General features: G+C 40.1%; 1 protein-coding gene across 2 annotated transcripts; it reads left to right on the top strand.

Moving 5' to 3' along the window:
* Positions 1–18312: 18312 nt before the first annotated feature.
* LOC124613065 (broad-complex core protein isoforms 1/2/3/4/5-like) lies at positions 18313–121056 on the top strand. Of its 2 annotated transcripts, none has more exons than XM_047141649.1 (6): positions 18313–18452; positions 38899–39103; positions 54130–54345; positions 79783–79959; positions 87904–87991; positions 120938–121056. In XM_047141649.1, exons 2-6 carry the CDS (start codon positions 38930–38932, stop codon positions 120949–120951), a joined length of 669 nt encoding a protein of 222 aa, XP_046997605.1. In that variant the 5' UTR covers positions 18313–18452; positions 38899–38929; the 3' UTR covers positions 120952–121056. The 2 variants fall into 2 exon arrangements, with proteins under 2 accessions (XP_046997605.1, XP_046997604.1); XM_047141648.1 differs by lacking the exon at positions 120938–121056 and adding an exon at positions 90895–91390.
* Positions 121057–144179: the final 23123 nt, after the last annotated feature.

Raw genomic sequence — 144179 nt, forward strand, 5'->3', positions numbered from 1 at the left:
TTCGGACGTGTTTCTTGATTTAGGTGCACAGCAAGCTGAGCATACAATTTTAGAAAGTGTTTAGAGTCTAAGATGTGCTATCTGTCCATGAATGAATAAAGTTAAATCGAGAGACGTGTGGTACTGCAAAATGTAAAGATGTGTGAATAGATAAAAAATTGTTAACCAATTAAGGTGGAAAGTATTTGGAGAGAACGTCAGTAAAAATTTTTTAGAAATGATTGTCTATTTTACATGTTTAGCAATAGGATCATAAATGAGTAACTGGCTAATAGGGTTTGCGGTGACTCACAGGTGTGTCGTCCAAGTATGAATTGTTTCCATTCAGAGAAACGGGAGTTCAATGGGTGGCCAGCTCCACATGTCTACACGAGAGTGCACCGTTATTTGTATTGCAAATTCGTATTTATGCTGTCTAAAGAGACAGAATAATTGTGTACGTCATGGCCAGTTCTGTGGAATTCCGTATGAGCGCACCGAAATATTATTTGAGTCTTAGAGGGGTATGAAATGGACGTGTAATAATGGGATATAGATACGTAAAATGTAATAAAGGAAAAGTATAAAGCTGTACGTTCAAAGCACAGGACACAGAGTGTAACATATATGAACATGGCAGTCGTGCTGATGAGCAGCGATTTTATAAAATGTACTAAAATCTTCATATTTCCAGGTACCACTAAAAAAGCAAAATGTAACTTTATTAAGATGGCCGGCCGAAGTGGCCGAGCGGTTCTAGGCGCTACAGCCTGCCTTGGGCACGGATGCGTGTGATGTCCTTGGGTTAGTTAGGTTTAAGTAGTTCTAAGTTCTAGGGGCCTGATGACCTCAGCAGTTAAGTCCCAAAGTGCTCAGAGCCATTTGAACCATTTTTTTAGTAAGATGAAAAGAAGAGACCACCAGAGAACGGTAAAAGCAGCAGATCCGAAAAAGGGGGACAGAGAAGAGAAGGTATTACTGAGTAAAACCATAAGAAAAAGTATGTGAAAGAGTGATTAAAATAAAAGGTCAGTAATTGTATTAAATTTGCTACATAGTATGATTGCCCACAGGAAGCACACCAAGAGCATGAAATGAAGAAGTGGCTCACCTAATCATTCATTTGTGTATGTTTGTGGGTGCAGACATCCACTTTTGTTCACAGATATTCACGATGACAGCCACAACGGAACTAAGATTGATGAGATCGGACGATCTAGTGATACCCACGACAGTGTAGTAGTTAGACTAGTATAAACATCCTACTGGCCAGTAGTTTAACAAGTAGTTAACAAGTAGTTTAACAAATAGTTAACAAATAGTTTAACAAGTGGTATTTGCAACTACTAACATTGGGATTTGGTGAGGATTAATTCTATTATTGTATGAACAACTAATAAACATGTATTTTATAGGTATACACGGGCTGACAGATATTTAATAATTCATTGACATAGGTAGGGGTGTATTACTTTATAAGTAACATTAACTTGGTACATGAAACTGTTATCAAGCTAATGATAGTAAATAGGTGAGTGTCTTGGCTAATTATACAAATAGAACAATAATAAATGTAAAGGTAAATGAACTCACTAGTGAATGCATCTTAAAATTTTATATTTCATAAATGTCAATAAATTGTGTTATGTATTGTATAGTATTTGTTGTAAATCAGAAACTAGTTGTGGGCATTAGTGAGCACAGGGTAAGCAAAAAACTTTTTGAGACACACTGGAAGCAACAATACGGTGTGCAGATGGAACGGCCTAGAAGCAAGGGGCGCCGTTAGTCATGTCGCGGCGGATATGGGCGGACACGGACGTGGGCTATTCATCGGATGCCAGAAGTCCTCGGCCGGGCACCAGACAATGGCACCAGGTAACGCGGTCAGCACAGAAGAGTGGTTTTTAAACGGCCACTAATGACTTGCTTCCACTGTTGTACAAGATAAACCAGTTGCACACACAATACAGTGAGTTAAGCCTACAGCAGAACTGCTTATAGCTGTATGGAACTGTGAACTATATTTGCTTTTCTTCTGTGGTCCTCCACCATCCAGAGGCTGATAACATCATAAGCTGTAACAGTCAGTCACTTGGCATTGACTTCTAAGGAATCTGAGTCACACACAAAAACTCAAGTTCCACGATAGTGTCACAAAATAGATAACCTACCTGTACACAATTACCGATATCCTTATCCAAAATACAATAGTTATATCAAGAGAAAGACGCGACATGAAGAACAGAAGAGTAAGAACACAAACATAGTAAAAGAAGGAACACGAAGAACTGAAGACTAGGCACAATTACACTTCTCTTAGCTGACGCAGAGCATTTCTAAGTAACCTATAACGATCCTAGCTGACTGTACCTCCCCCATACTGTGTGCAAATTCGACGAAAACTTGGCTGTTTCAAATCTTACACCCACTTACCTGGCTGTATAATTCGAGGATCCCTCCACAGCATCAATTCTGCGAGAGACTGGTAACCTGACGGGATCAACAAACGGCTGAGTGTCCAAAGACTGACTTGTAAAGGCAACATGTCCCATTTCAGATAATCTTCGCATCGTAAATATCACAAAAAAACTGTAGCTTCCACCCCCGTACACAAATCAAGACGTAAGTGTGTTGTGAAATCCGAATCAGTGTGTGACTCTTGTTAAAAAGGTGCATAATGTAGTGAACACTAAACGGTTACACCCACAAACTAACAGTTTCCAATATCTGTCATTATGTAAACATTTTTTACATATTTTTCAGGGTAACCTTAAGAAAATATTTGTGTATATATTCATGTGAAGTATTATTTGACATTCCTTTGTTAATGATGCTATGTCCTTCACTGTTTTATATATTTGTATATTTCCAGAATTTTATTTGTGTATGTATTTATGTAAAACTATTGTTTGTCATTTTCTTTGTTAATGATGCTATGGGTTTTTAGTGTTTTTATGTATTACATTTTACACACTGTGAACAAACACATTAGTTAAAATTTGTGGTCGATCCGAACTCTTATTACAAATATTAATTGTCACAGTAAATGGAAATGCAGTTTGTCAAAGGACACTTTAGAACATACGATTTTGGAAATGTTTAAAGGGTATTCACATTAAGGAAAAACTACTCTTGGTCAATCAATTTGTGAAATGATGTTTTCTTTTGTAGTGTAAAATAAATATGACCACGTGAAATTACATAGGATGTTTCACAAAATTTTATATAATTGTATAATAACCAATAGATAACCTCTTGAGTAATTGATGTAACTGCTTGTTTTGCATTTCAATGGCTAAATGAAGCACATGTAATTTATTACACGACCACTTTGAAAAGATTAGGATACTTTATTTTAATATTTTTTGCCTCAACCTATGTCTTAGGGATGGATAATGACAGAGAGCGTGGGCCTTAAGTCTAAAGAAAGATGTGAACTGCCAATTTTGAAGGAGAATAAAAATTTTGTAATATTAGTTAAATTTCTTTTGATATTGTGTATTCCAGTTGTCACATCTCGGAACAGTGTTCCAAACGTAAGGTGTAGACAGATTATAATTAACATGTAGTAAGTAAATTTATGGCATTAACTCATGAATGAATGCAGAATAACTGCAGAACATATCATGATTCAAGTGTTCCTTTGCCCTAGTATTCTTATTGGTTCGCTTTTACAGACAATTTAAGGTTATATAATTCTGTACTAGATGAGATAACACTATAAGAATTACCCCGTCCTAGTACAAAACAGTTCGTTAGGGGGGGGAGGGGGGGTATTGTAAGGTGGCTATAATTTCGCACCTTACAAGCACTCATCCACATACTTTGCCGTGAACTACGACCACAATTAGATATCATTTGATAGGTTGTACATCGTATATATGAATATTTAAAAGAGACTGGCATTGTCACATACGCCTTGTAAATAATTGTTAACGCTTATTGCATGAAAAGTGATGAAGTGTCTTTATTATCATACTAGTAGAGGTTGGAATGACAGTGGAAATGAAACGGCAGATGGAACTCAAGCCCTGGGTGGAAGGCCCACACAGGTGTGATGGTTCAGCTCCACACAGGAAGTTCCGTGACGTACAGTCTGGACACTTGAGCGCGAAGACACAATACAGGGGCAACCGGCTGCTATTGACCGCTATTGTAGTAGGACCAGAAGGATAACCGAATAATACTTCCGAACTCTCTGCAGTTCTTGAATGCAGGTGAGAGGAACAAAGAAGCGGCACCTCGGAAACCACACAGGCTGGGCTTTTTTCAGTGGATTCTTACTCAGAAGCGTACTGTTGTACAAATATAGGCTTTTCCTCGCAAATTTTTCCACGCTGCACGTCAAAAGACTAAAATATGGTTGATCGGCGTTCGGGAGAATCTGTAGACAGGGAGAATATTCCATGGTTTCGCGAATATGACTCGTTTGCGGAACTACGTTGGTGGGGAGCTGAGTCTTCCTGGAAGGCCAGCAGTGGAGAGACGAGGTCTTCCGTTGTGAGCTCCCGTGTGTGACGGTTGCTCGATATCAGCTTTGTTGATACGGATGGACTTGCTGTCTTTGCTCTCAGGAGAGTTTATAGTTAGAACAGCTAGGCACTGTACTGTTGCGAACCTATACGATTCTGGACTTCACCTCTGGGTTGGAAGTCGTCGTTGAGTATGCACTACGCAGTGTTCATTATTTCTGAACACTTCCTCTGCCTATACTTATGTTGAGACGTTATCTGAACGCCATCCTTGTGCTGGAAATTCGCATTTCTCATCTGTAGAACACAGAGAGGAAAAGACAGTATTAGAGTATATTGGTCAGAGGACCGCCTTCTGCCGTCCTAGTGTTTGAAAGAGTTTATTTGTGGCTGGAGTTCTCCCATCATCGCAGATGAGTACGAAAACCATCACTTCGACGCACCGGCCGCAGTACATACGGTGATATCGCAAATTGCTTCGGCTTATTAGGGCTATAAAAGCTAAACAGCTTTGATCACGGTAGTTTATTTCCACTGAGGTTCCACACCACCGTAGATCATCTTTTAAAGTAGTGTCTTCTAGTGTTTGGTACGTAGATGATGTAAGTCATTTCGTGTTATTGATATTAGACTGTGCAGTCGTAATAAGGGGCAGAGTTGGGCAATTGATTAGTAACCTTACTTAGGAAATGTAAAATTTGTAATATAAAGGTTTTTTTTAATCCACAATAAATATATAAGCAGGAACAACGTTTATCATTTAGTAGGATTAGTTGCCTTCATCATTCATTTATGTTTAGATTGTAATTTATAGAATTAAGAGATCCTAAAATCTGCTTCAAGTGAGACAGGGCCAAATCTTCATTTTAGCCTTTATTATTCTCTGTTGACACATTCATTTTACACCTGCCTGGAGTAGCATCTTGGGATATTAAGCTGAAAAAAGTGTACGTGTCATAATTAACGTCAGAGGTTCTCCACTTACTCCTCATGACAAATTTCTTTTTCGGAAACTGAATGGAACGTATAAGTTCCCCAGTAATTACAGTGGACCGAATAGTACAGTTTTTGCGGCTGAATGCCTGAAACTTAAAATTTCAGATGATATGGTAATGGCTTCTTTCGATATTCTGAATTTGTACACGAATATCCCAATCGAGAGAACCGTTTCCCTAATCAAAAATAACATTTTGCATAATGCCACTATGATCAGTGGGGAGGTAATTGAGTTTCTTCCGGTTCAGTCTGTCATATAATTACTTTGGTTCTGATAATAAGATCTACCAACAGTCAGATGGCCTTGCTATGGCAGTTGCCTCGCAGGCTTATTGGCTGACATTTTTATTAGTAATTTGGAGAGTAGAGTCTTTAAACTGAATCAGAATCTCCCTGCTGCAATGTTTTTTATAAAAGATATGTTGATGATGTTTTCATGACTGTGAAGGCACTAACGACTAGGTTGTGCCCATTTTTAATTTATTCAATGAGCGGCATCCGAAGATTATGTACACGTTGGAAGTTGAAGTGGATAGGAATTGCGTTTTCTGGATTTGCTTATTATGAAAAGTGATCAGAGCATTGGTGTCTCAATTTTTCGGAAGCCAACGCAGTCTGATGCCATAATATGCAATGATTCCAATCATCCCATCAGACACAAGACAGACTACTTTCATACTATGGCAGCACGACTGTTCAATTTACCTGTAGGTGAGGACGAAGTTAATAAAGAGTTAAATGTTTTGAAGCAGGTTGTGGTGTCTAATGGCTATAAGCAGTCGCTGGTTTCCTGTTTGCACAGGAAGCATGGACAGATGAAAACACCATGGACAAATATATTAAGTACCTAATGTTGCAATATAGGGAACCGGTCTCTGAAAGTTTGGCCTGCTCCTTTCCAAAAAGACTTAGGATAGGATTCCGTACGAGGGGGCAACTAACGTATAAATTGAAACTTAGGCTCAGCAAGCTGAGAGAGGGTCAGGCGGTAGAAAATGTAATTCATCCGTCGTATATAAGTTGCAATGAAGATCCTCTTAATCATTTTATATTGGACAAACGGGTAGAAGTTTTGTCACCCATTTTAAAGAACATGCAGGTCCTTCTAATAGGACAGTATTTAAGAAATGGAGGTCATCAGGTTGGTACTATATACAACACACTTAAGGTTTTGCATCACGCATCGAAAGGTAAGCAGTTGGATGTTTTGGAGGAACTCAAGATTTTTAAGAGCAAAATAAAGGAACTAGATAAAGTGTTGAAGGTACAAGTCGATTTTCGGTTTAGCCGGTTCTTTGCTCTGTTCCAAACTGATGTATAGTTTATAATCTCTCCTCCTACCACCAACCCCGTTGTTACTTCCACCAACCCCTGGAGCGTGAACTCCTGTACACTGGGGCTTCGGCCGCCGCCCATTTCCTCTACCCCATTTCCTTCCCCCCTTTCCGCCCCCCCCCTTCCACTCATTTCTAAAATTCTCTTAGTGACATTTAGGGCCAGCCGGAGTGGCCGAGAGATTCTAGATGCTACAGTCTGGAAACGCGCGATCTCTACGGTCGCAGGTTCGAATCCTGCCTCGGGCATGGATGTGCGTGATGTCCTTAGGTTAGTTAGGTTTAAGTAGTTCTAAGTTCTAGAGGACTGATGACCTCAGAAGTTAAGTCCCATAGTGCTCAGAGCCATTTGAACCATTTGGACATTTTGGTCCCTGGGTTCATCTTCATGTACTGAGTTCAGTTTCCAGCGTTTTTATCTACCTGTCTACCGCCTGTAACTTGTGCTTCCCCCGCCCCCTCGCCCCTTTCACCTGCCTTTCTCATCTCATAAAAAATACATTCCATATTTTACAGTACGTGGTTCGGTTATTGCATCGTCATTATGTTCCATTGCTGATATACCGAGGCGTACAACTCTTGATTTCAGTATGCACTATTGTCTGTGATGCCTATAGGCTGCGGCTCGTTGGATAATAAGATTTCTGTTCCTGTTGTGCCTTTCCGCTGCATATATGGAATGTTGTTTACAGCAGATTATGAAGCTCGGTTTACTTGTTGATTATGTGGTCTTCACCACTAAATAATTAATTGTTTGCATTCATTTTTGTTATCAAATATTATCTGTACGATTACTGCTGAGTAACATATGGTTTCTCTGATGAATATGGTAGTTCTTATGTATTTGATTCTATAAACAAATGACAAATAGTTGTTTCTGGTTGTAGCATTACATGGGTAATCGTCTGAGTAGCCCACGAAATCTTTAAGCAATAATCTTGTTGGGATGTCCATTAAAGTCAGATATACTTTGTGTCACGTGAGAGTAGAAGAGTCAAAACAGGTAGTAACACGTGACGTCATCTTTAAGTCGAGATTTTTTTGTAGTGCAATCTTTGTTGAGCGATAGACACTGTATAAGAATCAATAGGTAATGATGTTTTTTTGACATAGCAGAACACAATGCTGCGTTGTGCGTGATTTTTTCCTTTGAAATAGATAATAACATCTGAGTTGCTCATGTGCATGGGCAAGTTGTAATCGACTGCAGGTCCACTTTAATTTTAAAGAATTGATCTAAAACTGATAATCCATAATCCGGTGTTGGTCTGGAAAACATTCTAGAGAGCCACGGCCAGAACAAAAATGGCTCTGAGCATTATGGGACTTAACATGTGTGGTCATCAGTCCCCTAGAACTTAGAACTACTTCAACCTAACTAACCTAAGGAAATCACACACATCCATGCCCGAGGCAGGATTCGAACCTGCGACCGTAGCGGTCACACGGTTCCAGACTCAAGTGCCTAGAACCGCACGGCCACCCCGGCCGGCGCCACGGCCAGACTTTGTTATAAACAGATTGCGCGCGGACTTTGAAATAATGGCGCGAAGTTTGAGATACGCGGTAGGCTATCGCGCGTTACAGTCGCGTGAAGGATTAATCGATAGTCCCCGTAATTTCTTGACGTTAGCTTGGTAATAATCATCAAAGAATCATTGGAGGTTATAGTAATCGTTCTTGGCGCTTACAGTAGATGGAGTTCTATTGACTGTTTGAATACGACATATATTTAGTGTTAGAATACAACATATATTAATCATGGAATAGTCGATTGATTGATACGTTGGTTAGCAACCAATAAACAGATTGTAATGGAACTACTGGAACGATCTTTTCAATCATTGGTGACCACCACACGCACACCAGAAAACTAGCTACTCTCGTAACGGAACGGATGAGTTTCGCTCCTTGGGATCAATGAACTTGGAACTTTATAAACTATGTCGTGTTCCTTCAATTTAGTAGATCGATAAACATTATAGTCTACACTACAATTTTCACCTTTTGAAAAAGAGAGCACTTACCTTTTTAGAGAAATGTTTCAGCTTCAACCATCAATCTTCCCAAAACGGAGATAGTGGTGACACTCACACATAGCGCTACGTCATCGTGATCAACCACGTATGTGCCCCCTTCTCCCTCCCTTTTGTCGAAAACCCTAAGATATAGCCGCGGTACGACGAAGGAAGAAGGAAGAGGGTTTGGACAGCCGAGGAGAAAAGAAGAAAATGACGACAACCAAGCAAGAGAAAGAAAGAAAGAAAGAAAGAGAGGGGAGCTCACATGGTCCAATTCCAGTAATTTTCTTTTATTACAACTGGTGATGTACTTACATTCTTGCCATGCTGTCCACTAGACCTCCCCTTTCTTGACTCCTTCATCTTCATGGTCCTCCGCCCTCCCCCGCCCCCCCGGTTTCTCAGTCTTCCATCCTTCCCCCTCTCCCCTCCCCCCTTCCCACTGCAACCACACTTCCATCCCACATGCCCATGAGTATGGTTATGCTACATCTTCCTCAGGATGGCAAGTAAATTTTTGATGCTTTATAAAAGACAACTTTGTGGCTTAATGTCTGTCTTTAGGTGGGACATCTTAGAAAAAGTTGTTTTATCTTCGCATAATTTGTAAAGTTTGATGTGGTAAAGTTTTTTATGCTTGTAAATTGTGGGAAATGTAGATTTTTAATCTCATGTTGTTTTGATTTCTTTTAATACTAATGTTGCTGTTCACATTTAATGATTTTTTATGTACCAACATGGCATACAACTTTGTAATACGCGCTGTAGGTAGTGCTGCTGGGTTTCACTGTTCAGTGACTTTAAATATTTGTTTTAGAAAAGATTTCAGGAAGTATTAATTTTTTGTTAACTTGTACGGTTATTATATCAGTTGTTGTATTCTTGATGGTTAGAGTACATTTTCATAAATAGAAAAAGATTTCCTATATCCTGATAGAACGCCCCCTCCCAATGGACAGCAGAAGGAGTAAACTGTTAGTTTTCTCTATGCACTGTAACTGTTCATTTCACGATTTTGACATGGTTGTCACTTCTTTGGAAATGCCATTTTCGACTACGTTTGTAAGTCTTGAAACTACATGTTCTGTATTTTTGACATATGCTTAAAATTTGGTGATACCTGTATTACACATGAGTGTAAATTTGGTTTTCTGCCCTGTAGGATGATTTAAAAATGGTTCTCTGTCCGAAACTAGTCCTCGAGTGAATAAAAAAGTAAAATATGCATCTTTGGACTGGTTTTTCTTTCTACTGATTAACAGAAGTTGCTGATCCACAGCTACTCCTGAATGCTGGAAGTTTGCAACCAACATATTTCTCAGCGCTCCAGACTAGAGAGAATCCGTGGTTCTTCTCCCCGCCCCCCCCCCCCTCATTCTACCATTATGGTGCCACCTCCAGCAGCACCAGAGATGGGTATGCCACCAATACCAGTACCCGCACCACCCCAGGTAGCCGATAACAGCACTAGCAGCAGGAAGGCCAGTGTTGCTCCCAAGGAGATTAGGATAAAGGAAGAAAGTGTCACTGATGCGCAGAATAGGCATTGGCTGAAGCCAGTGGTCATGGAAGTGCACCATCTTGCGAAGATCAAAACATGAGTTACTCCATTAAAACCCTATGTGAAAGATGAATTCTCTAACTACTACAACACAACTGACAATTACCCCTGCGTATGTACTTAGATACAACATATCTTCATGGATAACACTGATAGACAGTTGATAACTTAATTTGTTGATAACAAATTTCATTTGTTGAGGGTGGACTACATCGTGGTAAAAGAGCCTATCACTGTATCTTATATCTGACTGTTAGCTATATTATTTCACAGTACAATAGCCTTCCAATGATTTAACCGAGTGAGGTGGCAGAATGGTTAGCACACTGGACTCACATTCAGGAGGACGATGGTTCAATCCCGCGTCCAGCCAACCTGATTTTGATTTTCCTGGACTTCCCTAAATCGCTCCAGGCAAATGCTAGGATGGTTCCTTTGAAAGGGCACGGCCAACTTCCTTCTCTAATCCGAAAGGACTGATGACCTCGTAGTTTGGTCTCTTCCCACAAAACAAGCCAACCAAATCATTCCACTCATTTGACTAAGAAAATGGACTATTTTCAGCATTGAAATTGCACACTTTAGTTAGAATAATACAACAACATAGCATTAAAACTGTTTGAATTTAGGGGCACTTAAGCAATCCCATTAAAATGGAAAATTTCCTTAATGTCAGGTAGAGCCTCTGTCTCTCTCACTCGTTTTCTTCAATCCTAAGAACGTTTGTGTCATTGTACACTTTACCAATTTCGCTTGACAATTTTGCACAATCAGGAAAACATATATATCAGTTATGATTTACAACTTACTATTACAAACACTACAGCACAAACATTCAGTTATGATGGGAATTTCAACAACAAAAGGGAATTTCAACAGCAAAAAAATTATACTCGTAGACTTAAATAATAGTTTTATTTACAACAGTACTCCAGTGCTTCGTGAAATTAAATCTTTATTTTACTTTTTCAAACAAAACAAACTTGGAACTTGTTAATCAACATACTTTACAGTAAATCTTGCAAAGATAATAAGGTTCGAAGCACAGATTTTCAGCATTCTCACTAAGCCATAATAGACCATAATGGCTTGTATCAGTACTACCACATGATTGTCAAGTGGCAGCTCACATCTCATGTGGCCACTCAAAGTGGCAGCTCACATCTCATGTGGCCACTCAAATTCAGAAATAAAGTCTTATTTACACCCACTACTGCACTAAGAATTAAATAAATGGAATTGTGTGAGCATACATATTGCATCACTTGTGAAACCAGGTACTTCACTGCACTTTGATGCCTCTTATTTATAGCCCTGACATAATCACATCTACATCTACGTGATTACTCTGCAATTCACAATAAAGTGCCTGGCAGAGGGTTCAATGAACCACCTTCAAGCTGTCTCTCTACCGTTCCACTCTCGAACGGCGCGCGGGAAAAACGAGCACTTAAATTTTTCTGTGCGAGCCCTGATTTCTCTTATTTTATCGTGACGATCATTTCTCCCTATGTAAGTGGGTATCAACGGAATGTTTTCGCAATTGGAGGAGAAAACTGGTGACTGAAATTTCATGAGAAGATCCTGTCGCAACGAAAAACGCCTTCGTTTTAACGATTGCCACTCCAATTCATGTATCATGTCTGTGGCACTATCTCCCCTATTTCGCGATAATACAAAACGAGCTGCCCTTCTTTGTCCTTTTTCGATGTCATCCGTCAGTCCCACCAGATGCGGATCCCACAACACACAGCAGTACTCCAGAATAGGGCAGACAAGCGTGGTGTAAGCAGTCTCTTTAGTAGACCTGTTGCACCTTCTAAGTGTTCTGCCAATGACTCACAGTCTTTGGTTTGCTCTACCTACAACATTATCTACGTGATCGTTCCAATTTAGGTTATTTGCAATGCTCTTGTAGAATAAAAGTTAAGTGGTGATGTGTAAGATCACAAAGCTGAGCCATATTTCAGAGGTAATACAGAACATGTTGTCTTGGTGAACTAAAATGACAACTCCTCATATACATCTGACACATTCTTAAGCACTGAAATAATCTCTTCGGTTAGGTAGTCCTTCTTCTGTAGGGCTTTTATCACATCAAACAGATTACTATTCCACAGTCTAAGGTGACAGTTTCTCTGCTGAAGAACCACAATTTTCTTCCTCTACTGACTGCTTACTTCACACACAGTGCTCCACTTTCCCTTGATGTGAAGAGCATTATCAACCAGGCAGTGTGACTGAATTGAAGGGAACGTATTTTGGCAATACTAGAAAACAAACATATGCATAAAATATTAGCATTACATTTCAAGTTTTTGGTACACATAAATTGTTACTACTTTCCAGAGCACCAGTTCCCGAAATGAAAAAAAAGGTCTCCCAACATAATGATTAGCACAGAGTGTGATATACGTACAAAAGAGAAATTCGTATGATGAAAATTTTAATATGAATGACTTGTTACCTAATCACAGTATCCAGTCCCTGAATTATCTCAAACGTAAACACTGGATTAAAATATACTACCTATGGACAGCTGCCAACAGGAGAGGAAAACAAGTCTAACATCAAATTAGTTATGATACACTGAAACATTACAATCATTAGCGCAACTTACATTCTACATGTACGGGAAAATGCTAAGCACTGCGCCAGCTGTGATGTGAACACTTCATGTCAAACGCCGATTAATGTTAAATTTGCACAAACACTCAGAACACACTGTGCTATTTTCGTTTGTTGCCTATCTTTTCGATGCAATGGCTTGGTCCACAAGCTTTTCCTTGCTGTGTTCTTTATGAACCTACATGTTATAAATAAAAGTTTGAAGCCAGTGAGTGTGAACAACGAAGCAAACTGGCCACATGTAAGCTAAAAGTATAAATTTAGCTAGCCAGAAAGTAACAGCTAACTTTCTGCTTCCGTTTGTGCACCTGTAGGCGACACAAGTAACTAATTTTTGGTAAATTTACGTTATTATGTCGACAAATGAGACAGAAATATACTTACGCTACTCACAATGTTTTGATCTCCACAATACGGCGGAGTGCATAAGTCTCTGGCTCCCCATTGACAGCGTTAGGATATCTCTGTAAATTTGAACTTCTTTGGTCGCTCCACAGCCCACGCTGTCAATATCTCAGGAGACACAGTTCACAGGGAGCGAGTTTGCTAGGATGATGCGCGAACACAAAGAAATCGGGACACTGTTCGCTGATTTTAGACTGGTCAATATTGTCAAGAAAATTAGGGAGACCGTGACAGCAGTCTGAGCAGAGTCTAATAAATTCATCAAGGGGATGATAATTACAGAAGTTTCCATGTCACAGCTTGATGCCCCTTACAAACGAAAACCCCTGCACTTTAAATTGAAATGTCAATGATATTTCTGATAAGAAAATACAATTTCACTCAGTATAGATCAGCAAGCTATAGATGTCTGTTGCATTAAGAAGATGCTTCTATCACTGACCAATCCATTCGAGGTGTGCAACTACTCTGTTCAAAGGTCAGACAGGCTCAATCGTCTCCGTTGTGGCGGTGGGGTGGGTGTCGTTGTAAGCCAGAGAATTAGCCATCAAACAAATGATATACCAAATTTGATTATGGTCAAGGGAAAAACAGGTAACCATGTACTCGCCATAGTTTCACCATGAAACTCCCTCTGCAGCTATATCAGAGCACAAGCCCTTCAGGCACTGACAGGCAATTTCGAGCTTGTAACAGTGCAGAGGGACTTGAACACCAAACATAGCTACTGGGATTGCAACTCCATAAACGTCAGTAGGAGGAAGTTGAGGAGTTTTGTCAGCAGTGATCACTTCTGAGGAGCCTGCTCACATCCCCTACAAACCCCAGTTAGATATCCTAGATACCTTCCTGTCCAAGGGCCTGCTGTGAATTGCAGCCACAGCTCATTATTAGTTGGACTCAAACCACAGCCACGTTGTCTTGGAATGTGCCAGTGTCGAAGATCCAGACAGAAGAATGTCAAATACAACATATATCACTAACTGGGAGCAATGTAACACTCTGGTAGGGCATCACCTAGAGAACATACATCAAATATGGGACGAACAATAGTTGAGTATTTTACAACTATTATCCAGACCTGTGTTCGACAGACATCTGGAACCTGGTTGTCACTAAGTGGTATGTGAGGGGGGATTGTCAGCATTAATAAGATCCTTCCGATCGTTGTTTACTTAGGTGGCTCGAAAGCCAGGTGAAGGATAAACTACGAGAGCACAGAGGCATCTGCTGGAGAGAAAGACTCAGAGTTGCAGAACAAAACCCTGAACAATATATGGAAGATCATGAAATCACAGAATGCTAAACCCAGGGTATAAAGGACACTCTGAGGAAAAAATGGACTAGTTTATGTTGAAGAGGATATAACGCAAAATCTTCGATGATATCATTACATTCACAGTTCCAAACTCAGTTCATTACAGATAACGAGAATGAAAGGTAGGGGAGGAAAACAGTAGGACATGTGGCTCAGCTGCGAGAGATTAGGCACAGAGTTCACACTCGTTTCCAATCGCCTCATGTGTGCCTACATCAGACGTCTAGGGAACAACAAATCCCCCAGTCGTGACAAAGTCCATGAATTCTACCTAAAACACCTATCTCCTCCCATTATCACCTACATCACCACAATCCACAACCAGCGCTTCTCCCTAACCTACTGTCCAACCTTCTGGAAAACTGCTCAGATTATAACTTACCTAAACTTAATAATAACATTGAATAATGAAAATTAAAACCAACAGTTGTATTGTAATTCAAATATCGTTTATCCAAAACGTGCTACAAGTTTCGATGCAAATCGACTTCATCTTCAGGCCCCAAGTGTAATCTGCCATCAATGCATGAACCACAATGACAAGGACTAATGGAGCCTTCAAATCGAAACAGTACAACTTATTAATCAAGTTACACCAGCATGTACAACTAACGAAGTTGAGTGCAGCAGGGCCAAAATCAACTGGATTCAGTAACTTCCAGTAACAAGCCCACCAATGGTCTGACCATTATAACTGGAAGTTACGGAATCCTGTTGATTTGTGCACCATTGCACCCGACTTTGTTGGTTGCGAATGCTGCTGTAACGTATTTAATAATATACACTGTTTCCATTTGACAACTCTGTTGGTCTTTCTCATTGTGGTTCGTATGTTGATGGCAGATTTCTCCTGGGGCCCGAATAAGACACTTTTCTGCGTAGAAACTGTAGTATGTTTTGAATGAACGATGTCTGAATTACAATACAGCTGCTGGATTCAATTCTCACTATTCAAGTACTTCATGTCTTGCTGTTGCCCCACTGTCCTCGATGGGTTACCAGAGACTTAATAAGAACCACTCTCTTCCCCCAAGCTACAAACCCATTTGACTCCTGTGCTTTCTAGCGAAAGTACTGGAATATCTTTTCCACAGAACCCTCACCGAACTTCTCAGACTATAATGTAATCATCCCTGAACAGATTGGCTTCTGTCCAGAACATAGCACCATCGATCAATCTCTGCATCTGATGGAACCAATATGATGGGCGAGGGATATGGAAATAAGTACAGAAGCAGTCTTTCTCGACATCAAGAAAGCATTTGACGAAGTCTGACATGATAGTTTAATTTACAAATTGTCCCAGTTAGACATTCCAGGACACATGATCAGTTTGACATATTCATTTCTTGCCAGGACGCAGTACTCTGCTAGATGTGGCAAACACGTCAGTACGATCAGGAATGCTGTCACCAGGGTCCTGCAGAATCAGTTCTGGGTCCCATTCTATACACACTCTATACCAACGAAGTTTGTAAATTTCCAGTTTGTGAAATTGCTCTCTGTGTGTTGTACAAAAGCAGCAGCAGCAATGTAAACTTCATAGCCTGAAACCTGAAGCAACATCTTGACGTTATTACCCACTAGTGCACTATTTGTAAAAAGATAAACTCTTAAAAGAGTATCTTAGTCATATTCTCGAATAAGATAGCTCCCACTGATAGACAAATCTTTGTTGCTTGCAGACTGTTGGAATGGAGCGACTCAGTGATGTACGAGTATCTGAACTTACAGATCGACAGGCGCCTGACGTCCGTAGGACAGATTAATAGGGCGGGAAGCAAGGGTTGTGCTGCTTTCTACCATCTGTATCCGCTGCTAAAAGGTGAGGGGTTATCAACCGATACAAAAGCTAAGGTTGTAAAGGAGTGTCATGCCACACACAGTCCTGCAGGGATCAGAGGTATGGTCGGTGGTGGCGAGTATATATCTAAGCAGACTGCAGTCTTTCCAAGGCAAAGTACGTCCTATAATGACAGATGCCGACCGATACAAGCCAAATGCACACGTTCAGTACCCATTAGGAGAACCATTCATCTTCACACACGTAAAGAAAAAGTCTGAAAACCTCTATGGGAAGGCTTCCACGTCGTCCCACCATCTCATTCATCAGTTAGCTACACATTACCCCGACACTTCAGATAAGAGACCTATATCCAAACTCAAAAGACAATTTAGGCAACAACAACTTAGGCCATAACAGATTACAGACAACAATTATACATGCACATAATCATCCAGGTTTATGAATACCCTATTTTCATTAATCATTAAAGCAATGCTGGATTGCAGACGGGCATAACACTGTGGTGCTTCTATGAGACAAAAGACAGACACTGAGATGTTGTGTTGTCAGTAGAGCAACAGTAACAGCAGAATGGGGATCAGGAGAGCTCAGTGACGTCGAACATGGACTAGTCATTGGATGTCACCTGAGTAACAGATCCATTGGGGACATTTCAACCATTCTACAGCTGCACAAGGCATGTAATTGTGAGGTGGAAAAGCGAAGGAACAACCACAGATAAACTTAGACCAGACAGACCTCATGTACAGATGGACAGACACAGTCGTGCGTTGCGGGGGTGGTTGTAAGAAATCACCTGAAATCAGCAGGATGAATCATCCATGAGTTCCAAAGCGCTACCAGTAGTCCAGCTAGCACAATGGCTGTTTGTGGAGAATTAAGAAGAATGGAACACAATGATCGAGCAGTTCCTCATAAGCCACATATTTCTATTGTCAGTGCTAAGTGACACTTGCTGTGGTATAAGGAGCAACGCCCCTGCACTGTGAATGACTGGAAATAAGTGATTTGGAGCGATGAATTACGCTATAACCTCTGGAAGTGTTTGGGTTTGTTGAATGCATGGAGAACGTTACCTGCCATTATGTGTAGTGCCGACAGTGTGTTACAGTATGAAGATGTCTTTCGTGCTTAGCACGTGATCCCCTTATTGCTCTTAAGAAACGCTAAATGGGGAAAGATGTGAAAAAATTTTGCAGTACGGAATTGTGTACTGCCTACAGTTGAGAAGCAGTTCGGAGACGATGATTGTATCAGGACGACAATGCACCCAGTCGTAAAGCAGCATCTGTAAGGCAAAAGCTTGTCGATAATCACATACCTGAGTTAGAATCTTCTCTGAGCAAGAATCTTCTCTGGCTTCGACTCTTGAGGAAGAATAGACATCCAGACATCTTATTGCAAGTTTCCCGAGCAGAGTTCAAGCCGTCATAAACGCTAAGGGTGGACGTACCTTATATTAATGTCCACTAACAAGTGTCTCAGTGCTTTTGATGGATTATTATACCAGAGAAAGAGCGAGAGCGCGGGAGGAGCGCGGAGGAAGAGGGGGGGGGGGGGGGGGGGGAGCCACGTGAAACAGCTGTTCCTTTTTACGTGGTACTGCTAAGTTGACGTCTGTACCTTTACTGCAGTTATTCATCTATTATAAAGACTTGCTTAAAGTGATCATGTATAAAAAGATCTTGAACTAAATTTTTACGAACGAAATTTCCCGCTCTAAAGGCTGACATCTTGTTTAAGATTTAGCAGTTGGCTGCCTTGCTTGTTATGTTCTGCAAAGATCTTTCCTAATTTTGCATTAATTTCTTCGGCATTCATTGTTTTAAGTGTCAAATTTAAATTATCAGACGCAGCGTCCCGGAAAAAAACATTGTATATTGCGTCGTCTCTTAGTGCCAGCGATCGGAATTAATTCTGCACAAGAGGTTTGTACGCCACTAACAATTTGGATGCTGTTATATTCAGTTAAACGTAAAAAAATCTGATATACGGCGACGCATCAGAATTCTCCTGTGGACCCATTTGATTGTGTTTGTGTATGTCGCTGTTTACTACCCATTCTTTTGTCTCAAAACAGCTTCATATTACTGCTGTTGATATCTAGGTAGACACACCCTTAACAGCAAATGTTGATTTCGCTAAGCCCTGTAGCTATCGATATTTTGAGGTACTAGCAGTTTGTAGCTTTCTTGTCCTATTTAACAGTTAGTGTGAAGACATTATGTATAATGATTGTCATTAATCGTAGGAAGAACGGATTAAATGATTTTTACTTGTTAAAAAAATATGCACAGTGCGCTGTAGAAGTTGACTGCACCGGCAAACAGTGTAATTCTGCATATTCGCTGTCGAATTTTATCGCACATATTATTCGCTTTTAGCAGAAAGACGACTTTCGTTGATCAAAAATAGAAATGCAAGCCACGGATTGTGTTCGAAAAAACTGGGTCAGGTTAATTTAATATATGAAAGAAGAGGCTGGTATATCTGTAATTTTGCACACAGTGTTAGTTCCAGCTGAGATTTCAAACTAGTAATAACTTATTAAGTAGCCTACTAAGCTTTTATTCTCTTTCATCTTGTTCCGGCGCGTGTATTCACAGTTTGAAACCAACAAGAAGAATTAAAGTTTTCACCCATCGTCTCTCTGACTAATGCACACATCAAAAGCTATTTTTTGGAGTATTGTTGCTTATCTATATGACAGGCAAATATGGATATGTTGGAGCATCTTAACTGGTTCAAGAATTTTATTTTGACATGACTAATATTAGGGCCTAGTACTTTTCAGTACTAGCCTATACCAGTTAATTATGTATGATTTTATAATGCATATTTTGAATCAGTTTTTCCTACACTTTGGGAAGAGGGGACAAATTCATTTTTTATATTGGAGTATTTTTCGGTAGCCCTATTGTAAAATACTAGATATTTACAAATAAAGAAACAACAAGTGCATTTGAGTCAATATGATAGACAATCTGCATGTGTTAAGATTGTTTCCATTACACAGTAATTATTTTAGGATCACAATTGATTACTTTTTAGATGTTCCATTCAAAGCTACTGCCTAAGTAACAACTGATTATTGAAATAGAACAAGGATATATGGATACATCACTGTTGATGCAATTGAAAAAGAGTTGAGTAAATCAATGTGTATACAGTTTTACCTACAGTATCTCAGGTCTTTTACTGTGTCTGTATTTTTTTTGTTAATTTTTGGGTGTAGGTGTAGATAATAGAAGGTGAAAGCACTTCCAGAGAGAGAGAGAGAGAGAGAGTGTCTGCAAATAAAGTGCAGTGAAATGAAGCATGATGTTAACCAATAATTGCTACACAGTGGTGATGCAGATAGTGATGTTTGATTGTCAGGATTAACAATGATGACATGCACTGAATTTTTACATTCCTTCCCAAAAGAGAATTGGAGAGCTGAGGTGCCAAGAAAATGTGTGCACTCTGTATATACACTACTGAATAGATACAGTATCCATTAACACATTGACTGCTGCACACTTAGTGATGGGATGTTTAACCACCAGGTTAGGTACATGGCGTTAGCTCTGCTGTGACCGCCGCCGGCCCATGATGCCAGGCATGTGATTTTGCAGTGGTTGCAGGTGGCCACACAGCAGCCAATGTGTTAATACTATTACTCTTACCTAAAATTTATCCTTGGTCTTCTGAGTAGAAAATTCTTTGCACATCTAAAAGTTGGCTTCTAATTCATTGATAACTGTCTGCTGTAATATTATGGAACACATTCGTAGTTTATATATTCTCCTTTTTGATCAGTACAAACAGCTCACTAATGAAGTACATGAATTTTGAAAGTGCTAGTTACTAGGTTATAGTGTATCCTCTTCACACAATATCTTATGAAAGGTGTCATATTGAATTCTGAAAACCGTTTTTTTATTGCTGCGCATTTTCATAATAGAGACAATATATTGTTAGATCTCCAGTTGCACTTGGTCTTGGTGCAAGGTAAGTAATTTGCCAATTTAGAAATGAACAAAATTCTCACAAAGACAGGGAAACAATGTCAAATATCTCCAGATTAGTGCGATATGTTTTTCTGTATGTTGTTTATAATAATTTAACACATGTTGTGAGCCTTTACACAGACAACTAATCAGATTTTGGAAGATGTAGCTTAGTGCAGACATTGGCAATAGGTTCTGAAGTAAGTCACATATGGCATTACAGAAATGTATGATTCCACCCATCTGCTTTGACTCATGGCATCAACAATAAGGTGGAAACGGCTCCTTTCAACATATACAAAATGACAACAATGGTGTCATACATACACAGGTCAACAAACCCTAACAAAAAATAAAAATGACACAAAAATGTCTCACTCCAAAAATAAAATGAAATTAACAGGACAACTGCAGAAAATTGGGGGTATAGGATGGGGACAAGCTAAATATACAACAGTAAAAAAACACCACACCATCCCAAAACAAATAATATAAAAGAAAAAATTTAAATTACAGTGTTCTGATACATTAAAAACACACAAGGATCAGACATTTCCCTTGAGCTATATAGCTGAAATGCAGCTGTCGATACCAGAAAACTAACACCTATAACCCCAAAAAGTGGAATTGGACATTTACATTGACCTACATAGCTCAACCACAGATATCGATACCAAAAAGACCAACACCTATAACCCCAAAAAGTGGAATAGGGCATTTCCCTAGACCAATATAGCTCAACCACAGATATCAAAACCAAAAAAACACCATCTACAACTCCAAAAAATGGAGTCAGATATTTCTGTTAACCTATATAGCTCAACTACAGCTATCTATACCAAAAAACCAGCACCTGCAACTCCAAAAAGTGGAACCAAAACCCCTACAACTCAAAAACCCACTACATCAGTTAAAATGCAACTGACATACCATAAATATACAATACACAGAACATCACATTTACTATAGAATAAAACTGAACCAAAAATTACTTACCAACAAAAGCCTCTGGCAATACTACCCAGGTTGTCCACACACACACACACACACACACACACACACACACACTCGTGCCAACAACACCACATATACATGTCCGTGGTTCAAGCTGCCAGAACTCTCATCAACCTCAAGTTGTTGCCACAAACTTGACACCTAATATATTCAGCAAGAAGACCGAACATCTGCAGAAACTGTATGTCAGGCATCATATTATAACCCATCTTGGAATGTAATGAAATGCTCGTGAACTTCAGTCATATCCATACCTAACAAAAAAGCCATAAAAAAATTAGGCTTATTTCTGCACAACCTACACCAAACTAATCAGACCTAACAAATACACCAAACACATGTGCAAAACAAACAAACAAAAAAACTTAATAACTCACTGAAAACATTCCACAGCCCATGTTACTGCACAAGTTATCCGAACTCAAAACCACGTTAGCATGATGACAACCAAAACTCAAATGAATCCAATACCACATGTTAAACTCAGCATGTCCACATCTACCACTAGAGGGCATGATCACATACAACACGATGACACCTACAAACACAACCACTCAAAAACTCCATGTCATAGTGATGTCACGCTCAACAACGCCATTATGTCATGGGTCAAAGCAGACAGATGGAATCGCACACTTCTGTTGACCCATAAGATATTAACAAAACTTTTTGTTTTACGATAGTTTGTTGCTTGTTAGGGAACCTGCAAAGGGTCTGATTCATAAGCAGCTACAGTCATTTTGTGTCTTCCAGGATCATAACTTATGAAAAAATTTTATATATTGTTTGTGAGAGACTTCTAGTACCACATGGAGTGGAAGGTGTACTGCTTCTGTAGAATGTTGTCACCAGTGATTAAGCCTTCATGCACCACAACACAGCAGTTCAAAAGCTGCAGTATATAGTGTTGGAGGAAATGGAAGTACTGTGCAGTTAAAACAAGAACTTATTTGTCAGCAGGGAAAACGTTCAAAATAGCTTTTTCTGACTTGAAAGGTTCTTTGTTTCTCGACTTTCTCAAAAGTCCCACTAGAAAGTATGTGCCACTCATTGCTTTTCGTTCAGTTCACGATCGGTGTTGCCCTCCAAGAAACATGTTTCACTAATGAGTGTTTTCCAGCCTTCAGAGGTTACCATCTCTCTGTACAAACTGTATTGGCCTGATAGAGCATCTGGACAGGTGTGTGCCTTGGCCTGCTTAGATGTCATCAGTGAGTCGATTTCCTTCTATACCACACTGGAGTAGATAGCAGTAAGAGTGTGCACCATCCCAAAGATGACCATTTGCAACATCTATTTACCCCAGGCTGGACACATACCTACCTTGACAAGACCATCTTAATTCAGCAACTCCCAGCCCCTCGCCCCACTTTTTCTCCCTGTGTGGGGGTATCCCTTCATCTGAAAGAGCCCTTTCAATCTTCTCAATGACAGTACCTGTACCAACTTTTGTACAGCCCACAGAATGTTTCAGATTACTGACCTTACAGTCTCTTCCCTCTGTCTCATATATTCACTATAGTGGTCATCATATGATGATCTCTGTAACAGTGATCACTTTCTGGCAATCCTCTCACTTCCTTTTCATAACAGCACTCCTCGTGACATGCCTGTCCCATATTCATCAGTGCAAAATCATTTGCATGCAAAAGCTAAACATTAACTGCTTCCTCACCCACACTACTTGAGATGCAGATCACACTTCTATACTATGTATTTACGAGATCCTGGTATCATCCAGCCATACTGTGGTTGCCAGATTTTTGATACAGCCATCAATAGAGTGCTAAATTTTATCAAACGGACCTTCCTCAACTGCATTATAATTTGCAGTAACTCGATGAGTAGTCTCCAGGCCATTGATTGATGTTATGCTTATTACCCTGTGATATCTGCTATTCATAATCTTGCCTCTGATCTTGACTACCTGGTGAGTTGTCTTTCCCTGTGTTGCAAGTCGTAGGGGTATCCCGGGGAATTAACAGGCAGGCTGTTTGACTAGAGTAGCAATTACTTGTCTAACATTCACTTTGGCAATCCCATACACACATTTGTGGCTCCAGTTATAAGGCGTCTATTCACTCATAGGTAGAACATCACCTGATGGGCAGTTGCTCCCTGTAGTAAACTCCTCCATGTCAAGGAGCTACATGATGTTCCTCCCTCTGTTCTTCCTCGAAATAATCCATTGCTTTATTACCTTCTGCTTCAGTCATACCAGACTAATGCACAGTTCTGTCTAAAGTAATGAGTCACCGTCATGTTGTGGTTGTGGGCGAACAGACAGTGTCTAACATCTTGATGGAATGTGTCTATTCCAGTTCTCCATTCCAATGCCAAGCATGGTCCTCCAGATTCCTTGCCTCTAATGTTGGCGGATGACATACAGTCAGTTGAAATTGTTCTTAGTTTCATATGAGAAAGTGGTTTTTAATCTTATTGCATTTATTTTAAACTGCTTTCTGGGTGGTGGCAGATTGAGGTGCCTCCCACCACATGCTGGACCTGTGGGCCCTCGACCATATATCCTCTACCAGCTGGCCAAGTCATTCCTTCTTTACTGTTTCTAATTAGTTTTAGATGCAGTATCCCCTTTTTTCCCTCACGCCCTGCTTAACTCTTTAGGATATGTAAGAATTCATTTAGTATATTGCATCAAAACATCAGAAACATCAGTTCAAAGGAACATGGCAATCACTGACACTGAACAGATTAATATTGATGAGTACACATTACCACACTGCAGCAGAAACATAAACAGAGAATGGAGGGTGGCAACATAAAGGGGGAAAAGCTAGTTCCCAGGCCCGTAGAGTTAACGAATATTGTGTTGAACAACTCTTTGAATGATGGGCCACAATAGTGGTTTGGGGACAACATGAGCTAGTGCTGCTGATGGTTTACAGAGCACCAGGTTTCCTCACTGGTGTACCTGCTTTCCTGGTAATTTAGTTAGGTTGCATTTTAGTGTTTAAGCACATGTAGTATTAAGTAGTCTAGTTTTGGAGTATTGTTAATCCAGCGTATAGATAAAAGTTCAAAGAGTTACTTTTCCTTGGTTTATATTTGCCTCAATTTGTTCCACATGCCTAAAAGTCCTTTTATATGTTGGAATCTACAGAATGCATGTAATTCCTTAGCCTGTGTTTTAACACACTACTCGATCTTTCCTTCCCCAGAAGAATGAAATATTTGCACACAGGCATTGATTCTTGGCCATTGGCTCTACAAATGTATAGGATTAGCTCATTTGGTACTTGACACAAAAAATTTTCTGCAGAAGTCATTCAACTAGACTTGGACATACTAGCATTATATGTTGTCCAGTTTTCAGTTAAGTTAAACTAATAAAGTTGAAATAACATTTCTAAATAAGCTAGCTTGAATTTATTCAGCCACTTGTTGCAAAATAATTACGATGTTAGTTTCTGATTATCAGTGCAGCAGTTGCATGTTCTTTGAGGTGTTGTATCTCGTTATATCCCTAGTTCTTTGGAACCTCATGGTATTCTGATCAAAAATTTTGTCCAAACAATCTTTTGATGACAAATTTAAAAATCATTACCTCACATATTGGGATTACTCCTAAAATTACTGAACTCAGTATGCTCAATAATGTAGTATGCAGAAGCACAGTTACTTCACACATATGTAATGTGTGTGTGTGTATATGTGTGTGTGTGTATATGTGTGTGTGTTTGGGGGGGGGGGGGATATTGCACTTCATAAAAGAATAAATATATAAATAAATGCTCATTGATAGTCTGTCGATTTAACTGCACTAAGGGGAAAAGTGTTGCATCTGATGCCCTCCATAAAAGAATATATATATAAATAAATGCGCATTGATAGTCTGTCGATTTAACTGCACTAAGGGGAAAAGTGTTGCATCTGAAAGGAAGTGATAGAGTATGTATGGAGAAGTTATTGGATGAATATGCAGGGTTATTTAACCCACCTGGACTACTGGCAGCTAAACCTCTGATGACACACCATTCCCATGGAAATGAACCTCCTGTATCAGGAAACCATAGCCTGTCCCCACTATTTACCACTGGTGATGGAGAAGTTCATTGACCAACAGTTCCGGGATGGAATTACGGAAGAAAGTACTAGTCCCTAGTCAGCACTGTTAGTAATTGTACCCAAGAAGTTCTTGGATGGAAAAAAAATTACTGATTCTGAAGTGATTACAGATTTCTAGATCAACAAACAGTCACTGATGCCTACCCCATGCCCAATATCACTGAGACATTAGATAATCTAGGGCAATGCCATTACTTCACAACATTAAATTTATGCAGTAGCTGTCACTAGTTAGAAGTAGCACCAGAAGATTACCCCAAAGCAGCATTTGTGATCCCATTTGGACACTTCCAGTATCGTCAGGTGTGGATTTGAAAAATGCGCTGGTGACTTTCCAGCAATTGTTAGACAGGGCTGTATGGGGCCTCTGATCAAAGCAGTGCCTAGTTTACCTAGGTGACGTAATAGTACACTCTGGGGGCACCCAAGAGTACTTGTTGCGACTGCGGGAGATATTTGAACAACTGTAAGCAGCGCAGCTGGCCCTCAGCTTAGAGAAATGTCACTTCATGTTGCAGGAGGAATGCTATTCGGGTCTTGTTATTGCCCACGAAGGGGTACATACTGACCCAAGACTTGTGCAGGCCATAACAAATTTTCCAAAGTACAATTACATCTTGCAATGGAAAATCCAGGCTGGAATAATGATAATTTATGAAAGGATAGTTTACTACACACCATATTGTGGAAATGTTGAGTCACAGGCAGGCACTACAAAAAGAATGCTAAACAAGTAAGTTTTTGGCCAAAAACCCTTCTTTCGAATTAAACCTGGCCTCGGCAGCCAGAGGCAATGGACTTGTGTGTGAGTGTTGCATTTGCTCGAGTGTGTGTGTGTTTGTGTGTACTAATTCAGAAGCAGGCTTTAGGTCAAAAGCTTATTTGTGTAGCAGTTATTTTATAGTGCCTGTCTATGACTCAACATTTCTGCTATCTGGTGAATGGCAATCTATTCTTTTATAAAATTACAGTTATATTCGGGATCACAAATCCCTATAGAAAATAAGTTTGAAACTTTGAAAAGGCAGCTAGACCCCTGATAAAAAAGGAGTATAATTTAATTGGACTCTGCGGTGTCGGGAAGCATTTCAACCATTAAAGGAGTTAGTGATCATGGGTCCTGTTTCCATTTTTCCACCTTCCAGTGGGCTCATGTATTTTTGTGAATACCTGCTTGGCCACCAGGGGGCCCCAGCCCTTGCAGCACTACTTCTCTTCCCGTGTGGCAAGACTGTCCTTCTACTATCTTTTTTCCTCTCTGCCTAACCTTTGGGTGGTCTTCTCGGTGCCAATTGTGATTGAATCTGGTCTGTGATATTAGCTTATGTTCCACTTTTTATGCCTTTCACTCGTTGCACTTTTTCTTTTCTTGTAAAGGTACTACCCCAAAGCCCAGTACAGAAGCCATTCCGTTGTGGGGGAGGGAGAGTTGTCAAATACCTGCACGGTGGTGGCCCCTGGACCACTGTTGGTACCTAAGCTGGAAACACGCCGTGCAAATCAAGCAGTATGTGCCCATCAGGGCTGGGGTACTGGAGCTCCAGGAAACAGTTTACTGGCCAGATGAGCACTGCTGCGGCAGGGGGGCACCGTTCAGACTGAGTGGTACCATGGTGGAAGATTCACACATGGATCGAGTTAGACTTTCTTCTGTTACTGGCCGCGAGATCCTAGTAGTCTCTTCGCGTGGGATGGATTATTAAAATGCAGAGAGATAGGATCCCACGATGTTTCCATCCCTGGCTACATCACGGGAAGGTGGACGAGCCCGACATCTGGGAGTGAAACACTTCACCCAATATTTGGTCTAATCTTGGATTGATGGAGATACCTTAACTGCAATGAAACTATTATTTTTTATTGAAAACATTGAAGACAAGTTTGGAAAGCTAGTCTGGGTAAAATGTGAAATGGTTCGTTACTGATTAAAACTTCCCCTGCTGCCCAATCTTCAGATCATCTAGGCGACATATTTGTAACCTTGACCTCTCACAAAACTTTCAAGATGGTCCAAGGAATTATCTTCCACAGAGATGTTATGCTCAAAGCAGGTGAGAATCTCTGAACTAACCTTGCTGCAAGGCATACATTTTATTGGATATGTACGAAAAGGGCCCAAGGATAATTGTACTCATACAGGTGCCTTTGTTAGCCTTTGGAGGGAATGCCCTCCTGGAGAAGGTTAAGGTAATGGTGTACAGGTGTGATTTGAAACAGTATGGCCCACCACCTATGAGATGCTTCAGATGTTAATGCTTTGGGCCTGTGTCATCCCACTGCAAGGTAGATGCAAAAAGCAGCAGCTGTGAACGATCATTCCAACAAGGTAGTCCTTGTTAATATCCATCTTCGTGGAACATCACCTCCCGGGTCTGCCAGTTTACCCGGTTTTCAATAAAGAACTGAAGATCCAGGAGTACAAATCTGTTGACCACCTGTCCTACACTGAGGCACAGAAGAAACATGATCCATTATGTTAACATCATCACTATTTCCCACACCCAACTGGAGAAGCGTTCCTGTTCTTCAGCTTCTATCAGTGACAGGGCTCCCTCTTGGGATCCCTCTCCCAGGCAACCCCCAGACTAGAGGCCTGACTCCAAACAGTGGCCGAAGAAGCCACGACCTGCGAGTCCCAAGGGTGTCTGCTCACCATATGTCCCTGTGCTCATTGCAGATAGCCCCTTTAATGAACCACACACAGCTAAAGCTACAGAGGAAATGAAGAATAAGAAAAATAGAGACAAGGCTCCTCTGGGAAGTCTCCCCCTCCCCTCCCCTCCCCTCCCCAGATTCACCAAATCCTGCCATGCGGTCGGATTCTGAGTCGATATTTGTAAATGTAGTTCCATCCCCACTGGTGACAGGCAGTTAATCTGGTGTGACCAGTCCAGGTCACTTCATGCTTAACCTGGCCACCAGTCACCTGGTCATTCAGTGGAATTGTAGTGGGTGCTATTGTCACCTGCCAGAACTACACCACCTTATTTCCTCCCCTTCTGTTATTTCTGTTCTGTCAGAACTGTGCTGGTAATGAGAGGGCATCTGCAGGGGTCTGTACATTGGTTCGTATAGAAGTCATTAATGAATTGATTCCCCTTTGCACCTCGTTGGAGGCAGTAGCACTGCAGGTGCAAACAATGTCTGTGATTACTATTTGCAACGTTTAGCTACCTCCAGGCAGGCCACTTAATTATGTTGAATGGACCACATTAATCCAACAATTTTCCCCTATTTTTCCCTTGTTGGGTGACTTCAATGCACATGACCCCTTTATGGGGGAGTACCCTTCGTCTGGTAGGGGCCTTGTGACTGACCAGCTTCTGACAGATGATGACCTGTGTCTCATCAGTGATGGTCCTCCAACCTATTTGTACAACCTACTGTACCTTTTCAGCTATTGATCTAACCGTGTCCTCCCTAATTTTGTGGCCTTGCTACATTGGTCACTACATGATGACCTTTGTGACCGTGACGACGTTCCGGTGATCTTGTTATTTCCTTGCCATCTCCAGATCGATTACCACATTGTGCACTTCACAGAGAGAGCCAACTGGTCTTTGTGTGCCTCTACTGTTACATTTACCACCTTTCTGTCCGATTGTATTGATGAGGTCCTGCAAGGTGACCCAAACACATTTCAGTAGCTATTCAGGCTAGCTAACTAGCACTGCAACAATTCAAACGACAACCTTTGCAGACCAACCTTATCACTTATAAGCAAATTTGTGCTAAGGCTCGCTATCTAATCAAACACAGTAAGAAGGAAGGCTGGGAGCGCTGTCTCCTCCCTGGGGACATATGCCTCTTCATCTTAAGTGTGGGCTAAGCAGCATTTCTTTATGGGCAGCCAACAGTTGAGCTATTCCCGGTCTAGTTCTACAGGGTGGTGTTTGTACCAATTCATCAGTTCTTGCAGAACACCTTGTGACCAAATTGCAGACAGCATCGGTGTGCTCTTCCTATCCCGTGATCTTTCTACCGCAGAAGTAACAAGTTGAATACATACACTCATGTTTCACGCCCCACCAGTCTGAATCCTATAATGAGGTGTTCACTGAGTGGGAACTACTCCAGTCTCTTGCCCCATCCTGCAAAACAGCCCCAGGCCATGATGCAGTTCACAATTAGGTGATCCAAAACCTGAATGTTAGCCAAAGGCAACATTTCCTTAAGCTCTTCAACTGCCTTTGATTCCAAGGTGCCAGGCAAGAACCCAGTATCTCTCGACAGTTGCTGACCAATTAGCCTGACTAACGTACTCTGTGAGCTGCTGAAAGTATTCCTGGGTTATTGAATCTCGAGGCCTTTTGTCCACCTATCAATGTGGTTTCCAGGAGGGACGATCCACAACTGACCGTCTCTTTAGGTTGGAACAGCAATTCAACAGGCTTTTTCTAAATGCCTACACCTTATCACGTTTTTTTTATTTAGTTGCATAAGGCATACAACACTAATTGGCATCATCATTCTGCTCACCAACTGCGACTGGGGCTTTCGAGGCCCCCTACTGATTTTTTTTCCATCAGTTTTTATCTCACCGGTTGTTTGAGTTTGGTTGGCACTTCACTCAGCTCCTCATGGGTCCAAAAGAATTGCATCCTACAGGGCTCTGTGTTAAGCGTCACTCTTTTCCTTGCCACCATTAATTTGTTAGTGATGTCTGTTGGACCAAGCATTGTATGTCGACAATTTTTGCATTTGGTACTGCTCCCACTTGACATCTTCTGTTGAAGGCAAGTGCCAAGGTGCCATACAGTGGGCCTCTGCATCTGCTTTTTCCCATGGTTTCCATTTCTCAGGTCTTCTGCCATTGAACTATGGTCCATCCTGACCTGGAATTCTACTTAGGTACCCAGGACTTGGAAGTTTCAGCACAGTCCCATTTCTTTGGCGTACTTTTTGATAAAAATCTGATCTCCCTGCCCCGTATTTATCACCTGAAGACTAGCTGCATGTGGAAGCTTAACACTCTTTGCTTCCTTGCCCACACATCTTGCACTGCAGATTGCACTGCTGTTATCCATATTTGCTGGGCCATGGCTTTGTCCCACATGGACTGTGGTTGCCAGGCTTATGGCTCGGTGGTTCCTTCAACTTTGAAACTGTTACACCCAGTCTACCATTGTAGCACGTGCTGGCTATACGTGTCTTTTGGACTAGTCCCATAGTCTCCTTGCTAAAGCAGAGACCTGCCCTCTTCAGGTTTGATGGTACCAGCTCTTGGTCTTACATGCAATCACCATTAGACAACATCCTCATCTTCTCATGTATCCGACTCCTTTTACGTACAAGGTGTGTTGCCCTCATGATCTCCACCCCAGTTGGAATGCACCTCACTTCCCTCTACCAAATTCTCCATCTCCCCTCCCTGGACTACACTCCCTGTTTTTTCTTGTGCGCTCGCCCTTGGATGGTGTCCAGTGCATGAATTAGGACAGATTTTTTCAGAGGACCTGAAGTCACTGTCACCACCATGCCCTTTTGGTGTTGGTTATGTCTAGGTCTTCAAGAGGTACAGGGTCCACCATCTTTTACACCAGGGGCTCTATAACTGTGAATCAGACGGGACATGCTTTTACATCTCCTGCCAGTACAAAAAGCCATTCACTGCCGGGAGCATGTAGTGTGTTTATGACACGGCTGACAGCCAATATAAGAGCACTCCATTTTATTAAATGGGCCTCACTTGACCCTTTTTTATGTATGTACTGACTCAGTATGCAGTCTCCTGGCTATTGACCAATGCTGTTCTTGCTACCCTTTGGTCTCTGCTATTTGTGGCTTTCTCGTTGGCCTCATTGCGCTGCCTGCTCAGTTGTCTTTCTCTGAGTCTCAAGTCATGTGGGTACTTGGGGAATGAACTGACCAACCGTTCAGCCAGAGGAGCATTTACTCACTTTCCAATCCAGGTGTGGATTCGTGGGTGCACGCAAGATCTCTGTACGCTTGGAAATGGAACAACCTCTGATCAGCTACTGCCCCATCTAATACACTCTGCACAATGAAGAGAGAACTGCAGCATAGTGTTCTTCCTTCTGCTTCTCCCAGAAGAAATCCACATTGGTCATACCAGCCTAAGACATAGTTTTTTTATTTGTGTGTGTGTGTGTGTGTGTGTGTGTGTGTGCCTTAAGAGCAGATGCAGGATGGTTGGGGATGGGGCATCTCCCGCTGTATGTGAGGGCCAGGGCATCCCTGACCCTACCTCCTTCACTAGGTTACTTTTCCATCCCTCTTTTAGTCTGTTTTAATCACTTTTATATTCGGTTTACCTCCTTTCTGCTGCACCCATTTGCTATTCTGGTTGTCATACTTTATTGAATAGTGTAATAATATTATACCAACAGCTGTTATTTCGATATTGTTTTATTAGGCAATCAGTTGTGATGTTCCAGTCAAGTCATCTTCAGGCCTGTCGCATGAATGGCACCAAGTGCCACTTGTGCATGTATAAGACAAGGCACAAATAATCATGTCTGGTGCCTTGTCTTATACATGCATGAGTGGTACTTGTTAGTGGTACTTGGTGTCATTCATGTGACAGGCCTGAAGATGACATGATGGGAACTTCAAAACTGGTTGCCTAATAAAACAGTATCAAAATAACAGCTGCTTGTACAGTATTATTATATTTCATCAGCCAGCCACTCTCCAATGCTTCTGAACCCAAGATGGTGTTAACACTTGTTGAATAGTGGGCACTCTGGACTATAATGGATAAGAGATGGGAAGCTGTGGTTGGGACGTTTCCCCTGAGCCCCAGGGACAACCACCTGCTGACTTCACTATTTCCTACATTTGGTTTTATTATTAACAGTATGAAAGATGACCATTACCTTTTAGCCTTCTCACTTTTACTATTATGAATCTCCTGGTTAGATCAGAAAACATTCCCAGTGTCACTCCAGGCCAATGCCGGGATGGTTCCTCTGAAAGGGCACGGCCGACTTCCTTCCCCATCCTTCCCTAATCCGATGAGACCGATGACCACGCTGTCTGGTCTCCTTCCCCAAACCAACCAACCAACCATTCCCAGTGGACGTCTCTGCTTCCAGATGCACTACTTGTGAGTCGAGGGACTGAGGACCTCATTGTTTGGTCCATTACCTCTCCCTGTGAACCAAACATCCATCATTTTTCGAGACTATCAAAAACAGTTGTGATCGAGCAACTATGCCCCTCAGCTGTGTTCCTTTTGGTTCCAGGCAACCCATTGAAGCAAAAAAGCTATTAAACTACAGAAAAAGAAATGCTGGTGCTAATTTTTGGCATCACATGTTTTCTTTATTATCTGTAGGGAGTCATTTTAAGATCATAATGGATCACACCATACTAAAAAGGCTTCTGGAATTAAGGGATCCAACCAGTAGCCTAACCTACTTGGCCTTAAGATATAGTGAATTTGATTTTGAGGTACTCCAGCCTCTTGGTAATGCTCATGGGTTAAGTCACAAAGCACACACTGTAAAATGCATTGGAATAGACACAGAACAGTGGTGCAAGGCTCAGGCTTCCGACCTTGATTGTCAGTGGTATCCAAAACAAGCACTTGTCAGCTCTGATGACAGACCCTTTGCCAGCCAGTTTAGGCCTGAAGTATTGAGGTGAGCCCTTGATTCCACTTTAGCTGGGCATAGCGGACGACAAGCCATGTAACATTGCATTGAGGAAAATTACTAGTGGCCGCAGAGGAAACAGTGTGTTGAATGCTGTGTAAAGAAATGTATTCCGTTCTCTCAAAGAGCCGAGTTGAGTTGGCAGAAGTTCCGATTACAAAGACTGCCTGAGGCAGAGAAACCATTTCAAATGGTAGGATTTGATGTCCTTGGACCATTTGCAGCAACACCAGTGGGAATTCCTTATGTATTAACCATAACTGATCATTTCTCACATTACTTTGCCATGGTTGCCACAGCAAACCAACAACACAGTAGCTAACACTGTAGTTAACCAGTGGCTATCAAAATTCCAACTTCATGTATGAATTACTTAAGTAGCTATGTCAACTATTGCACATAAAGAAGTTACAAACTAATGCCTTTCACCTACAAGCGAATGGTAGAACAGAGAGAGTTCATAGGGCATGGAGTAAAAAGCCAAGTTATTATGCAAATAGTAGATGTCATAATTAAGACACACTACTACAGCATGCCCTAAGTGCTTACAATTCAAAACTCCATGAAAACATGAGTCTTTTTCTGTACAAGGTTGTTTTTGGTCGGAAAATGCCCTCTCCTTTCAAATTATGCCAACCTACCTGGGAGAGGATTCATTCTCTGATCAGGACTTCAGTAAAAGACTAAAAGGTATCTGATGTCAGGTAGGAAAAATGAATAGGAAGGCTCTGGAGTGATAGGGAAACACCCACAATAAAAAAAGCAAAATTATGTAAGTGCCACTTTGAGCAGTTATGTTATTAAACCCTCACATCCCAAATGGAAAAATTAAAAGTGCATTGCACATTACCAAGAGCCCTGTCAGGTATTCAACATGACATCCCCAGTTAATGTTGAAATCCAACTTCTGACCTGAATCACAGTTATTCATATAAGTAGAATTCACCTGTTTCAAGGTGAACCAGAAGCATTGCTTCGATTGCTAGCAGCTTCTTCTGAAGGGGGAAGGAGGTTTGGTTGAGAAACAGAAGAAATAAAGGTAGAAATAAGCCAGTGACACAGAGTGTACTTAATGTTGTTCCGGCACATCCCTACACCTTAAGACCATGAGGTGGTCATATGAGCTGAATGTTTGTATGTACTTATTAGTTATTAGGTATTATGATTATGCTTATATTTGTGCTGTTCCTATGAGGAAAGTTCACGGGGAACATTTGCGTATAGGTAGTAGGTTAGAGATTTATTAGTAGAACATTTGTGTGTATAATTAAAATGAAAACATCAAACGTTTTGTTTTATATGTAGTTGGTATAGAAGTAAATAAGCAAACAGGAAATAAGTTGGTAGTAAGTGAGAACGAGTGAGTATACATGTGATGCAGTTTTGCATCCAGCAGTCATCCGCCATCATGCTGTGGTAGTCACGCCAACATTTTGATCCACAAGGAATGTTTGCATCAGCACATGCCGGGGATCACCTGCCATCATCTGCAGTCTGTCTATTTGGGTTGAAGATGTAACACGTGTTTTGTAGAGCTGTAAAGATGATGCATTTGGGGACTTTTTCTAACATGCAAGGAACAGTTTCTGGAAGGGCTATGCAGAATTAAAGCAAAGTTACTGGGTCCATTAGAACTATTAGGACCAGTGGAGGAGGAATCCTTACCATTCTACCACCATATGGCCAGCATAACCATTATGCAAGCAGGAACAAGGTTGAGGGTAAGAATGAAGACACCGTTAACCTGTAAAGAATGTTGATTTGGGTGCTTCCACCATCCATGCCTGCCCAGTAGCCTGGAAACCCTACAGAAATTTGTGTGTTTACTGGTACATGAACTACTTCTAATATCACCCGATAGAAAGTTCAATGCTCTACTCACGTCTGCAGAACTACTACAGTGTAGAAGTGGGCAAGTCACTGTTTGCTCCACAAAATGAATACACACTGTACCTGAGTCACACAAGCGTACCCTGTATTGCTCCAAGAAGTCTGCCACCAAAAGCCTCAGGGAGGTCACTAGAGTTGAAACTAAATTTTTCCAGAACATAGGGGCATGCTGGCTACACTCAGTACCTGAAGCAATATTAATCATTGCCTCCTGCCACTGAGGATGTTTCACACCATCACCATAGTGTTCACTTTGGGAATGATATGGTCATTTTGGCATGTTGATGAAGGTAAGAAAATGAACTTTCATGAATGAAAAATATGAAAGTTCATTTTCTTATCTGTCTATTTTTTGCTGTCCCCCTCCAACCTCTGTTACATACAGTGCACTTGGCTTTTCACTCTTATTAACTCGTACACAGTGTTTTAGCAGTAATCTCTTTCTTGCATACTATCCTGTCTTCCACCTTTAAGCTCTCAGATTTACAAATCTCGTTCGTTGCAGTCCCCAACAATCAGTTTTTCCTTCTCATCCTGTCCAGCAAGTCTCGCCTGATCTGTGGTTCTGGGTGACTTTTCTGAAATCTTCCCCTTTTCCTAGACCTTTCCAGTCTTTTTCCTTCACCCCTCTTCCTTCCCCTTCAACTCTTCTGCCTGGCTCCGAAAGCTTGCCTAATTATAACCTCCTTTTATGTGTGTGTTCTGCCGCCGCTTGGTGAGTGGATTTTTTATCTGTCCCATTACATTATATTGTCAAAAATTGATTATTTTTGTTGTTATAATTTTATTAAAGGATGCCCTACTAATTATCGAATTTTTGTAATACTGTGTGAATAAATGGCAAATACTTAAAAGTTTTTATTGACACACATGGAAGTTGGATGGTTATATCGTGACAGAACTGTTCTCATTTTGTATGAAGTTTATCTTTTTCTTGCAGATAAACCTTTCCAAGGCAACATCTGGCTTCAGACTGGCTGTTTGGCAGGCATTTTACTAAAAATCAGTATCTGCAACCTGTGTAAAATTTTGCAATACAATGCTTTATCCTGATTTCTTCAGATGAGTGTCGCTTCCCTCCTCCAACTACAGGGAAACTTCTGTTTCCTCTTCTACACTTTTTCTAATCCTTGCCGCTGGAAGGACCTTTGCTGTTCGATATTTATGTCTGACATATTAATAATAAGCGGATGTTAGGGATGGGCCACAGATATTTCTGACGGATTCTGGAACATCTGCAGTCTCAGCCCATGAATTAATGGAGACACGTTCTTGAGATCCATGAGTTTTCCTGCAGTTTTCACATGACAGCAAGTTCTAGTTACTTACAGTATGGCGAAGGAATGGACCACTGATCAGATAAAAAAATTTACAAAAAGAAGAATATAAAATGTGGGATGAAACATTTCTAGACACCGTTCCAACAGTGGACCTAAATTTAATAAAAACTTAGCTACAGAATTTGAGATCAAGTTTCGTAAAAGAGCTTACAAAGGTGTAGGCTGTAGAAAGAAACAGAAGAAGAAAAGAATGGAGTGTATAAAGTAATAAAAAGTTGCTTGTACTATGTTCATGATAGTATTATGCATTGCTGTGCTACAACTATTACTTTATATTATGAGTTGCTTTTCCTTACAAAGGATCAAGAATGCTCTGTTCCTAGTGATTTGGAAAGCAAAGAGCAAATCTGCTTGTGTTTGGTCAGTCATTTGTACCTTCCAGGTGCTGCCTGTTTCCCTATTGCACCGAGCCCTGTCGGGTCCATGCTCGGTCGGGTACCCAAACAAGCCACGGCCTCAATGGCACATTGTGACCTGTGCAGACAATGGAACAGAATGGACTGGTTGGTTGCAGGCAGGCTCGGGCGGGTAAATGTGATGCAAGGCACAGCTCTGTTCGCAACGACACAAAACATTGCTCTGACCACAACTGACACTTGCAACATGTAGAGGACCTTGCACGTGTTCCGTTCATGCTCAGATACAGCAGCGCAACCCACAGGCTTCCCTAGCACCTGTATTTACATTCAGGCATGCATTTCTTGTGATGTTTCCATATTTTTTGTCCAATACATGTACTTAGTACCAATTGGTGACATTCATTTAAAGGGAGGAGCACTTTTGTCCCATGTTTGGAACTGAATGCACTTTGTTTGCTAGTAATCAAGCAGGTCTTTATTCATTTATAGCCTGCCTGTTATTTTTGGGAAGAGGTCAAGTATACATTTCAAAAGTGTATACAGTGAGTTTTATCGCTGAAATGCTCGATTGTCGTCTTGCCATTACTGAAGAACTCATATTCAGATTTCATTTATAAGTTGAATAAAATGGTTGTGGATGGGGCAGAGGGGCACCAGGAAACAAGGAGGCAATGTGTTTTTGCATTTTTAGAGCTTCAGGGAGGTCCAAAAAATGAAATCACTCTTTGATATATATTTGTAAAAAGTTGCCTTGCAGTTAATATTTTTGACACTGAAAGCGTCTTCTAAAAAATGCCGAACTGCAGACCAAGTTATGGCTGTGACTGTATCTGGCTTAATGGCAGCACATGATACTCAGATTTTTTCACGTAGTTTGCTGATTGTAGATGGTTTCGTCAGTACACAAAATCTTTGATGGCACCCATTTGCAGATGCCCATAAATGTCAAATTAGAACAGTGAGGTGAGTATTCAATAGAACCTCTTCGACTTACATATCATCCTGGTAGAGTCTCATCCAGGTACAAACTGACAATTCAGTGGTGTGTACTTGAGACTTCATTTTGTTGAATATAAAGCGTTTTATGTCCATAAAAGGTTTCTATAGCTAGCAGAAACATTGTCTGAAGTAGGTATGCCTGACTAGTTACAGTACTCTCAAAGAAGAAAGGACCAATCAAACCTTTCAATTACAGACAACACACACAGTATTTCTAAATAGATTCACTGCCTTCTGCGCATGAACTTCAGGATTTTCATGAGCTCAATAGACAGAATTGTGGCAGCTCACCTTACCAGTACCATTGAGTTTAAATCGTGTGTCATCCGATCACACACAAATCCTTGCAAATTCCTCACATAGCAAACTGTGAGCTCAAACTACTCTCAGTATTTAATCCGACTCATCCTCATCCACTTTATGTAGCAGGCTTAGAATGTGCATTCTCCACTTTTCAGTCCGATGAAGGTGTCTTATACCTGACCGTTTTTTCTCACTTTCATGCACTCCCTGGTCCACTGAGAGGATGAAGTATGGCATCAGTGGACACTGGACTTGAAATTGTTTATGGTCAATCGGATCTTGCTTTCTGTACATCTTTAATAGTTCTGTCAGCTTCAGACTTATCACAAACACAAGTAATTGAGTGATCTGTTTTTGGCTATGTTTGAAACCCTTTCTGCCACTGCAGTTGTACCTCACTAATGTCCTCATTCTTCTGGCAAGATTTCAATACAGTCTTGTGTTCCATAAGTGATAACGCCACCTCAGCCATCTAGCTATGATAAATTTAATGGTCATACTACATTTACGCATGAGATTATTAACTGCAAGTCATTAGTTTTGAAATGGTTGAATTATAGGCATTTTCTTGAACCACCATCTTTAGTTGTGAACAAACGCAAATCTTACATTCTGTCCTCTCTCACTCGCCCATTGCATCCTGCAAAGTTTCAAATGAGAGCTGTCATCTCAGTACATTGTGCTCTTCATATCTGCTTTTTTGAGTACGTTCTGTGGTTTTGTCAGAACGTTATAACAGGTTGCTCACAGTTGCTCCATTCTTTACTTACAGCACTTGACAAACTGCGCAAAGGTGTCTGACAATGGCAGATAGCCAAGAGTTCTGCCTACGTTGGAGCAGTTATCATCAGAAACTGACTGAAGCTCTGCGCACACTTCTGGACCGAGAATTATTCGTTGATGTTACTCTTTCTTGTGAAGGCCAGTCAATCCGTGCCCATAGAGCTATTTTGTCTGCATGCTCGAACTATTTTCAGGTAAGTCATTCATTTTAATAGGTAATTTGCTACTTCTGCTTATTTCTAGTAATTACAATTTATAGTGATTTAAATTTCTTAATTTTAAAATATGAATCTATTAATATTCAAAGAAAGATATTTTTGGTTTAATCATGTTATTATTATTATTATTATTATTAATTTGGCGGATGCGGCATTCAAATTCCTACAAGTGGCTGCCTTGCAGCTTCCAGACTAGGATTAGTAGTATTAAGTATTTAGCCATCTTGACTGAGAAATTTTTAATGTTGGGCAAAATGTGTGTAATGTAATGAATGAGAGCATAACAAGAGTGTAATGTTAGTCTTTTGAGACAAATAATAAATAAGTTAGTCAGTTTTCACTTTAAATACATTTGTCAATGAAATTGTGTATTTACACATTTTTATTGCATTTAATACTCACTGTTTTTGTTTGTCTTTAAGCCTGGCACAGACACAGTCTACTCAAAGTAATGTGACCACCTCTCAAAGCACTCAATAATGACCTTTTGCAGGGTGGACGTGCAGAATAAGTCAATTAAGTTCTGGAAGGTATCAACAGGGATGTGTAGCCATGCTGACTCCAGTGCCATGACTAGTGTCACTAGGTTTCACGGTTAAGGATCCATGATGTGAACAACCTGATCTAGGTTGTCCCACAGATTCTTGATTGGGTTTACATCTGGGGAGTCAATGACCGGGGGAAGTACAGTAAACTCATCCTGGTGTTCTTCAAACCATGCACATACACTGCAAGCTGTGTAACATGTAGCATTGTTACACTGGTAGATGCCACCATGCTGAGGAAAAACAAACTGCCTGTAAAAATATAACAATGAAAACAATCAATTTTGACAAAATAATTTAATTGGATGGATAAAAAATTTACTCACAAAGCAGCAGCAGAACACACACATAAAAGAAAGTTATAATTCAGCAAGCTTTCAGAGCCAGTGACTCCTTCTTTAGGATATGGATTGAAGGGGAAGGAAGGAGGTGAAGCCAAACAACTGTAGAGGTCTAGGAAAATGGGATGAGAAAGAAAGACTGATTGCAGGAGACTGCATTGGATGAGATTTGAAAAAATGAGAGCTTAAAGGTGGAAGAAAGAATAATATGCAGGACAGAGATGAGTTAATAAGAGTGAAAAGCTAAGTGCATTGTACGTAACAGAGGTGGGAGGCGGCGGTGAAAAATAAACAGGTAAGACAATGAAAGATGTAAAAAACTAAAACAGAGTGAAGAAAACAGTAGTCACTGCGAGCAAATGCTGACACAGACAAAATTAATGTAAATTAAAGCCAGGTGGGTGGCGAGAACCAAGGACATGTTGTAGCGCTAGTTCCCACATGCGGAGTTCTGAGAAACTGGTGTCTGTTGGAAGACTTCAGATAGTGCGTGTGGTGAAACAGACACTGAGATCATGATTGTCATGATGTAGAGAATGCTCTGCAACAGGATATTGCGCGTTGCCAGTATACATCCTCTGCCTATGCCCATTCATCCTAATTGATAATCTGGTGGTAGTCATGCTGATACAAAAGACTGAACAGTGTTTACGTAACAGCTGGTATATGGCATACATCATTTCGCAGGTGGCTCTCCCTTGGATAATATATGTTTTGCTAGTTACTGGGCTGGAATAGGGGGTAGTAGGAGGTGTGTAGAGCAAGTCTTCCTGTGGGGAAGGTCTCAGGGGTAGGAGCCATAGAGTAAGGAGATGGGTGCAGAAGAGACTGGGAGGGGAATGAAATGCTGTTCTAGGTGTGGTGACCAAAACCTCAGACAGAATGATCCCAGCTCAGGGCATGATTTAGGAAGTCATGGCCTTGTCGAAGTAGCCGATTAATACATTCCAGACCACACCAGTGGCGCGATCCGAAGTTGTTTTTTGGAGGGATCAGCAGTACCAGGATTGGATGTGATGATCTGGGAAATCTTCTTTTGAACTAGTCTGGTGGGGTAATTACATCCAGTGAAGGCTGAGGTGAGAATGGTTGTGTATTGCTGTAGAGAGTCTGAATCTGAACAAATATTTTTTCCTCAAACGCCGATACTGTATGGGAGGGAATGTTTGACACGGAAAGGATGGCAACCATCAAAATGGAAGTACTGTTATTTGTTAGTAGGTTTAATGTGGACAGAATTGTGTAGCTGGCCTTTGGTAAGGACGAGATCAACATCAAGGAAAATGGCACAGGATTCGGAATAGGACCATGTGAAATTTAATTGGGAGAAGGTATTCAGAGATTCCACGAATTTTAACAGGTCAGCCTCACCATGAGTCCATATGGTTAATATATCATCAATGTATTTAAACCAAACCAGGGGCTGAAGACTTACAGATCCCAGAAAAGCCCCTTCCAAGTGACCCATGAAAAGCTTGCATAGGAATGATCCAACCTCTTTCCCATGACCATACTCATGATTTGTTTTTATGTCTGCCCCTCAAAGGTGAAGTAGATGTTTGTAAGTATAGAGTCGATTAAGGTGAGTGAAGTTTGCCATAAGTTTGGAATCAGGTGGACGCTGACTGAGGAAATGTTCAGCAGTAGATAGATCATGTTTGTGGGGGATGTTGGTATATAGGGAGGTGGCATCAGTGGTGACAAGGAAGGTGTGTGGTGGGAGAAGGGCAGGCACAGATTGGTATCTTTGATATAGGATGGAAGTTTTTGTATTGGGGTTGCAGGTGCTGATCAACTTAGGCAGATATACATTCGGTGGTTGCTTTGAAGCCAACAACTAAAGGATGGCCAGGATGATTGGGTTTGTGGATCTTAGGAAAAGATAAAAGGTTGGTGTGCATGTTTGGGTGGGGTGAGTTTTATTGATTGAGGTGTAAGTCCTTGTGAGGGGCCTGAGGTTTTAAGGAGGACTGCAGGTCAGTTTGAACTATAGGGATGGGATCTTGATGTATGTAGAGTAGTCAAACAGCTGGTGTAGACTTTCAATAAAATACTCCTCTCGGTCAATTACCACAGTGGTAGATCTTTTGTCTGCTGGGAGAATAATGATGGAGTCATCAGCTTTTAGAGAATGTAGAGCCTGGAATTCTGCAGATGACTGTTTAGGGTCTTGTTGTAGGGATCTGAGGAAGGGTTGTGAAGCAATGCTGAATGTGAGGATATCTTGGAAGGCCTGCAAGGGATGCTTTGAGGAAGTGGTGGTGGATCAAGTTGAGATCATGGACAGAATTGTTCAAGGCATTGTTCAGTGTCAGGTTTGCTGTTGAAAAGGTTCAAAAGTGATATTTCAAAAGTTCAAAAGTGATATTTCCAGTTGGTCCTTCACCAAAGCAGCCTGATCAGATGCAGGATAGGGCTGAAAGTGAGATCCTTAGATAATACAGATAATTTAGGAGGGGAGAGTGCTTTAGACGAGAGGTTGAGGACATGTTCTGTTGTGATTGGTTCTTGTGATTATGAGTTATTCTTGTTCTGGGAGGTAGTGGTAAAAGCTGTGAATGTTAATGAGGTTGGCCAAGCTTGGTTTGTAGGAGAGGAGTGGTGGTTGATGGTGTGGCTGGTTAGGGAGCTGCCGACGGACAGAAGGGAAACACCACTGTTGAGGTAGTTTAGGAGAAGGTGGGATAGCTTGTTAAGGTGAAGTCTGAAATGTTGTTGCAGTTTGAAGTTGGCTAGGTGGATGATACCATCCAAGGAAACATGAGGGGCAGATAACTGCAGGATTTTGTAGAAAGAGAGAAGTCTGATGGACTGAAAATTGGATGAGTACGCATGTAGGTCACAGATTAGCCGGGTAAGAGCAAGAGATTGCTGTACTTGAAACTGTAGAAAAGCCTGGCGTATAGTAGTATTACATCCAGAAACAGGGGCTTTCAGTGTTATGCCTTTGCGAGGAACTCCAAAGGACAAGCAGGCTTCAAGAACCAGGATGTGGGACCTTAGTTTTGACAGTACAGAAGCACGTTTTCAAAAAGAATGGATGTATTATGAGATGGGATTCATCATGGCAAGATAGGACAGTTTGGAGTATTAGAAATCATGGAAATCGCGAAAAAGATGGGCAGAGGCTGGATAAAAGATAGAAAAACTAAAGAAAAGCAAGGAAAAATCAGAAAATTCATATGAAAATCATGATAACAGACAATGGTTGATAACAGGTAATGAATGGGCGACTATATGATATGAAAGAAAGGATTGGGGGAAAAAAATAGATTGGGAAAATTGTGAAAAGAGTTTACCACACATGCCATCTGGATTCTTCCCCCAGACACCAGTTTCTGAGAACTCCGCAAGTGGGAACTAGTACTACAACATGTCCTTGGTTCTTGCCACCCACCTGGCCTTAATTTATGTTAATTTTGTCCGTCTCAGCATTTCTTCACAGAAAACTACTGTTTCCTTCACTCCGTTTTAGTTTTCTACATCTTCTGTGTCCTACATATTACCCTGTCTTCCACCCTTAAGCTCTCAGGTTTTCAAATCTCATCTGATGCAGTTCCCAACAATCAGTCTTTTCTTCTCATCCCATCTGGTAAGTCTCCCCTGACCCATTTTTCTGGATGGCTTTCCCGAAATCTACCTCTTTTCCTAGGCCTCTCCAGTTCTTTCCTTCACCCTTCTTCCTTCACCTTCAATGCATCTACCTGAAGAAGAAGCCACTGGCTCTGAAAGCCGCCCTAATTATAATATTCTTTTATGTGTGTGTTCTGGCATCACTTGGTGAGTAGATTTTTTATCTATCCAATTAAATTAAACTGCATGTAGAGGTGGACATGTCCCCAAGGATAGATGCATACTTGCATTGATCCACTGTGGCTTCCAGAATGATGAGACACTCAGGGAATGCTATGAAAACATAGCCCAGACCATACAGCTCCATCCTCTGCCCTGGACCCTTCCAATGATCTAACGGCCATTTCTCTGATACAGCATAAAATGAAGTTCATCTGAAAAGGCCACCTGTGGCCTCTCAGTGTATATCCAGTTGTCGTATTGGCAAGCAAATTCAGCCTTTGCTGCCAATGAGCAGCAGTCAGTATGGGTGCATGAACCAGTTGCTTGCTGCAGAGGCCCATTTGGAACAACATTCACTGAACGGTCATTAAGGAGACATTGTTGGTAAAACCTTGGTTCATCTGGATGGTAAGTTGCTCAACAATTGCATGTCTATTTGCCTATACACATCTCCATGGCCAAAGCATCATTCACCCCTGTCATCTATGGGCCCATAGTGCCCCACAGTTGCCTCACGTAGGTTTTGGGTGGCCCCATTTTGTCATACTTGATATATTTCAAACACTGTAGCACACGAAGACTTTATGAACTTAGTTGTTTCAGACATGCTTCCACCCTTGGCCTGAAAGCCAATGATCATGCGCTTTTAGACATCAGTCAAAATTGCTCTGTTTCAAGAAAGACTGCATGGTTTTCCTTATCCCCTCAGCATGCTTTGTATACCCTCCACTGCTAGTGTTGCCACATCTGCGAGTGGTTATTGCAGACTGCTGTCAAACATAGGCACTGGTGACATTAATGAAACTGGACCACATATGTATCCAGTTATAGGTTATTCCTTGTTCTTAAGCCTGCTCCTGTTCATATATATGCCTGCTGAAGATGCCAGGAATGCAATTAGGAAAAATTTGCAGTAACACTCCTTGTTGCCAACAGTGTTATTCCATCACACCAATAGCTGTACATAAGAAAATCTTCTTCTTTCATTGTCATTAGACTTTAGGATTGTTGAATTTGAAAATTATGTTTGAATTTATCCCAGCAGTATAGAGACAATTGTAGAAAAGTTCAAGTAGGCATTGTTCATTGTTTGGTGGTGGTGTGTGTCAGTGCTTTCGAAACTTTTAGATGCTGGAACACACAAACGCACGCGTGCGCGCGCACACACACACACACACACACACACACACACACACACACATATGTACTATTTTAATTCTCTGGTTCTTACTGAGTTAAAAAAAAAAAAAAAGAAATCCTTGGGAGGTGCCGGAATTCTGTTCCGGCTAAAATTAAGTCCAGGTGTGTGTGTTTCCAGTAGAAAAACCATAGCATTTTTTCTTTTAATGACAGGTGAGACCATTTTTTAATTGATCTTGCTAATCTTTGTACAATTTTATCAGGCTTGTTATAGTTTAGATAGAACCCTGACATCTGTTTGCCATAATAGACTTTAAAGTTCAGGCAGAGTATAACAAGTTTTATGATCACTAAGGAATAGGTCTTTAGCCTGGATTATCATAGCCCCCTTACAATGCAGGAAATGCACTGTTGATGCAAGGTTTGAAAAAGCCCCATTCATGTGGAGTATCAGCCTGTCAAATGCCATGCTTGAGGATTCAGGGCAGCAGTTTCTGCAGTCCAGTGGTGCAAAAGAGGACAGCCCAAGGTCAATGTGCGCGACATCTTGGTGGATGATCTTTGCTGAAGGTTCTCAGACATTCCCATGCTAATGGTCCCAAGACACCAGTAGTCTCATTCAAGACAATATACTGATTCCATGCAGAAAGGTATGATACCAGCCCAAGGTCAGTGTGTGCGACATCTTGGTGGATGATCTTTGCTGAAGATTCTCAGACATTCCCATGCTAGTGGTCCCAAGACACCAGTAGTCTCATTCAAGACAGTATACTGATTCCATGCAGAAAGATATGATACCAATAATTTCCCTTCACTGGCTACATGATACGAAGAAAGTAGACTCAAAAAGATTGTGAGAAATATTCCTCTAACCAGCTACTTTGTTCCCTACCTGATGGTGAGTCCTTCGTGATCACAAAACTGATTCTTTTGTCAAACATATTTGAGTATAAATTTGAAATAACATTAATTAGTAGAAGGTGAAATGGTACTGTCGTAACTAAAATGACATTGCCTATTAGATTGCCTAACTTGTACCTGTGCATGGTCCAGGGTGTAATTTTGTATTGCGACTTCACAAACAAACAACTGTGTGCAAACCTGGAGTTACAGGGATGTCCATTTTACGTCCCGTATCCAGTCGAGGCCAAAAAGATAAGAGTGTATACTGATGCTTTTATTTTGGCTTCCCAGGGGAGTGTATAACCTGAAAATGTAAAAGTAATAGTGAGTTGCTGTGATAAAAAGCTGTAATTCCCACCTTCCCTTCCACCCCCAACCTGCAGTTAAGTGTTTTAAATGGTAGTTTTTGGGCACAAATGACCCCAGCTGAGGACAGTGTGGGCAGCCACTGTATGAGAAGAGTGCAGAGGGCAACAGTCCCCTCAGTGTTGAGAGATGCTCCATTTTGAAGAAGGAAGGAAGGAAGGAAAGAATGAAAGGCAAAACAGTATGAAATCTTTGACCATCTTTTTTGCTTTGAATCAGAGAAGAAATTTGAATGCTTCATCCAGTTCTAATTGAGTGAAAATCTACGTGACGACTAAGTTCCTGTTTACAGTAAGGGTGAAGGAAGACTCCCACAATTCCAGGCCCTGATGGCAGTTCGAATAAATCTGTTTGTGAGGGGAATAGGATCACCTGATCACCTTGTTTCCACTACATCTGCAATGAGGACCTGAGTTCTTCACATGCAGCCATAAAATATTCATACTCATGCCCCAGAAAAGGGCTACCTTCCTCTAGACCCACTTGTTAGGCTGGCTCATTCGTGCAGCCTGCTGCCAGCCAGTGGATGAAGGAGACACAATCTGTGGCAACAGAATGGTCTGCTCATCCTCCCAACCAGAAGGAAAATAAAAGAAGAAAGGAGACAAGAAAAAGTCAAATGTGATACGTGTTGCTTTTCAGGAAACATACCCCTGCTTTGCCTGCTTCAAAAACAGAGTTGGTTCCAAAAGAGTATCAGCTGCTGTCTGTACACTGGTACGTAGACATTTGTAGTGAACAAGTACCACCCACTACAGCATTAGAGGGTGAGTAACACTGGGCGACTGTGGATTTTACCCTTTAATATCCCTTTACTGATAGGGAGCTAACAGTGACAGCTAATTAAACTGATCTTACAGATCAGGCTTTTATGGCCAGTACTTGCATCCTTGGTTATTTTTTATTTTATAGGCATTAGGTCATGGTCCATGGGATATTTATTTGCATAATGATTTGTCTTCCAATACTGGAAGAGGCTATAATGCATGGTTGCCATCTATAATGGATTGTCTGTAATTATTATGGATTTATCACCTTAATTATGGCTTTATGGCAGGTTACTAAAAAATTATGCAAACAGACATTTTACAATCTGATGTTTTAAAAATATGGAAAATGTGCTGTTTATAAAATCTACTCACCAGGTGGCGGCAGACCACACACATAAAAGAAGGTTGTAATTGGGCAAACTTTCAGAGCCAGTGGCTCCTTCTTCAGGCAGAAGGGATGAAGGAGAAGGAAGATGGTTGAAGGAAAAGGACTGTAGAGGTCTAGTGAAAGGCATAGATTTCAGGAAAGTCAGCCAGAACCACAGGAAGGGGAGACTTACCGCACGGGATGAGAAGGAAAGAGTGATTGTTGGCACAATAGACAGATTTACTTCGTACTCATGAAGGAAATCATTACAATCTATAAAACATTTAATTTAATTGGATACATAAAAAATTACTCACCAAGCAGCGGCAGAAAACACCCATAAAAGACGGTCGTAATTAGGCAAGGTTTCGAAGCCAGTGGCTCCTCCTTCTGGCAGGAAGGTTGAAGGGGAAGGAAGAGGGATGAAGGAAAAGGACTGAAGAGGTCTAGGAAAATGGGTATATTTCAGGAAAGTCATCCTGAACTGCCAGTCGGGGGAGACTTACCGCACAGGATGAGAAGGAAAGATTGATTGTTGGCAGTCCCCAAAAATCAGTTTTTCCTTCTTATCCCGTGCAGTAAGTGTCCCCTGACCCGCAGTTGTGGGTGACTTTCCCAAAATCTACCCCTATTCCTATACCTCTCCAGTCCTTTTCCTTCATCCATCTTCCTTCACCTTCAACCCTTCTGCCTGAAGAAGGAGCCACTGCCTCCAAAAGCTTGCGTAATTACAACCTTCTTTTATGGGTGTGTTCTGTCACCGTATGGTGAGTAGATTTTTTTACCTCTCCAATTAAATTTAATGTTTAATAGATTGTAATGATTTCCTTCATGAGTATGAAGTGAATCTGTCTATGGATTATTTTGCTACTGCAGCCTACTAAGAAAAATTCTGACAACTGCTTCCAAACCAAGTGACAGAAAGTGCCTGAAATGTAGAGTTTAAAGACTTAAATCACACTTCCAATTTTTAAAATTTTGTGTGGGAGCCCCCTTGGACATCCCTCTCCACCCCTACCATGTTTGCCATGTGATTACTGAAAGCCACTTCTCAAGGTCAGTAGTTATGATAATGACACAGGAAGGAGTTAAACTTTCAAACAAGCTTAATGAGCCGATGTGTTTACAAGTATCCAGTCAGTTTGTGACGTTACTAGACTGCAGCCTAAGATCGTAGAGTCGCACTGATGTGTGTTATGGAACTTGTAGTGTGAAAAGGTTGGTACTGTTTGCCTTATTTAGCACTAAGGCTCACAACTTGTCTATTTTGAATTCTTCTTCTTTCTGCTAAAATTGTTTTTGCTCTTTTGAATTTCTATGGCCTCTGTTTACATCCTAGCATAGTAATCGTTGGATCTTGATAAAACCGTAATATTGGAGGAAATAATTTGGTGGTTTCTGGGCTCTCGTGCATAAACTGCTACTGTCACTCTACCCATGTTGGCTGGAATATCAACGTAAGATGTTGATATTGAATCTGGGATTTGTTTTTCACTTAAACCAGTTGCAGATGGATTACACATGGAACCAGCAAAGATAATGCTTAAGAGTAAACTACCTAGCAGTAACTTAACAAAAGTCGAGATGAAAACTTTCCGAAATTTAAAATTTTGGGAAAGACATTCTATTCTTCCAGCAGAGAATGGCAGTGCTACAGTGGAAATGGAGAAAAAAAAACTACCACAATAAAATTTGGTTCATTAGAACCAGGAAGATTAGAGCTCAAGAAAGATCCCACAACTTCTGTCTAAGGATAACGAATAAGCTAATAAAAGCCTCTTTGATTTCTATCATTGACAAAAAGGAACTCATCAAACCAGCAGCGTTACCGCTGAGATTGTATGCTTCACCAGAAATTCAAACCTGTATGCTGTTTAAATCAAATGTTAGCACTATTGATCGTCCATCCTATAGGATTGCCAAACACTGCTCTTACCTACAGCCATTCGTATGAAAAACAAATACTTATATTAAAGGTTGTGGCCATTTTGTGAAAAATTAAAATTCTTAATGTGCCCAAGTGATATGGTAAGTTTTGATGTTTTATCACTATTCACCACAGCTCCTCCTAATGAGGTGATGTCACAGTTGAGAAGTATCTTCACAAAAGATCTGTTTAAACATTATCTCTCATCACATTACTTTCAGTGGGACAACAAATGCAGTATGCAAAAAAATGGTTCAAATGGCTCTGAGCACTATGGGACTTAACTTCTGAAGTCATCAGTCCCCTAGAACTTAGAACTGCTTAAAACTAACTAACCTAAGGACATCACACACATCCATGCCCGAGTCAGGATTCGAACCTGCGACCGTAGCAGTTGCACGGTTCCAGGCTAAAGGGCCTAGAACTGCTCGGCCACAGCGGCCGGCTCAGTGTGCACACTGATTGGCTTGGCTATGGTGATCGCACTCAGTGCAGTTGTTGCAAATTTTATATGGAAAAATTTGATGAAGCAACCTTTCAGACAATGAAGAAGAAACCCTTATGTTGGTGTCGATATATTAATGATATTTTTATTATATGACCTCATGGAGAAAAGTAAGTTGCAGATTTACAAAATTTCCTGGGTGATATTAATTCTAATGTCAAGTTGACTGTGGAAAAATAGAAAAAAATCAGATTTCATTTTTAGTTGTACAGTTACTTTCAAAACCCAACAGAGCTTTATGGCATGAAGTCCATGGAGTATGGAATGCCCATTTTCATGGGTAGATAATTTCACATAACTTCCAATCACCTTCCTAAGTAGAAAAGGGAACTGATTCGAACATTTGTGTACCATGCTAAAATGATCGGTGAATTAAAGTACTTGTAGGATGAGCTCCATCACTTATAAGAACTGCTTTCACAAAAAATGGCTTTCCATAACAAAGAGATAAAAATAGTGCACTAAACTCAAAAAAGTCTGGAGCTTCTAGTGAAAAAGAACCAACTGAACATAGAGTTTTTCTCTTGTTCATAAAAACATTCACAGTTCATTTCAGCAGAGTATTCAGAAGACATGGTATTCATTTTGTGTCCAAACCAACAAGAAAGGTAAACAAATATTTGAACACTGCAACAGACTTACGCTTGCCACTTGTCATGGCTGGAATACATAAAATCCCTTGCACATGCTGTCAAGTGTGTACAGAAATTGCAGGAAGCAGCACAAGAGCAATTGCCTGATAAGCACATTGATAAATCAACAGTAGCAGATCATGCACAGGAACCAGGGAACCACCAAATTCATTTCTCCGTTACCACAGTGCTACCAAGATCGAATTATTATGCCATGATGGACAGAGAGGCCATAACAGTTCAAAAGCACAAAAACAACTTTAACAGGAAAGAAGAAAGATTGAAATTAGACAAGTTAGTGGCCTTAGTGCCAAACAAAGCAAAAAGCACCAACTCTGCCACATTACAATCTCCATAACATGTTGGTGCAGTTCTGCAGTCTTGGGCAATCATCTGATCTCACGAACTGCCTGTTGGGAGGGGGGTTACATATAAACAAGTCAGCTTACCAAGCATATTTGAGACTGTAACTGCTGATGATGCCTCCAGCATTGGAATATGGGATGTTAGGCAGAGAAATGTGCCTTAGGCAACAGACTAATGCCCATGAAACAAAAAATAAATTGATCTGTCAGCTTTCTTGTTCTCTCCTACTGAGTAATTCCAGGCCCTCAAACCATTGTGGAGTGATGTTAGAACATCAGTCTGAGACACAGTAATGAAACAAGTTATAACACCGATCTTGAGCTATGTTTGTTGAACAGCAACATCACATTCTTGTGATCTTGAATTGCTTCTACTGTGCTGTGAGGGTGAGTTCCCAACTCAGGAAAGGGAAAGCGCTATTGTCTGTCTTGAAACCAGGTAAAAACCCATATAAGATTGACAGATGTACACCATCAGCCTCATAAATGTTCTTTGTAAGTTATTCGAAAAATAGTGAACTAGTAGCTGTGTTGGTATCTTGTCCATTTTTTTTTTTTTTTTTTTTTTTTTTTTTTTTTTTTTTTTTTTTTTCACTCCAAATTTTGGAGGACTTGTCCCCAACTGACCACTTAATTCACCTGGAGCCCTATAAGTTTGGCTTTTTCCAGTTGCCAACATCTCATTGATGTCTTCTTTGACTTAAGAGAAGCCAATGACACCACATGGCACTACCACAGCCTTACCATACTGTACAAGCTGTACAACAAGGGGGGGGGGTTAACCCCCCCCCCTCCCCCCCCCCTCTCTCTCTCTCTCTCTCTCTCTCTCTCTCTCTCTCTCTCTCGGTGTGTGTGTTGTGTGTGTGTCTCTAGCTGTTCGCTAGTTGTTTTGTGTTAGAGTTGTCATATTACAAGTACCCTCCGTACACTGTAAAATAGTCCCACATGCACCAAGGATCAGAATACCAGATCACAAATTGTTTTAAACCTAGTGCTGATCTTGGTCAAGTGACAGAGGATTTAGGATCATGTTTTAAAGACTTCATCAATGATGACACTGTGATTACAATGGGTGGGCCAGACAATAATACTGGCAGAGATCCAGAGAATAATCTAGTGTGTGACCTGGTAAAGACTGCATCAGTATCAAGACATATTAATGTTGTGTTTGTGTCTGTTCTGAGACACCATGACCAACCTCATTTGCACTCTGACAGGAGATTTAATTTGGTGTTAGAATGGCTGCTTAAGTCATGTGCAGGATCACATTTTAGTATGATTCCTGTTGATTGCATCAGTAGATGGCATTATGCTGCGTATTACCTTCACATCAGCAAGAAAGGAAAAAGTGAATAAGTTGAGCCAAAATCAGATAACTTAAGGATGGAGGCACTGTCAAGAAAATACCAGTTATTACAAGTGCAGGATAGGAAGGACAGAAGGAAACAAAATTTTAAGAGAAGTTAAGATTGAAGTGAATCTTCAGATGGAGAGAGAAAATAAATATAATCCTGGCATAATGCACCTGTGCAAAGAGCTGTTGGTTACAATTTTTCATCAGTCGGTAGAAATTTAGTTCTACCCTTCACCCTTTATTGTCAAAGAAATGTGAAAGGCCGGCTGTCATTGTATCAAAATATTAAATTAATGAATTTCTTGCCTGCATTGCTGTAGTCATCAAATCTAGTTGATGTAACCTGCCTCTCTGAAAATCATGTAACCTTTGGTACAGATGTGTTAAGTGTCGCAGAATTTAGGTTAACATGTCACTTTTGTAAAGCATAGATGGAGAAGAAGAAGGTGTCATATTCTTCGAGAATTGTCATAAATTTAAGAACATAAACATTCAGAAATTTTGCTTAGAGCAGCATATGGAAGCATATGCAACAGAAGACTTCATAATAAATCCTTCATCCTCAAAAACAATGTGTCCTACATGTAATGTGGAAGGCATGCTGGTGCCACATTACAATCCCATTCCATTGCTTCCTCTCCCTCCCAGCTGTCAGCTTCCTGTCCATTAAATTCATATTATTAGGTTGTCTATGCCCCCAGTCATTGCCAAAGATTCGATGACCATTAAAGTTAGGAATGCAGCTCTATTGTGTCATAGTGAAGACTGTGGAATATCTAGCATTCAAGATAATATTAATTCATACCTGTTGGAAATGTTCTCTATTCATTTCAATTTTTTCAAACAATGGGAAGTCCAGGATGGAATTTAGACTACCTCTTGTCATGCCCAGAAATAAGAAATGTCCTACCTACTATCCTTCCCAACCTTCCCACAGTAGTATTCTGCCACCCAATGAACCTACACACCCTTGCCTCATGGATCATGGCTCATACCCCTGTAACAGACCTAGATGCAAGACCTGTCCCATGCAACCTCCGCCACACAACCACATACTTCAGTCCAGCCACAAGCATAACCTATCCCATCAAAGGTAAGGCTACCTGTGAAAGCAGTCATGTGGTTTACAAGCTAAGTTGCAACCACTGTGCTGTGTTCTGTGTGGACATGACAACAATCAGCTGTATATCCACATGAATGGCCACTGACAAGCTGTGGTCAAGAACCAGCTGGACCACCAAGTTGCTTAGAACACTGCCCAACACAAAGTTCTTCACTTCAATGACCACACATCATAGCCTGAGCCATCTGTATCCTTCCTATTAACACTAGCTTTTCTGAATTGCGCAAGTGTGGTGCCCTCCCCCCTCCCCCCCCCCCCCCTCACACACTCACACACACACAGTATATTCTATGTTTCACTAACCTCCCCTGCCTCAAAACATAGCCACTGTCCTCCACCTACCTATCCCCTTCCCTGCTCCCAGCCCAGTACTACACATCCTTCTATTCCACCGACACACTCAAATTCATTTTACTACTCTCCTTTTCTGCCCCTCCCCCGCCCTCCATCTAACCTCCTGACTGCACCTACCTCCCCCTTCCTCTTTCCACCTCATCTCTATTATGCTCCCACAAGCAGCACTTTACCATCCCCCACCCTTATCCTGCTATCTCTTCTGCTCCCCACCTCAGTGTCTACCTCCCCCCTCCCCCCCCCCCTCGCTCCAGATTGCTTCTCCCATCATGCACTGTTGCTCACAGTCTAGCCTCAGCAGTCAGAGACACTCGTCGTGTGTGTGTGTGTGTGTGTGTGTGTGTGTGTGTGTGTGTGTATAGTGTCTTATTCAGAAGCAGTCCTGCTGGCCGAAAGCTTAGTTATAGCAGTCTTTTTGTTGTGCCTGTCTGTGATTCATCATCTCCACCATATGATGAATAGCAATCTATCCTTTTCATGATATTGTCATTTTTAATATTTCATTTTTTTTTCAGGACCTATTTGAAGAAAACAAGCATCCACACCCAATAATTATACTTACAAATGTGAGATATGATGATCTTGAAGCGTTAATTCATTTTATGTATCATGGTGAAGTTACCATAAACACAGAAGCAATGCAAGGATTTTTGAGGATAGCAGAAACCCTTAAAATTCAAGGTCTGACGTGTAGTACCCCTGCATCACCTGAACCTGCACTGTCCTCACAGGTAAGGAAGTAAATGTGAACAAGAAATGTAGCAGGTCAATATATAGTGGTGCCACAAAAATGAACAATTCTTACAGTTGATAAAAAATTGAGGAGAAGAAAGAGCTTTGTATATTGTTTATAATGTACCAGGTGTACCAGTATGAAATGAGCGTTTCTTTTGTGAAAATGAAACACTAATTTTGAATTGAAAAGTAAAGACATTTCTTTCAAAGTACTGACCATTGCTTTCTATTCATTTTGACCACCATTCTGGCAATTTGTAGGCACCACGCCAATAGAAATGTTCGTCTTTTGAAGCAAACCAATCAGACACCCAATTTTCGACTTCTTCGTAGGAATCGAAGTGTTCCTCAGCCAATGCGTGTCCCTTTGATGAAAACAAATGGTAGTCGGAAGGGCCAAGTCTGGTGAATATGGCGGGTGGGGTAGCAGCTCCCAGCCAAGTGTTTTGATTGTATCCGGAACAAGTTTTGCTTTGTGTACAGGTGCATTGTCATGTAAAAAAATTACTTTGCCATGTCTTCTGGCCCATTCTGGTCTTTTTTCGGTCAATGCATAGTTCAAATTGATCATTTGTTGTCTGTAGCGATTAGTATTCACAGTTTCACTAGGTTTTAGAAGCTCATGATACACCACATCTTTCTGATCCCACCAGACACAGAGCATTGTCTTCTTGCCGAATCCATTTGGTTTTGCAGTTGATGTTGATGGTTCTCCCGGATTAACCCATGATTTTTCCCATTTAGGATTCTTAAAATAAATCCATTTTTCATCGCCAGTAACAATTCTATGCAAAATTGATTTTCTTTCATGTCTTTGAAGCAAAATTTGACAAATGATTTTTCGCTTTTCCATCTGTCTTTCATTCAATTCATGTGGCACCCATTTTCCACACTTTTCGATCTTTCCCATAGCTTTCAAACAGTCAGAAATTGTTTGTTTTGCAACATTTAGCATTGTTGCCGTTTGCTTCTGACTCAAAGTATCATCTTCATCCAATATTGCTTGCAATTCAGCATCTTCGAACTTTTTTAGTGGTCTTCCACGTTCTTCATTTCTTACATCAAAATCATTATTTCTTAACTGTTGAAACCATCTTTTGCATGTTGCTTCCGATTGAGCATGATCACTATATGCCTCGACAAGCATTCAATGCGACTCTGCAGCACTTTTTTTCAAATGAAAACAAAAAATTAATGCTTTCCGCAAATCATCACTTTCTGGCACAAAATTCGACATTGTTAACACGATGAAAACGTATGATATTGTTTGTTCCATGACTTAATGTATACTAAATATCTTTGACAGATGTCATACCAACAAAACAAAACAAAATTAAGGCTTGTTCACAACAAATGTTCCCTATCGACACATTTGTATCTTAATGCTCAATTCATACCGGTACACCTGGTAAATGGATTGATTACAAAATCCACTCACCAAGCGACAGAAACACACACACAAACGGATTTAACTTTTACAAACTTTTTTCATTTGTATTCTGTTTGTCATATCAAACTAAAGTTTTGTTCCTGCTGTTAACCTGCTCTTGCAGATACATCATTGTCTAATTCTGTGGTGTGAAGCGGTTACAAGATATCAGTGTCAAATTTCTCAGTGTCATTAGTTATTCCTTGGGTAATTCTCCATTTAAAATCACGCCTTATCATGTGCTTTCATCACATAGCTTCACTACTATTATTAGAAAGGTTAGCAGGACTTCTTTCATGATAATTCTCCTTTGTTAAAGGAATGAAATGGCATGATGTGAGACAAAAAGTGGCAAGGTACCTCTTGCCAAAAATTTTGGGTTTTGAGCTATTGCAATTTCCATGTTCATGTAAAAGAAACAAAAAATTGTCTCTAAATTGGAGTGAATTATGACAGGTTGAATATTTGGTCTGGAAAATAGATGTTTTGACATGATAGTTTTAAAATTCCACTTTATTACCATTGTTTAATTTGACATATTTATGAAACAAATTCTACCTACATATTATGCTAAAATGTTCTTTCAAATGGTACAGAATTCTTTAAGTCAATATTACACATTAAAGGTTAACTGCTTCAGATCTGTAGCACATTACAGTATACAAAAACTTAAAACCAAATAAATTGGCCCCCAAATTAAGAAAAATTGATAAACCCTGCACACCTTTTTTTGGCAAAATATTGATATTCTATTTTATGGCACCTTTTAGACCAAATTTTAATTTTGGAGTCATTAATGGACCTAGAACCACCTAAAATTTGGAATTCACAAAACCCCCAAAAACAGAACCCCAGAGGTCTCATATTTTATAGTGGTGAAAGGATTTGTTTTCTACTTCAAAAAAACTTATCAGAAGGGATTCAAGATCTTAGAGTTTTACAGACAGCATTTTTCCCTCTGTTTTTTGTTTTCTCCTCCTCTTCAGTTCTGGAATATCTAGCTGGTCAGTTTGTTCCTCAGGATCCCCATTGTCACTGACTTTACGTTCTGGTTCAGGTTCTGACTCTAATTCAGGATACAGATTGTCTTTGTATTCATCACTGCAATAGGGGTCCAGCTGTTTTTAAAATGATAAAAGCATTTTCTTGTCATCTCTGTTCGAATTACTGCTCCAAAAAATGCAACAGATCCATTATCTTCAGGAAAATGAGGTGCACAACTTCATTTCCATCAGTGTCCATTTTGCAGTGTATGTTACCTTCGTAACTTATGTTGAACTCCAAGTGGTTTCATTTAGTTATATGAGATACTCTGTTAGCACTACTATTTGTCAAGAAATGTAGTCAGTCATTATGTGTTCCCAACTACATCACCATTTTCATATGCAGTAGCAACAGCAGAGTTAACATTTGTTATGTATAGACTTCTCAATTCCTGTTTGGAAGAGAGGTAAGTGACCCTAAATTTTGTGTCTAAAGTCCAAATGACCAGTCACTTGCAAATTTAATGTGCAGTACTGGCATGAATAACAAAACAGTTCTCTTGCTCTCCCTCCCTCTCTCTTGTATATATTATTATTTTTATTTGGTTTGCCAGATAATTGTGGAAAAGACTAGTAACGACACTAGATCACTTTCTGGGAGTAGGCAGTTAAATCGTTTGTTCACAGTCTCACACATGACCTAGAATATCCCAGTTCTGAATGGGACCAAGAAATAAATATGCCCATGCTGCAATGAGTTACTTTATATGATGTGAACTTGCTGGTCCACGTGAAAAGTGTTGTGAATAAGTTTTATCACCATCTTCAAAATTTTCTTTAGTATTTTTGATAATCCACTTATAAACCTCCCTTTATTTTGCAACAAATTGCAGACCGGGTCTCGTTTTTTTAATAGTTTCTGTATTAGCGTCTCCTTGCTCTAAAGCCATCACAGTTCCAGATGTGAAATGCATATGTAGCTGCGAGATTTAGGAGGAAGGGGACCTCTTGTCGGGCCGATGTTATTTCCATGTAACAACAAGAGAGAAATTTTCAGAGGACTAACTTCAGTTTCTTTTAATGATTTTATTGACTCATGTGGGATTCAGACAACTTTCAGATATATACCTATGTGTACAGAATGAAGTAAATTGCTTTACTGTACAAGAACACAAAAATAGATATTTTACACATTATCAAATGTTTCGCCTTGTACTGGAAAGTTTACTTTCCGACCAGAGGTCCCTTGTCACTCTTGTCTCACGTATTCACTCACTGAGATGCAAAGCATATAGGGTATGTACAATTGTAGTATCACAGCCATCATCTGGCGTGAGTTGTGTTACTGTGAGAGTGTCAACCCGAGTGTCAGTGTCAATTTTCGCACATGCACAAAATAGTTCTACGCATTCCAGTAGAGATGCTATGTTTTGCTCTCATTATGTGCAGAACTTTTATTCCTTGTTTTGTTACTTTTTGTATGTTGGTTATTCTATGCCTTCTTTTTGTTCTTTTTATGGGTTCCTATCTACAATGTATCTAGTAATGCAAGCAAACAATGAGCTCACTAAGTGCAACTGATCTGTTCTTGCGTTCCTAGTCTTGCGAGCCCAGTATTTAGCATTCATCAATGTGAGCTCTGTATTTAACATTCTACGTCAAATTTCCACTGTTGTATTGAAGATATTCTGGTATGTGTTATTCCTGTAGCAGGCATAGTAGAGGCTCATAAATAAGAGCCAAACTGACGATCGCCTGTGCGTACGTAACACAAGTAAACAACACAATGGATGAAAGTCCAGAGACTGTGGACCCAACCATGCCCAGACCAGCCGTGAGGCTACCACCATTCTGTCCGCACAACCCAGCCTTGTGGTTTGCCCAGGTAGAGGCAAATTTTTTCTATTCTGGTGTGACTGCAGGTGCTTCTAAATTCACATTGGTGGTGAGCCAATTGGAACAGCAATACGTGGCAGAAGTTAAAGACATCATTGTCGCACCACCTGAAGGGAATGCATACAACCTCTTGAAGTCAGAACTGATCTTCCATGTTTTTGCGTCTCAAATGGAGCACGTTTGACAGGTACTGATCCAAGAGTATTTTGGTGACTGAAGACTGTCCCAGTACCTGCAGTATTTTAGAAGCAGAATTGATGCAGGTACTGTACATCATCAGCTGTTGCATATGATCTGGAGCAGTTGCTTGCCTCCATGTATCAAAGTAATTATTGCAATGCAGTCAGAGATGTCAGTAGATGCTGTGGCAGAACTGGCAGAGAAAGTACTGGATGCCGTATCACCTGCACCCATTACAGTACAAACTGGGCTGTGCACGAGTGCTACCACCATAGTAGCACATGCCTAGCACAAGGCACTAGCAGTGAAAGTCGATTAGCTGACACGACGGATTAGTCAGCTGGTAGCATGTTGCGGTGTTGGTGGAGATCGCAGCCGGCAAAGGCATAGTAGGTGCTCTCGCGGCAGAGCTGCATCTCTCTCACCCGCACTGACATCTGATGCACAGAAGACATCTGCCGCTTCCATTGGCACTTCAGGGAATGTGCGCAATGCAGCACCAAGCTGTACACGTACCCAAATGCTGGTGGCAATTGGTCATAGGCTCTTCATATCATTTCCAGCCAACATCACAGCGCCAATTCTTCAGCAGTCAGTGCACAGGCTGTAAGCACCTGATGTGCACTGGCTCCCATTTATGTAACTATCTATGTACACTGCTACATTGGTGCCGAACACATACAACATTCTGCCTGGCGGCTGCGAGTTATTCACCTATCTTGTGTACAGCCTGCACAGAATAGAGCTGGATTTCAACCTCCGACATGCCTTCCCATGGAATTTCACTGTGGCAGAAATGGGTGAACCAATTATATGTGCGGATTTCTTGGCTTACTGTAACCTTTTGCCAGACATGTCCAATGCCTGCCTTGTAGACCAGGCCATCGGGCTGATGGCCACTGGCTTCCGGCACCAGACATCCATCCGATCAGCCCAGCTGATAACCGCTGCTGACAACAAATATGCCACACTACTGAAAGACATTCTGGCATTAACAAATCTACCAGGTATCCCGAAGGATGTCTGACACAACATTGTCTATCAAATCAAGACAACTGAGGGGCCACTTATCTGCCGACACTGAAGACTAGCGTCAGACTAATTGAAGATAGCATAGGCTGAGTTCAATTACATGATTAAAGAGGACATTATGCATCCATCTGATAGCCCTTGGTCTTCGCCTCTGCACCTCGTACCTAAGAAGTATGGTGCATGGTGGTTTTGTGGAGACAAGAGAGTTTGTAACACCTGCATGATTCCTGACAGATAACCGATATGTCTGCTTCACAACTACAACTGTGTGTTGAGTGGCTCTTGTGTACACAGTATACTAGTTGGCACCAAGGTCTCCACACAGATACTGGTGGCAAACTAAGGACATCCCAAAGATAGCCATTATCACACCATTTGGTTTATTTGAGAGCAAGTTCATGACTTTTGTCCTGAGAACGCGGTGCAGACATGGCAGAAGTTCATCAGTTCAGTGCTTCTCCGTCTGCTGTTTTGCTTTGCATACTTGGATGACCTCTTAGTGTTCTCCGCATCACCAGAACATCACTGCCAGCATCTTGTCCAGATTTTCCAACTACTGAGTGGACATGGAATCATATTGAATGTGGCAAAGCATCTCTGCGGACAGCTACAGGTAGACTTTCTAGGCCACTGCACAGGCCTTCATAATGCACTGAATATCATGGTTTGGCTGCCCTCTCTGTCATAACCGATGGAGACAGACAATTTAAGTTAAATTGTTCATAAAACTGGCAGTACTTTGTAGCACGAGCCATCATCGGACGACCAGCTACCACCCAGCCAACAACAGAGTGGTAGATCAATGGCACTGCATCCTAAAAGTGGCCCTTATGTGCCATGTGACTTTGTAGACTAGGCTCTGCCAGTTGTCCTCTTCGGGCTTCGCAACACCTACAGACCAAGCCTGGGTGATTCCTTGGCAAAGCTAGTATATGGGGAAACACTGAGACCACCCCGCAATTTCCTAGAAGCCACCCCGTGACAAGAGATTGACCCATCTGTGCTCGTTGGGTATCTCAGAGAGCACATAGAGCTGTTCGCACACCAGGACCTCAGGCTACGCTCACATTTGATATAGTGGACAGCATCAGACAGGCTTTCCAGCCGCCCTACAATGGTCAACATCAGATTGTCAGCAGGGGAGACCGCACCAGGGACATTCTCTTCAATGGAAAATGTAACACAGTCACCGTAGACAGAGTGAAAACAGCCTACATTTTCCATGAGCCACCGCAACCCGTGGACTGATAACCACCGCCTCCTCCTCCAGCTCGTCCAGTGCCCACCTATGCCTCAGAAGTGACCCTGACAACTGCACCACCTTCACCAGCAGCTTCTGTACCACACCGCATCATGAGATCTGACTGTCATGTGCACTTCCCTGCACACTTTCAAGATGGTTCTTCACTCCCACCGAGGGGGCTATTGTAGCAACCACAGCCATTATCTGGCGTTGTAGTGATTCGAGAATTTCTGTGTAAACTGTAGAACCACTCAGCCTTCTACCATCTTGAACACACAATATTCTGGATATGAGTGTGATATGGTAGAATCCTACCTACTATGCATCACATTTTAGTGTGTGCAGGTTTAAAATCAGTCAGGAGAAGAAAGTAGATGTGACGGTCGGACGGCACCGACAGGTACCTGTCGGGCAAGCCATAGATGTTTTAGGGAGTTTGTAAGGAAGAACCATGGAGTTTATAAGCAGCTCTGTGCTTGTTGTGTTATTGACTATTGTTATTAAAACAAGAACAATTGAAAAACTACTCTTGTAGACTCTTGACGCAACCTCATTAGAGGCAAGACTCATTTTATGATTCATGTTAAGAAAGGTCATGGTATCCAAGCCAACTTTCTTTTAACTGTAACTCAAATTGTTTCTAATGTCAGACTGTAGAGAGACTTGCAGGAAGTTACATATTCATGTGGAAAATGAGATTTTTATTGTGTATGGAGGTCAAATACATCGTTAGTTGACGAAAAGTGAAGTTTGTATGTCTACTTATTTCATAAGTAGAAAGAGTTTAAAAATTCCTGTACCTAGCGTTATTCGATGGAGAAGAAGTCAAGAGGGTTTCCAGCAGCTGGCTATTCAGTAGAGAAGAGTGGCTGCAAATTCCAAGTAAGTCACCTCGTAAAGAAGTGGAAGGTGATTTGGAGGAATAAGCCGATATAACCCAGATCCACACTCACACTTTAAGTCAACAGAACATTAGAGCTTGTGTTGTGTTAGTGCGTGGTTGTCAACCTAAGTGCAAGTGTCAGTTTTTATGCATACACCAAATAGAATGTGCCCACACCAGAGAAGGAAGAGTCGCGATAGGCACAATAAAAAAAAGATTCACACAATTAAAGCTTTCAGCCATTAAGGCCTTTGTCAGCAGTACACACACACACACACACACACACACACACACACACACACTCAACACACATAAACGCAACTTGCACACACATCAGCAGTCTCAGAGAGCTGAGACCACACTGCGAACAGCAGCACCAGTGCATGATGGGAGTGGCGACTGGTGGGGGTAAGGAGGAGGCTGGGGTGGGGAGGGGAAGGGATAGTATGGTGGGAGTGGCGGACAGTCAAGTGTTGCAGTTTAGACGGAGGGCAGGAGAGAAGGTGCGGAGGGGGGAGGGGGTAAGTAGCGGAAAGGAGAGAAATAAAAGAAATTAAAAGACTGGGTGTGGCGGTGAAATGACGGCTGTGTAGTGCTGGAATTGGAACAGGGAGGGGGCTGGATGGGTGAGGACAGTGACTAAAGAAGGTTGAGGCCAGGAGGATTATGGGAACGTAGGATGTATTGCAGGGAAAGTTCCCACATGTGCAATTCAGAAAAGCTGGTGTTTGTGGGAAGGATCCATATGGCACAGGCTGTGAAGCAGTGATGAAAATGAGGGATATCATGTTTGGCAGCATGTTCAGCAACAGGGTGGTCCACTTGTTTCTTGGCCACAGTTTGTTGGTAGGCATTCATGCGGACAGACAGCATGTTGGTTGTCATGCCTACATAGAATGAAGCACAGAGGTTGCAGCTTAGCCTGTAAATCATATGACTGGTTTCACAGGTAGCCCTGCCTTTGGTGGGATAGGTGATATTAGTGACCAGACTGGAGTAGTTGGTGGTAGGAGGATGTATGGGACAGGTCTTGCATCTAGGTCTATTACAGGGGTATGAGCCATGAGGTAAGGGATTGGGAGTTGTGTAAGGATGGACGAGTATATTGTGTAGGTTCGGTGGATGGCGGAATGCCATGGTAGGAGGGGTGGGAAGGATAGTGGGCAGGACATTTCTCAAAAAAATGGCTCTGAGCACTATGGGACTTAACTGCATTGGTCATCAGTCCCCTAGAACTTAGAACTACTTAAACCTAACTAAGCTAAGGACATCACACACATCCATGCCCGAGGCAGGATTCGAACCTGCGACCGTAGCGGTCGCGCGGTTCCAGACTGTAGCGCGTAGAACCGCTCGGCCGCTCCGGCCGGCGACATTTCTCATTTCAGGGCATGACGAGAGGTAATCGAAACCTTGGCGGAGAATGTAATTCAGTTGCTCCAGTCCCGGATAGTACTGAGTTACGAGGGGAACACTCCTCTATGGTCGGACTTTGGGAGGTGTGGGAGACTGGAAAGATAAGGCACGGGATATTTGTTTTTGTATAAGGATGGGAGGATAATTATGGTCAGTGAAGGCTTCAGTGAGACCCTCGATATATTTTGAGAGGGACTGCTCGCCACTGCAGATACAACGACCATGGGTGGCTATGCTGTACAGAAGGGACTTCTTGGTATGGAATGGGTGGCAGCTGTCAAAGTGGAGGTATTGCTGGTGGTTAGTAGGTTTGATATGGATGGAGATACTGATGTAGCCATCTCTGAGGTGAAGGTCAACATCTAGGGAGGTGGCTTGTTGGGTTGAGTAGGACCAGGTGAAACAAATGGGGGAGAAGTTGTTGAGGTTCTGGAGGAATGTGAATAAGGTGTCCCCCCCCCCCCCTTCAATCCAGATAGCATAGATGTCATCAATGAATCTGAACCAGGTGAGGGGTTTAGGATTCTGGGTTTTTAGGAAGGATTCCTCTAGATGGCCCATGAATAGGTTAGCATAGGATGGTGCCATGCGGGTGCCCATAGCCATACCGCAGATTTGTTTGTAGGTAATGCCTTCAAAGGAGAATTAATTGTGGGTGAGGACATAGTTGGTCATGGGTACTAGGAAGGAGGATGTTGGTTTGGAATCCATAGGGTGTCTGGAAAGGTAGTGTTCAACAGCAGTAGGGCCATGGACATTAGGAATGTTAGTGTACAGGGATGTGGCTTCAGTAGTGACGAGCAGGGCACTGTGTGGTAAAGGGACAGGAACTGTGGAGAGTCGGTCGAGGAAATGGTTGGTATCTTTTATATAGGAGGATAGGTTCCGGATAATAGGTTGAAGGTGTTGGTCTACGAGAGCAGAGATTGTCTCAGTGTGGGCACAGTAACCGGCCACAATGGGGTGTCCTGGGTGGTTGGGTTAATGGACTTTAGGAAGCATGTAGAAGGTGGGAGTGCGGGGAGTAGTAGGGGTAAGTAGAGAGATGGACTCTGGGGATAGGTTCTGGGATGGGCCTAAGGATTTGAGTAGTGACTGGAGATCCTGCTGGATTACTGGAATGGGATCACTGTGGCATGGTTTGTAGGTGGAAGTATCTGACAGCTGATGAAGTCCTTCTGCCATGTAATCCTTGCGGTTCAAAACAATGGTGGTGGAGCCTTTGTCAGCAGGTAGGATTACAAGGTCGGGATCAGTTTTTAGATGGTGGACTGCGGTTCTTTCTGCGGATGTAAGGTTAGTTTGCATGTTGAGGGATTTGGGGAATGATGCTGAGGCAAGGTTCGAGGTTAAACAATTCTGGAAAGTTAACAGGGGGTGGTTTGGAGGCAGTGGGGGTGGATCACAATTGGATGGAGGAGTGAACTGAGTTAGGCAAGGTTCAGTATTGGTCTTTGGTTCTCTCCTGCCCTCCATCTAAACTGCAACAATTGACTGTCCGCCACTCCCACCATACTATCCCTCTCCCTCCCCACCCCAGCCTTCTCCTTACCCCCACCCAGTCGCCACTCCCATCATGCACTGGTGCTGCTGTTCGCAGTGTGGTCTCAGCTCTCTGAGACTGCTGATGTGTGTGCAAGTTCCGTTTATATGTGTGTGTGTGTGTGTGTGTGTCTACTGCTGACAAAGGCCTTAATGGCCAAAAGCTTTAATGTCTTAAATATTTGCTTTACCCATGCAAGCAAGAAAAGTTGTAGGAAAGGTTTGAAGTTATGCTTAAAGTTTGCTAGAAATTGCTAAGTGCTCTCTTTATGAAACGCTGGATGAATGTAATCTGAGTAATGTGCGATGCTTTTCAAGCAAAAGCTAGTTTATTGCGCATATCAATGTTTATGATGTCTTATCTCTCGAACTGTGTATTGTACAACGATACAGTTGTGCAGGTACATTCAGTTGTCTAAGTGAATACTGTTTGCAAACTGTGTTGTGAATAGTGTTACTAGTAAAGAAGTAATAAATTAAAATGTCACACCTGATGCTGCTGTTTTACTGCAAGAACAGCAGAAAGGTAATAAGCAATAAACTTGTATTCTTACATCATTTTGTGGAGGGTGTCAGGCAGGAAGTTTCAAAATGGTTTGAAATTATGTGTAAAGTTTGTTGGAAGGCACTAAGTGCTCTCATTCACAGACACTGTATGAATAAAGTCTGGGCCTTTGCACACTATCAGTTACATTGTCTCCAGACACACACTCAGTTTCTCACTGTTTAATACTTGTGTTATTGGTTGGTTTGTGGGGGTTGAAGGGACCAGACTACAAAGGCCATCACTCCCTACTTGTGTTATTGTGTTAGACTTTCAACATAAGATTATACTTGTTAATGAGTAGATTAGGACAATATTTTAAATTCAGTCAACAATTATGCGAAATATTGAAAATTATATTTTTGTTGTGTTGGAAGCAGTTAGAAAAACAGCCTGCAAATGGCTTTGAGTACAGTGTTCCAGGTCCCAGGATAGTCATAGAGCAATATGGATTACAGTAGAGAAGTTGCCAAATTTTGTTACTTGTAACTCCTATTGCTCATCTTCCTCTTAGTATCACTTTTGTGTATAGCATCCTCACCAATGGGCAGTGAGCATTTGAAAAAGGAGAAAATGCTAAAATGAAAATGAGATTTCCCTTGAACTTTTCAGGTGTAATATCTCATTTAAGTTACATTGCCAGTGATGACTGCACTGTCAAACCACTGAATTATAAAACAGAATACAGGTTAGTAGTTGTAATTTACATACAGCTTTGTGTTGTTAAGTACGAATATTGAAGTGGTACCTAACCAAGTAAAATACTTACTTGGTGCAATAACGACACAGTCTAGAATTAACTGTTACCAGAGTAGCGCCATAGTCACTAGTACTAAACAGTTATTAAAGTCATACAGAAATGAAGACGAACAGCTGTACAATGGCTGGACAAGTCTAGACCGTTGTTAAGTAGTGCTGCAGCAGTTGTTGAAAAAGGTGCCTCTTTGTCTTTGTCTTGTCATGCCAACTACAATGTTCAATCTGTGATAAAAGTTTCTTAAAGCACTAAGCATACTGCCTATCTAAATTAATCATCAGATATAAGGTCCAAAGTTCATTAGGAAAAGGATGATGCAGTACTGGAGGAGATAATTTACTGAAGGTCAAAGAAGTGTACATACTGGAGAGGTTTGAGGCAACCATTTCTCATCCGTGATGATCTAGTGGAGCTGATGCAGCAGTGCATTATGAAGAACAGTCACTCCATGACTATTGATATCAGCAACCATTTTTCACAGGTATGATCATCATTGCACAAAATAGTTGCTAAAGAACCTGTTGATCAATAAGTGAGTGCTGTAAAACTTGACAGCCGAACAGAAAATGAATCACTTACAAGCCACATTGTCACTTCTGCAGCAGTAAAATGATGACAGTGATGAGTTCCTCGACAGTATCGTCACAGCCAAAGAGATGTAGGTTGCTCAGTTTACTCTGGAAACCAAGCAGCAGTCTATGCATTAGCATGACACTGGATCTCTGATAAAGATGAAGTTCAGATTGTCTCTATGTGGAAGGTGATGTTCTCTATGTTGTGGAACAGGAAGAGCATTCTGGTCATTCACTTCTACACAGAGGTGGAGCAGTGAATGCTGACCATTAGCAGTAAATGCTGACCATTAGCAGTGAACACTGACCAGTGCTGTGAAACACTGCAGAAATTTCAAAGGGCCATTCAAAACAAGAGGTGTAGAACACTCAGTGCAGGCATTGTGGTGATCCACGCCAATGCTTGCCCTCATACATCTTGGTGCACATCTACTATTCTGAAGAAGTTCAGCTGGGAGCTGTTCAATGATCATCCGCTGTACAGTCTCTTCCCCGCCCCCTCGCCCCCCCCCCCACCGCCCCCCCCCCCCCACCCCACTCCTCACCTCAGGAAATCCCAGTCTTCCAACCAGCATTTTTGTAATTACCAAGAACTGAAGAAGACTGTTGTTTGCTAATTCCATTCTCAGGCAGCAGGCTTCTGTGACATAAGAATACAAAAGTTGATCTCACAACATGATATGTGTATAATTCTTGTGCTGATTATGTCAAAAAAATGCTCAAACATTGCTGCGCCTGTTGCCAATAAAGTTTTTCATGGGAAAAATGGTGTGAAGGTTCTTAATTTCTGGATAACCCTCATAGTATTCTGCACAGGCAACAGAAACCACAAAGCTATGCTAAGTACAACAATGATTTCGTGGTAAGGTGAGAAAATCCATGTAGATGCACAACAAATCACACATATTGCTGCAATGTGTAGCTGCCCTGTGGTTACAATACTTAGTAGTATCCTATTGCAAATGATCTTAACTAGTAAGTTTAACAGTAACTGGGGAAAAAGAGAGAATTGTGCTTGTTACACTATGTTTTCAGTGTAGAAACTGCCTGCATTGCTGACGCACTAGCGGGGGCAATTTTCTGCAGTTTTCTTATCTCAGCATTGCAGTGTAGCAAGACAGAGACCAGCATATACTGCATGTTTTTCTCAGCAATTTGTTTGCACAAAATTTGTTACTACCAATCAGTGCTGGTCAAAAACATGAAGTGCCACTCAATATCACCTGTAATATCTTTCAAAGAATTTTAAACTGGAGACCTATTGAAGTACAGCTTCCCAGTGTTAATAGTTAGGTGTAAGACTTATAAGTAAGGTACTGCTCAAGTGATGGAGTTCCAGAAGTCATCAGCACTTGGTGCTTGTGTCCTTTAAAGATATGAATACAAGTAAGAAATTTGAGAAATGTGATGACAAGTATCTGTGGCTGTAGTTTAATTCTATCTTATGTAATTTGTTTAATGAAGGTAATTTTTATTTACTTAATTTACCCTATAATTTTACAACTGTGAACTTGTTTTTTAACTCTCTCTCTCTCTCTCTCTCTCTCTCTCTCTCTCTCTCTGTGTGTGTGTGTGTGTGTGTGTGTGTGTGTGTGTGTGTTTTAATAACAGTGGCTGACAACTTTCGGAGTGATTTAAAAGCTGGTATTTACATAATGTCATATCTTGACTGACCAACTTACTGTTTTGGCTAGTGTGGCTTCCATAGAAGTTACTGAAGATAAAGAAAACTGAAGAGAATAAGTAACAAAAAAAACATAATATGAGAACTAAGTAAATCTATAGCTATGTATTATGCACAACTGAATAAGAAGGCCTTTTTCCTTCCTACTTTTTTCTTTCTGTCTCGGTTTTGTTGATATATGACTGCTGCTTGCTTGCTTTCTTTTTCCTCATTTTTTCATTTCTGAGTGTTTCTCCTGTAACTATCACCTTCCAGAAGTGCAACTACTGTATGGGCCCCTAGAGAGCATCCGGAGAGGTCTGTACGTTTGTTCTCAAGAATTGCATCAGTAAATGAATTCCCCTCAGTACCATTTTGGAAGCTACAGCAGTGTGAGTTTACACGCCACCAGTCATCACCATTTGTAACAGTTGTTTGCTTACAGGCAAACTTACTTGCCTTGAGGTGAACACTTTAGTGCAACAACTCTCCCCAGTTTTCTCTTACTTTGGGATTTCAGCATCCCTCCAACATACTCCTATCCACTTCACTGCAGCTCATGGCTCCTTTTCGGCAGTAATCAACCTTACCATCTCCTCCTGCAATCTCATGGCTTTGCTGAAATGACTGATGAATGATCTTTGCGACAGTGACCACTTTCTGGTGATCCTATCACTTCTTTGCCACTGCAAAATGGACCAGTCACATATTGAGCTCTGCAAAGAGCCAACTGGTGGCTGTATATCTCTGTTGTCACCCTCACCGCTTCTCTTTCAGCTTGCATTGATGAAGTTACGGACGACATCTCAGACGCGATCACCCACACTGCTGGAACTCCTATTCCCCTTTTCTGCAGGATCCCCCTCTGCTGCCAGCAGATGCCATGGTGAACTAAAAGACATTGCAACAGCTACTCAGGATTATCAAAGTCCCTGCACTGACTAAGGTGGCTTGCTTCAGATCACCCGTCTCAATTTTAAGAGACTCGCTATCATAAAAATACAGCAGGAAGGGATGCTGGGAGTGCTACATCTCCTCCTGGGAATGTATGGTTCTTCATGCCAGATACGGACAAAGCTCATAGTTTACTGCGCCACCAGGATCAACAACTGTTTTGAGTCTCCCTTCAGGGTGGTATTTGTACGAACACATCGGGCTCCTTCCTGAACATCTTGCAATTTACTTGGTGACAGCATCAGCATTCTTTTCATACCAGACGACCTTCAGAATGCATAAATGACAATCCTTCATCCTCCCCAACCCCCTTCCTGCCACACGGAATTATATAGTGACCATTTCACTGACTCATAGTTGCTTCAGGCTCTTACGTCATCACACAGTACAGCACCTGTGCCTGGTTTGATTCGTAATCAGGTGGTTCAACATCTGAATGTGACCCAAAGACTCCATCTACTCAGTGATTTCAGCTGTATTTGGCTAGAAAGTATTTACTTTCACAGGCGTGACAGCAACAGTATCGTCATCCCTATCTTTAAGCCAGGCAAAAACTGACCACCCATTGACAGGTACTTGACAATTATGCTGGGTTCTCGAATCATAGGGTCTTTTGTCCCCATATTAGTGTGAGTTCCATCAGGGGTGATCCACAACTGACCCTCATATTAGGTTAGAAATAGTAATCCAGTAGACTTTTTTCTAAACTCCCACACCTCATTGCAGTCTTTTTATTAAACCTGGATAAAGCAAATGATGCCACTTGGCACCATCACATTTTACTTACCTCTGCGAAAGAAGATCCCTGACAGTTGCAGTTGGCTTGGCACAGCCTCTTTGTTCATCTACCTCAACCAGTCATATAACCTGATTTTTTTATATGACTATGTCATAACTGTGTAGATGACTTGTTTTGGGCTCAACCGTTTGAGCTTCACAGTGGAAGCTGGCAACAGCGCTGCCTCCTGTCAGTGTTTTGTGTTTTCAGGCTCTGTGATAGTGACCTCCATTAGATCTCTTATCAGCCCTGCACTGTAAGTCAATGACCTCAGCTTTTGGTACATCTCCCAGTCTGTAACTTTGTCGGCGTGCCAGCTCCAAGATACCATGCAAAGTACCTCTGCCTAGACCGTTTCCTGTGGCTTCCATTTCTGTCTGTCCCCCCTCCCCCATCCCCAGGGAACTCACAACTCTTCTTTGAGTACATGGTTAGCTAACACGGGGCCCCAGCCTCTGCAGCATTACTTCCTTTGTGTGATGCAAGCTTATACTTCCACTATCCCCTTCCCCTTTACCTCTCCATTGGATGGTTTTCTTGATACAGACCCTATGTGGACCTGGTTTGTGATTGGGACTCGACTTTCCATTTCCGGCATTTGCTACAACTTTTCATTAAATAAACACCTGGTCCTCATTGTTGGTTTGACCTGCCACCAATTTTCAAAATTCTCCAAAAGTGCATGTCGTGCAGGCAAGGTCGCCCAATACAGCGTGTGCTACACCTATTTGCCTTTCTATCTTTGGACCCTTCACTTTAATAAGGTAATACACCCAAAACTCAGTATGTTAGCCATCGCAGTGGCATTGTTGGTGCCTGAACTGAAAACTCCCCATTTATGTCATTTATGTCTGTGCCTATATTGACTGGAGCATGGGGACTCCAAGCAGTGGATTACTGGCCAGGTGGCTGTTGGTGAGACTGGGTGGCGTCTATGGGGAGACTCCCTATTGGGAGTGGGTGGCACCATGGCAGATGAGCCACGAATGAAGTGGATGAAGTTATCTCCCGCTGATGGCCACACGGCCCCAGCAGTCTCTGTGAAAGGACATCCTCTTTCAGTGCAGAGAGATATGACCCTAAAGTGTGCCCTTACCTGACTGTGCCATGGAAGGAACGTAGTCCTAAGCAGCCGGCAGAGAAATACTTACCCCAATACTTAGTTTGCGCAGGGACTGATGGAGATTCCTTCTTCATCACAAAGCCTTTGCTCTTTGTAGAAACTATAGAGAACAAGTTTGGGAAAGTTGCAGCTATCTCCAAAGTGAAGAGTGGTTCAATTTTGATCAAAACAACATCCTCTGCCCAGTCACGGGAACTGCTCACTGCTCACTTGTAACAAGCTGGGTTACATACTGGTGACTGTCACTCCCCAAAAAAGCCATCATTTTCCACAGAGATCTGCTCTTACAATCTGATGACAAGTTTTGTATACTTTGTCTGTCGTGTACATAGGGGGCCAAAGGACAATAGGTTTACTACCAGTGTCTTCATTCTGGCCTTTGGGAGTGATGCATTGCCTGGAAGGTCGATATGATGGTATACCGATGCAATGTGAAACCAATGTGATGTGAGACCATATGTTCTGCCTCCCGTGTGGTGCTTCAAGTGCTTGAAATTTGGGAACATGTCTTTGCACTGCATTCTTCCTGCTCACCCATGCACTGTTTTCTGGAGGAGAGAAGAAGACACAAGAAGACAAGATTCTGGACCAATTAACTTACCAAGTAGCCAAGAAGTAGTATGACCGGTTGCACCCAGCATGTACAACAGTGTCATATGCTAGAGCCATGACTACACCCCCTTTGGCGATGGTACTCCCACCTGTTACTCCTCCTCCAGTGGGTCCTCAGGTCAGCTCAAACAATTCCTGCCCCCTTGATGGCTGGGGGCTCCCCTCTTGCTGCTTCCCCCGCACTTACTTTGGGATCAGTGGCTTTCCACTCACCAGGGACATTGGTCTCCACCTCCCAGCCAGAGATGAATCACCTTCCTCTGGCTTCTCTTGCCAGAAAGGGGACCCTCGGATCACTTCCTTCCAAGGATTCCATCAGTCTTCATCCAGACACCAGCCAGTGGCTGAAGGAGCCACAGACTGCTAGTCACAGGACTTCAAGATCATCATCTTTAACTGAATCTGATTCAGAGAAGTCCTCTAAGCAGAGGAAAGACAAGAAAAGAAAATCCTCCAAGAAGGAGGACATTCCAGTGGCTCCCACGCCACCAGGTCGTGCCTGTTCCATTCCCCTGGCTGAGGTGCGGATTCTGGCAGCCCCTGAGGCCCTGGTTCACACCACACAATAGAACCCAGAACCTATGTATATGGATACTATAAACCCTTAACCAGTGGCAGCAGCTGATCTTAGAGCATAACCTACCTCCTTGGTCCCTTCGTGGCATCACAGTACATCAACAACATTATTCTTCAGTGGATTTGTAGCAGTTTTTTCCACCACCTGGCTGGGCTACAACATCTTTTAAGTGTTTTTCATTGCCCTTCAGGAGACCTCGTTTCCCAGGGACCCCAGCACTTTGTGGATACCGGGATATTATAAGAATCATACTGGACATGACAGGGTGTCAGGCGGAGTTTGCACGTATTTTCTGGACACACTATATAGCAAATGTGCCTCTTAAGACAGCTTTGTAGGCTGTGGCTGTTCGAGTAAGGGTGTTCCAGGATATTACCATCGGCAGTGTTAATCTCCCTCCCAGTGGTGCCATATCTCAGACCATATTGTTTGCATTGGTTTCACAGCTCCCCCCACCTTTTCTAATCTTGGGTGATTTCAACACCTATAACCCTTTGTGGTATGGAACCATGATCACTGGCTATGGTAAAGACCTTGAAAACTTACTGGCACAACTTGACCTTTGCCTCTTGAATACTGGTACCCCCAGACACTTCAGTGTGGCACACAGAACTTTCTCAGCCATTTCCCTTTCCATTTGCAGCCCTTGCCTTCTCCCATTCATCCACTGGAGAATCCATGATGGCCTGTGTGGTAGTCACTGCTTCCCTCCCTCATCATCACTCCCCTGAATGCCTGCCCAGATGGGCTCTCAATAGTGCTCACTGCGGTGCTTTTGCCTCTGCTGTCACCCTTGGCTCTCGCAACACATTGAGATTTCAATGAGTTGGTCCAGTATACAACCGCAGCCATTATTTTGGTAGCTGATTCAGTGATCCCCTGTTCCTTGTGCCCTCCCGAACAGAAGACAGTACCTTGATGGTCATCAGAAATCGCAGAGGCCATTAGAGATCGTAGGTGGACTCTCCAATGCCATAAGTAGCACCCGTCGATGGAGCACCTCATTTCCTTTAAGTGGCTCCGCGCCAGGGTCCGCCACCTCCTAAAACAATGGAAGCAGAAATGTTGGGAACAGTACATTTTCAGCCATTGGACTATGTTCCTCTCTTTCTCAGTTTTGGGGTAAGATCAGACATCTCTATGGATACCAGACATGTGCAGGTGTACCAGGTATTACTTTGAATGACACTGTATACACTGACTCAGACACCATTGCTGAACATTTTGCTCTGCATTATACTTGAGCCTCAGCATCTGAGAATTATCAACCTGCCTTTCATGTTCTAAAACAGTGGGTGGAGTGAGAACAATTATCTTTACCACCTGGAGCCATATAACACTCCATTCTGCGAGTGGAAATTCATCAGTATCTTATCCCACTGCCCTGATGCAGCCTCAGGGCCAGACACATCCACAACCAAATGACCAAGCATCTACCAGTGGAGTGTCAGCATCATATCCTTGCCATCTTTAACTGCATTGGGAGCAAGGGTGAGTTGCCACCACAGTGGTGAGAAAGCGTCATTGTTCCAGTGCTGAAACTGGGCAAGCACCCTGCAGAGAAACAATGGGTGGAGCGAAAGCAATTATCTGTTACTACACACCACCTGCAGCCATACAGTGCTCCATTCAGCAATTAGAAATTCATCAGTGTCCTAGCCGTTGCCCTGATGCAGCCCCAGGGCTGGACTGCATCCACAATCAAATGATCAAGCCACTACCAGTGGACTGCCAGCATCATGTCCTAGCCATTACTGATGATTTTATTTACCTGGAGTCTGCCATCCAAACAGCTTTTGGGCAACGGCACCGCCTTGTAGCCGTCTCCTTCGACTTGCAAAAGGCTTACAACAGCACGTGGCGACATCACATCCTTGCTACCTGACACAAGTGGGGTCTCCGGGCTCTGCTCCTGATTTTTATCCACAACTTCCTGTCATACTGTATATTGCAGGTTGAGTTCAAGGGTATGAAGTTCCACAGGACTCCGCTGAGTGTCCCTCTCTGAGTAGCCATCAGTGGTCTGGCAGTAGCTGTGGGGTCCTCGGTATCACCCTCCTTGTAGGCTGATGACTTTTGCCTCTACTGTTGACCCTCTAGTGTGCGTGTCGCTGAACACTGACTGCAAGGCGCCATGCAAAAGGTGAAGGCATGGGTCCTCACCAATGGCTTTCAGTTTTCAGCCACCACGACTTGCATCACGCACTTCCGTCAACATCGTACCATTCACCCACAACCAGAACTTTACCTCAACATCCAACTACTCAATGTGGTGGAGACTTATCCTTATCACTTTTTATGACTGGTCTTCGATTCTCTGTTGGTGTGGATTCCTCATCTTCACCAGCTTAAGTGACAGTGCTGGCTGCACCTTAATACACTTTGCTGCCTAAGTAACACCAGCTGGGGTGTAGATCATACTACCCTTCTGCAGCTTTACAAAAATTGCTGATACAGTCCTGTCATGATTATGGGAGTCTGGCATATGGTTCAGAATTACCCTTAGCATTGCAGATACTGGATCCGATACACCACTTTGGGGCTCGACTTGCAATGGGAGCCTTTCGAATTAGCCCTGTGAACAGCTTACTTGTTGACGCTGGGGTCTTCCCATTGTGGATCAGGTCCCAACAACAGCTTGTCAGTTATGCTATTCACATTCGCAACTCCCCTAAACACCCAAACTACCATCTTATCTTTCCAAACAAGGAAATCCATCTCCCACAACAGTGGCCCAGATTAGGGATTATGATCGCAATCTGCACCCAGTTTGTCCTCTCTGACCTCCAGTTGTTTCCACCTCTCCTCTAGATCCACACACATGCACCTCTGTGGTGCATCCCTGAGCCAACAACAGCTTGTCAGTTATGCTATTCACATTCGCAACTCCCCTAAACACCCAAACTATCATCTTATCTTTCCAAACAAGGAAATCCATCTCCCACAACAGTGGCCCAGATTAAGGATTATGATCGCAATCTGCACCCAGTTTGTCCTCTCTGACCTCCAGTTGTTTCCACCTCTCCTCTAGATCCACACACATGCACCTCTGTGGTGCATCCCTCAGCCACAGACCCCAGGGTTCAGAAGTAGTCTATACTGATGGTTCAATGGTTGCTTGTCATATGCACTTTGCGTACACTCACATGGGACATACTGAACTGCATTCCTTGTCAGATAGCTGAAATGTATACACTGCGGAGTTCGTAGCCACCTCTCATGCTCTTGAGCATATCCGTTCCTGCGCCGGTGGATCCTTCCTCATCTGCAATGACTCCTTAAGCAGTTTGCAAGGTCTTGACCAGTTATCCTCACCATCCCTTGGTCATTGCTATCCAGGATTTCCTCTTTCCCCTTGAACAGTGTGGATGCTCTGTGATCATCTGGACCTCAGGCCATGTCGGGGTGCTGGGGAATGAACTCGCTGATAGCCTGCCCAAACTGGCTACCAGTAAACCATCTCTTCACATTGGTATTCTGGATACAGACCTCCAGTCGGTATTGCAACATCAAGTTTCAAGAATTTGGACAATGGAATGGCTTACTGTCAAGCAAAGTACAGGTGATAAAAGAGGCTACTAGTCTGTGGAGGTCGTCCATGCAGGCCTCTGGCAATGACTGCACTGTCCTTTGCTAGTTCTGCATCGGCTGTACCTGGTTGACTCATGGTCATCTTCTCCATTGCGAGGACCCACCCCACAGTTGTTGTGGTTCCAGTTTGACATTTTGCTGGGCTGTCCCAACCTAGCTGCCCTGTGGCAGACTCTTTAATCTCCCTGACTCGCTACCCTTGGTGTTAAGAGATGATGCGTCAGCAACTGACTAAGTGTTGCATTTTATTCGTTAAGGGGGCTTTTGCCACACTCTTTAATGGGGGCCACTTAACCTTATCAGCCCATTGAGGGGTTGGCAGAATGTTGTGTTGCCTCCACTGCTCAGATCAGGCTGTGACTGTCTGAGCTTGGTGGTCCAGCCCATCCTCACCCAACCTGCTCTTCTTCCCCCCCCCCCCCCCCCCCCCCCCCCCCTCTCGCATGCAATGTTAAACTTGTTCATCTTTTGTCTCTGTGTGCTTTTCTTGCATTGCCCGTGTTGCTAGTCTTTCGTAGGCAATTTCTGAGTGGAGTACATCTGGTAATTGGTGAGAGCTGGGGATGTATGTCCACTCATTGCATTCTGCTTTCAGGGGTTTCTGGCTGCTCCCTAGATGGGGCACCTTGCCTGCCTTTCTTCCTCTGTCTTCCTTTCTTGTTTTTGTCCCTTATCTCTGTTTCATTGATCGTTGGTAGACCTTGGGGTTTTCTTCCCCTGAGTTTTGCGCACTAGGCTCTGTGATCTACAGTCATATACACCTGTTTGTTTGAGAAAAAGGGGCTGATGACCTAGTAGTTTGGTCCCTTTTATCATCCAGCCAACCAACCAACCAACCATTTCTGTCCTGCGAGAAACACGAGCCATGCATTCCTGTCATTGTACTGTATTCTATTCTGACCCAGAACTCCACTTGGGTACCCAGCACTTGGACATTGTCGCAGTCCCAGTTTTTGGAAGTTCTCTTTTATAAAAAGCTGACATAGATGCCCCGTCTTTGTGAACTAAAGACTAGCAGCATGTGAAAGCTTAATGTTTCTGCTTTCTTGCCCACACCTCTTGGGGTGCAGACCACACTGCTTTCCTCCATATTCATTAGGCCGTAGTCTTATGCTAAGGGACTGTGGTTGCCAGGTGCTTAGTGGCATCTTCAGCTCTGAAATTCTTGAACCCAGTCTGTCATCATGGAGTAAGACTGAACACTTGCTCCACTCTAGCCCTGAAGTGGGAGATTTTCTCTGCTCAGTTTCAATGACACCAACTCTTCCTCACTTATGTAGTCACTACCCACCAATTTGCTAATAATCAAACTTGTCAATTCTTTTTGCATACCTGGACCGTCGACTCCCTGCTGTTCACCTTCAGATAGAATTACTTGAAATGTGCCTGGACTCCCTTTGCCAGGCAGGATCTCCCCTGAATCTCATCAAAATGTGCTCCACATGTTTTCCAGTAAAAACCCCACCTTTCTTATAATCAAACCACGAAGTAGGACCAATCTATTTCATGGTTGTAACATTTCGAATCCACAGTGTTCTGTAGCCTTCATGAAGTTGATGAAACACACACACACACAAGCATACGCCAGTTGTGTGTGTGTGTGTGTGTGTGTGTGTGTGTCATTCATCAAGATCCTGAAGTTTGTTGCCTCTTAACCTTGGACATCTGTTTGTTGGGAGTATCAAGCAGCTACCATCATTTTCACTGGCAGCTGTAGAGCCACGGATATGATTGGATATCCTTCTACATCTCCGCCAGTCAGAATCAATATTTGTTTCTGGGAACATTTATTGTTTTAGAAAATTAAGAGTTTTGGTAATAAGATAGATGCCCCTCGACCGTGTTTTAATTTGTAAGCTGGCCACGGTGGCTGAGCGGTTCTAGGCGCTCCAGTCCGGAACCATGTGACTGCTATGGTCACAGGTTCGAACCCTGCCTCAGATATGGATGTGTGTGATGTCCTTAGGTTAGTTAGGTTTAAGTAGTTCTAAGGGACTGATGACCTCTGATGTTAAGTCCCATAGTGCTCAGAGCCATTTGAACCATTTTTAATTTGTAGTGACCTATGTAAGCAGTCTCCATGCTACTGATCAGTGTTACTGTTGCCACCCTGTGATATCTGCTGTGATATCTGCTGTTCATGGCCTTTCTCTCTGACGTTATTTATACAGCCTGCTCAGTTGTCTTTTCTGGGTCACAAGTCGTATGGGTATTCCAGGTGTTAGAACAGACAAATCTGGCTAGAGAAATGATTACTCACTCAAAATTTGCTATGAGGTCCCAAATGGATGCAAATAAGACCTTTCCTCATTCAGAGATGGAACAAAGTATGGTGGGCGATTACCCTCTCTGATAATCTGTGCATTATCAAGGGGATACTGCCACGTGGTCTTTTCCTACAGTTACTCCTGGAAGGAATCCACCATCCTGTGTCACTTCCACATCGATCATACCAGTTTAGCCCACAGTTTTATCTTATGCAACAAGCAGCTCTAATGTTTTGGTTGCAGAACTTTACAATGCAGCTCACGTCCTGGCATAATGCTGTCTCCTCCTGGCTCTCCATGTTGAACATGGTCTACAGGATTCTTTGTCTCTAGTATCAGCAGATGACTCATACATGGTTGAACTGATTCTCAGTGGAAGTATATTTTATTTTCATGTATAAGATTTTCAGCTACTTTTGGGGCATGACTTGGGTGGTTTGGCGTTTGGATTGGGATGTGTCTTGCCACATGCCTGGTCTGGGAGATCTTATCCCTACCTTCATTTCCAACTGTCCCAGTCATCCCCTTTTCTTTGTTTTAATTGCTTTTAGATGTGGATAGCCCCTTTTTCTGCCACAGTCTATTTTCCATTTTAGGGATAGCACCATTGACTAAAACAGATCCAAGGTGGGATGGGTGTGGAAGTACGGTCCCTGTCGGATGCAGAGCCCCACCCACCTGTTCACCTATTTTCTCTCAAAATGTTTTATTATTGTTGGTCCAGCTGATGCCCATTACATTTTTAGCTTTCTCACTTTCACTGTTGTGAATCTCCTAGCTAGAAGGCATCCTTTACCCCGTAACTGTCTCAACCCTTAATCAGGTTAGTGGGTGGGGTTTCTTCTGCTACAAATGAGCCCTGGAAAATCCCTCATCTGCTCTGACCCACTTACTAGCCTGATCCATATACTAACACTTCTTCATAAGCTATTTCTCAGTCTGGCATTAATATTGCTTCTAATACCTTGGTTTTATCACTCTTACCTACTTTCATGATCTGATAAAATTTCAGGCAGCTGTCACGAACTCCAGATGAACTACCTCTTGAAAGAGGGATTTGACTTTGATTTTTAGTCAATTAATCCCTATCCAAACATTGTTTCTCCTCTCTCTCTCTCTCTTCCCAAATGAAAATTATCTATTGTTCATTCTATTGTCCACTTATATCCTGAGCAGTCATCATGTATGTACCATTCGTAACAGCAGATGTTTCCATTATTTTCATTTGATAATTTTCATTCATATGTAGCTTTTGCCATTAAAAAACGTAATCGGATTCATTGCTGACAGTGGATTTTATACACATGTTTAAAATAAAATTGAGAGTCAGTGCCTAGAAGATTACTTTCTGAAAAGTTCTAATAAAATTTATTTTCTTCATTATTTACAAGGATACAGATGATGCACCAATATCACCAGAGGATACAAGTACCAATGACAATGCAGATTCTGAATCTAATACAGAAACACAAAAAGAAGGTGCTTCTGCTCCCAAGAAAATAAAAACAGAGCGTGCAAGTCCCCAGCCACAGCCAGAATCACAAAAACAGCAAGAAATAAGTAACATTGTAAGTATTAAATGTTAAGATTTTTTAGAACGCTAACATATTTAGAAATAACAGTTTTCAAAGACAGTGTTTTAGCCCTTTTAATGTGTACTGTCAAGTGTAAACTAACGTGCAATTTTACAGTTAATTGTAAAACTAGGTAAAATACAACATTCAATAAAATCTAAATTATTTGTGTAGGAAATAATTTTTATTTGTAGAAAATATATTTTGCTACAGCAGTACGTGCAGACTGCATTATTAACCACATATTTTCAGAAGGGAGTATTTCTGTAGATTTTAGAAGAAAGAAATTAAAACACTGATTTCAGTTTATGTTAACACTTTATTTGCATGCTCTTAAAAATCTTACTTACATTAGAAAACAAATTTCAGTAAATTCTCTAAGCAGTCTTTTCCATTTTTCTGTTGGCCTTGTACTTTAGTCATTCTCCAAATTAACTAAATTACTTAAAAATTAATGAGATAGTTGCACTCATGCAGGAGGTGAGCTAGTCAACTCACTTGACGAAGCTTGAACTTCACAAAATTCTTTGCTGATGGAAACAGAACAATGGTGCAATCCTGCAAACCAATTGTAAATTGCCTTTTTTATTTTATTTTTAAGGGTGTTGGTTTGTTACCACAGGTTGAGCGAAATGATTAAAGGCATTGGTGTTCACTTAGGCCTTTATGTGAACTGTTATAAGGCTCCAGTGAAAACTTTAAAGTGAAGTTTCCATTTTTTCACCCCACTGTTTTTTAAATGCTCACTGCAAACAAACTACTTGGTCAGATTCTAAGCATCCATTATTTTAACAATAACAAATGACAAATTGTAAAACACTGTTATTGTCATGTCTTAATAATGCCAGCTTGTGGTGCTTTGTAAACTTAAAAGAGGTGACCTTCACAATTGTTGTATCAGGACATTACTATCTGTATTACATTCAGCTTCCTCTCAGATTTCATCGTGGAAATGACATTTTTACAAGATACACTATGTGATCAAAAGTTCCGGACACCTGGCTGAAAATGACTTAAAAGTTCGTGGCACCCTCCATTGGTAATGCTGGAATTCAATACGGTGGTGGCCCAACCCTTAGCCTTGATGACAGCTTCCAATCTTGCAGGCATACGTTCAGTCAGGTGCTGGAAGGTTTTTTGGGGAATAGCAGCCTATTCCTCATGAAGTGCTGCACTGAGAAGAGGTATCAATGTCGGTTGTTGAGGCCTGGCATGAGGTCAGCATTTCAAAACATCGCGAAGATGTTCTCTAGGATTCCGGTCAGGACTCTGTGCAGGCCAGTCCACTACAGGGATGTTATTGTCATGTAACCACTCCGCTACAGGCTGTGCATTATGAACAGGTGCTCGATCGTGTTGAAAAATGCAGTCACTATCCCCAAATTACTCTTCAACATTGGGAAGCAAGAAGGTGCTTAAAACATCCATGTAGGCCTGTGCTGTGATAGTGCCATGCAGAACAACAAGGGATGCAAGCCCTCTCCATGAAAAACACAACCACACCATAACACCACTGCTTCTGAATTTTACTGTTGGCAGAACACATGCTGGCAGACGACGTTCACCGGGCATTCGCCATACCCACACCCTGCCATCGGATCGCCACATTGTGTACCATGATTCGTCACTCAACACAACGTTTTTCCACTGTTCAGTCGCCCCCTGCAGGCCCGGGGGCTAGAATAGGCCCGAGGTATTCCTGCCTGTCGTAAGAGGCGACTAGAAGGAGTCTCACACCTTTCGGCCTTTATGTGATGGGCCCCCTGTAAGGTTTGACCTCCATTTTTCAAATTTTTTCCGAAAAGCAAGCCAATTGGGAAAGGGCGCTTTACATGGTTCATCGTGTCCATCGTGCATTGAGATCTTTAGCCCACTTTCTCATCGTGGCATTGCAGTCCCACTCATCCTCCATCTCTTGAGCGAGGACACCTTCCTGGGTGCGTTTTCCTCCACCCACTATGCAGTGTCGTTTTCTGCACTGACGATGAACAGGGAATTCTTTGCACCTCATATCCAACACTGTAGCCAGACCGTTGTGGTGGGGCCGTCATGTACGCTGTTGGTTGTAGCTCCCTGACTACACATGGATCGCTCTGCTGATGCCTGTGCCTTTAACTCCCTGCATATGCCAAGGAGTAGATGCCTGTCGCCCAGGTCATCAGGACTCCCGGCAATGACCATCATGCCAGGTGGCCTTTGCTGCAGCTGGGTGGTGCCTGTCGGGAAGGCCCCTGGTGGGATTGGGTGGCGTCAGGGGGGATGACGCGCGATGGAAATTATTACGTCATCACTTGCTGGTGATCAACCGCCAGCAGTCTCTAAGCATTCCAAGTCTCAGTACAATGCAAGGAAGTATGATCCCAAATCGATCCCTTCCTCTGGCCACACCATGGGAGGAATGCCAGGCTAAGGATGGCAGCGAACTTTATTCGCCCGAGAGCTGATGGAGACTCCTTTGTATCGATGAAGCATCAGTTTTTTGTAGAGAATTTAGAGGCCAAGTTTGGGGAAGAGGAGGGCTTGTCCACAATGCAGTCAGGGTCAGTTTTGATAAAAACGGCGTCCTCTGCCCAGTCACGGGCATTACTCACTTGTGACAAGCTGGGGGTTGTTTCCGTTACCATCACACACCTCATAAAAGCTTAAATATGGTCCAGGGTATTATATTCCACATGGACTTTCTTTTGCAGTCTGATGATGAGCTACATGCTGACTTAGAGCAATTAGGAGTTCATTTCATCTGGCGCATCCATCGGGGTCCAAGGAATATCAGTTGCCACCAGTGCTCTCAGAGCCGGAAGACTGCACCTGCCCCCTTGATAGTGAAGGCACTTCTCTCCCAGTTGCTCTCGCACCACCTACCTCGTGAGCACTGTCCCCCCCAACCATCTGGGACACCAGTCCCCAATTCTCAGCCGGAGAAGCATAATTCTTCTTCGGCTGCTCTCCCTATGAAGGAGTCCCTTGGGTCACTCTCCTCCCAGCTTTCTGCTAGTGGGAAAGATGACACCCATCAGTGGCTGAAGTGCCCAAAAGAAGCTGTTTGTAGGGTTTCACGATCATCCTCAGACTCTGAAACTGAATCAGTGAAGCCCTCCCAGCCAGAGAAACCCAAGGATCAGCGAGAGAAATCCAGAAAGAGGACCTCCCAAGACCAAGGGAATTGTGGTGGCACCCACACCGCCACTGCCTACAAGCTCTGCGTCTGAGGATGAGGTGAAAATTCTGGCATCCACTGAGGACCTAGATCTCGCCAGACCCTCAGATGCAATGGATATAGCCTGTTCAGGAAATAAGTCAGTGGCAGCAGGTGACCCTGAGGTGTAGACTGCCTCGTTGTTTCATGCATTCCCAGTGTCACAATCACATCATCCTCCAGTGGAATTGGGGTGGTTTTTTCCACCGCCTGGCTGAGCTACGGCAACTGTTAAGCTTCACATCTGCTTTGCCTTCCAGGAAACATGGTTCCCGGCAATGCAGACCTCTGCCCTTCGTGGCTATAGGGGATATTACAAGAACCGTAGTGAATATAATAGAGTGTCAGGTGAAGTTTGCGTTTATGTCCTGAACTCAGTATGTAATGAACCTGTGCCCTTTCAAACTCCTCTTGAAGCTGTGGCTGCCAGGATGTGAATGATGCAGGAAATAACTGTCTGCAACTTATATCTCCCTCCAGATGATTGATCAACTCCCTCAACCTTTCCTACTTTTGGGAGATTTTAACGCCCATAACCCCTTGTGGGGTAGCACGGTGCTTACTGGCCGTGGCAGAGATGTCGAAAATTTACTGTCCCAACTCAACCTCTGCCTCTTAAATACTGGGGCCGCCACACATTTCAGTATAGCTCATGGTAGTCACTTGGCCATTGATTTATCAATTTGCAGCCCAGGACTTCTCCAATCTATCCACTGGAGAGCACATGATGGTCTGTGTGGTGGTGACCACTTCCCCATCTTCCTGTCACTGCCCCGACGTCATGTCCATGGACGCCTACCCAAGTGGCCTTGAAACAAGGCAGACTGGATAGCCTTCAACTATGCTGTCACTGTTGAATCTCCATCACTTGGTTCCATCTATGTTGTGATTGAGCAGGTCACTACAATGATACTTTCTGCGGTGGAAAACACAATCCCTCTTTCTCTAGGGTGCCCCCGGAAAAAGATAGTCCCTTGGCGGTCGCCGGAAGTCGCTGAGGCAATCAGAGAGCGTCGGCGAGCTCTACAGTGACATAAGCGGCACCCTTCCCTAGAGCACCTAATGGCCTTTAAGCGTCTCTGTGCTTGCATTCACCTGCTTATAAAACAGTGAAAACAGGAGTGTTGGGAGAGGTATATGTCGACCATTGAATGTCATATGTCACCTTCCCAAGTCTGGAGGAAGATTAGACGTCTTTTTGGGTACCAGACCCCAACAGGTGTCGCTGGCATTAACATCAGTGGCACACTCTCTAACGACGCAAACCCTCTATGCTCTTGCCTTGTGTCAGAGAACTACCCCCCAGCCTTTCGCACCCTCAAACAGCGGATGGAAAGGAAAGTCCTCTCGTTCACTACACGTCACAGTGAACCGTATAACGCCCCATTTACATTGCCCTGACTCAGCTCCTGGGCCGGATCGGATCCACAGTCAGATGATTAAACACCTGTCGTCTGACTACAAGCGATATCTCATCATCATTTTCAACCATATCTGGTGCGACGGCGTCTTTCCATCGCAGTGGCTGGAGAGCACCATCATTCTGGTGCTAAAACCTGGTAAAAATCCGCTTGATGTGGATAACTATTGGCCAATCAGCCTTACCAGCATTCTCTGTAAACTGCTGGAACATATGGTGTGTCGGCGGTTGGATTGGGTACTGGAGTTAGGTGGCCTACTGGCTCTATGTCAGGGCGGCTTCTACCAGGTTCACTCTACCACTGATAATCTTGTCCCCCCCGAGTCTGCCATCCGAACAGCCTTTTCCAGGCGCCAACATCTGGTTGCCGTCTTTTTTGACTTACATATAGCATACAACATGACCTGGTACACCATATCCTTGCCACATTGTATGAGTGTGGTCTCCTGGGCCCACTCCTGATTTTTATCCAAAACTTCCTGTCGCTCCATACTTTCCATGTCCAAGTTGGTGCCTCCCGTAGTTCCCCCCGTATCCAGGAGAATAGAGTCCCGCAGGGGTCTGTATTGAGTGTGTCTATTTTTAGTGGCCATTAATGGCCTAACAGCAGCTGTAGAGCTGTCAGTCTCCCCTTATTTGAATGCAGATGACTTCTGCATTTTTAATTGCTCCTCCAGTACTGGAGTTGCTGAGAGGTGCCTACAGGGAGCCATTCACAAGGCGCAGTCATGGGCCCTAGCCCACGGCTTCCAGTTTTCAGCTGCGAAGTCGTGTGTCATGCATTTCTGTCAGCGTTGTACCATTCATACAGAACCTGAACTTTATCTTAATGTCAATCCACTCACTGTAGTGGAGACATATCGATTCTTAGGACTGGTTTTTGATGCCCGATTGACTTGGCTACCTCACCTTCATTAGCTTAAGCGGGAGTGGTGGTAGCACATGAATGCTCTCTGCTGCCTGAGCAACACCAACTGGTGTGCAGATCGCTCTACACTGCTGCAGCTGTACAGAACCCTTGTTCAATCCCGCCTTGACTATGGGAGTCTGGTTTACAATTCGGCAGTGCCCTCAGAGTTGCGTTTACTCGACCCAGTGCACCACTGTGGTGTTTACCTAGCGACGGGAGTTTTTAGAACAAGTCCGGTCACCAGTGTCCTGGTGATGGCCGGAGTTCCTCCATTGCAGATCCGACATGCACAATTACTCACCAGTTATGTTGCACACATTCATAGTTCTCCTGAGCTTCCGGATTACCATCTCCTTTTCCCACCCGCAGCAGTTCATCTCCCACATCTGCGGCTCAGGTCAGGGCTCTCGATTGCGGTTCGCGTGCAGTCCCTTCTCTCCGAACTGGAGTCCTTCCCTTTAACACCTCTACTTGAGGTCCATTCACATACACCTCCATGGTGTACACCTCAGCTGAAGCTTCGTCTGGACCTTTTGCATGGCCCTAAGGACTCCGATAACGATGCCGCTCTCCGCTGTCACTTCCTCTTGATTCTTGATGTGTTCTGGGTCTATGAAGTTGTTTACACCGAAGGCTCGATGGCTGATGGTAATGTTGGCTTTGACTATGTCCACAAAGGCCATATTGACCTGCATTCCTTGCCCGCTGGCTGCAGTGTATTCACTGCAGAGCTTGTTGTAATATCTTGTGCACTACAGTACATCCATTCCTGTTCTGGTGAGTCGTTTCCCCTCTGTTCTGACTCCCTGAGCAACTTAAACCTATCGACCAGTGCTACTCTCACCATCCTTTGGTAGTGATCATGCAGGAGTCTGTCTCTGTCCTGGAACGGTTCAGTCGTTCAGTGGTGTTTGTGTGGACCCCAGGACACATTGGAATCCCAGGCAACGAACTTGCTGACAGGCTGGCCAAACAGGCTATGCGGAAACCGGTCCTGGAGATGAGCATCTCTGAAACTGATGTGTGTTCTGCCTTACGCTGCAAGGTTTTTTGGCTTTGGGAGACAGAGTGGCATAACAGTATGCACAACAAACTGCATGTCATTAAGGAGACTGCGAATGTGTGAAAGTCTTCCCTATGGGCTTCTCGCAGGGAATCAGTTGTCCTTTGTCGGCTCCGCATTGGCCGTACGTGGCTCACACATGGTTACCTCCTCTGTCGCGAGGACCCACCTCAGTGTCGCTGTGGCTCCCAAATGACAGTTGTCCACCGCTTGCTGGACTGCCCACTTTTGGCCACACTGCAGCGGACTTTTAACTTTCCCAGCACCCTACCTTCGGTGTTGGGTGACAATGCCTCAACAGCAGCTTTAGTTTTACGTATTATTTGTGAGGGTGGGTTCTATCATTTGATCTAAGTTTTAGCACATGTCCTTTGTTCCTCTGAGTCCTCCACCCTAAGGCTTTTATGGTGGAGATTTTAGTGTGTTGCAGAGTGGCTGGCTGCTCCTTTTTTATTCTCATGGTCAGCCAGCCATGGTCATCTGCTTTCTTGTTTTTAAGCTCTTCTCCCTATTTCTTGCATCTCTCTGTGGTTTTCTTGTCCTGTTTTGTCCATGGTAGTGTGTTGTCCTTCTGTCATTCTTCTGGTTCTTCCTTTCTCATATTATTGTGCCGTACGTCTTCTTTGTTTTCTTCTTTCCCTTGGATAATTGGATAATTGTTCTACTGAGAACAAGGAACCGATGACCTCACAGTTTGTTCCCTCCCCTCCCCCCCCTCCCCTTTTAAACCAACCAACCAACACCTGTTCAGTCATCCAATGTTTACACTCCTTACAACAAGCGAGGCGTCGTTTGGCATTTACCGGCATGATGTGTGGCTTATGAGCAGCTGCTTGACCATGAAATCCGAGTTTTCTTTGTGATAGTACTTGCAGTGGATCTTGAAGCAGTTTGAAATTTATGTGTGATGTTCTGGATAGATGTCTGCCTATTACACTTTACGACCATCTTCAACTGTCAGCAGTCTCTGTCAGTCAACAGACGAGGTCGGCCTGTACGCTTTTGTGTTGTACAGTGGACCTAGGAATGTTTAGGAGTGTGTAAATCTCGTGTACAGACGTAAGACACAAGTGACACCCAATCACCTGACCATGTTCAAAGTCCGTGAGTTCCGTGGAGCACTCTATTCTGCTCTCTCAAGATGTCTAATGACTATTGAGGTCGCTGATATGGAGTACCTGGCAGTAGGTGGCAGCGCAATGCACGTAATATGAAAAACGTATGTTTTTGGGCGGTGTCTGGATACTTTTGATCACATAGTGTATTACTTACAATGTTTTAACATGTGTTTGTTCCTGTGTATTATGTCTAACTTGACAATAATTTTTATCTTCATCTCACATTTTTAGATGAATTCTCTAAAAGGAATTGGCGAGCTCATAACATCTTTACCTCAGAGCAAGTTGAACTCTCCTGGTTGTTTCCTGTACAATCAAGGTATGATATAATCTGCACTAGTGCTTTCCACATCACTGTGAAATGTGTGGTAAATAATGGTTGATAGCCGAACATGTAATGGACATGTAATAAATGTCTTCTTACATACTGTGGTATATTTTTAATTAATCTGTACTTCGTGATTACTCTACAATCATTTCACAAGCGTTGCAAAATATTCCTCACTGAAATATGGTTGTTGAAATTTTGTATTGACTTTTTGTGAGTGTGTTTTCTAGTGAGTTTGGTTCATATGGTTCAGCATTATGTATGTGCAAATCTTACATATGCTCCAGTCAGATTGTTCTTAGTAGCAACATGTCTCCTTATTAAGTCAAGTAGTGTCCAGTCAACAACAATTTAAAGAAACTTTGATGGCAGTAATGGAAGGAATGGGCTGGCTGTGTTCTGGCTGGCAAAATTGTGTGTGCACACTAGATAAGACCATGTAACTTCCCGCTAAATTATAGGAGGATTAGTCTTCTTCAAAAACAAATGGGGGAAATACTCTCTTTTTACATAATTACCAAGAGATCAGGTCTTCAATGTGGATGAACCAGTTATTTAATGATATTTATGGAGAATTATCTTTAACCTTCCACTAACAGTATTTTATTTTTCTTCTAATTCCTCTTGTGTATCCTATTCATCTCTGATACTTAGGTTGTAAATGATTTCTTCCTCCACCTTCTATCTACACCTTTCTGTTTGATCCTTTCCCTCCTCTTATGTTGTCTTTTTAACATTAGAAGAAAGGAACCCTAAGGGAGGTACTCGCACGTTCCCATTGAGAACTGTCAGTGGCCTTTGTTTCCAAGGTACAACTTGCCAGTGCATTCTCTTCATTTCTATCAACCATGTGGCATGCATGGATAATGGAATTTGGAGGTCACTGTCCACAAAAGGCAGGTGTCCAATGTGAATTCTTGGCATGTGACATAAGTTTTTTAATTATCAAATAAATCAGCACTATGTATAGTATGCCAACAGTACATAAAATAACAACAGAATCTGAAATAGCCACAAAATTAAAACTGTTGCACAGCCAAAAACTACATGTGCCAGTGAAACCATTCTGAAAAAAATTAATACTGCAAAAATAGACAGAATAGTCAAAATATAAAGAGAAATAATCAGAACAGACATAAACAAAAACTGTCAAGAAAACTAATGCTGAAGACTAGCAATTAATAAGTCTGCAAGAAAACTGAACTGTTAATGAGCATAATCAGAAAGAATCTTGGCGTCAGAACGATTTTTATTGGTGGTGTTTGCAAGAAATTTTACTAAAAATACCTATGTTGGCAAAAGGCATGAACTTCTGTGGTGTTGTAAGTTAGGGCTTTCATGATGCTGTTCTTTCAGTTTTTCATAGAAAGTAATGACTTAATTCAGCTACAGCCGATTAAGTTTGACCACTAAATGACTAGTACGTTTTGCAGTGATCAAATGAAATGTAGCTCAGTTGCAGAAGGAAACAATTATTAATAGTTGTATATCTTGGCAACAGTGCAATAAACTAACAATTGATAGTGTGTCCATGGTTACACTACACATAGACTACACAAGTAAATAAAAATTAAATTTGCAGCAGAAGTGAGACACACTGCATTCACGTGTCTAAGTGAATCACTTTTTGCATGACCTGATAGTAATACATTAAGTTTTTATTGAATTTCATTGTTTAATTAGATACCAGGAAATGCATATAATAAAAGATTGGTGGGTAGCATAAGTGAATCTAAACTTGTCACTTCATTAGAACTGTGTCTGTCTGTAGTCGTAGAACTTTTATGTTAAACTTATTTCATTTTGCAGAGCATGTGTAACGGCTTTTTTTTTTTCATCAAGTGTTGGTTTTTAGTGAGGTCTTTGTTATTCACTCATTCTTTATTTAAGTTTAATACTTACCTCATAAAAGTAGTTGTCACTCCATTTCATTTATGTTGTCTACTTTTAACATGTCTACATGGTCTAATGGTTGACCGTTTTTACAATTCCAGTATTTTTTAAAACTCTTTTAACTGATGGCACTGTTGACCGTAGTATTACTAAAAACTGAAAATTGTGAAAAGGTGTTTCTGGAATAGTAAATATAATTATGTGGGATTGTGTCTGTGTAAGGTGGAGAGCTGTGTGGACTAGTCCCTAGGTAAAGGAAGAGTGGGAGAAATAGTTGGATCCATAAACTGATGTGAAGCTAAATATAAGAAATCATACTGTAACGTATTTCCAAAAACTGGAATGCTGACCATAATGAACATGTATATTCTAAAAGATATATTGCTTGTTAAGACTATACCCTAATGTCTGTTCTGATTTGCATCAGTACAATACTAGAAATAAAGAAAAAAATACAGCAGCAGCTGGAGAACAGCACTCCATGAAGAGAGTCCACAGTGTGCGGGACTAAAATCAGTCATTGCATGGCAGGTATAGTTGACTTCCGACAGTGAAGATTTAAGTTTCAGTTTAAACTATTGCTTCAACAAAACCCTTTCTAGGCATTAGTTGAGTATCATAGCGACAGGCAGAACAAGAGGTGTTTTCAAAACAATATATCAATAGTAGCAGACCTTTTATGTGTAATCTTATCAGTCCAGTAAATCTCTCTCTCTCCACCTACTTCCCACTTCTACCCACCTGACACAACCTCTCACCCCAACACACTAGCTGAACTGCAATCCCAGCATTGTGTGTACAGCCACCACAGTGTAGTGCAGAAATATTGTGTGTGTGGTGGGGGGGGGGGGGGGGGCACATGCTCAGCCTTTGCTGATTTGTTCATATGTAATTAATCATTCGATGGTGAATAAAGTATTATTATTATTTTCAAAATGCTTTAATTTCTAATGGAGTCAGTGCATTTTTTGTAACAGTCAGTGCAAATTTTAACTTTTCAGGCAACAGTCAGAGTTCACCATTACTTCAGACTCCAAGTGCTTCCTTTAGTCTCACTGGTCGTCCATTTCGTCACCGTGTTATGTGGAATCCTGATCAATTACGGAAACTTGAAGAGTGGTATAATGCAGAACGTTATCCCAGTGGTCAAACTATGATAGAATATGCAAACTTTCTAGCTTCTATGAACCCCAGTGAAGCAGTTCCTTGTCGACAGAATGTTGACTATTGGTTTCAAAACAGAAGACGAAGAGACACACACCCAGAAGTCGTTCAGCAAAGAGAGAAAAAGAAACTGTCCAAAAACATGTGGATGGTACGCGAACTGGGAGGTCAGAATGGTATGTCATAGAAGGGATGTTGCTCATAGGCCATTTGTGTCACTCACATATCGAGGAAATGGAGCACATTGACTGTATGTATTCCAGACATTGCAGCCTACAATTATGAGACTTCCATGAGAGTAACAGAGAAAGATATTCTTATGGTACCCATACTAGTTTTAGAAATGGTTATACTGCTTAAATAATTTTGTGCATGTTTTAGCAGTTACCAGATTAAAGTTACTAGCAATTAAGGTAAATGAAAACTGCCATAATCTTTTACATTTTATAAAAAAAATTTATAGTTTGGACAAGAGCCACATTATTGGTGGAACTGTGGGTATACTTATGTGTAACATAATTGCTTAAAATCAGTGATTTCACTATTAACTACTGTAAAGTGTGTGTTTGTGTGTGTGTGTGTGTGTGTGTGTGTGTGTGTGTGTGTGTATGAAGCACGCAGACAAAACAGAATGTGTGCTAGTTTCTGAGGCATTACTCAATGGTTAGTTATGCTAATGATAGGAGTAGCAACTACAGTCATCAGTGACATTAAAGGAAATTTAACTTTATTTTATTTATGCAAATACATGGTTAATGAACCCAGGTTGGTCCACAAATCAAGCCAGCTAAATAATGAGGAATGTCCTTTCTTGACTGTTCTCTAGTTCTCATTTAGTGCTTAACAGCACAAAACCATCCGGAGGAATCTCAGTTCAGTAAGCATGTAAGGAAATTTATTTCAATAGGTCTAGTCCATTTTCAGTTACTCATCTCTGTCATCATCTCATTGAAGAATTCAAAGCTATCAGTATCACTGCTATATTTATAAAATGCCTGTCCAGAACTGACTGCAGTCAGAATTTTAACAAACACACACACTCAGAACTTAGACATTCATTTACTTATTACTTGTGACATTACATCTTTTTACTTAAATCATCAGTGTCTAAAGGAATATCATTCCATATAATGATAGAGCAAATGCTCTTAAAAGATACTGTTTGTTACAATTAACATTGAGCTCTTTGTTTTGTTTTTGTTGTCCAAAATTTTTGTCTGTTATGTCATTTAAACTATTCACAACTTCACTTAATCTCAGAGGTCGCATTGTTTATAATCACTGGTACTTAAAAGTTTTAGAGTCAACTGGTAACATATTTTTGAAGATTCTGAAAAACTTTAGAAGTCTTTTATAATCATGAAGTAGTTGACTCTTCTAAATATACCATTGACCACACCATTCACTTAGATTTAAATGAATGGTATGTATGGAAAAAGAAGTGGGATTTGTGTTTCCAATTTTTGTCTATAAGCCATTCATACTTAGGAACACACTGATGTTACATCTCCATTTACTCCAAATCCATACTCTGTAAACTCCAATGAAGTGTTTCCCTTTGCATGACTCCTGTATGAAGCACTGAAAGAATATCTTCATGGCATAAGATTTTGGAGAGAATCTTTCACTATTAGTTTGATGATTGAAATGTGTGCCATATCTGTGTAATGCAGTCATAGGCTTATACCACATGTTGTGTATAATAAATTTATCACATTTCTGCATCATATACCAGTAATATCAAATGTGTACACACTGCTTTGGAAAAGTGGTTCAAATATTGGTTGTATACTCAAGCTGATTCAAAAAAATACAGCTTAATTTCCATATTTTGTCTTCTATTCTAATTAAATCCTTTTCTGTTCAAGAAACACTTAAAAGTGCATGAGAAATCTATACCTTGTGATTCTGTCAGTATTTATACTTTTGCCCCAACATCAGGGTATCAGGACAATTTTAGGTATTGGTGTTGATACCAAATATCATATGAAATCTGGTCTTGGAATGTCCCTCTTCGTATTCCTGTCCATGCATATCCTGAATATCTAATTGACAATCTAGCAAGAAATCATGTGTAGGATACTTTTCACCCTATTTTGTGAAAACAGATAAAACTAGAGAAAAAAAATTCCTTAACTGATTGACTGAAATTTTTAGTATTCACCAATCTAATTACAAATGTGATACTTTAGTGGGACTGACTTCTGCAATCAGGAGTCACTGAAAAATTGCTTATTCACCACTATCACCACCACCACCACCACCACTACTTCTAAACTACATTTTCTAGTACAGACCTACAGGATATAATAATTATATTATTATTTAGTGCCAATTTTGAAATGGATGTAATGTAATTTGAAGTGCATGCTCTAAATTGAGACATTTCCTTTAATGAATCCTGATTGTTTACTTTGTATAATTTATCACTGTATTCTTTATTGCTATACCTTGAAGGTTTATCACTTCCTCGTAAGAAACAGTACAGTTAAGGCAATTATTTCAATAAAAGCTTGCCATCCACTTCTTTCAGTGTTTATTCCGTGTCATTTGTCCAGCTCTTGTCAATGCTGGTTTTAAGTTGAACTACTTTGCAGAGCACATATGTTTCATATCATGGTTAGTTGTTATCCAATGGGTGTCACAGAATTCATGCAAGAAATATTTTGATGGGGAACACACCTTTATTATTAAAATAGTAATTTTTTATTGATTAGTAAAATATACATTACAGGGTTATGAATTGGGTAGCATATTAGGTCTCCAAGGCACTGCCGGCACATACATTTTCGATGAAATTTTCCATCGCCTTTCCGAATAAATGTGGTTGAATTTAGTTGATACAGCTCTCGATTTCCTCCTTCAAGTCATGGAACTCATGAGCTTGTTGACATAAAACTTAGACTTCAAAGCACTCCAGAGAAAAAAATCAAAATGTGTTAAATCACTTGATCTGGGCAGCCAATTCTGATCACCAAAATGGGGAAATTATATGATCAGGAAATGACTCGTGGAGTAAATGAATTGTTTCTCAGGCTGTATGGCATGTGGCTCTGGCTTGTTGAAATGACACATCATCCACATCCATATTGCAGTTTAGGCATAAGAAACTGAATTATCTTGCCATAGTAACAAGCTTCATGCTGTTGCACAACCAGCTGCATTTTCAGAGAAGTAGGTTCTGATGAGGCCTCAAGCCGAAAATCCACACCAAACAGTGACACATTGTGGATGCACTTGTTTCTCAACAGTTACTCATGGATTTTCTGAACCCCAATGTGACAGTTTTGTTGATTAAGAAAACCATTAAGATGAAAATGAGCCTCATCGCTGAAGATGATATTGTTCAGAAAATCAGCATCCACCAATTTTTGTAAAGTAATCAATTCAGTAAATTCTGTTTGCTGTGCGTGGTCAGTAGGCTTCAGTTCATGAGCCAGTTGAACTTTGTAACCATGTAGTGCGTAATACCTCCAGTATGTGTGTGTGTGGGGCGTAACTAGCCTGTGACACCATGAGTAAGTGACACCACGTGGCAGATCTATCAGTGTGATTTGGTCTACGTTACCTTTGATTGTTCTTCCAATATGGTCGGAGCCTTTGAGTTTTTGTTCTTGGTATCCAGACAGTCCATACCATGGCCATGCATGAACTTGTTGTTCTTGACTTCGTGTCCAGGCAGGATGATACTGTAAGTGTGTCTCACTACTCCCACTACGTGATGAACACGTCTTCAACAATAATCTTCTGAATTGTATCAACTAATTACATCAGTTACAAAGAAAGATCCAAATATTGGTAAATCACACATCGATCAATACATCTGATTGCATCAAACTCACTTAAAGGTCTGAGATTTACAGTCTTGATTCGTCTTGGGTGTTTACATTGTAGTGTGTCCTTTTTCCCTGGGGTGTTCATGACACCTTGGGGCTAATCAAGGCCTAAACATCCACGTCCAGCAAGTGCGACTGCACTCACCATCCTGTGCCTTTCCTCTGCTGTGTTATGTCATTGCATACACACCATCTGCACAGATCAGGGTATGCACAGTGGATTTTTTCCACTGCATAAAATGTTTATAATCTTTCACCAGCATGAGCATCCTCAGTGGAACAAAGGTCATTCTCACAGATAACCCATGTTACACTACACTAGATGCAAATCTTTCAGGATAATATGCTGTAGAGTTTCTCAAAATGTCCAAGTCTTAACCATGGCGCCTGATTGATGATCCTGGACTCACAGCCACACTCTCATGAACATCTGTTTGAAGGATTGCCAGAGTGTTTAAGGTCACTAATTGATCCAGACTCCCTAAGTTTTTTAATTAATATCTTCATGGTTGATGAAGTTTGATCACTATTCTGATCATACTTTGTATGAAAATTTTGAATCATAGCTGCCAGACCTTCATTATTTTTAAAATATTGCTCAACACTGAAAACACATTGCTCTTTTGGTAGAGCACAATGTTTAATAACCCTACCTATTATGGCCCCCAGCCATTGGCAAAGCGGCACAGAATTCAAATCTTGCGTGAATTTTTGACACACGTGTTGCCAGCCTGAACACCCGTAGTCAGCTGTCTGTTTATCTAGATTTTAAACAGACTGTGACAGTAACAGAAACATATATTGACATTTAAGAGTGGAGGATCAACCCTAAACCATTCTAATCCATCAAATTGGACTGTAAATTTCAGTGACACATGCCTTGTACATCAACTCTACTTTACCACATATTACTTAGTGCTGCTTTCCTTGAAATAGCATTTTCTTCCATTACTCACTGTATTATTTCCTTCATTCTGCGCTTTCTGCAATTCAAAAGTGACATTTACACAGCAGCTTAGAGTACCTCATTGACTCTGTAGTGCCAGTCATCACAAATAATTCTCATGTTTTAATTAATTGTGTTTGGTTTCACTCCTTCTCTCTTCTTCTTATAGTAATAAAATTCCGTATATTAGTGACTACTGCACTACTTCTTCTTCTCTCGTTTTTCATCGTATCATTATTTCACAAAATTATCTTTACAACCGCTATGTGAATCTCAATCAGGGTTGCACTTATCTCGTATGTAGTATATATTAGTCTCCTTTTTCTTCTTTTCTTTCCCCCCCCCCCCCCCAACCCCCCTCCCTCACCTCCAGATGTAGGCACCTGCTTTCTTCTAACCTAATGGTTAAATATACCCACTATCCCACTTAACTGTTGTACTACTATCTTTATGTTCGTGAATATACACATTTTAGTCCTTTTGAATGCCACAAATTAGAAATTCATATTTTCAAGAACTTTTTTGAATGCACTTCCATATTCTATTTGCAACAACAGAACAGGCTTCAGAAGTCTTGAGTGTACTGATCGTCTTGATCAGCCATCTCATGAAAAAATTTAATGGTATGAACCACTACCTTGTGTGACAGTTGGCCTAAACCATCAAGAGTTTGGATCTAGTCACAATGTATTACTTGTGAAGAATCTTTCTCTATATTCCTGGTTTCTAGATTAATGTAAAATTCATTTATATCTTTATCCTCAGTAACTCCCTTTTGCAAGAAATCTGTTGTTTCAAGTGATGATCCTAGTGTCAGCTTTTCTCGTCTTCTGTGTCTACCATCTTAATTATGTCATTTATCGGTATGTCATATATAGATATTTTACACACATCTTCACTTTCATTTATTTGAATCTTGTTCATGGAGAATTTGATGAACATCACTGGTTTCTTTCTCTGTTATCACCTCAATATTCTAAAAATTAGATTCATGTTATACTAAATCACTTGTTAAATCACTTTCCAATTTATTCTTGCTGCTAAATCTTTGAGCAGGAACAAAGCATTCACTTCATTGTCAAGTTGATCTGCTGTGTTGCAAAATGTTTATGCTTCTTTAATCTTTTTTATGAATTTGCTGTCACACACAGCAATTGTTCTTATCAATTCAGCCTCCGCAGATACAGTTGCAGTACTGACTACACAGCACTGAATCTACGTTTTGGAACAAGAACAACTAAACTACTAAAATTTGTTTTAATCTCATTAATGTATTGTTGTTGTTGTGGTCTTCAGTCCTGAGACTGGTTTGATGCAGCTCTCCATGCTACTCTATCCTGTGCAAGCTTTTTCATCTCCCAGTACCTACTGCAACCTACATCCTTCTGAATCTGCTTAGTGTATTCATCTCTTGGTCTCCCTCTACGATCTACAGGCTACAACCCTGTCTTACTCCCTTCCCAACCACTGCTTCCCTTTCATGTCCCTCGACTCTTATAACTGCCATCTGGTTTCTGTACAAATTGTAAATAGCCTTTCGCTCCCTGTATTTTACCCCTGCCACCTTTAGAATTTGAAAGAGAGTATTCCAGTCAACATTGTCAAAAGCTTTCTCTAAGTCTACAAATGCTAGAAACGTAGGTTTGCCTTTCCTTAATCTTTCTTCTAAGATAAGTCGTAAGGTCAGTATTGCCTCACGTGTTCCAGTGTTTCTACGGAATCCAAACTGATCTTCCCCGAGGTTGGCTTCTACCAGTTTTTCCATTCGTCTGTAAAGAATTAGTGTTAGTATTTTGCAGCTGTGACTTATTAAGCTGATAGTTCGGTAATTTTCACATCTGTCAACATTTGTATATGTATACATTTTATTTCAAAATGTATACATTAATGTATACATTTTGAAATAAATATGCCCCTGAATCAAAGCAGTCTTTGAACTAATGTTTCGCAAACAAACTTCACAGTGGTTATCTCCAATGCAAGATAACTGGCACTCTGGCCATTTGTCCATCTGTTCCCGCCATCCTTGTTACTGTGTCAGGTTTGTTAACACGGTGTGGCATAGTGGCATAAAATTCCACCAGGATTTAATTTGTTCCCAGCAATCCATGATGTTATGCTTGCCTCTCTGTCAGTATTGACTAAAAAAACCTAATCCCCTTTAAAGTTTGCTACTTTAACTAGTAATGTTGATACTTTATTTCTCATAGTCCTTTCTTCTTTGTTTTAAGAATGCACATGTACCATCATCATCACTATTCAAACTATTAGTAATTCTTTAAACATTAACCTATTTTTGTCACTTTGATGTAACAGTTTTCTTGTTATTTATTTAGACATTACCCTGTTATTTATTTAGACATTACATTTAATTAAGTAATTGTTGTTCTTCTTACCAGTTCTTCCAATCCATCATACTCTGACTCCATTTAGGAAGTGACAGAACACATCAGTCTGGTGGGCTTCCCAGTAGGTTTACATAAGTATGGAGCTTGGTTTAAATAACACTGTACAAAATTTCTAAAGCCACCTCAGCTGTCATTATAGCACATTACTCCTAACAGTTCCAGTAGAAATGTTCTCCGAGTGTTACTAGAACTTAGCTTTAAAAGCCCACATGAGCTTCTCTAATGTTGAAAATTTAACATTGCTGGTTAGGCTGCATGGTTTCTGTAGATGGCTGACAGTGGATCTAATGCTTCTGTTTGAGTCTTAAAAAGCTTGAACTTAAACAGTTCCAAAAATAACACAAGCTATAATTTATCAACGAAAATAATCAGTTTCTTAAAATATAATACAATTAGATTGATAAAAAAATCTACTCACCAAGTGGTAGCACAAGGAAACACAAATAAAAGTTCAGGAAATGTGCAAACTTTCGGAGCCACTGGCTCCTTCTGGCAGAAGAGTTGAAGAGAAAGGAAGAGGGATGTAGAAACAAGGCTGGTGAGGTTTAGGAAATGGGGAGAGTTATGGGAAAGTCACCCAGAGCCATGGGTCAAGGGAGACTTACAGGCAGATCAGTAGGATAAACTAATTGTTGGGGACTGCACCAGATGAGATTTGAAAACTTGAAAGCTTAAAGGTGGAAGACGGGGGTAATAAGCAATACAGAGATTACTGAAAAAACATCGGGCAAGCATTAACAAGAGCTGAGAGCTAAGTGCATTATACATATGGAAGCAGGAAAAGCAGACAGGTCAGTAAACAAAACATATAGAAAACTAAAAGAGAATGAAGAAAATCCCCTTTAGTTTTCTGTATGTATTATTTTCTGGCTTGTCTGTTTTTCCCATCCCCTACCTCTCCCACATATAATGCACTTAGCTTTCCACACTTGTTACATCTTGCCCAATGTTTTGTCAGTAATCTCTGTCTTGCTTATTACCCTGTCTTCCACCTTTAAGATCTCAAGTTTTCAGGTCTCAACTGGTGCAGCCCCAACAGTCTGTCTTTCCTTCTCATCCCGTCTGGTTAGCCTCCTTGACACAGGGTTCTAGATGACATTTACGCAACTCTAGCCGTTTCCTAAACCTCACCAGTCCTTTTCCTTCATCGCTCTTACTTCCCCTTCAACCTCTCTGCCAGAAGGAGCCAGTGGCTCCGAAAGCTTGCACATTTTCTTAGCTTTTACATGTGTTTTCTCCTGATGCCAGTTGGTGAGTAGATTTTTTTATCTGTCTGATTACGTTACTTAAAAGTTATAATTTCCTGTTTTAGTTTGAAATGTCTTAAATTAACAGCTCTGTTTTTTCATATTTTCCAGAGTTCTCCCACTCAATTCATATTGTTATCATTCTTGTCAATACCTATAAAAAGGTTATTTGGATAAAATATATTGAAACAGTTCATATCACAGCTACTGATCAAATATTTATTAGAAGTTGTATCTTGTGTTTAATATTTTTCAATGAAACATTCACTTCTTATCAGGAAAATAGAATTAACATAGCTGGGAACATGAACCTTTAACAAGTTACTGAAAGTGGTTGTCAAATGTAGATTTCAGACAATAAAATGATTAGAAATATAATTGAACAAAAAGATTGAAAATGGGCAATTGAATGGTTCTGTTGTTTCGTGAAACATTTGATTTACAGTCACTTGTTACAGTCATTTGGCTTTCTCATAACTTTATTTACTGGTTTGGACATGTGTGTAAATTATTAAAATTAATGAGAACAATATTACTTATCCCAACTTTGTGATATTACATAATGCCTCAAGTCAGTGGATACTAACAGCAGTGCTAAATTTTATTGGTTGCCTACTCAAATGTATACTGAATAATTCATATCAACAAAACATAGAGATGTGTCCTTCTACCCAATCCGTGACCATTACTGGTGGCAGTGACCAGTTCTAGTGTCTTTAGTTGGGTTGATATTTCCAGCTGTAGTTACATACACTGTGAAAGGCTCCTCACATAAGCCTTACGGATATTTTAAACAGAGAATATGACAATGATTTATGCACTAAATGCATCAAATCATTTCCAATAAATTTTGGCTCATGTTGTAAATAACATTTTAACATTATTTTTATTATCTGCTTCAAATCGCACTAACATAATTTGTGATTTTTTTTCTTCTGTATGTCGACATTCTCAGAGGCTGAGTAAAATACTTGGCACTAGAAATGTGATAAAATAACTTCAAACAATTTTTACTTTGGCGTTTCTGCCATTGCCACTTCTTACATTTTATTTTTTTACTGTTCATTAATGTTGCTGTCGTTTATTAATGTTCTTTATTCTACTCCTGTCTTACTGTAATTGTTTCTTCCGTCTAGGCTTTGGTGGAAATATTTTTGTTGGTTTACACAGTCAAGCTGTTGTTAAAGTGCTTAGATGCAGTTTTCCAAACTTTGCACTTCACCAGTCACCGATATGACTGTGATAGTGTTTTTTCTGCTATTTTACCAGAAATGAAAGAAATAAAACACACATGGCTGTCTTAAATATCTTTTTATTCAGTTGCAGAGATTGTCCCATTGAAAAAGATGTTAAATAGTACTAGTCCTGACAGAAATGACACATGCACAGCTTTTCTGCTCTTTGTGCAGGATTTCTAAGTTAGTACTCATAAACTGTTTTGTTTGATAAGGCACATCCAGCAAACAAAGTGTGTGTTTTAATGTGATTTGATGTTGGTGATGCAAGTTGACAGCCATTGATTTTATTGCTTTAGAAAATTGTGTCTCATACTGAAAAATGAATAATTAAATGAACAGAAGTTATTCAATCCCAGTTTCTGGACTTCAAAATCTTGATATATTTGGAAGAGTCCTGATTTTGGATTAATTAATATTTTGGACATGTCATCAAGTACTAAGAAAGGGTAATGCAGCAAAGAGTACATTTTGACCCTTCACTATTAAAAGTTGTAAATTCAGAATATCACGTGTAGTGTCCAGTTAAGAAAAGGTTATGTGCTAGTCAGTACACCTGTGGTTACATGTCGTTATTAATAATGTAAAAAACCTAGATTCAGGAAGTTAGCATTGTCAGAATTTCTGAAGCTGTTTACTGGAAAATTAATGTGCACAGAAAAAGATTATACAAACATGAGATGGCCACTTCTGAATTACCCTCAGAAAAGTTGTTAATGCTCAGAGAAGTAAACAGCAATCACCATAAGTTACAATTCAGGTTTTTTGTATAATGAACCACTAAAAGAGATACTTTTACTGTTTTATTTATTTGCCTGTTTCAGGAATAATAATTGTGACTTCTTGCTGTGATGTAGAAAGAGTCAGTTTTACAATTATCATACATTTTCTCACTGAAAAATTACAGCAACTTGCTGACTATTTGCATTACCTGAAGCTCCTGCCTCCATCCATCCATATCTCTCTCTCTCTCTCTCTCTCTCTCTCTCTCTCTCTCTCTCTCTCTCTCGCACACACACACACACCATATATTATCACTCATACAGAAATTATTGTGTGGAATAGGATTTGTCAAACATATGTGATTGCAGGTTGTGTTTAAAGTTGCCCCCTTTTTCTTAATGGCAGCTGTTAATGATACTGAATGTTATTGCTTTGACATTTAAGTTTTTAAAACTGTCCCATTTAATTTTATGTCTTTTGTAAAGAATATGGCAGTGCAACGCGTCCATTGATGTATCTTATACACAGTTGTCTAGTCCTTCGAGACATCAGTGGTAATTGGGACAAAGAACAATGGGTAAAAGTGTCAGTTACTCATTCAGAAAACATGCCGTTATTATAATGCCATACAGCAAAAAGATAATACAATGTCCATAAAGTGAGGAGCAATGAATGGATTTGAAGAAATAGTGTGCATAGCTCCTTTGAGATTGTGAAATTTTACACTGCATACTTAGTTTGCTATTTAGTGTTCATTCATGCACAAACAGGTTGATGTCTTTGGATAAGCGATATTCTACAGATATATTAGATAGGGATCCTCATTGTGCCAAAAATAGCGAGAATATTAAGGATATTATGTGATAATGAATGGCCGGAGAAACTGGGTTATTACCGGGCTAAGTGTCTGTAGATGATATACTGGTAAAATTTTCAAATATTTCGCATTTTTTCTATTGGAATGTTACACAAAAATAAATTCTTAGACACTAGGGTGTCAATTTTTTTCAAAGGGTCAGTATTTTGAACAAAATAATACTGTAATTTCCAACAGTTGTTAAAGCAGTTCCATCAGTAATAAATATTCACTATTGATGCAGTGGTAGCCAATGTTATAAGAATACAGTGCACATATTCAGGAATCCATATTAAAAGTGAAGAATTAATAAACCATAATTTTGGTATTTTGTTGCTAGGAAACATGTGCGTTGTAGAAATGAATTACTGCACTATCCAGATGTTATCAGAACAGAATAATCATTCATAGTTGATATACTGTATGAAATTCAAAGTTGAGTGTTTCTTCAAGTGTGGGAGCTTGAATATTTAAAAAGTTGATTCCACTGTGTGAAGTGTAGCAGAAGATTATACTCCTATCAGATGCACTCTTGCATTTTTCAGTGTGAGGAAAGTGATATGCCAGAGCTATTATTAAAATTTACAGACGCAAAAGTACACCGTGCTGCAGTATACAATCATGTCATGCAATCATTCTCTTGCAGTGCAGTTACAAAGACTGATTCATATCTAATACTCAAATTATCATTTTCTACCAAGTGAGAGTCTCTAGAGACAGAATGTTTGAAGATAGGGTTTCAACACCGAGGTATCTTTGTTAGTATAATATGCATTAAATGATAGTTTCTGTGCTCACAGCACCAAGATGTGGCTCTATGTTCGTAAACATTGCTCCTACAAAAGAAGTAACTAGAAGTATTGTTAATATGGGGTCTTGAGTATTCTGTGTACAGAGAAAAAGTGTACAGTAGTTTTGTAGATGAATGTGCGACACAAAAAACCTTGCAGTTGAGTTTTAAAACTGTGTAATTCCTTTATTCTCAGGAATCAATATAAAAACATTAACTATTCAAATTATTACAAAAAGTGGAATGACAACTCTTACACGTGTACTCCTTGATACTCCTGAGTTCATTTTTACTGTTGCTAAACATATTTTTCCAGTGAAAAGTATGTATGTATAATTTGTAAAAAAAAATGAATGAAGTATTGTAAAATAACTCTTCTATGTCTAATATCAGAACACATTTCCATCAATAAGGAATTATTTTTATGAACAGTAAACTATAAAGTAATAGTTACAGAATCTCGCCTTTTGGCACATGTTTTGTTGTATCTGTAGGACTTTTTGTTGTTTGAAGTTTATGTGAAAAAACAAATAGGTCCACACGACTTCATATGCGCTACTGTGAAATTCATTAATGTCTTGCAAGTGGGCAAATTCTTGTCATAAATTAACAGGAATGTTTTCCTTTCTTGTGAGGAATTAAATATAGTGTATTTTCAGCATTACTCAAAGTACAATGGGAAGTCACCATCCCATCTTTAGTGAAAAATCAGATGCTGGACAGCCAGTTGTGCTGAAATTGGGTAATAGCTCTTCTTCAGTGAAAGTGTTAAAAGGTGAATAATATTTGCCAGTGGACATATTTTGTTACCAAATTTCAGAGTGCAAGATTATACAGTTTATTGTTGTCAAGGAAGAAGACCCCCGTGCTTCCCATCTGCAATAACAATAATAATAAAAAAAGCAGTTATGTGAAAACTTTGTAATGTCCCTGAAATTCAGCATCATCACAGCCGAACTTCAGTGGAATCAGTATATTTTCCTGTTGATCTTTTATGATGTGCTAATTCCTAGTGTAATTACAGTCTGATTTATTTTCATATTATCAGAAAATTCCTTTTGATTGTGCATAAATTTCCAGATTACTGTGCGTAATGGCAATCCAACATTGCAGTTTTTCCTCCTCCTCCTCCTCCTCCTAGTTCATTCTTTATTTGTGGTTTTTCCCCAATGTCTTGATGAATTGAGACTCATTTGTTGAAACGTTTGCTTTTTACTTGACTTCTGTAGTTAATGAGTGTAAACTCACACCAGCAGTTACATACAGTGGAGTTCTTGTCATGTACCAATGTACCAACATTTTGGAAAAATTTAAAACTTTTTTTTCTTGTCAAATCCCTTTTAAGTTATTGATAAACATGACCACCTTACGTGAATGAACAGGAACAAAAGCCTCCATATATAATGCAGCAAAAGTGTGGGTTCACCCTGAAATTACAAATGTTTGCTGAAGCTGTAGATGAGCTCTGAACTTAATTTTCCTAGTCCGCTTTAGTTAAATTCTTCGTGGTGCATTGGAGTTACATTTATGTTCTCTCTAGTAGCCTGCTAAAAAGTTGTACATCACATTTCCTTATTCTTATGATTCTGTAGTATGCATACACCTAAATATTTTCCTTTTACATTACTTTTTATTTTACATACTATAATTCGACTTTGAATAAGTTGTTTTCTCATTCATAGTGTTTGATGTGCACTTACTTTTATACTATGTTTGTATTTGATACTAAGTTTGTGTGATAGTCTTAAGTAATAATGGAAGAGTGAGTGAAAGAGTGTTTCCCAGTGTCGCATATGTTAAAATACTGCTCAGTATTTGCATAGAGTGTTGTATGATGTGTACACCAAAAAATTAATACTGCTGACAGTGTATTGACATAAACCAACAAAGTACCTGATACATTCTGGAATGACTGTGTGGTTGCATTTTGAAGTAAATGTTTGTGTGTACAAAATGAAGATTTCAAAGAATTTGCATGTTTGTTTTTACATTTGTGTGCTTTTTATAGTTATTTCCAGTGAAGCAAATTATGTATTTTCGATTACAGAGTAGATGAACTCACAGACAATATGTATTTTATACCAAGCCGAAAAGCAAGAGAATAAAATTTCTAATTTTCACCTTCTAAAGGTGGTGATCCTGAATGTTACACAACATTGCTCGTGGCACTATTTTATTATTTCCTCAAGGAGTAGTACAAAAGCTACCAGTATTTAAGTGATTAAATAGTATAAATGTATTACATTAATAATACTGATTCAGCTGTCAACTTGAGCTTATGAGTTAAAAATGGTTAAATGTGAAAGAAGTTGAGTCGTCATGCCTTGATCAAAACCTACAGTAGGAAGGAAGAATGTCATTTATTTCTTGTGATGTAGTTGTGGATGTATCCTTATGTCACAAATATTCCATAACTACAATTACAGTTTAAACAATTTAAGTTGGTGATAACTTAGTCCTCTTCCTCACTTTAATAAGGAAATAAAACAGGATTCCTGCCTCAGTTTTTTATTCTATCAGCAAATTGACCCATCACATACTATAAGTACATGAAAATACATGTAGCTAAAGTAAAAGCCTCAGCTTGAAATATTTGAAATGTAAGGAAGATGATTTATGTATAGTTGTATCATTCATTTGTAATGTTAAATTTTATACCTAAGAATAATAATTCAATGCTGCTACATAATGTCAGTGTTGATAGAAGTGAGACTCAAGTTTCTAAACTGTAGATATGATTAGTAAAATATTTTCTTTTTGTAGTTGTGTTGTATTTATTTTTGTGTTTGGACTGACTTCATGTATCAGATCCAGAAACACTGTGTTTTTAAGGAACTGAACTGCTAGTATACGACATTTGTATATCCTAAAGAAATACAAGAAAATATAAAAATATTGTGTTTCTGTATGCAGTCTTATTTTTCTTGTTGCTAGTTGTTTCAAAAACAAAAATACTTCATGTCTTCTACACTTCCTGACGTTTCCCATTGCACACTGTTAGTCTACCGTAACACATGGTCACTTGTAAAAAAGAAGACTATTTAATTAGTTACAAGTAATTGTAGAAAGGTGCTGTGCTGTCACACTTCATGTCAAGTCAGTGATGATAGATGATTTGACATTTGTAAAAAGAGCTGTAAAACTTATCAAGAGTCACTGTCAGGTAAAACATATTATCAAGAACATTCATGACAAAATATTTCGTGTGTTTGTCCAGCTGGTGACCCAGTAGAGCCTGTCACACAGGAAATTCAGTCAAAATGTTTCAATTGCACTGGATGTATTACAAGGTGTTTGTATTAATTAATAGCGAGATGTACAAATAAATTTTAACAGTAAAATACCCACAAACAGCAGACTGGTGCCAAACAGTTTGGACAGGTCTATTGCTCCATTACATATGTAACTAAAGCTGTGCTCATTGCACTCGTCAGATTTCTGGGCTACGCACTTACACTCAGGTGACAAAAGTCATTGCAATAGTGATATGCCCAACTACACATGTGTGGTAGTATCACATACACAAGATATAAAAGGCAATGCACTGACAGAGCTGTCATTTTTACTCGTGATTTGCATGAAAAGGTTTCCTATGTGATTATCTCCACACGATGGTAATTAACAGACTTTGAATGTGGAATGACAGTTGGAGTTAGATGCATGGGATATTCCATTTCAGAAGTCATTAGCGAATTCAATATTCCGAGGTCCACGGGGTCAAGAGTGTACCAACAATACCACATTTCAGGCAATACTTCTCACTACGGACAAAGCAGCGGCATTTGCGTTGAGTTGTCAGTGTTAACAGACAAGCAATGTTGCATAAAATAATTGCAGAAATCACTATGGGATGTACAGTGAATGTATCCTTCAGGACAGTGTGGCAAAATTTGGCTTCAGATGACTAACACAAATGCCATTGCCAACAGCACAAAATCACCTGCAGCACCTCTCCTAGGCTCGTGGCAGTATTGGATGGAGCCTAGACAACTGTAAAAGTGTGGTCTGGTCAGATGAGACTTGATTTCAGCCATTAGGAGCTGATGGTAGGGTTCAAGCATGGCACAGAGCCCACGAAGCCATGGACCCAAGTTGTCAACAAGGCACTATGCAAGCTGATGGTGGCCCCATAATGGTGTGGGCTGTGTTTACATCAAATGGACTGCACCCGCCGGATGTTCAACTACTTGTAGACCATTTGCAGCCATTCAAGGATGTCATGTTCCCAGACAATGATGGAATTTTTATGGATGACTATGTACCATGTCACTGAGCCACAATCGTTCACAATTGGTTTGAAGAACATTTTGAACAGTTCAAGTGAATGGTGTGGCCACCCAGTTCACCCAACATGAATCCCATCAAACATTAATGGAACATAATTGAGAGGTAATTTGTGCATAAAATCACGCTCTGGTCACACTTTTGCAATTATGGACACTTGTAGAAGCACCATGGCCAATACTTCTGCAGGGGACTTACAATGACTTGTTGAGTCCATGCCACGTCCAGTTGCTGCACTATGCCAAGTAAAAGGAGCTTCAACACAATATTAGGAGATATCTCATGACTTTTGGCACCTGTGTATTTACCAGCCAGTAACAAAACAGTCATCAAACTTCTTCCAGTGAACATTTTCCGAAGTGCTGCTGGTGCTCCTCTGTGTTGTTCCATAGTGTGCCCTATTTGGCTGGTGTAAGATTATCTACACACACAGAGTATTTTGTGAACTTCAAGTATTCTTAGCCCAACCACTCTTGTTCTGGTTTCAGAAGTGTCCACATTTTAAGGGCAGTCCAGAAGACTGTTTCCATGTTGTCTCTTATCAGAAGCCAGTCATACCAGACACAGAAACAGACACAGAATGAAAGAAATGCTTCTCATCTGTCTTCTTATCCTCCTCTTCATTGTTATTGTATTTTCTACTTGATATCAGTTTATTTATTTGGTGACAGTTGTAGCCATTCTTTCTGAACATCTTGCATTAGTAGCTCTGCTCATGAGGGATTTGTCATCGTTTTTACCTCCATAGTCAAATAGAGGTGGTTGTTGAGATGTTCCAGGAAGTTTTCAAGTTATTTATGGTCACAGGGTCACATGACAAACATGTTGTCAGTGTATCAAAACAAACAAGAGTTTGATGGGTCTTTGTCTAAGGGATGTCTTCGAACTTCACCCAAGAATTAGAATATGAGGTAAACAGCACCACATCAGAGTTGACCATAATCTTACTCTCATTCAGCTTAAGACGCTTAATTTTTCTGAATTCTTAATATGACGAACATAGACATAAAGTGTGAGAAGAGTGGCCAAGTACTATGCCAGTTTGCGCCTGAGCAAACTGATAGTAGCCACAATAAGACGGAAGGGTGTCCAGGACTTGTGGGTCTCAGGTAGATTATAATCTGTTGGTAGGCAGTTTAATCATTGATGGAGGTAGAAGCCCACACTTTCTTCCAGTGGGTGTCCTTGTCCAGTAGTGCATGGACCTTTATCATATCATAGTTGTCATTGGGACAGCTCATTTCGAGACATATTTCATTTGCCATCTCACTTTGCATTTTGCTTTGTTCAGTGCCACTTATCATTTCACATACAGTGATATCCAGTGGTGATTGTGCACAGTCAAGTCATAAGTGCCGACATGGCACCCATTATTTATATTGAAGTAAAGTGGATGATAGCCCTCCCAGGGGACACCTTCAGTGCTAGGCGGGAGGGTTTGCGTGCCTCAGTGAAGTCAAGAGCCTCGCCAGCAGTAGCATAGCTACTAGCAGGGTCACCCAAGCCGGATTGGTTTCAACTGAGGAGCCAGACGAAGTGTGTCCCACAACATAGAGCAGGGCTCTGTAATTGTAGGGAAGCCAACCTCCGTAGGGGAGTAATCCCTAAAGAAATCCAGGTCCTTGAAGATGGCAGTTGGGCTTGTGGCCGATAGCCCCGACCTGTAAAAATGACATATCACGGAACCTCAACAACAGCCTCGGATGATGGACGAGACACAAAAAACATGACCTCGGCAAAGAAAAAGGGCAAAAGATTTGGCAATAGTAACATGGAATGTTTGAACAATGTTGAAAGCTGGAAAAACGAAAGAAATAGCTGATGAATCATGAAGTTCAAGTACAATGTTGTAGAGCTACAAGAAATAAAATGGCAAAGACAAGGAGATATAGATATGTCCCAGTATTCTCTGCTGTATAGTGGACAAGACAGAAGAAGAGGACAAGCTGGAACAGGATTCATAATAACAAAGGAGGTTGGTAAAAGTGTTTTGGAATTTGAATCCATAAATGAAAGGCTTAGCAGACTGAGAGTGAAAGGGAAATACAGAGATATAATGATTATAACAGTATAAGCACCAACAGAGGAAGCAGAAGAAAAACCAAGGAAAAGTTTTATGAAGATCTAGAAAAGGCATGCAGTAAAGTACAAAAGTATGATCTGTTTTTAGTTATGGGAGATTTTAATCCACAGGTTGGGCAAAGCAAATATGGAAGAGTATCTGGGAGATACACATTACATGAAGAAAGTAACGAGAATGGAGAAATGTTATGTCAGTTTGCTGCTAGAAATAATCTAATCATCAGGAGCACATGTTCCCCACATAAAAGAATACATCTCGGAACATCGAAATCAAATGTAAGTGGAATAGTCAATCAGATAGACTATGTATTAGTAAAGGCATGACATGCCACATAAATTATCGATGTGAGGAGCTGCAGGGGCCCTAACTGTGACCCAGACCACTATGCTGTAAAAGCTGTAGTGAGAGGGAAACTATCTGTAACACCTAAACCTGGAATGGAGAAAAATACAAACTGGGACATAGAAAAACTGAATGACCCAGAAGTTGTGAAAGCATACCAAGCAAAAGTTAGATACACTGACTCTCAGCAAAGAAATTATGGGAATCCAAGAGAGATGGACTAAGATCCAGAAAGCACTGAAAGAGGCAGCAGAAGACGTAGTCGGGATGAGAAGATATGCACAAAATGTGTGGTTTGATGACAAATGCAGGGTAGTAATAGAACTTAAAAATGCAGCAAGACTGAGAATGTTACAGATAGAAACAAGAAGAAACATGGAGGTGTACAAAGAATTAAGATCCAATGCCAAAAGAATATGCAAGAAAAAGAAAAAGGAATGGCTGCAATCAAAGTTTAAAGAGGTAGAAGAATTAAAGGAACGGAATGAAGCAAAGAAAATCTATCATGCCATAGGAAAGATGAGAAAAAATTTTCAACCCAAACAAAATGCATGCAAAAACAAAAATGATGAGATAATAAGAGATGAACAAGAAATGTTGCAGAGGTGGGCAGAATACTTTGAAGATATGCTCAACAAAAATTCAGATCAGGCCCCAAGAGGTACACAAGAACAGGAAGAGAACACAGTGGCAAGAGAAATTGAAAGGTATGAGGCACAAAACCCAATAATGCTGGAAGTGGAAACAGTGATAAATAAACTAAACAGTGTACCCAGTAAAGATAGGATTGTGTCAGAACTAATAAAATCAAGGGGGAAACCTCTAAGACATGAAATATTTAAACTAATAAAGAACATATGGGTAAATGAAAGCCTGCTGCTGGAGTGGCATACTGGAATAATATGCCAAATATATAAGAAAGGAGAAAAGCTCAGTTGTGAAAACTATAGAGGCAGAACCCTACTGAATACAGTATATAAGATTTTCTCTGGAGTGCTGAACGAAAGAATAAAGAAGTGCGCCAAAAAGATACTCGGAGAATACCAATGTGGATTCCAACCAAACAAAGGTATATCTGACCAGTTGTTTGTTGTTAGACAAATAATGGGAAAATTTTATGAATATAATATAGATCTCCACTTCCTGTTCATTGACTTTAAACAAGCTTTTGATAGTATTAATAGACCAGCATTGTATTAAGAGCTGAAAGAATTGGGCATCTGTGATAAACTGAGAAGGTTAATTGAGCTAAGAATGAAGGATACAAAAGTAAAATTTAATAACAGAATGACCAGGTAGTTCGACTTTAAGGATGAAGTGCAAGAAGGTGATGGCCTCTCTGCAGTCCTGTTTAACTTAGCACTGAATAGTATCATACAAAAAGTAGATAAAAGAGGAACAATAATGATGAAGTCCAGCCAGATATGCGCATATGTAGATGATATTGCGATCGTGGCAAGGGATGTAACATCGCTTAAAGAAATATATGTACAAATGGAATCAAAAAGAACAAGAATTGGACTTACTGTAAATGAAAGCAAGACAAAATATATGATTATGTCCAATTCTGAAGCTAGAAGAACACCACAGGACCTGAAGATCTCTGATAAATGTTCAAAGCTGTTAGATGGTTCCATTATGTAGGTGTCCTCCTAACCAATAATAATAGTATGAGAAAATGTATTAAAGAAAGGATTCAAGCAGAGAACAAAGCTTATTATGCAAACCTAAAGATATTCAAGAACTATCTAATTACAAGAACAACTAAATAGAGAGTATGCTATTCCCTTGTGCGACCCGTTGCCATATATGAATCAGAAACATGGTCACTGACAGAAGCAGACAGTAACAGCCTAAGGGCATTTGAAAGGAAAATCTTACGAAAAATCCATGGGCCTGGAGAGAGGCAGGAGGATGGAGAGTGAGATACAATGATGAAGTACAGGAGCTTATACAAGGGAAAGATATAGTGAAATTTATCAAATCTCAAAGAATACGTTGGTTAGGACACGTGGAGAGGATGACAGAAGACAGGACGCCCAAACGAATCATGAATGCCAGACTGTATTCCACCAGAAGGAAGGGCAGGGCAAGAGCTAGATCAGGGATTCCCGGCTTCCTAGGGGTCGACATAAACGAAAACTGATTTGGGGGGTCGACGAGGTCTAAAAATCGACCCCTATTAAATTAACACAAGTTCGTATTTAAAACTTTCAAGATAGGTAGGTACTGTATTGTTTACGTTGTGTTACGTGTACTAAGAATAATTAATATTTTTGTAGGAAATAGCATTGTTGTAGTAATGTAAAGTCTCAAGTTCGTACAAGATGAAAAACTCAGCAAATCTGTGTGGACAAGTTTGTGCAAGATAATGAGTTCGAGCGTACGTCTTTCAGGTGCGTTTTGACTTCCTCTCTATTTGACGCTTGCGCGATTTAACACGAACGAATTCATGATCAAGTCCAAACATGTTCCTGATATTTTAGTATTTTTCTATTTTGATGAGAAAATGAAGTCAACTTTACTCACTTAACCAAGTACAAAGTTTTCCAATTGGTACCTTAGTACCTAGGTATTTTGTATCAATAAGGAAAAACTAAAGATAGCCCCCCTTATTCATAATAGTCTGCTAACTTAAAGCATTGCTAATTCTCACTCTGTCTTCTTCTGTTGACCTAAGTCAGAATGAAAAATAACACTCTGTAGCAGCTGTTTTAAGTTAGCAGACCATTATGAATAAGGGGTTGATCTTAAAAGTAGGTAATTTGGCCATGGGGGTCTGAGGTAACAGTTCATTTTGGAAAAGGGGTCACTTGTCCAAAATAGTTAGGGGATCCCTGAGCTAGATGGATGGACAATGTGTTGGCTGACCTTGCCAAGATGGGGATCCGTGGATGGAAGAAAACAGGTGAGAACAGAGAGATATGGAGGAAGATTGTTGATGAGGCCAAGGGCTGTAGTGCCGAAGAAGAAGAGGAAGAAGAAGTTGATGACAGTGTGTTTGAAAGATGGTAAGCACCGTGTTCCTGTTGTGGAAGTTATCTAAACTCCCCATTCCCACAATTTGTTTCTGTAATTATGTTTGCTGGGAAATCGTGGCCATGCCTACCTGATCCCAGTTCAAGGCCATGAATGTCCTTGACTTCTGCAGATGGTGTGCCATAAGAACTCATCTGTTTACATCGAATAAGTGAAGCTGGTTTGACAAAAAGTCTTTCTGGGGGCAGCAGTATTGATGTAATGGGATATTATAGCAAATTGTGAAATTCTTTCCACATCATAACAGCATACCACTTCTTGATATGCAGTTTTCTCATGCACGGAATGTATGTTATGGCACATATCCTCCCCACAGAAGTACGTAATATAAGAACACAAACTCTTATGGTGACAACATTCAATAAAATTTTCTCAAGCTGGCAGACTTGTCAAGTGACAATGACTAGGCAGCTGGCATGCCATTACACACACAAACTGCTACCAGTAACATCATAAAATGCAGTACCAACAAGAAGCAGGGTAAGATACTGATGATGAGCAGAAAAAGTGTGTGCACCATTTTGTGTTGGATAAGATAAACCACCTACTGAAGAGAGAGAAAATTAAATGAATCTGTCAAAACTCCACTAACCGCCTGGCAGTTAAAGATGAGAGGTTCAGGCTGCCTGCAGTTTACAACATACCCAGTGAATGCAGACTATCTTATCTTGGAAAAACATTGAATACTGTGAAATAATGCAGAAAAGAGTGCAGGAGGTGCACTACCTTGAAAAATCTGCTATGTGATGACAACTGTCTCAGCTTGAACTAATGGGTTTTGGGATAGCATAAAAAATTATGGACAACATCTGTGATAGATATGGTGCTCTATAACTCAGCACCACAGGAGATATAGTGTTCTCTTGGTTGAAGTGGTCACACCGAATGTGGATTCAACATACACTGAAATATGGCGAAACTGTTGGCACCAGTGACGTCTTACTTGAGTAGTACCTGGTCAAAAGATAGTGCCAATTTAATCACTGATAGAGCTAGAAGCCCAAAAACATTATATTTAATGTTAGGACCATGTTCTCATACTTGTCATAACAATATGGAATAAAAGCCAGCCACATATACCAGAAAAACTTATCCAACACCATTCTTAAGGTTCAGTGTATGCTGATAGGGTAAGTGAATGACTAACTTGCACTACATACTGTCATGAGTATTGAAAATAAAATGGCTACTATGATTACAGATGTGCCGTACATATGCACTGACTGTTTGCACTAAATTTGGGGCAGCTTTTAAAGTACCACGTTATTCTGATGGTACACTTTTCATATATGTAAAAAAAAAAAAAAAAAAAAAAAAAAAAAAAAAAAAAAAAAAAAAAAAAAAAGAGAGACCTCCGTCTACAGGCCACAAGTGGCCCATCAGGACCATCCGACCACTATGTCATCCTCAGAGGAGTATGCGGATAGGAGGTGTGTGCGGTCAGCATACCGCTCTCCCGGTCGTTATGATGGTATTCGTGAGCGAAGCCACTACCATTCAGTCGAGTATCTCCTCAATTGGCATCACGAGGCTGAGTGCACCCCGAAAAATAGCAGCAGTGCATGGCGACCTGGATGGTCACCCATCCAAGTGCTGACCATGCCCGAGAGTGCTTAATTTTTTTTTTTTTTGTAACCATATATATTTATTTAAATATATTAACAACGATACATTAAAAAAAGGACATTTTATTCTATTAACCTATTATATTCCTAGTGTTGGTTAATATTAATGTCATTTTATAGGTTTTCGTTTTTATATTTTTTCCTTTTTCGTTTTTTCTTATTGTTGTTCCTTAAACCCTTTTATATGGCCTTTTGTCATGTTTTTTTTTTTTTTTTTGGGTAGACATTGCAGGACAGGCATAACAGTTTATATTTAGCATTGATGCATTGATTTTCAGTTCATGTTTCTGTATGTGATGCACTTGTGATGCCACAGGCACATTGTGTATTCTGGTTTGATCTCTTCCTCTAGTTTACACTGTTAGGTGGGACAGTATCGGTGTATCCACTGGGGCAAGGCCATTGCCCTTTCATATATGCAACTGATTTAAAATAGGAATTACGTTTATAGTTACATCAATAACCCTAAGATATTTATGTAGTAGTTTAAGGAAAATAATGTCCTGTAAGTGTATTGCAAGTTACACAGAAGAAATTTATTGATACACAGGTATCTACCGTTTATGTAGCAATTTATAACCTAATTACAACCCACCTACATAGTCAAATGTTAGTGATTTATGCCAGTCTAATAACCTAGTGAGAGTCTCTCCATATCCTGGTAATGTAAGAACTTCTCATTGCCACAATTTGATTAGTAAAGAGAGGATAGGTTGTGGCAAACAGTTCCTTATCATCAGATTGTATTTCAATATCCTGGGTTAAGTTCAGTACTTCTCAAACATTTGTATGAAATGACTGCGAGTAAAAAATCATCCCATTGGTCAAGAGAGGACAGGATAGGATGGAAATCAATAATGAAGGCCTGTAGTTCACTAGATGAAGTATCAAATTTGAAGTTGATTTGAAATGGTAAAATTAACAAGAAGTTAATCACAAGTTCTTTTAGTATGAACTATAAGCTTGGTTTAATTAAATGCACTCAGTTAATTTTTTTAACATGAATCAAAATATTTGCTGTAGGCAAATTATTATTGTTCAGTCCAGTTATTATTTCAAATGTCTATTTTCATGAGCTTTACACTGTAAAAGGGTGTTATGACATCAGCTAACATCCATTCTTTATTGTTCAATGCATTGTTTGGGATGCCTTGGTTTTGGGGTAGCATCTTTGACTAGTATTTAAAACAGCCCGAGTCTTGAGTTCAGTCCCAGCCACTGCTTACATTTTTAATAAAAATCATCAGCAATAGTAGCCAAAGAGTTGTAGCACGATGAGTCATCCTTGCTGTTACACAGGGCAAAGAAGCAAAAAAAAAGTTCAGGGCACCCTGTTGTCCTTGGGGTGGGAAACTACCCCTGAAAGGCAGAATTATCAGCAATGATCAACAGCATGTGGATACAGAGGACAGTGGAAACCACTGAACTAAAGACAATGTGTATCGACAGGACATATGGCCTGTAAGTGAAAAAGTATCATTATCTCTCCATTGGCAAAAGATTCCAGATTAGATTCCATTCAAATCTCCAGGAAGCAACTTCCATGTGGAAAATTACCACAAGAAAAACATTGAATAATCGATGAAAGGGTAACATTCATGAGTCAGAGCATGGAATGTCAGAAGTCTGAATGTGGTAGGAAACAGAAATGAAAAGGCTTAGTCTAAATACATAGTAGAGGGGTGGGGGATTGGGTCAGTGAAGGGAAATGAAAAGGAAGTAAGGATTTCTGGTCAGACGAATATAGGATAACAGCAATAAAAAATGGTGTAACAGGAGTAGGATTTGTTATGAATAGAAAGGTGGGTCAGAGAGTATGTTACTTTGAACAATTCAGAGACAGGATTATTCTCATCAGAATGAACAGCAAACCAATGCCAAGACAACAACTCAGATATACATGCTGACACCACAAACAGAAGATGAAGAGGTAGAGAGGATACAGGCACTAAACAGTTAACACGAGTAAGGGCTGGTGGTAATCTAATAATCATGGGAAATGTTTCAGGGGAGGAATTGTAACAGATGTTATGGGAGAATATAGGCTCAGTAGTAGAAATGACAGAGGAGTAAGATTCATAGAGTTTTGCAGTAAACTTCAGCTGGTAATAATGAATACATTGTTCAAAAATCTCAACAAGAGATGGTATACTTGGAAAAGGTCTGGAGGCACAGGAAGATACTAGCCGAATTACAAAAGACATTCAATAAGTCAAGCAACACTTCTATTTTTTCTCAGCCAGTTTCAGTTGAAAAAAATGCGGAATTTGTTGTGGGACATTGTGGAATATTTCCACTTCAGTCCTTATAGTTTCATGAAGCTCCAATAGTGTTGATATTATATGCAGCCTTCAGGATGGCGTCTGTAATGGAGGTGCATTCCAAGCAGAGAGCTGGCATTGAGTTTCTTTTGGTGGAAAATCAGTGCACTGCAGATATTCAGAGGCACTTGCTGAATTTTTATGACAACCTGGCTGTGAACAAAAGCACAGTTAGCCATTGGGCAAGTTGTACATCATCATTGCAACAAGATTGCGCAGACCTGTTCCATCTTCTGCTTGCCGGCTGGCCGCACAAAGCTGTGACTCCAGCAATTTTGGAACATGCGGACATTCTCATTCAAGGTGGTCTATGAATTACAATCAAACACCTCACTGCCCAATTGGATATTTCCATCAGTAGCGCTGACACACTTGTCCACCAGTTGGGGTACTCAAAGATGTATGCCCACTAAGTTTCTCACTGCCTAAAATAAGGCCATACAGAGTAACAAAGGATCAACTGTGTGGAATTTCTTGCATGGTATGAGGCTAATCATGACAATCACAGGCGATGCACCAGGCGTTCATCACTTCAAACCTGAAGCAAAATGGCACTCCACTTCTCCTCCGAAGAAAAAGTTAATAGCCGCATGCTCAGCCAGTAAAGGCATAGTGATGGTCTTTTTGGATTCGTAGGGGGCTATTCTGTTTGATGTTCTCCCTCATGTTGCAATGATCAACTCTGAAGCGTATTGTGCAACCACCAGGATGGCTTAGTGTGTTCATTGCCACAAAATACAAATGAACTTCTCCACCTCCACGACAGCGCGAAGCCCCACACAAGAGTGCACACCTGAGAGGAGCTTACAAAACCTCATTGTACTGTTTTCATCTACCATACAGCTCAGATCTAGCACCTTTCGACTTCCATCTGTTTGGTCCAATGAAGAGTGTGATCCACAGAAAGCAGTACATGGATGACGGGGAGGTTATTGATGGAGCAAGACGTTGGCTCTGACATAGACCACTAGGGTGGTACCATGTGGACATACAGACCCTCCCCGCAAGATGGTGTAAGGCTGTTGCATTGAACAGAGATTATGTTGAAAAAGAGGGTTTTTTAGCCAAAAGAGAGGAATAATATGTTGTACTGAGATACTGAATAAAACTAACTTGCTTTCAGAGAAAAAGTGCTGCATTATCTATTGAAATGCCCTTGTATATCATGGTGAGACAGAGATTCCGAAATCGGGTACTATATTGAAGGTGAACCTATGAGCAGATATAACCACAGACCACAATTTAGTAATGGTGAAAAGCAGGCAAAAGTTTTGAAGAATTGTCTGGAAGAATCAACACAGAAAGAAGTGGGATACTGAAGTAGTATGGTATGATGATGGGCATTTAAGTTCTCTAAGATAGTAAATACAGCAATAACAAATACAACATAGGAAATTCAGTTGAAGAGGAATGGTGATCTCTAAAATGCATATCACAGAAGTTAGATAGACAAATACAGGTACAAAGAAGGTAACTGTGAAGAAAACCTGGATAAAACAAGAAATACTTCAATTAATTGATGAAAGAAATAAGTACACAGAAGCTCAGAAAAAGACAGTAACACAGCAATGTAAGTCATTTATAAATGAAATAAACAGAAAGCTAAGGTGAAATGATTGCAAGAGAATATGAAGGAATGGTCATCAGAACACCAGATTCAGCATATAGAAAAGTCAAAACAGCATTCAGTGAAATTACAAGCAGTGGTCTCAACATTAAGAGCAGACGAGGAATTGTCCAGTTAAACATACAGGAGAGGTTGGACACATGGAAAGGTACAAATGCCTCTATGAGGGGGAGGAACTGTCTGCTGCCATGGTAGAAGAAAGGGAAGTCGATTTGGAAGACAAAATGGGGATTCAGTATTACAGTTGGAGTTTAAAAGAGTGTTGAAAGACTTGCAATCAAATAAGACAGAAGAAATAGACAACATTCCTCCAGAGTTTCTAAAGTAATTGGAGGAAATGGCAACTGTACAACTATTGAGTTTGGTGTGTAGTATCTGCGAGAATAGAGACATACCATCAGATTTTCAGAAAAATATCATTCGCACAATTCAGAAGATAGGAAGTGCAGTTAAGTGTGGTAATTACTGCACAGTCAGCATAACAGCCCTTGCTTCTAAGTTGCTGACAAGAGTAATATACAGAAGAAATGAAAACAAATTTGTGGTTCTCTTGCAGAACTGTCATTCTAGCTTTCAGCCAGAAAAAGCATTCAGCAATGGAAAATTGTGTAAGATGTTCGAAATTCTCAGACAAACAGTTCTGATCTTGCGTTTGATAATGGAAGCAAGACTTATGAAAAATCAAGAAATTTTCATAGGATTTGTCGACCTAGAAAAAGCATTCAGCTGTTAAAAACTGTGCAAGATGTTCAGAATTCTCAGAAAAATAGGTGTAAGTTAGAAAGAGAGATGGGTAATACACAATATGGACAAGAACCAAGAGGTAACAATAAGAATGGAAGACTAAGAATGAAGTTTTCGCATTAAAAAGAATGTAAGAGAGGGATACAGCCTTTCTCCCCTACTATTGAGTCTCTGCATTGAAGAAGCTATGATGGAAATAAAATGTAGGTTTAGGAGCGGGATTAAAATTCAAGGTGAAGGAATAACAGTGGTGAGACTCACTGATGGTATTGCTATCCTGAATGAAGTCAAGGAAGAATTAATGGAAGTACTTAATGGAATGAGCAATCTACTGAACACAGAATAAGGATTGAGAGTAAATCCAGGAAAGATGAAAGTAATGACAGCAGTCAGCACACTGTAACTGTACATGCATGGAGGTAAAAATATGGGGAGTTCTCATTGCATCAAAAACTTTAAGCCTATATCTGCCATCTTAGTTACCCCAAAACATTACCTTCAGGTTTTCTTATTCTGTCCAGGACAGGAATCACAGAATATACTGAGTCAGGCAAGATTTCCAAACAGAAATGCCACAACATTGAACATACTTCATCAGGTCCTTTGTTGGAAGGTTTTTGGCATGTGTGCAGAGTTCCCAAAAGAAACAAAATGAATATTGAATGAATAAGATGATAGCTGCCTGCAGTAATATGCTTCATTAGTTGAAAAATTACGAAGCAGAAGATTCTTCTCATACGCAGTCCATATAGACTGCTTTCTTAATCACTGATTTACTGGGCTTCAAGCATTCTAAATGTTAAAACTCATAAAACTTGTCTGCTTTCTTCTGATGTAAATTAAGTCATTAGATGATGTGTGTACTTAGTCACAGTTTGCACCTGAGTTGCAGCTTTCTCATTGTTTATCTGTAAATCAAGTTTAGGACAGCCGGCTCTAAATTTGTCACATGCTGAACATGTGTTGGTTCTGGGATACCTGTAATTTAAGTTGTAGTCAGTTACAAAAGTCAGTCGATATTGTTCATATGACACAGGATTTTTCTTTGAGTATAATAGGTGTAACTATCAATTATAAATTCATCTGGTAAACATAAGATTTGCTATCATGAATGCTATAGTGTGATTTTTCAACTTCTCAGTGACTGTATATGTTGATTCACTTTAGATGTATTTTCTCCTTAAGTTTGTGTAGTCTGATGTTATGTTCTCCTTTGATCTCCAAATGTGCTTTTTCCTGTAGTAGCCAATGCCTTTTTAAGAGTCATAAGATGCCTGCTGTTGACGCCATGCAATGGCAATAATGCTGGTCGACATACCTGAATATTCTATATTTGTTCATCTCTGTTAATATGCACCTTGCAGACATGAAGCTTCATCTGGTCATTTGTTTGGTCTTCTTCGCATAACAGGATTTACATTACTAAGTCCAGTCACCTGAGTTGTGTATCATATGAAGCCATTAGATCGAATGCCTTCATTAATCTATTCTTTTCTATAAATGGGATGTTCTGAAAATATCTCTGTCATAAGCACTTACAGTTGTCACCTGTAATGTGACTCATTGTCCATAATCTTTTTGGAGAATCAAAAATATGCCCCCAAACTTTCCTTTTCCATGTACTTGTATTCTGCACAGGACTGGAAAGTTCATCTTCATTTTCCAAATTTCTGATGCTTTCATTTCACTTAAGAAATAACTTCATGTACAATCTCGGTAAGAGTAACAAATGTGTTTCTGCTAAACTTACCAAGAAAATCTCTTTTTTTTTCAGCCTGCTTTGGATGAGCAATGTGGTGCTGTTTTACATCGATCTTTGCTTTATCAGTAAACAATGTAACAGTTCAAACTTCATTTACAATTTGTGAGTGACTGGCAAGTATTATTTGAAAGCCCATAATATAACACTACAGTATTATAAGATAAAACATAAAATGAGAAGAATAAAAAGCTCTAAGTAGAAAATGGTTCTTGATTATTCTTCCTCAGAACTGAGAGGCCCATGATAGTTTTTCTCAAGTACATCAAAATTTTAAAACAGATTTTAAGCACCCTGTTTGTTTTTACAAAGAACAAACTAACACCACATTACATACTTCAGTTCCTCTACAAGATGGGAGTATGAATTAAGTTTTAAATTTTCATGGACCTTGATTGTTATTCCCATGTACCCATCATATATACATAACATTTATTACTATGCACATTTACGTTTAATGCTGTATCTGACGAGCAGATGTAACAAATTTGATTTCCTGCATGAAGAATGGATGAATAAATGAAAGCAGTAGCTGCGTGGTATCCTAGTATTATTATTGGTTTATTACAAAGCTTGGTATAGATTTATATACACTTTGAAAATCTCAAAATGAAATTCAAAAATAAAATCATGCAGATTATTCCTGAAAAAAGGCACAGAGAGGTCTGGGCAAGAAAAACTCAGGGAAATGTAGCAAACAGACTACAGTTAAAAAGATAACAATAATTTAGTGTGAAACAACATCCTATTATATACATATACATTTGAGTCGTGTCTGTTCTGTCGGACAATTCCTTTATTTACAATGCAGTCTTTTGCACTAACATACAGGAGGTATTAGTTTAAATGCTCTTTTATACCATCTGAACTGCCTAATGGTGACATTCATTGTATTGCAAATAAATGGAACATGCTTTCAAAAATTAATTTATTGTTCTTGCTATTATTTGTCACATACTGAATAACATTTGAACGTAAGATTTCAAAGTGAGATGATGTGTAAACTACAATGATACAGAAGCAGCGACAGTTTAATGAAACTTCCATGAAATTCTATTCTTTTGAGATTTCAAGAATCTTTCACTTTGTTGACATTCACCGGTCAAGATAGTATGCCCCGCTTATTTCTGTCCTCATTGCACACATTTATGGACTGACAAAGTTAACATAGGTAAGTTTTTAGCAAATGTGGAGATTGAACATGTGCACATGACTTGAAAGCTGAAATGCAATGAATAAGAATCACTAACAGTAAGCAACCAAACAAGCAATGTTTTTGTAGTTATAGCTTCATCAGCTATAGAGTAAAAGAGGATTTAAATGGATTACAAAATCATCCTCTTCACATCAGGTGCTTCTCTTCTTGGTTATTTGAAGTGCATAAACAAAAAGGAAGTTACATTTATGAGGGCAAATGTGTCATGTTATTGGATCAAATATAGATTTAAGACCAAAAAGAATCTAAAAGTGCCTTTTTCACACAATGTTATTAGCATATGCTCTGTAATGTTTCCTATTTGAAATAACTTTAGCATGCACATGACAGAAATTATGAATAAAAAACAGTTGTTAGCAATCTCCATGTAAACAAGTGTTAAAATTTTGGGACAGCTAATATGGCAGCTCCAACCTGCCCCCTTCCCCCAGTCGATTGTATGCCTGTCATCGACCTTACCTTTACTATTTGGTGGGATTGTTACCTTTACTCCCACTCTTAAATTCTGCCCATTAACATAGACATTAACAAGGCAATGTGGCTTTGCGTGCCTCAACGATACACATTGGCATAACATAACATAATGATCACATAAGTTCAGTCATGGGTAAAGCAGGTGGTATACTTTGATTTGTTGTTGTTGTTGTTGTGGTCTTCAGTCCTGAGACTGGTTTGATGCAGCTCTCCATGCTACTGTTTCCTGTGCAAGCTTCATCTCCCAGTACCTACCGCAACCTACATCCTTCTGAATCTGCTTAGTGTATTCATCTCTTGGTCTCCCTCTACGATTTTTACCCTCCACGATGCCCTCCAATGCTAAATTTGTGATCCCTTGATGCCTTAGAACAGGTCCTACCAACCGGTCCCTTCTTCTTGTCAAGTTGTACCACAAACTCCTCTTCTCCCCAATTCTATTGAACACCTCCTCATTAGTTATGTGATCTACCCATCTAATGTTCAGCATTCTTCTGTAGCACCAAATTTCGAAAGCTTCTATTCTCTTCTTGCCCAAACTATTTATAGTCCATGTTTCACTTCCATATATGGCTACACTCCACACAAATACTTTCAGAAACGACTTCCTGACACTTAAATCTATACTCGATGTTAACAAATTTCTCTTCTTCAAAAAAAACTTTCCTTGCCATTGCCAGTCTACATTTTATATCCTCTCTACTTCGATCATCATCAGTTATTTTGCTCCCCAAATAGCAAAACTCCTTTACTATTTTAAGTGTCTCATTTCCTAATCTAATTCCCTCAGCATCACCCAACTTAATTCGACTACATTCCATTATCCTCGTTTTGCTTTTGTTGATGTTCATCTTATATCCTCCTTTCAAGACACTGTCCATTCCGTTCAACTGCTCTTCCAAGTCCTTTGCTATCTCTGACAGAATTACAATGTCATCAGTGAACCTCAAAGTTTTTATTTCTTCTCCATGGATTTTAATACCTACGCCGAATTTTTCTTTTGTTTCCTTTACTGCTTGATCAATATACAGATTGAATAACATCGAGGAGAGGCTACAACCTGGTCTCACTCCCTTCCCAACTACTGCTTCCCTTTCATGCCCCTCGACTCTTATAACTGCCATCTGGTTTCTGTACAAATTGTAAATAGCCTTTCGCTCCCTGAACTTTACCCCTGCCACCTTTAGAATTTGAAAAGAGAGTATTCCAGTCAACATTGTCAAAAGCTTTCTCTAAGTCTACAAATGCTAGAAACGTAGGTTTGCCTTTCCTTAATCTATCTTCTAAAATAAGTCGTAAGGTCAGTATTGCCTCACGTGTTCCAAAATTTCTACAGAATCCAAACTGATCTTCCCCGAGGTCGGCTTCTACCAGTGTTTCCATTCATCTGTAAAGAATTCGCATTAGTATTTTGCAGCTGTGACTAATTAAACTGATAGTTCAGTAATTTTCACATCTGTCAACACCTGCTTTCTTTGGGATTGGAATTATTATATTCTTCTTGAAGTCTGAGAGTATTTCGCCTGTCTCATACATCTTGCTCACCAAATGGTAGAGTTTTGTTAGGACTGGCTTTTCCAAGGCTGTCAGTAGTTCTAATGGAATGTTGTCTACTCCCAGGGCCTTGTTTTGACTCAAGTCTTTCAGTGCTCTGTCAAACTCTTCACACAGTATCGTATCTCCCATTTCATCTTCATCTATATCCTCTTCCGCTTCCATAATATTGTCCTCAGTAAATCGCCCTTGTATAGACCCTCTATATACTCCTTCCACCTTTCTGCTTTCCCTTCTTTGCTTAGAACTGGGTTTCCATCTGAGCTCTTGATATTCATACAAGCGGCTCTCTTTTCTCCAAAGGTCTCTTTAATTTTCCTGTACGTAGTATCTATCTTACCCCTAGTGAGATAAGCCTCTACATCCTTACATTTGTCCTCTAGCCATCCCTGCTTAGCCATGTTGCAATTCCTGTGGATCTCATATTTGAGACGTTTGTATTCCTTTTTGCCTGCTTCATTTACTGCATTTTTATATTTTCTCCTTTCATGAATTAAATTCAATATTTCTTCTGTTACCCAAGGATTTCTACTTACTAGCTCTCTTCTTTTTACCTACTTGATCCTCTGCTGCCTTCACTACTTCATCCCTCAGAGCTACCCATTCTTCTTCTACTGTATTTCTTTCCCCCATTCCTGTCAATTGTTCCCTTATGCTCTCCCTGAAACTCTCTACAACCTCTGGTTCTTTCAGTTTATCCAGGTCCCATCTCCTTAAATTCCCACCTTTTTGCAGTTTCTTCAGTTTCAATCTGCAGTTCATAACCAATATATTGTGGTCAGAGTCCACATCTGCCCCTGGAAATATCTTAACAGTTTAAAACCTGGTTCCTAAATCTCTGTCTACCATTATGTAATCTATCTGATACCTTCTAGTATCTCCAGGCTTCTTCCTTGTATACAACCTTCTTTCATGATTCTTGAACCAAGTGTTAGCTATGATTAAGTTGTGCTCTGTGCAAAATTCTACAAGGCGGCTTCCTCTTTCATTTCTTCCCCCCAATCCATATTCACCTACTATGTTTCCTTCTCTCCCTTTTCCTACTGACGAATTCCAGTCACCCATGACTATTAAATTTTCGTCTCCCTTCACTACCTGAATAATTTCTTTTATCTCGTCATACATTTCATCAATTTCTTCATCATCTGCAGAGCTAGTTGGCATATAAACTTGTACTACTGTAGTAGGCATGGGCTTTGTGTCTATCTTGGCCACAATAATGCGTTCACTATGCTGTTTGTAGTAGCTAACCCGCACTCCTATTTTTTTATTCATTATTAAACCTAATCCTGCATTACCCCTATTTGATTTTGTATTTATAACCCTGTAATCACCTGACCAAAAGTCTTGTTCCTCCTGCCACCGAACTTCACTATTCCCACTATATCTAACTTTAACCTATCCATTTCCCTTTTTAAATTTTCTAACCTACCTGCCCGATTAAGGGATCTGACATTCCACGCTCCGATCTGTAGAATGCCAGTTTTCTTTCTCCTGATAACGACGTCCTCTTGAGTAGTCCCCGCCCGGAGATCCGAATGGGGGACTATTTTACCTCTGGAATATTTTACCCAAGAGGACGCCATCATCATTTAATCATACAGTAAAGCTGCATGTCCTCGGGAAAAATTACGGCTGTAGTTTCCCCTTGCTTTCAGCCGTTCGCAGTACCAGCACAGCAAGGCCGTTTTGGTTAATGTTACAAGGCCAGATCAGTCAATCATCCAGACTGTTGCCCCTGCAACTACTGAAAAGGCTGCTGCCCCTCTTCAGGAACCACATGTTTGTCTGGCCTCTCAACAGATACCCATCCGTTGTGGTTGCACCTACGGTACGGTCATCTGTATCGCTGAGGCACGCAAGCCTCCCCACCAACGGCAAGGTCCATGGTTCATGGGGGGGATTAGTATTGTTATTTCAGCTAAAAAAAAATTGACCTGTTCCACATCCACGAGGATCTCCTTAGCATGGATCTATGGAACGAAAAACTAATCTAATCTAATGTAATCATTAAAGAAATAATTCTTCTCAGCATCAGTGCATATGCAAGAGTGATCACTACATCATATCCTTTTAGCTTCATATCCACACACATCAGATATTCGCTCACACAGTCCCATTTCTTAATGCAGCATTTCCACTTTTTATGTACTGTGATGGATGTCTCCTTCTCTGCCCACCACTCTCTGTTCACTCCACTATAAATAGGAACATAATCATCCATTTCATGTATGCCCCTACCTTTCTTTTTTGAACTGTGGGTTAAAACTGAAGAATTTGCAAAATGGAAGGAAATTAAGGTGATGGGACCTGGATAAGTTGAAAGAACCAGAGCTTGTTGAGAGTTTCAGAGAGAGAAACAGGCAATTATCAACTAGAACACGGCAAAGGAATACCGTAGAAGATGAACTGGTAGCTTAAGAGATGAAATAGTGAAGGGAGCAGAGGGTCAAAGTAGTAAAAAGACAGGGCCTAGTAGAAATCATTTGATACTGCATTTAAATGATGAAAAGAGAAAATATAAAAATGAAGCAGACAAAAGAGAATAAAGTCATCTAAAAGATGACATTGACAAAGTGCAAAGTGGCTAAGTTGGAACGGCTAGAGGACAAATGCAAGTCTTATAGAACCACATATAACTAGGAGAAATATATATACTACCTACAGGAAATTAAGGAAGCTTTGCAAGAAAAGAGAAGGAGCTGTTTGAGTATCAAGAGCTAAGATGGAAAACTAGTGCTTGGCAAAGACGGGAAAAATGAAAGGAAGTAAATGAAGATAAGATGGGAGACATAACACTACAAGGAGAATTTGGCAGAGCCCTGAAAAACCTAAGCTGAGACAAGATCCCTGGAGTAAACAGTGTTCTCACAGAACTGCTGAGAGTCTTACAAAGAAGGCAACCATAACAAAACTGTTCCATCTGTGGTGCAAAATATACAAGACAAGGGAAATACCCTCGAACTTTAATAATAATAATGTAATAATTTCAATTACACAGAAAGTAGGTGTTGACAGGTGTGAATGTTACCAGACCATCAGTTTAATAAATCACAGTTGCAAAACACTGACAGGAATTATTTGCAGAAGAATGGAAAAACTGGCAGAAGCCGACCTTGAGTAACATCAGTTTGGGTGATGGAGAAATATTAGAACACGCAAAGCAATACTGACCCTATGTCGTACCTTAGAAGCTACGTCTATAGCTTTTCTAGACTTAAATAAACCTGTTGATGAAATTGACTGGAATGCACTCCTTGAAATTCTAAAGTCAGCGAGGGTAAAATATTGGGAATAGAAGGTTATCTACAACTTATACAGAAACCAGATGGCAGTTATAAGTGTCGAAGGGCAGAGTACTTGAAAGTGCAGTTGAACAGAATAGGCCACATCCTGAAAGGTGGATGTAACAGATTATGGCTGAATTAGAGGGGATATAAAATGCGGACTGACAATGGTAAGAAAAGCTTTTCTGAAGAAGAGAAATTTGTTAACATTGAATTGTCTGGAGTGTAGTGCTGTGAAATGTGGATGATAGGCAGTTCAGGCAGGAAGAGAAGAAAAGCTTCTTAAACGGTGCTCTGCAGAATAATGCTGAAGATTACAAGGGTAGACTGTATAACTAATGAGGAGGTACTGAAGTGAATTGGTGAGAAAAGAAATTTGTGGCCTAATTTGACTGAAAGAAGGAATTGGTTGATAGGACACATTCTGAGATATCAAAGAATTGCCAGTTTAGCATTGGAGGAAAGTGAGTGAGTGTGTGTGTGGGGGGGGGTTAGAAAAGTTGCAGAGGGAGGCGAAGAGGTGAGTACAGTAAGCAGGTTCAAATTATATGGGTTGCTGCAATAGTTGTTCAGAGACAGAGGCTTGTAAAGGATAGAATAGCATGGAGAGCTGTATCAAACCAGTTTTCGGACTGAAGGAAACAACAACTACTACTTTGCCAGAACTTTCCATACCATACATCTCTCAAGAATTAACTTGCATTATTTCTGTGGTTATAGTTGTCATACTCAGAATATTCTTATACTGCAACACTGATTTGAAAATGGCTGTAAACCACAGCTGAAACAAGTGAATATTGTAATGAATAATAAAAGAAGAGAAAAAACTTCCCAATGACGTTCTGCAAAATTGTATTTATTTGTCACAAACCAGCTTTTGGCTTCTTAGGCCATCTTCAGGTAACAAATGAATGCTGCAGTCACAGGTACAATGACAGGTGACTTACACAAATATTATTCAGAGAGATGATAAAAAGGATGAAATGTAGTGTGTTAACATAGGGAAGTATATTTTTCTTGTGTAATGTCACTCTGTTATGTATAATTGAAACTTAATTTTTTTTTTAAAAAGGGGAAAAAAGAAAATTGAGTCTGGTCATTTAATACAAAGTTGGCATTGTGTGTCATATGCTCAATGGTTTCCAGCAGGGTCATCTTCCTACTTTTCTTTACAGAACATAGAACTTCACATTCTGCATCATATGAGTGGTTTTCTGTTAAAAGATAATTAGTGAAAGTTGGATCTTACTTCCTTAATCTTCATCTTTTCTCATGTTCAGATAACCCAACTGCTGCAGCTCTGCTTGATTGACCAATATACAGTATTTACATACCCTAAAAAAATTAAATAAAAAAAGTTTACCCATTGAGTGGACTGATATATTACCTTGCTGGTCATGGCCAACACTCCAACAAGTATCTATACAAAATCAAAAGACAGGTGAATGAAAGTTGCTCCCGTGGTAGTATGGGCACACCAGAATACACACTTGTTGGATTGCATGCCCTATGAAGATGCAACAGGCAATGGCTGTCAGGCATTAACGATGTTGGATCCCAAAGCAGCACTCAGGAGTGAGTCAACATGGTGCATCTTGGATAATACCACAACCACAATCTCCAAGAAGACCAAGGAAGACTTCATGAGCCATTCAACCATATGTCAGCATGCTGTCATCCCGGCTAGACAAGACACTCTGCAGATGGAGTGAAGACAACTGAGGCTGTCGACTACTGAATGAAAGTTTTCTCAATAATCTACATTGCATTGGTGCAAGTGATCATGGAAGTGTTAACTTTACAACGTAACAAGGATTAGTGGATTTGCTTGTTATAGTGGAAACACTGCTGACACGCTAACAGTAGTGTAAACAGTTGGATAACTGGTTAAAGGTTTTATTATAGTTTAGTAGTAGTAGTAGTAAACAAATTAATTATCAGAAGTAAATAGTTTGTATGTAAAACTTATTATTATCCAAGAAAATATGATTTGAGTGGCCTATTTTAGTTCTTCAGGTAATGGGCTGCAACTGTGAGTATTAAATAAATGAAAATATAATTTCCCACAGTGCTTTAACATGATTTTATAAGGTATAGAGCAGTGAAACCAAGCCTGCCATCACTAATTGTACCTCTAGTTTTTATTTCTGCAGAAAAAACATACATGAGCTAATGAAAAAACCTAACTGGACTCCTTAGTGGCCAACTCTGCTTTATCAATGTGAACCTTGCCCATCCATTCAAGTCCTCTGATGCAGTTTGCTCCAGGATTAATTCCCATATGCTGTAGCACTTTCACCCTACCAGTGTTGACATCATTAAAAGCAGTAACAGCATCACTGTCCCCCACTTTAGTGTATTCACTCCGACAAAAACATTTTTTGATAAGCGAGTCCATATAAGATTACTGAACGACTCATTGGGATTTTGAGTCTGACCATGCAGACATTCTTCAGTCATTCAGGATTTGCCAGGTCTCTGTAGATAGGTTTTATGATATCCATGACTGCTGCTGGGATGGAATGTTTATGGCTTTATGAACCATGAATCAGGTCCAGGAGGGCAAAGGTGGCGTACTGGTTTTTCATCAGTTGACAGTTGGTGGAAGAATGTTGCCTGTACTGCCTGCTTCATTTTCAACAAATCCTCAGTATTATTTCTAATGGCCATGCTGTAGTTCAATCATTTTGTCTGTCAGCCTGCCTCTTATGGTTTTACCATCAGAGTTTCTTGTCTGTCAAACTTTGTTTCAACTTCCTCAACCAGGTACCCATGCTCTTCTGGACATGACATGACATGACATGACATGACGTGACATGACATTTAACCCTTATAACACAGAAATCCAAGCCTTCTATATACAAAAATTACTGATTGTAGTAGATCTTTAAGTAATGCATGTAAAAATTTTAACATTTTCAACTGGTGTAGATTATATTAAAAAAATAATAAGATAAAATACTTCCCATGTGAGTTTATAAGTGATATATCATTTTATTCGGAAAACTGCAAATTTTATAACGAGATAAAAATCTGAAAACAAAAAAAAAAACTTTTCCATTCTAATTCCCCTTCAGTTGTCCAAGTAATCTAGAAAAAGTAGTAGTTGCTCTGGAAACCAACAAAGTTACTTTTTATATTCTAACTTTTTTTATGTATAAGTTGCTTTTAATATCTTCAATTCGTGATAGTGGCATGTGTGGTTTTAGTAATTTTATTTGTGAATGAAGTTCACGTACCTCCGAGTTCATAATTTTCGATTTACATTTTTCTCCAGCTGTAAATAAGAAATTGCAGTTTTCAATCTTTCTTTTTATTCCTAACTAGGTTCCTTTTTTTCCTCTGCAGTAATTATTTTCCACATTATAATTATAACAGTAATTTTTGTTTCATTTTACCAAATCTGATATCCAAAAGCTGAAACTAGTTACTGGTGAAAACAAATATTCATGAATTAGTCAAAAGAGCACAAGGCACATACACTAAGCAATTGCTAGCAGGGAATAAAGGGAGCCAGGTCTGTTACATTTTTTATTTATGTCATCAGCCTTAATCAAATTACCAGAATTGAGAGGGGCCAGCTTGTGCCTATGAAGGAATTATTAGCAATATTTTCAGAAGTTACCCACCTAAATAGAATGGACATGACTGTTGGCTACTGGAAGGAGCTTTTAGAGTCTGTCCATACATCATATAGAAAATTAAAAAAGAGTACCAATTTTGTATAATGCCTTTCACACTGAATATAAAGTGTGTTCATTTACACACTAAGTCCTTGGAGAGGAGTTGCTCCAGAAACCAAGACTTATGTCAATAACATTTTGATAGTTGCAGAAGCATTCGTTTTAAACTGTCAGTTGGTGCATTAAGTACTAGCAAAGAGACGGGAATAACTATCAAATCTCATTAAAAAATGTTTTTTATATCACATAAATGATTTTTGTGGAATAACATTAATTTTGGAAGTATATAAAACAACAGGGCTTTGTTCAGAATCAAGAGATTGAAAACAAATTAACTACAATTTGTTAGTTTTCATATAAAGCTTTTCCATGACCAGCTATGAATACACTTAAGCTAATAAAACTATTTAAATGCTTAAGCATGTGGAGGTATAACAACTGTGCTAAGGCCTTTTAAAGTAGTCACATATGGTATGGCAGACACAGGTATGCTCCATCACATTAATGTTGCACGATTTCTGTCTACCTATAGGTGCCTTTAAATAAGGGGTGGAATAAGAATTAATTCACGAGTAAGAATTCTCTGATAAAAGGGCACTGCAAAAAGTTACCATACAATTCATTTTACAAGTACAGCACTGAAAGGAGGTGTTAGCTATAGTGTGATAAGTGATAACAATAGAAAATCAAGTGCCCCATCAGTTCCACAACTTGCAAAACATAAGCAATCAAAGACAGCACACAAGTAATGTATCAGTTTACCTTTTTTCCTGTATTTTATATTGATACAACCACCATCATGTTAAAATGAATGGCTACAAGTTAAATTGCTACCCTTGCAATACCCAGTGTCCTGTCACAGATTGTAACACCTGATCATACACTTGGCATTTTATTATTCATGTCTTCTTATATATACAGGGCTATTATATATGATTGAAGCAATTTCATAAATTCACTGTAGCTCCACTCATTGACATATGGTCACGACACACTACAGATACGTAGAAAAACTCAAAGTTTGGTTCGGCTGGAGCCGCACTTCAGGTTTCTGCCGCCAGAGCACTCTAGAGCGCAGTGAGAGAAAATGGCGACAGGAGCCGAGAAAGCGTATGTCGTGCCTGAAATGCACTCACATCAGTCAGTCATAACAGTGCAACGACACTTCAGGACGAAGTTCAACAAAGATCCACCAACTGCTAACTCCATTCGGCGATGGTATGCGCAGTTTAAAGCTTCTGGATGCCTCTGTAAGGGGGAAATCAACGGGTCAACCTGCAGTGAGCGAAGAAACTATTGAACGCATGTGGGCAAGTTTCACGCGTAGCCCGCGGAAGTCAACGAATAAAGCAAGCAGGGAGCTAAACGTACCACAGCCGACAGTTTGGAAAATCTTACGGAAAAGGCTAAAGCAGAAGCCTTACCGTTTACAATTGCTACAAGCCCTGACACCCGATGACAAAGTCAAACGCTTTGAATTTTCGGCGCGGTTGCAACAGCTCATGGAAGAGGATGCGTTCAGTGCGAAACTTGTTTTCAGTGATGAAGCAACATTTTTTCTTAATGGTGAAGTGAACAGACACAATGTGCGAATCTGGGCAGTAGAGAATCCTCGCGCATTCGTGCAGCAAATTCGCAGTTCACCAAAAGTTAACGTGTTTTGTGTAATCTCACGGTTTACAGTTTACGGCCCCTTTTTTTCCTGCGAAAAAAACGTTACAGGACACGTGTATCTGGACATGCTGGAAAATTGGCTCATGCCACAACTGGAGACCGACAGCGTCGACTTCATCTTTCAACAGGATGGTGCTCCACCGCACTTCCATCATGATGTTCGGCATTTCTTAAACAGGAGATTGGAAAACCGATGGATCGGTCGTGGTGGAGATCATGATCAGTAATTCATGTCATGCCCTCCACGCTCTCCCGACTTAACCCCATGTGATTTCTTTCTGTGGGGTTATGTGAAAGATTCAGTGTTTAAACCTCCTCTACCAAGAAATGTGCCAGAACTGCAAGCTCGCATCAACAATGCTTTCGAACTCTTTGATGGGGACATGCTGTGCCGAGTGTGGGAGGAACTTGATTACCGGCTTGATGTCTGCCGAATCACTAAAGGGGCACATATCGAACATTTGTGAATGCCTAAAAAAACTTTTTGAGTTTTCGTATGTGTGTGCAAAGCATTGTGAGAATATCTCAAATAATAAAGTTATTGTAGAGCTGTGAAATCGCTTCAATCATTTGTAATAACCCTGTATTACTTAGTCTCTTCATCCTCATTCTCAACATTCATTCCTTCCCCTTTCTGCTCACATTATAAATAGTTGTCCTGACCCAGTATTTATGATCTTAATCTTTCTTGCCTCACTTTTCTTCCTGCTCTTTTTTTTTCCTATTTCCTTCCATTCATTTTTACATTCTTTGTTGAATCACTCTATACCTACTGTTACAAAACCTCTTTTGCAGTAGCACATTTTGCTACTTCTCTATGGACTGTGCAGAGAAACAAATGACAAATTTACATATTTGGTAAGTACATGGATAGCACACTTGCCACTGAATGGTAGGCAGCAAAGTCCTCATTACTATCCAACAAAAAATTTAATTTATGATATCAATATATGCGGGAAAAATATATTTAAAACAGTTCGTTGCGAAAGCTTGAACTTTGTGTGTATGTATGTGTTTGTTTATGTTTCTATTGACCTGCCAGCGCTTTCGTATGGTAAGTCACATCATCTTTGTTTTTAAAAAATTTAATTTGCCGCAAATATTGATTACATTGGATAATTCACTAAAGAGTAGAAAAATGTCATTCCCAAAATAATCAGAGATTTTTCAAAGATATTTTAATTTCCTGCTCATTGAGTTCATTACTGACAGTGGCCACCAGGAACTCTTGCCAATATGACATCACAGTCTTAACTCCCACAGTTATGAATAGGTACGCAATCTCACAGCACAGCCTATGGGGTTGTTTTCATCTCTTTCTTTCCTCTCTGTTCTGGAGAAAGGAGCATTTGGTTGTAAAAGATCTAGAGGTTACAATCATATCTTTATGGGAGCGCCATTGCCACCTTCCGTGCCAGTAATTACATTTCTCCTTAATTCATTAGTAACATGTGGAAAAATTTTACTAGTATACACTGAAGTATGAATGGCTTTTCTCCAGTGAAATTAGGTAGTTTATGCCTTGGAAATTTTATTACTGCAAGTGTTTACAGACACCTTATATCTGGTTCTTCATCCAGTTAAATACCTCTTCTTTGGCAATAAACTTTCACTGCAGGTATGAGAAGATAAAGTGCCAACAATAACAATAAAAACATTTTATTATGAAACATGAATTACATCAAGTAACAACATACAATATTTTTGGTCACTGCTTTTGAAAGACTAATCATCAATACTAAATTAATAATGCAGATCACAAGAATGTTAATACAGTCTGTATGTAGAAGACAGTAGCAGGTAGCTGCATCAATTGTCCACAAGATGACAGGGTTTTCAAAGAAACCTGTTTGAATGGTATTTTATTTCTGTTAAATGATTCAATGACTACTCTGAGCACTGACTAGTATAAATTCCTGAGTATCTGCCTCTTATCCCAGATGCAGATAACAATAACACAGAACAATGCATTAATGTTTGAAAGAGAACACAACAATGATTAAATATGAAAATGAGGAACATTTAAATCTGTCTCTTACTCCATGAACATTATTGATCCTGCACAATATAGTATCATAAACTTGTCTAAAAGCCCTTTACAACAATAAGAGCTATCTTATGATATACAGATGAGAAATAATCACTTTGCACTTCACTTAGACTACTTAAACAGTTGAGAGAATCTTTTGCTTTACAGTTCTAATAAGCATTAAACATCCCAATTTCAATTTTATCAAAAAGTGGAAGTCTTATTACAACAAGATGCAAACAATGTGCTGATAATGCAGAGCCTAAATTAAATTTGTTTGAATGGCATAAAATGGTTCTGAACGACATGCCTGTGATTTTCGTGCATTGAGACATGAGGATAACAGTGTTCCTTATACTTTACACAGAAATATGACTTATTTCAATAAATAATTACTAAGCAAAGTTATTAAAGATTATTTGTTAATAAATATGTTGTTGTGAGAACTTCATTGATCCAATCTTGCTGCTCCAACAAAGTATTAATTCAAAGATTGGGTTCCAGACCTTCATTCTTAACGAGTTGTGATACAAGTTTTCAAATGATCTGCTTACTGTCTTCTTACATTTTGCTGTAAGATTTGTCATATTTGACACAGCCATATATTGGTGCAACAGTCTTATCTGAAGAAGTCTACATGTCTATAAATAACACATGTTGACATTCATTTTATACTATAACATACAGAACAAACACATAACAACAACGAAATAACTTTTCCACACTTACATTATAACAACCTACATTGAAAGTAAAATTTTAAACAGTTGTTAGACATAATCCATCAGAATATCAGTCCCATAAATAATACAGATCTTTGCCTAAAACACCTGAAAAGCTGCTCAAAGTGAAACTTTGAAAATATTTCTTTGGTTAGTAATAGCTAATAAATTAAATTAAACTGAGAATTAAAGTAATTACCTCAGTATGTATTTTATGGGAGATTAAGCTTTTGATTGAATCACCAATGCAACTAAATATGCCCATCATCTCTACTAGCTATGAGGTATTTACATGTGACCATTAGTTTATGAAGCTTATCACAATATATACAGACAAATAAAAGTAACTGCAGTGGCACATTTGGGCTGGCAAAAGTAAATACTTGTAATTCGTCAGTCCAAATTACTTTCACAACATTTGAGACTCTGTTCCTTGTTAGCAACAAATTCCTAAAACTGAAACAACAAAAAATATAACAATATTTACCTGCCATTTCTCATGTTTATACTCAGAGAAGTGAGATTAAATAAAAATCCAGATACGTGCGGTTAGAAGTCGTGCACCGACGGTTCCATACAAACTTCATTACATGTATAAATGGTTCATTCATCCTGGAAATCTAGAATCTCTAAGATTTTTGCCTGTTATCAGTATCAATGCTGGCAAGATATTGGTCCAGGAAATTCTAAGGCTTTCGAGAAAGCCTTAGATGTTTTCTCCGTGTGATGTAATCACAAATTAACAATTTTTGGATTTTCCTTGGGCTGTACTGTGAAACTTTGCTTCTCAGCCAGTTTCACGATTATAGGTCAATGCGAAGTAACCTATATGATTTGATGAGCGAGTTTGTGAATATCAAAATATGTGACATAAAGGGTCGTATCCTTCGATTTCATTGACTTAGAAGCTTACATTGATCACACCACCAAGGGATGACAGACTTTAGTATGGGACATAAAATTTCACTTGAGCTATTTACCCATCCCTGACAAAATAGGTTTTTAACAGACAGACGGACAATAAAGTGAACCTATAAGGAGACTTTTACCAACTGATGTACGGAACCCTAAAAATGGTAATGGACAAAAAGTATTCAATCTGCTGTAGAGGGTGCACACTGCATTTAAATATTGATCAATTAGTGGAAAAGTCTTTCCAACAACTGCTTAATATTGTGCCTTTTTATTGGGTTGGTACGTTTATAATCTTATTTTTCAGCAATTTATTTGCAATCAAGTACAGTCAAACACAAAGCAAATTTCCCAGTTTAATCATAATTTTGATTAAAACTGGTACTCTTTGCATTTTTCAAATAGATTTGCTTACACATTTAGCATGACAATAGCGCATCCTACAATGTCCAATATTTCTACTGATCCATAAAAAATTGAAGTCTTTCTTTCACCCTTCTAAGCAATTCCCCCTCTCTCCCTCTGTTAGGAATGAATATTATTCCAATTAGTGGAAAACAGTAAATACAGTTGTTTGAACATAAATAAATGATAAAAGAGAACAAATTGGAGGCTCACTTATTTTCTGTAGTGAAAAGTTTAGTAGCTGATGTCCTCACTGCTATGGAAGCAAGTTTATAAGTGAATATGCCACTGGTGCCCTGAAAATGTTAGACATTTATAAAGAGGTGGGCATAATAGGCACCTTGCATTCTCAATTAGATACATAAACATGCACAAAACATATCTGATTAGTACACAGGATGTTACATTTGTGATTTTTCTCTTGTCACAAAGAACACCTCACGACAATGTTAAAACGTGCACAGAAAAAAGGGGTAAAAATTTAGTACATAATAAAATTCAAATTCCATCCACTAGATACTGACTCAACAAAATACAATTTTGATCAAAATGATATAGCTTTATCTTTTGAGCAGGTAGCCCAAATTAACTATTGCTACTGTAACAAGGAATGACATATATACATGGCAGACTGGGAGGGGGAGGGAGGGGGTGGGGACAGAGTGCAAGGGGGAGGGGGATAACAAAATTTTAACATTGTCTGCTTCATTAACCCTAAGATACGGAAGATTACATACTTAACAAAATCATACTTTTGTGCAAAGAGAAAGTACAGGTAAAACTTTGTTCTGTTTTAATCCGAAGGTCTTATCACTAAACTGTTTTTATAACAGAAGAGGATAATACAACATTAAATAAGCAATAACACAGCTAACTGGTACACAGGCAATTGGCTTACTAGTTAATTGTACTGAGAACTGTACTGAACACACAAGTTTGATTCTTATGAACAAACTACTTTGTTCAATAGCACAAAATAATGATAGCATGTTGTCTGATGATGACGACATTGCGTAGAGTCCTAAATATATGCCTTGAACAGTCACATACTATTCACTTTGTTTATTGGATGCAGAAAGCGCGTCAGGATTAATAACTTTGAAGGAATTCTACATGTACCATACAAAAAAAGAGCAAATTCAAATATAAACTTATCCTCCTCAAGTGCATTTGTGTACCTTGTTTGACTTATGACTGTCAATTTATGAACCTACATTAAGTTGTCGTATAACATCTTTTGCTAGTTTAATGTTTACTTGGAATCTCTTTCACTGCTACAATGCAGAAGACAACATTTTGGGCAGTGTAAGACACACAGTCAGAGGACTCCAGAAAAGGATGCAGACCATCATGTAATGAAATGTATTAAAAGGTTGTGATTTCTCGTTTGAGATAAGACTTCCACGTGGGAAAGGGTTTGTGAAAAAATGAAAACCATGAGATAATGAAACACTATTCACATATTTCAACTGACCAGAGAACAAAATCAGTTCATGAATTATTCAATAATGAAAAAGGCAATCTTTTTCACACCTTTCTTATAAGAGTGTCTTAACTTCAGACCTGACCTCAGTATTACAACAAATATTTTTAATTTTTTTTTTGTGTAAATTTATGTTTTACGTGATGCACAATACAGCCCAAAAGTTTTCAGAACTAGATGTTCTGGGAATCAAGGTATATGGTTCCAACAGTACGGAACCAAACTGAAGATCGATTGCCAGCATATCAATTGCCAGCATTAATACCAGGTATGCCAGCAGAAGGGACGGACAATACTGCAGAGAGAACCTAATCTCATGAGACCCAGTGTTCCAAGCAGGACACACAGCATTTACATAAAGCTTCAGAGAAAAATGAACAGTGTTTACAATTAATTTAATACTCTTCACTACTCCTGTGCCATCAACCATATAATTAACATTTCATACATACTTTTTTTTTTACTTATAATATTGAAACTTTTGTCCCAACAATTCAAAATTTGATACTTTTCCCTCCCATTTTTGTGAGAAGTGTTGCAATTTTACATATTTTCACAATCATTAAAATTAACATTCATGCTATTTAAAAATCATACCAACATAATAGCAATTTTTCAATTGTATTTCACCAATAATTAGAATCCGAAACTAGAAAGACATAGAAATCACAACATTTCTGTTAAATTTTTGATTTGCAGTACTAGCACCTGAAGTACGATTTTGCTAGCTTTCAAGTGACATATACTTATGCTGTTACGCTATTTCAGACAAGTTTCTTAATTGTATGAAATATAGGTCTGGGCATTGAGCACTTAAGCCAAATGTGCGGATACACTAAATTAAACAAAACAAACCCACAAAGCATGTATGAATTCAATACAACTGCATTAAAGGGATTAAGAATAAATACCCTTATAGGGAAGAGTGGGGTTACTGTGGGCGTGGGGGAAGAGTGGACACAGAATTATTTCAGTGAAATACTCTTTGGAATTTTTGCCTGTTCATGTTGGTAGTTCTGTAGGATGTAGTAAACAAAACAAAGAAAATTTGGTGCCAGTCTGGTTATTGTTGCAAGCAAGATAAGTGAAAATTCGATTTCCGTCCACTATTCGATTTTTGTCATAAATTTCAAGATTACTCCAAATGGTTAGTACTGAACAGATTATCAGTTGTGGTTTATAAATTTATAAAGATTTCCCTAACTTTTGCTTGCGTAATGTTTCGTCTAAATACAACACATTTGCTACAATTTGATTTCATATCCAAAATGGCCCCTTAGGGCAAGTGTGGACAGTAACCACCGTTAACCCAGTCCTGATTTAGAACAGAGGCCAACATTTAGTTTCATAGTTTTATGTTTATAAATTATTAATTTATAAATTTTATTAAATTATCTATATTATAGATGGTGAGGACATATATCCAGAAAACTGACAGGGCTAATGTTAACGATGAAAAAGTTCACAAATTTGGTTAAAAAAGGGGAGTATTCGACGAACTGTAGAGAAATTTGGATTGAAGAAGTCTATGCTACAGAAACACATCACCACAGCTAAGAAATATGCTGCTGAAAGCATTCAGATCTGTCCAGGTGAGTTTCCAAACAATTATGCCACCATATAATAATAATTCTACTGTTCTTTGTGAACTAACTGTTAACAGACACAGTTGTGTAACTGCAAAAATCATTCTCTATTCCATACATTGTGGCTGACTACGTTATATACTTTTTCAGATCCATGTGATGGAAATGATTCTGGAAATTCACATGAATAAATCCAAACACTTAATATGACAGAGTCCAAATACAGAGTTCATAAGGTTTTTACAGATCCTCAAGAGAAACTACTAGCTCAATACTTCATGAAGGCATCAAATTTACTTTATGGACTGCCATACAACTAAGCATGTTAACTGGCATACATGTAAAAAAAAAAAAAAAAATTACCATAGGAGCTGGAATGTAGGGTGTTTGGCAGGAAAGGACTGGTTGTTTGGATTTTTACACAGCCAACAGAAGCTATCTCTTTGTAGACCTGAAAATATGAGCTTCACAAGGGATGCAGCATTTAAAGTAAATATTAACCTTTTCTTTGACAATTTTTTGACTGTATTGTACGAATTTAAGTTCAATCGAGACAGGATAATGAACTGAAGATATTGCAGAATGTGGTAAGAAGCAAGTAGGAATGGTAGCATCACAACAGAGAGGGGAAAATGTCACCAAGTGTGCTTTCTATTCAGCCTTAGGGACGGCCACACCACTAGTGTTCATTTTTCCACGAGTCCATACGAAAGAAATTTCTGTATGGTGCGCCAAGTGGTAGTATTCGATTTGCCAACAAATCTGAATTGATGAGAACTGAATTGTTCCTCAAAGTTTTGAAGCATGTAGCTAAGAAGATCAGCTGTTCGAAAGACAATCATCTACTCATACTTCTGGAAAATCGTGCAAGTCACACCAGCATTTATGTTATCAATATGGCTAGAGATGCTGGAATCACTCTGCTGACATTCCCAGCACATTGTTCCCCAGGTTGAAGCCACTAGATATCACTGTGTTTGGGCCATTCAAGGGATATCTAAGAATAGCAATGGCTGACTGGATGAGAATGCATCCTGGCCACCAAGTCACTATTTCAGAGATCACTATGTTTTATGAGATAGCATATCCAGTTTCATTTACCCAAAATGATATTGTATCCGGCTTTAAGATGCCTGGATTGTGGCCACTTAATAGGTTGGCATTCACTGAAGGCGATTTTAGGCCATCGGAAGTAACTGAGCAGCCTATGTCAAGTTGTGACATACCTTCTCCTGTGGAACCTCTAATTTTGTATGATGCTTCACCTTCCACTTCAGGTGCAGTCCTAACTGAAATTCCAATTCCTGAAGACTTGTCAACCTTCCCCAAAATTTGCAAGGCAAGAAAGAAAATCGGGGCAAAAGAAATCCACAGTTTATGCTGGTACTTCAATCAAAGACGAATTGGAAGCAGCAGTAGTGGGTAAAATGAGATCAGCTTTGAAGAAGACTGATCCAGAGCAAGGAGGACCTGAAGATCTCTGCAAAAAAAATAAAATCACTGATGATAAAGACAGTGAATTGGAAAACCTTTTGTCCCCTATGCTGGAATCTGATAATTAGGGATGCTGTGAAAGACAGCAATAAAAGCCCAAACTTTACAAATGTTGATAGATGATGATGATGATGATGATGAAGTGAGGTATAGTGATTTTGTTTTGGTTCATTTTGCCACCAAGAAGACTTTTAAATATTATGTTGGGCAAGTTCTGAATACCGTTGGGAAAGAGGAAGTGTCTGTTTCCTATCTGTGGAAAAAATGATCTGGATTTGTATTCCCTTTTGTCCCAGTTGAGTCAACAGTGGAGAGGTCTGATATTATTTGTCTCCTGCCTTCTGCAAAAACAACTGGGACACAAAGGCATGGGAGGATGCGGCAGTTTAATGTTAATTTTGAGAAGTACAATATTTGTTTAAAAAGCAAAAAAGAATTCTTTAGGTTAATATTGATGTTTCATATTTATATAAACATTTTTTGGCAAACTTGACTTTACATATATAAAAAACATACTGCCCATTTTTACCCCATGCAATTTCAGTCAATGAACACATTTGCCCCAACATGGGACAAATGGGGGCAGATTGCAGACATCTTGTTTTTTTTTAGCTCATGGTCAAAATGTTGAAGATACAAAGAACTGCTGTAATGATTCTGGTAGTGTGAAAACTGGTGAATCCAAAGATACTGAATTTAAAAAAAAAAAAAAAAAAAAAAACTTCAAATGGTCTTAGTACAAAGCATGAAACAAATGTCCACACTAGACCCACTCTTCTAGAAAACTCAAAACTTTTGTTTTATCTACCAACAATTCTTCACCACGCCAATGAATAGAATAGTCAATTCTTCTTTGAAGATTGCAGTTACTCCTAATACAATGGAATGCAAACATTAACAACATACTTAACCTAACCATTTCAAAATAATTGTGGTGTTATTGAAAATTGTCACTGCCTAATAAGTTTGATGACAATTATTTTAAATATACAAAAGTTTTCCCTAATCATTTTCTCACATAAAAATCTCTTTCCACATTACGTTTCATTGTATCATGGAAACAAATACTATAATATTTCTGACACATACTTAAAAATCATTAAGGCCTATAGAAATACACATTTCTCATTTTCTGTGTTGACATCGGAATTTTCCTCAATTACAAGACACTAACACAACCATTTTCAATGGTCAATAGCTTTCAATAGATGAAAATGCAACTACTTTCTCTTCATGACATCTAAATCAATTGTGCCTTCTTCACACTCCCTTATCAGTACAAAACTCTGGCATCAAAATACAACACAGCACAATAATGCAGTACACTTCTCCACTGACAATCAGATACAAGCAAATGAATGACATGTTTAATGTTTCCAGCTACAAAATTCTATCATTTGGTATATTTTACTCATGAATAACAACATAAATGCACAGACCATTTAGTTTCTCAGTTGCCTTCCTGTTTCAATTCTTTTGAACAACTCATAATCTTCATTGTCAGTTGGCATTTCATGTCGACACAATGGGCAAGTATTTGTCTGTAAATAGTCAGGAAAAATTTACAACCTTGTTACAGAATCTTTACAATATCATACTAAACTGTGACAGTGAGAAAACAAATACCTTTTCTAACCATGGCAGAATGCACTCATTATGAAATGCATGAGTACAAGGAAGCAATTTTAAAGTCTCGCCGATTTCACAAATTCCTAAGCACACTGGACACTGGTACCCTGTGGAAGAATACTGGTAATTATTGAAATATCCACAATAATGAGCAGATTCATGCTGGTAGCTATATTTATAATGCTTCATTTTTGTAATTTTACATGTGACCTACCTTTGAATTTTAGAAATAAAAGGAGATACTATGAAAGCAAAATAAAAGGAAGATCAAAGTCTAACAGACAATCACCATCAAAATTATGAATGAAGGGACACAGCTAGATAACAATACAAGAGATCTGAAATTACAATGAAATTCAGACCATTAGCTGCTTACAGGCGTTGATAAATATCAATGAGACAGTTGAAAATTTGTGCCCCAACCGAGACTTGAACCTGAGATCTCCTGCTTACATGGCAGATGTTCTATCCGACTGAGCCATCGTGGACACAGAGGAGAGGGTGACTGCAAGGAATTATTTCTAGCGTGCTCCTCATGAGACCCACATTTCCAACTTACTGTCCACATACTACATTTGTAGTGCCCCTGACCACTCTCCTTATTACTCACAGCAGTCATTCTACTGTTTCCTAAAAGAGTTTGAGCAATGTGAGTGCATCCACAATGAAGATCACTGGCCAGTAAGCCTTATCTATATGAAGACGGTATATATATACATAATGGAAGGAAACATTCCACGTGGGAAAAATTATATATAAAAACAAAGATGAGGTGACTTACGAAACATTCCACGTGGGAAAAATTATATATAAAAACAAAGATGAGGTGACTTACCGAACAAAAGTGCTGGCAGGTCGATAGACACACAAACAAACACAAACACACACACACAAAATTCAAGCTTTCGCAACAAACTGTTGCCTCATCAGGAAAGAGGGAAGGAGAGGGGAAGACGAAAGGAAGTGGGTTTTAAGGGAGAGGGTAAGGAGTCATTCCAATCCCGGGAGCGGAAAGACTTACCTTAGGGGGAAAAAAGGACAGGTATACACTCGCACACACGCACATATCCATCCACACATACAGACACAAGCAGACATATTTAAAGACA

The sequence above is a fragment of the Schistocerca americana genome, chromosome 4, assembly GCF_021461395.2.
Source record: "Schistocerca americana isolate TAMUIC-IGC-003095 chromosome 4, iqSchAmer2.1, whole genome shotgun sequence".
NCBI lineage: Eukaryota > Metazoa > Arthropoda > Insecta > Orthoptera > Acrididae > Schistocerca > Schistocerca americana.

Bases quoted from the DNA above. Each gene is read 5' to 3' on its own strand.
- LOC124613065 (XM_047141648.1), top strand. From the start codon at position 38,930: ATGGCAGATAGCCAAGAGTTCTGCCTACGTTGGAGCAGTTATCATCAG. The intron at 39,104-54,129 runs GTAAGTCATTCA...TTTTTTTTTCAG, and splicing joins CATGCTCGAACTATTTTCAG to GACCTATTTGAAGAAAACAA. The intron at 87,992-90,894 runs GTATGATATAAT...TTAACTTTTCAG, and splicing joins TTGTTTCCTGTACAATCAAG to GCAACAGTCAGAGTTCACCA.